This window comes from Salvelinus namaycush, chromosome 16 (assembly GCF_016432855.1).
Source record: "Salvelinus namaycush isolate Seneca chromosome 16, SaNama_1.0, whole genome shotgun sequence".
Lineage (NCBI taxonomy): Eukaryota > Metazoa > Chordata > Actinopteri > Salmoniformes > Salmonidae > Salvelinus > Salvelinus namaycush.
The window spans coordinates 32,014,886-32,159,064 of record NC_052322.1 but is presented as its reverse complement, the minus strand read 5'-3'; the positions used below and the strand labels follow the sequence as shown (position 1 = coordinate 32,159,064).

At 43.5% G+C, this 144,179-nt stretch overlaps 5 protein-coding genes across 10 annotated transcripts in view; 2 read left to right on the top strand and 3 right to left on the bottom strand.

Annotated features, from left to right (window-relative positions):
* Window positions 1-15,401: 15,401 nt before the first annotated feature.
* On the bottom strand, window positions 15,402-26,861 carry LOC120061316 (dual specificity protein phosphatase 7-like). The gene is made up of 3 exons (XM_039011039.1): window positions 26,174-26,861; window positions 25,128-25,556; window positions 15,402-19,840 (listed from the first exon to the last, which is right to left on the bottom strand). Exons 1-3 carry the CDS (start codon window positions 26,538-26,540, stop codon window positions 19,530-19,532), a joined length of 1,107 nt encoding a protein of 368 aa, XP_038866967.1. The 5' UTR covers window positions 26,541-26,861; the 3' UTR covers window positions 15,402-19,529.
* Window positions 26,862-29,804: 2,943 nt separating this feature from the next.
* LOC120061315 (5-aminolevulinate synthase, nonspecific, mitochondrial-like) lies at window positions 29,805-36,802 on the bottom strand. Of its 6 annotated transcripts, XM_039011037.1 has the most exons (12): window positions 35,488-36,230; window positions 35,106-35,235; window positions 34,550-34,746; window positions 34,019-34,195; window positions 33,704-33,835; window positions 32,207-32,429; window positions 31,816-32,000; window positions 31,452-31,631; window positions 31,103-31,267; window positions 30,634-30,902; window positions 30,328-30,490; window positions 29,805-30,091 (listed from the first exon to the last, which is right to left on the bottom strand). In XM_039011037.1, exons 3-12 carry the CDS (start codon window positions 34,728-34,730, stop codon window positions 29,931-29,933), a joined length of 1,836 nt encoding a protein of 611 aa, XP_038866965.1. In that variant the 5' UTR covers window positions 34,731-34,746; window positions 35,106-35,235; window positions 35,488-36,230; the 3' UTR covers window positions 29,805-29,930. The 6 variants fall into 6 exon arrangements, with proteins under 6 accessions (XP_038866965.1, XP_038866964.1, XP_038866963.1 ...); XM_039011036.1 differs by lacking the exons at window positions 35,106-35,235; window positions 35,488-36,230 and adding an exon at window positions 36,701-36,802; XM_039011035.1 differs by lacking the exons at window positions 35,106-35,235; window positions 35,488-36,230 and adding an exon at window positions 36,648-36,765.
* A 3,373-nt stretch (window positions 36,803-40,175) lies between these two features.
* Window positions 40,176-54,155, bottom strand: spo11 (SPO11 initiator of meiotic double stranded breaks). Its single transcript, XM_039011535.1, has 12 exons — window positions 54,034-54,155; window positions 53,144-53,232; window positions 52,620-52,686; window positions 52,422-52,530; window positions 52,013-52,099; window positions 51,351-51,387; window positions 51,091-51,200; window positions 50,896-50,995; window positions 50,490-50,527; window positions 44,952-45,028; window positions 44,326-44,437; window positions 40,176-40,298 (listed from the first exon to the last, which is right to left on the bottom strand). The coding sequence occupies exons 1-12, from the start codon at window positions 54,153-54,155 to the stop codon at window positions 40,179-40,181; spliced, it is 1,068 nt and encodes a 355-aa protein (XP_038867463.1). The 3' UTR covers window positions 40,176-40,178.
* Window positions 54,156-72,239: 18,084 nt separating this feature from the next.
* LOC120060762 (bone morphogenetic protein 7-like) lies at window positions 72,240-131,886 on the top strand. Its single transcript, XM_039010179.1, has 7 exons — window positions 72,240-72,639; window positions 117,417-117,609; window positions 118,658-118,806; window positions 120,464-120,670; window positions 130,772-130,848; window positions 131,469-131,579; window positions 131,737-131,886. The coding sequence occupies exons 1-7, from the start codon at window positions 72,240-72,242 to the stop codon at window positions 131,884-131,886; spliced, it is 1,287 nt and encodes a 428-aa protein (XP_038866107.1).
* Window positions 131,887-142,818: 10,932 nt separating this feature from the next.
* The window catches only part of LOC120060761 (interferon regulatory factor 4-like), a 3,952-nt gene continuing 2,591 nt past the window's right edge, over window positions 142,819-144,179 (top strand). Inside the window, exons 1-4 of the mRNA XM_039010178.1 lie at window positions 142,819-143,226; window positions 143,490-143,685; window positions 143,798-143,883; window positions 144,054-144,105. Of these exons, the coding sequence (XP_038866106.1) occupies window positions 143,053-143,226; window positions 143,490-143,685; window positions 143,798-143,883; window positions 144,054-144,105 (508 nt within the window). The 5' untranslated portion in view covers window positions 142,819-143,052. The remainder of the gene's footprint in view (window positions 143,227-143,489; window positions 143,686-143,797; window positions 143,884-144,053; window positions 144,106-144,179) is intronic.

Below are 144,179 nucleotides of genomic sequence, written 5' to 3'. Positions count from 1 at the left end.
CAATTTCTATAATATGACAATCATTATCTGTCTTTGATGTGAGCACACACTATTAATAATCAAGTAAGAACACCTTAGGGTGCGAAAATAATGTCATGCAGAAAGTTGAGAATAATACCCTAAAAAGATTAAGAGGCAGAAGAAGATAATTATTGCAGATGATCTAAAAGCCAAACAATTTACTACTAGGAAGAAGATGCATAACAGATCCCAAATAGTATGTGGCATCTCAAACCATTTTTTTTTTTCATGAGGAAATGAAATGAGTAGTTTGGTCCTTGTTACTGTAAATGCACAATGAAGGAGTGGAAAGCTTACACAAAGAGAGAGTGGAAAGACTGTAAATCAGACTGGAACAGACAGAATATTGTATTATGATGCTCCATCCCACTTCTCTTCTCTAGAGAACAATGAAGTACTGTGACTGAACTAACCACAATGGGCAATGGAAGAGTAAGGATTCGAGAAACAGAAATCTCAAGATTCCACTGTTCTATTCATCGATTCAAATCAATGAGAGCAATTGTTTTTGTTTTTATGTATCGTTACATTAAATAAAACGCTTTGTCTATTTTTACATTATAAAAAAATATATAGCATTATTACAGTGTTGGTAATTTCTCGCTCACAACACTGTTCTAAATGCAACCATGTTGGGGAAACCTGTAAATCACACATGAAACAGACAACTCTCCTTATGTATGTACTATTAATGTAATCTCTACGGTGTAGGGATAGAGACAAAGTTACAAAAACTCCCTGGCCGAGGATTAACACTCAAAGAACCCACTCGCATCCAGTGATATAATTGTGATGGTAACCTGTGTGCTGGGATTCCAAGGCCCGAAGCATGGCTCTGATTGGCTTAGCCAGCTATTCCATACTGTAAGCACCATATGGCCTTGCATGAGTGGGATACCAGCCAGAGAGAGAGTGTTCCGTTCCCACGAAAGATCCTTCTCTGTGGTCTGGGTTTACATACAGGAGAGATAGTGTTTTGTGTCGGGTCTGTCTATGACTGAGGAATGCGCCCTTAAGCTGTACGGACCTACCCTGCCTTGTAAACTCTTACCCTCTATCTAAAGTTGAGGGGCTTTTCAAGGACTCCACTGTCCCACTGAACTTTGCCACGTTCATTTGACTAGATAACTCAGTTTTGCCCCTCTTTGTAAGTACAGAGTTAGTGTACATGTCCCAGGCCGGATGGTGGAGTTGGCCATGGAAACAGTGGCTTCTGGTCTTAGCAGATGGCATCCTCTCCCTGCCCCTCGTACTCCATGTGGCTCTACTTTACACATGACCCACTATTCTGTGCCAACACTTAGACTCCTATTCCTTCTACATTGATACGTACTTCTCAGAAACAAGTTAGTGTTTGCGTTGGTAGATAATACATTGAGTGTACAAAACATTAAGAACACCTTCCTAATATTGACTTGCACCCCCCCCCCAAAGGGATGCTGCCCCATGTTGACTCCAATGCTTCCCACAGTCGTGTCAAGTTGGCTGGATGTCTTTTCGGTGGCAGACCATTCTTGATACACACAGGAAACTGTTGAGCGTGAAAAAACAGTTCTTGACACAACCCGCTGTAGTACCCACTGTGACTATTAAAACCTACCCTAACCAGAAACCGTGGATAGATGGTAACATTCGTGCGAAACTGAAAGCGTGAACCACCACATTTAACTATGGCAAGGTGACGGGGAATATGGCAGAATATAAACAGTGTAGTTATTCACTCCGCAAGGCAATCAAACAGGCTAAATGTCAGTATAGAGATAAAGTGGAGTCAATTCAACGGCTCTGACACGAGATGTATATGGCAGGGACTACAGACAATCACGGACTACAAAAGGAAAACCAGCCACGTCACCGAGACCGACGTCTTGCTTCCAGTCAGGCTAAACACATTCTTTACACGCTTTGAGGATAACACAGTGCCACCGGCGCGGACCGCTACCAAGGACTGTGGGCTCTCCTTCTCCGTGGCCGACGTGAGTAAAACATTTAAACGTGTTAACCCTCGCAGGGCTGCCGGCCCATATGGCATCCCTAGCCGCGTCCTCAGAGCATGCGCAGACCAGCTGGCTGGTGTGTTTACGGGCATATTCAATCTCTCCCTATCCCAGTCTGCTGTTCCCACATGCTTCAAGATGGCCACCATTGTTCTTGTACCCAAGAAGGAAAAAGTAACTGAACTAAATGACTATCGCACCGTAGCACTCACCTCTGTTATCATGAAGTGCTTTGAGAGACTAGTCAAGGGTCAAATTACCTCAACCTTACCTGCCATCCTAGGCCCACTTCAATTTGCTTACCGCCCCAATAGATCCACTGACGATGCAATCGCCATCACTCTGCACACTGCCCTATCCCATCTGGACAAGAGGAATACCTATGTAAGAATGCTGTTTATTGACTACAGCTCAGCATTCAACACCATAGTACCCTCCACGCTCATCATCAAACTTGATGGCCCTGAGTCTGAACCCTGCCCTGTGAAACTGGGTCCTGGACTTCCTGATGGACCGCCCCCAGGTGGTGAAGGTAGGAAACATCCACTCTGCTGATATAGTCTTAATTCATTCCTACTTAGATTTGTGTGTATTGGGTATATGTTGTGTAATTTGTTAGATATTACTGCACTGTCGGAGCTAGAAGCACAAGCATTTCGCTACACCTGCAATAACATCTGCTAATCACGTGTATGTGACCAATAATATCTGCTAACCATGTGTATGTGACCAATAAACTTTGATTTGATGGCACCTACTACCATACCCCATTCAAAGGTACATCAATATTTTGTCTTGCCCATTCACCCTCTGAATGGCACACATACACAATCCATGTCTCAATTGTCTGAAGGCTTAAAAATCCTTCTTTAATCTGGCTCTTCCCCTTCATCTACACTGATTGAAGTGTATTTAACAAGTGGCATTAATAAGGGTTTATAGCTTTCACCTGGATTCCTCTGGTCAGTCTGTCATGGAAAAAACAGGTGTTCTTAATGTTTTGTATACTCAGATATGAGTCCATAGATAAGGGGATATCTCTCTTGGAAAGGAGATGTTTTCTTATCTCAAGACACGTCCTGGAAGCATACGGCACTTCTCGATTAGATAAGGAGGTAGAAAGAGCCACAAAATTTCACCAATGTTGATACAGTAGCTACATCATTGATGTGACTACAAGACATTCATACGGCACTACAAGCTAAGTATAGAGTAGTAGGCCTAACTCAAACTGTTGCAAAGAGTACACACTTAGACCTCTTAGGCTACTGAACAACATGCAAACTGGACTCATTGCGTTACTAAGCTTTAGGTGAATAACTGTATTTACAGACATTACATTATTTAAGCAACTTAATCTCATCATATGCTGATGAAAACCTTATACCACTCTACCTTGCTCTAAGAATATGCATAATATCATTATTGCACCATCAAAACACATACAGTAACTTTCCCATGGGTGATTTGACTGAAGGCTTTTGTTGATGTATCTATACAGTATTGTGTCCTTGTCATGAATGTTATCAAGCTTGTTTCCAAAAGACATCAGCTGATAATCAATGGAGAGTGTCTCAGAGATTCTACTGGAAAAACATAGAGATAAAAATAAAAATATGTGACAGCAATTGACCTTAGCATATTTTTTTATTTAACTAGGCAGGTCAGTTTAGAACAAATTCTTCATTTTCAATGACGGCCTAGAAACAGTGGGTTAACTGCCTTGTTCAGGGGCAGAACGACAGATTTTTACCTTGTCAGCTCAGGGATTTGATCTTGCAACCTTTCAGTTACTAGTCCAATGCTCTAACCACTAGGCTAACGGCCGCCCCAATATGCACAATGAGTTCAGACTAGTCCTGAATATGTTGACTATGTCTTCACAAGAATTACACAACTTTTTTATCACAAATCTATGTTTATATAACTTTTCAACAGCTCTCGGATGTTACACAAAACACTAGCATGATACTGTATGTAGGCGTCCATGTACCCTACTTCTACCATCCCCTTCTTCAAACACACTCCCCCATCTCTGTGTGGGAAAGTTCATGCTAACGTTAAATCTAGACATCATTCCATTACAGAGTTGAGGGTGGAGAAAGCAATGCTAATTGCCTTAAATGTGATTCAGGGGGTTGTATTTATTAAGGATCCCTATTGGCAGCAGCTACTCATCCTGGGGTCCAGCAAAACGTAGGCAGTTACAGTGCATTCGGAAAGTATACAGACCCCCTTTTCCACATTTTGTTATGTTACAGCCTTTACCAAAAAAGTATTATGTTTTTTTACTCATCAATCTATACACAATACACCATAATGACAAAGTAAAAAACTTAAATATCACATTTACATAAGTATTCAGACCCATTACTCAGTACTTTGTTGAAGCACCTTTGGCAGCGATTACAGCATCGAGTCTTCTTGGGTATGATGCTACAAGCTTGGCACACCTGTATATGGGGAGTTTCTCCCATTCTTTTCTGCAGATCCTCTCACGCTCTGTCAGGTTGGATGGGGAGCGTCACTGCACAGCTATTTTCAGGTCTCTCCAGAGATATTCGATTGGGTTCAAGTCCGGGCTCTGGCTGGGCCACTCAAGGACATTCAGAGACTTGTCCCGAAGCCACTCCTGCGTTGTCTTGGCTGTGTGCTTCGGGTCGTTTTCCTGTTGGAAGATAAACCTTCGCCCCAGTCTGAGGTCCTGAGCACTGAAGCAGGTTTTCATCAAGAATCTCTCTGTACTTTTCTCTGTTCATCTTTCCCTAGATCCTGACGAGTCTCCCAGTCCCTGCTGCTGAAAAACATCCCCACAGCATGATGCTGCCTCCACCATGCTTCACCGTAGGGATGGTGCCAGGTTTCCTGCAGACGTGACGCTTGGCATTCAGGCCAAAGAGTTCTATATTGGTTTCATCAGACCAGAGAATCTTGTTTCTCATGGCCTAAGTCCTTTAGGTGCCTTTTAGAAAACTCCAAGTGGGCTGTCATGTGCCTTTTACTGAGGAGTGGCTTTCATCTGGTCACTCTACCATAAAGGCCTGATAGGTGCTGCAGAGATGGTTGTCCTTCAGGAAGGTTGTCCCATCTCCACAGAGGAACTCTGAAGCTCTGTCAGAGTGACCATCAGATTCTTGGTCACCTCCCTGACTCTCTAGGGAGAGCTGGGCGGCCAGCTCTAGGGAGAGTCTTGGTGGTTCCAAACTTTGTCCATTTAAGAATGATGTAGGCCACTAGGATCTTGGGGACCTTCAATGCTGTGGAATTTTTTTGGTACCCTTCCCCAGATCTGTGCCTCGACACAATCCTCTCTGAGCTTTATGGACAATTTCTTTGACCTCATGGCTTGTTTTTTTCTCTGACATGCACTGTCAACTGTGGGACCTTATATATACGGGTGTGTGCCTTTCCAAATCATGTCCAATAAATTAAATTTACCACAGGTGGACTCCAATCACGTTGTAGAAACATCAACGGAAACAGGATGCACCTGAGCTCAATTTTGATTCTCATAGTAAAGGGTCTGAATACTTATGTAAATAAGCTATTTCTGTTTTTTCTAAAAAACTTTTTTTGCTTTGTCGTTATGGGGTATTGTGTGTCGATTGATTAAATACATTTTAGAATAAGGCTGTAACATAACAAAATGTGGAAAAAGTCAAGGGGTCTGAATACACTGTATATACAGTAAAAAATAACATTACAATACATTTCACAACAGATTTCACAACACATTAAGTGTGTGCCCTCAGGCTCCTACTCTACTACCACATATCTACAACACATAAGCCATGTGTACGCGTGTGTATAGAGTGTATGTTATTATATGTGTGTGTATTTGTGTGTCTGTGCCTGTGTGCGTCCCTCTTCACAGTCCCCGATGTTCCATAATGGGTATTTATTTCTTGTTTTTAAATCTGATTTTACTGCTTGCATGAGTAACTTGATGTGGAATAGAATTCCATGTAGTCATGGCTCTGATCTATTTAATATTGTGCACCTCTCATAGTCTGTTCTGGACTTGAGGACTTTGAAGAGACCTCTGGTGGCATGTCTTATGGGATATGCATTGTTTTCTGTGCTGTGTGCTAGTATTTAAAACAGACAGCTCGGTGCATTCCACATGTCAACACTTCTCACAAATACAAGTAGTGATGAAGTCAATCTCTCCTCTACTTTGAGCCAGGAGAGATTGACATGCATATTATTAATGTTAGTTCTCAGTGTACATTCAAGGGCCAACCATGTTGCGGGCCAATTGTAATTTTTTTAAGTCCCTCTTTGTACCACCTGACCACAGGACTGGACAGACCTCTCCCCATCTTAGCTACTGTTGCATCAATATTTTTTGACCATGACAGTTTACAATCCAGGGTTACTCCAAGCAGTTTAGTCTCCTCAACTTGCTCAATTTCCATATTATTTATTACAAGATTTTGTTGAGGTTTAGGGTTTAATGAATAATTTGTCCCAAATACAATGCTTTAAGTTTTTGAAATATTTAGGAATAACTTATTTCTTGCTACCCATTCTGAAACTGACTGCAGCTCTTTGTTCAGTGAGGCAGTGATTTCACTTGCTGTGGTAGCTGATGTGTATAGTTTTGAGTCATCAGCATACATAGACACACAGGCTTTACCCAGTGCCAGTGGAAGGTCATTAGTAAAGATTGAAAAAAGTAAGGGGCCTAGACAGCTGCCCTGGGGAATGCCCGACTCTACCTGTATTATGTTGGAGAGGTTTCCATTAAAGAACACCCTCTGTGTTCTGTGAGACAGGTAACTCTCTATCCACAATATAGCAGGGGATGTAAAGCCATAACACATTCATTTTTCCAGCCGCAGATTATGATTGATAATGTCAAAAGCTGCACTGAAGTCTAACAAATCCACTCCCACAATGTTTTTATTATCAAATTCTCTCTGCCAATCATCAGTCATTTGTATAAATGCAGTACATGTTGAATGCCCTTCCCTTTAAGGATGCTGAACATCTGTTGTTCATTTGTTTACTGTGAAATAGCATTGAATCTGGTCAAACAAGCCTGAGGTCACACACCTTCCTGTATGCTTAGATTCAAGAGATGGAAAACAGTGGAGGCTGCTGAGGGGAGAACGGCTCATAATAATGGCTGTAACGGAGCGAATAGAATGGCATCAAACCATGTGTTTGATGTATTAGATACCATTCCACTGATTCCGCTCCATCCGTTACCATGAACCCGTCCTCCCCAATTAAGGTGCCACCAACCTCCTGTGATGGCAAATAGGAGTGGCAATATCGTCCGCTATCATCCTCAGTAATTTTCCATCCAAGTTGTCAGACCCAGGTGGCTTGTCACTGTTGATAGACAACAACTAAAAACTCACCTCTTCCACACTCACTTCACAGAATTCAAAACATTTGAACATCTTGGCCATGTTCTGTTATAATCTCCACCCGGCACAGCCAGAAGAGGACTGGCCACCCCTCATAGCCTTGTTCCTCTCTAGGTTTCTTCCTAGGTTTTGGCCTTTCTAGGGAGTTTTTCCTAGCCCCCGTGCTTCTACACCTGCATTACTTGCTGTTTGGGGTTTTAGGCTGGGTTTCTGTACAGCACTTTGAGATATCAGCTGATGTAAGAAGGGCTATATAAATAAATTTGATTTGATTTGTCTTTCATTATTTGGTCAGTTTGCCTGGATGTGTAGATTCAGAATTAGTTGTTGGCTTGTCATGACTAAGTTTGCTAATCTAGCCAATAAAAAATGTATTAATGTAGTTGGCAATATCTGTAGGTTTTGTGATGAATGAGCCATCTGATTCAATGAATGATGGAGCCAAGTTTAATTTAAGGTTCTCCAAAGCTTTTTACTATCATTATTTATATAATTTATCTTTGTTTCATAGTACAGTTCTTCTTCTTTTCGTTCAGTTTTGTGTGCAGCCAGACTTCCAAAGTGGATAGTAAAAAAAAAATATATATACTTAAATTATACTTCATTAACATATTTTAATATATTTAAGTATATTTGTGATAAATATACTTAAGCATATTAATAATTATCTAAATTGGAACAATTATAAATACATTTAATGCATTTAATGTCAATTTTATTAGTATTTTACTAGCATTGAAATATATTGAATACATTTAAAATGATCTAAATTGTGGCACTTTTTTTGTACTTAGGTACGTGCATTCGAAAAGTATTCGGACCCCTTCCTTTTTTCCAAATGTTTTTACATTACAGCCTTATTCTAAAATTGATTAAATTAATGTATTTCTTCATCAACTGACACACAACACCCCATAATGACAAAGTGAAAACAGGTTTTCAGAAATGTTTGCAAATGTATAAAAAATATAAAACATAAATACCTTATTTACATAAATATACTTGCCATTCATTTTGCCTCATCCCTCTTGCCTCATCCCTCTCAACCATACCATTTTAAAATCCTCATCAATCCATGGGGATTTAACTGTTTTTACAGTAATTTTCTTAATGGGTGCATGCTTATTAGTAATTGGAATAAACTATTTCGTAAATGTGTCAAGTGCAGTGTCCGGTTACTCCTCATTACACACCACAGACCAGCAAATATTCAACATAGGAATCACTACAAAACTTATTTTATGAGCTCTTATACACTATATTAGGCCCAGCCTTTGGAGCTTTGGTTTTCCTAGATATGGCTATTATATTATGATCAACATATCCGATGGATTTAGAAACTGCTTTAGAGCAGATTTCTGCAGCATTAGTAAAGATGTGATCAATACATGTGGATGATTTAATTCCTGTGCTGTTTGTAAATGCCCTGATAGGTTGACTGATAACCTGAACCAGGTTGCAGGCGCTGGTTACAGTTTTATGCTTTTTCTTGAGTGGGCATCTTGATAAAAGCCAGTCAATATTTAGGTCACCTTTGTTCATTTGACATAGAGTACAAGTCAGTACCAGTTTGGACACACCTACTCATTCAACAGTTAATCTTTATTTGTACTATTTTATACATTGTAGAATAATAGTGAAGACATCAAAACTATGAAATAACACATATGGAATCATGTAACCAAAAAAGTGTTAATAAACAAATCCAAATATATTTTATATTCTTCAAAGTAGCCACCCTTTGCCTTGATGAAAGCTTTGCACACTCTTGAATGAGTAGGTGTGTCCAAACATTTGACTGGTACCGTACATTATCAAGCATTACACACATACACTATATATACAAAAGTATGTGGACATCCCTTCAAATGTATGGATTCGGCTATTTCAGCCACAGCCACTGCTGACAGCTGTATCAAAGCACACAGCCATGCAATCTCCATAGACAAACATTGACAGTAGAATGACCTTACTAAAGAGCTCAGTGACTTTCAACGTGGCACCGTCATGCCACTTTTGTCAAATTTATGCCCTGCTACAGCTACCCCGGTCAACTGTAAGTGCTGTTATTGTGAAGTGGAAACGTTGAGGAGCAACAACAGCTTAGCCGCGAAGTGGGAGGCCACACAAGCTCATAGAACGGGACCGTCGAGTGCTGAAGCGCGCAAAAATAATCTGTCATCGGTTGCAACACTCACTACCAAGTTCCAAACTGCCTCTGGAAGCAACGTCAGCACAAGAATGTTCGTCGGGAGCTTCATGAAATGGGTTTCCATGGTCGAGCAGCCGCACACAAGCCTAAGATCCCATGCGCAATGCCAAGTGTCGGCTGGAGTGGCCATTGGACTCAGTTGAAGCAATTGGGGCAGTTGAAATGTGTTTTCTGGAGTGATGAATCACGCTTCACCATATGGCAGTCCGACGGACAAATCTGGGTTTGGCGGATGCCAGGAGAACGCTATCTACCCCAATGCATAGTGCCAACTGTAAAGTTTGGTGGAGGAGGAATAATGGTCTGGAGCTGTTTTTCATGGTTCGGGCTAGATCCCTTAGTTCCAGTGAAGGGAAATCTCAACGCTACAGCATGCAATGACATTCTAGACGATTCTGTGCTTCCAACTTTGTTGCAAAGGGAAGGCCCTTTCCTGTTTCAGCATAACAATGCCCCCGTGCACAAAGCGAACAGAAATGGTTTGTCGAGATCGGTGTGGAAGAACTTGACTGGCCTGCACAAAGCCCTAAACTCAACCCCATCGAACACTTTTGGGATGAATTGGAACATCGACTGCGAGCCAGGCCTATTCGTCCAACATCAGTGCCCGACCTCACTAATTCTCTTGTGGCTGAATGGAAGCAAGTCTCCGCAGCAATGTTCAAACATCTAGTGGAAAGCCTCCCCAGAAGAGTGGAGGCTGGTATAGCAGCAAAGGGGGGACCAACTCCATATTGGAATGATATGTTTGACGAGCAGCTGTCCACTTACTTTTGATCATGTAGTGTATTATTCAAATAATGACTGTTATCACTTGGTGGTCTATAGCAGCTTCCCACAAGAATGGGCTTTAGGTGAGGCTGGTGAAACTGTAGCCATATTACTTGACATGAGATCCTCGCTAAGCTTTACAGGAATATGACTCTGAACATAAATGTCAACACATCCAGCTTTGGCATTCCTGTCTGTTTTTGAAACCAAGTATTGCTACCACTGTATCATCTAAGGTATTATCTGGGTTTCAGAGATTGTCAGTTAATGAATGTTCTCTGTTACTAGAAAGTTATAATGAACGATTTCATGTTTCTTAGGCTACATATGTAAAAGTGGGCCATTTCTAAGCACTTTTCTGAGATTCTTGATTGTTTTTATTGCTTTACTGGGAGGCTTATCAGAGGTAGGCATGACAGTGATGGTTGCAAGGTGAGCTGCACACAGTAGACTTTCTACTAGGGCAAACCGCCTAAGTGCTAACAGTATAACTCAGGTTCATTGGCGCATAATTACTGCATACAATAGCTGTAGGATTGACAGAGGCACTCAGGGAAGTTAGAGGGACATACATTATATATTACTTACATTATGATTGTCAAAGCTCCTGGGATAATGTACATTTGCAGCAGCACTACAACAACTCAGCGACACAATGGTAGGGATTATCTGAGCAGGGTTTGGGTCAAATCATTGTCTCAATGCAAATGCACAGACATGGTCCAGGAGCCAAGACGATTTGGATGGAATCCCTCATTTCTGTAAAGCATCTTCTGTTTCCAAAAGGTGTCATAGTTCTCTATAAAAGTTACGCCAACAGAGCTACAGTCGTCTTTTAGCCAGGTGTATAATGCCGGTAGTCTGCTGAATCTTTCACAGGCGCGGGCCAGCGATGATTGCCGGCTTTTTAAAATCTTTCTGTAATCACCCCAAGAACAGGAAATAACATAGTGACGACAGTGCATTACATTCCAATGTGGTGCATGTATAGTTCTGTGAAATGATCGCTAAAGAATGTAAACATGATGCCGATATAAGCGATGTGACCTCAGTGGCAGCAGAAAGGTGACTGTTCAATGCCTTGTTGCTTTTATGTATGAATGTATGTATGAATGTATGTACTTGTAAGTCGCTCTGGATAAGAGCGTCTGCTAAATGACGTAAATGTAAATATAATGTAAATATAATGTAATATAATGTGATGTGATATAATGTGATATAATGTAATGTAATGTAATGTAATGTGGTCCCGTGTAGCTCAGTTGGTAGAGCATGGCGCTTGCAACGCCAGGGTTGTGGGTTCAATTCCCACGGGGGGCCAGTACAAAAAAGTATGAATGTATGTACTTGTAAGTCGCTCTGGATAAGAGCGTCTGCTAAATGACTTAAATGTAAATGTTAAATGTTTTATCTTGTTTGACCACTATTATTATTTCCTCACTGGCAGTGCAGAGGCAATTGATGAGCATTATTTGTATTGTCTGACACTACCATGTCCTCACTAGCGTGAAACAGTTTACAACAAATTCCCTGGTATCTAGTACATGCGGATTGGTTCAGATCAATATGACCCAGTTCATCACGTATCGTATGTCAATAAGATTACATCCAGATCACATCCAGCTGTGAGGCCTACTTCAGCCTCTATCTCTCTATGCTGGCTAACTAAGGTAGGACAAATCAACATGAGGCAGGGAAAAACAACATGATGTCATTCCTGCACGTTTTACCAAATTGTGAGATTAGGATTATTCTACACGGCCGTCCCTGAGAACATCTCCCTTCCACAGACAAAGCGTGACCAGGGAAAAATCCTCCCAGCGATGATAGTATTGATTCAGATGAGATTCTCTTTCACACTGGAAAAGCTCAATGGTCTGACAAAGAACTGGGAATGAACTGAGCCAGCAACTGTAATAGATAGTACTTCATTCAATATTTTTATCTAATTTATTTTCATGATTGAAGTGAATATCGGATCATTGTTGTACTAATGTACAGTTGATATTTCTAAAATGAATGGGCTTTAGGAGTACTTTATAATGTCAAACTTGGAGGAACTGATTGAAAGTTATACAGTAAGTTAACACATACTATTATCCCATTAGTCAGACCTCTTTTTAAAATGTGATTCATCTCTCGGAAACGCTCCAGGTTCAATGAAGGATAAATAAATAAGTCAATTATTCCAGACATATTTGTGCCATTGAGTCAGTGGTAGCTGTGAGATTCTCTTACTGTCATGCAATGTGCTGAATGTGAGGCCTGTGAATGTGCTTAACCTCTCTTACTGTCATGCAATGTGCTGAATGTGAGGCCTGTGGATGTGCTTAACCTCTTTTACTGTCATGCAATGTGCTGAATGTGAGGCCTGTGGATGTGCTTAACCACAGCAGGTGTGGAGCAGCTTCTTCTCGGTCTCTTTTTCTTTCAAACAAACACACACAAAAAACATTGTCTCTCCTACCCCCTCTCTCTCTCCCTGTCTCTCTCTCTCTCCCTCTCCAACCTCCCGCTCTCTCCCTAAAACCCTGTCAGTCTCAGGGAACATCTGCTTCCCTTGCCACCACTGCTGAGCAAGCAGTGACTTAACCTCTGCTTCCCTTCGCTAGTGATTACAACAACAGGACAAAAATACTCCACTAATCTCTTTCAGAGTACATTGACTGAAACATAGGGCTGGAAAGAGGCTATATACCTTCTTAACAATGTTAAATGTGCCGTGATGGATCATGAATAAATCAATGATGTCATGGCACCCAGAAGTAAATAACATTTCTGTTTTCTAAGGTTCACTTTAAATGCTCTCACAGAAAGGCTAGTACCCTAGCAGATTACACTCCCATATTCTCTCACATTTAATCCAATTGTACAAATATGAGTCGAACATGAATGATACAACAGGAATTCCTTGAAAACATATGGTTGAACATAATGCTCTGGAGAATTCCATAGTAACTGTAAGAGCAGAAGGCAACGGATTGAAGGGGAATTATGCGATACCACAGATGAGGTCTGCCTCTAAAGATAAGGTGGTATGTGATTCTATAATGGAGGAATACCTTTTACACATCAAAGGTCTGGGAATTTCCACATAGGAAGTGTTATAGTATGTACTAATTAACACTGAATGTTTTGCTGTAGGGAGATTCTATCACCTCAAACTTGGAAGGGGGAAAACTCTCATTTTTTGCCCCACTATTCTTCTTGATCAGGGCAGGGTACTTCCCCTTATCCCCTTGCAGTGTTACGTTGCCGTGGGAGCTATCTCAATCATCATTATATCCATCCGGATGTGCCTCAGTCCTAAACCTCATTGGCCAGTCTGTTGAGCCTACATTGTCTGTCCCATTAACAGCCCAGAGCGTCAGACGTCTCTGCTTTTATCTGGCACGCAAGGCCGCCTTGGCAGGCCGGGACTGCAGGTAGGAAACCATGGCCTCTGCCTGGCCTAGCCCTAGCCGTGGGTGGGTGGCTCTGAGACATAATCACAGGTGTTTCCCTCCAGGTATGCAGCCAGCCAGGTTCAGTCATGCTGGGAAACCCGCCAGACACCGGGAGTTTTATTGTCGTAACTGCAAGGTGTTGCTAGGCAAGTCTGGTCTTGCGCTGTTGTGCTTCTTTCAAAGAAGTGGTGGGGGAGAAGGAGAATTTTGTCTTGACATTGGGGAATAAACTTGAAAGAAACTAATGTTCTTTCATTTAGTTATTTTAAGAACTTTTTAGTACTCCACTTACGAAGATGGAACTGGACAAGAAACAACCCATGCCTCGCCTACTCCGTTTTAAAACCACATTCATAGTAAGCTCTGATACTCTGCTGTCATTAGTTCATGAGTAGGCTATACTGTAATGTAAGTAAGCCCTGCAGCAGTCCTCTACACGACTCTTCACACTTCATTTTCTTCAGCTTAGCTCAGGGCTACGATTATTGGAAGCCTCATTTCATAACCGGTTCTTCTTAGATAGAGGGATTACATTGCCTGAGAATCATGTCTGTTTTGGCACAGGTCAGAAGTGGGAGGAATGTAGAAATCTGCTAAAACAAGTGCACCAGGTCAGGGTTTGGAGGAGCTGAGGTGAGGATTGTAGAGGGCTAGTCTCAGGCTAATCATAGGTCATTGGTAATGAAACCCCTGAGGTAGGGATATTTCTATGATAAGAGGACATCATTTTTGCCAATAATTAACATCAAGTTAAGTATGCTACTCAATATGTTGTTATGAGATGTGAGTTTCTGTGTGCGCTAATGTCAACATATCCATTATTTCATACTCTGAGAACATTCTATTCTCAACATATTTCATGGATATCCTAACCGCTACTCTCAATGGGCTTTAGCTAGTGGGATACAAGACCCCCACATCACCCTCCCAAAATGTCCAACAGGAACCGAGGATGTAGTGGCAAGCTTTCATTTCCTTTTTTCAAATGAGACAAAGCAGCTTTTGGATACGAGAAAAAGAGGAAATTACTGAATTTACCCAACAAACACTGAAACGTTCAGTCTGAGAATGAGACACCAGCTCAACGCCCATTAAAGAAAGTTATTCTTAGCAAGGATATTAGTCATCAAGTAGAATGGGCCTTAATTGTCACGAAATGCACATATTCCAGCTCTATGCTGTCTCATCTTCCTCTTCTCTCCTAGCAGGGTGACTCTGAGTGACTGACTGGGAGGGGAAGTGACTGTGTTGTGGTTTCAGAGACCCGTCCATCTCTGCATCCGACGTCCTGCATGGCCACAACAGACAGAAAGCCAGGCATCAGCGTGGACAGAGAGTGAATATCTCACCACACCTACAGCCTTGGGCCTTGTGCTACACGACCCAACACAACACAACACAGACAGTGGCTATCCCACAGCCCTGAAATAAAGCACCTGGCTGACTCTGCACTGGACTTGATATTCTTCATTATGGATGTTGAGTCATTGAGTGTTGACTGAAAGTAGCCTAAGCTTTGGCATGGCAGTAGACCTGAATAACAATAAAACAGTAACAATAACACAAGAATACATAGCACATTTAAAGGTAAAAAATATACAATATATTTGTTGTATAAACTTGTACATAAATGTCTTGTACATTTAGTTTTACATACACTATACATACTGTAATTGGGTCAATTTAACTTCACATCCTTCATGATTCAGAGAAAAGGTCCCCCGTTACCAAGCAAGTCTTATGTACATATTTTACAAACACATACCAAATAAACACAGCCCTTTGATGTATTTCAGAGGCTGTAACAAAATACAGATGTGTTATATAAAATCCCTGAAAATGTCTCTCCGTGAGGTAAGAACACATTTAGCATCATCTTGACTCGTTTCATTTCATTCCCTCTCTCTCATTCACTACAACATTCAACTTTGAGCCGACTCGTTCCGAGACATTACTGGCAACAACAGAACGGATCAAAACACACTGCATGTTTCCCTTAACATGGTTCTGCTAAAGGAAGAGTAGCTGCAGGCTGAAGATTGTGTCTATACATGACTTATCCATGACTTAATAAACAAGGTTCAAATGTCCATTATGGATCATAACTACAAGTCATGAATTTCAAGCACGGCATATGACAATCCTATACTATACCCAGGTCCTTGGTTAAAGACAGTTAAGTGTTATGTTAACTTAGAAGGTATGATAAAGGCCAGAGGAACAACAGGCAGAAGAGGTACAGAACAGAAATTCAACTTGATTACATGCAGACAATGCAATGCTATTATAATTATTACAATTTACAAGAGCTTTACAAAACAAAACTATAGGTGTTTCATCTTTAACATTTTGCAGAGGGTGACCTGTCTCAGTTCAACAAAGGTTCCTACATGATCAAATGTTTACACTGAAGATGACAGCAAAGTAGGGAAAATAACGTAGCACTTGTCAACTACTGTTTTCCAAGATCACTCCATTCTGATGTCAAGAGAGAGCTGCAAATGAAGACGTTTAGAACAGTCATCAACAGGAACGTTACAGTCATCAATAGGAACGTTACAGTCATCAACAGGAACGTTACAGTCATCAATAGGAACGTTACAGTCATCAACAGGAACGTTACAGTCATCAACAGGAACGTTACAGTCCTCAACAGGAACGTTACAGCCATCAACAGGAACGTTACAGTCCTCAATAGGAACGTTACAGTCATCAACAGGAACGTTACAGCCATCAACAGGAACGTTAGTCATCAACAGGAACATTAGTCATCAAAAGGATCGTTACAGTCATCAATAGGAATGTTACAGTCATCAACAGGAACGTTACAGTCATCAAGAGGAACGTTACAGCCATCAACAGGAATGTCACAGTCATCAACAGTAACGTTACAGTCATCAACAGAAATGTTACAGTAATCAACAGGAACGTTAGTCATCAACAGGAACGTGGAACGTTACAGTAATCAACAGGAACGTTACAGTCATCAACAGGAACGTTACAGTCATCAATAGGAACGTTAGTCATCAACAGGAACGTTACAGTCATCAATAGGAACGTTAGTCATCAATAGGAATGTTACAGTAATCGACAGGAACGTTAGTCATCGACAGGAACATTAGTCATCCAAAGGATCGTTACAGTCATCAAAAGGAACGTTACAGTCATCAACAGGAACGTTACAGTCATCAACAGGAACGTTACAGTCATCAACAGGAACGTTACAGTCATCAACAGGAACGTTACAGTCATCAACAGTAATGTTACAGTAATCAACAGGAACGTTACAGTAATCAACAGGAACGTTACAGTCATCAACAGGAACATTACAATCATCAACAGGAAGGTTACAGTAATCAACAGGAGCGTTACCGTCATCAACAGGAACGTTAGTAATCAACAGGAACGTTAGAGTCATCAACAGGAACGTTACAGCCATCAACAGGAACGTTACAGTCATCAACAGGAACGTTACAGCCATCAACAGGAACGTTACAGCCATCAACAGGAACGTTAGTAATCAACAGGAACGTTACAGTCATTAACAGGAACGTTACAGCCATCAACAGGAACGTTACAGCCATCAACAGGAACGTTACAGCCATCAACAGGAACGTTACAGCCATCAACAGGAACGTTTACAGCCATCAACAGGAACGTTTACAGCCATCAACAGGAGCGTTACAGCCATCAACAGGAACGTTACAGCCATCAACAGGAACGTTACAGCCATCAACAGGAACGTTAGTAATCAACAGGAACGTTACAGTCATTAACAGGAACGTTTGTCATCAACAGGAACGTTACAGTCATCAACAGGAACGTTACAGTCATCAACAGGAACGTTACAGCCATCAACAGGAACGTTACAGTCATCAACAGGAACGTTACAGTCATCAACAGGAACGTTACAGTCATCAACAGGAACGTTAGTCATCAACAGGAAGGTTACAGCCATCAACAGGAACGTTTACAGCCCTCAACAGGAACGTTACAGTCATCAACAGGAACGTTAGTCATCAACAGGAAGGTTACAGCCATCAACAGGAACGTTAGTCATCAACAGGAAGGTTACAGCCATCAACAGGAACGTTTACAGTCATCAACAGGAACGTTACAGTCATCAACAGGAACGTTAGTCATCAACAGGAACGTTACAGTCATCAACAGGAACGTTTACAGCCATCAACAGGAACGGTACAGTCATCAACAGGAACGTTAGTCATCAACAGGAACGTTACAGTCATCAACAGGAACGTTACAGTCATCAACAGGAACGTTAGTCATCAACAGGAACGTTACAGTCATCAACAGGAACGTTTACAGCCATCAACAGGAACGGTACAGTCATCAACAGGAACGTTAGTCATCAACAGGAACGTTAGTCATCAACAGGAACGTTAGTAATCAACAGGAACGTTTACAGCCATCAACAGGAACGTTTACAGTCATCAACAGGAACGTTACAGTCATCAACAGGAACGTTAGTCATCAACAGGAACGTTACAGTCATCAACAGGAACGTTTACAGCCATCAACAGGAACGGTACAGTCATCAACAGGAACGTTAGTCATCAACAGGAACGTTAGTCATCAACAGGAACGTTAGTAATCAACAGGAACGTTTACAGCCATCAACAGGAACGTTTACAGTCATCAACAGGAACGTTACAGTCATCAACAGGAACGTTAGTCATCAACAGGAACGTTACAGTCATCAACAGGAACGTTTACAGCCATCAACAGGAACGGTACAGTCATCAACAGGAACGTTAGTCATCAACAGGAACGTTAGTCATCAACAGGAACGTTAGTAATCAACAGGAACGTTTACAGCCATCAACAGGAACGTTTACAGCCATCAACAGGAACGGTACAGTCATCAACAGGAACGTTAGTCATCAACAGGAACGTTACAGTCATCAACAGGAACGTTTGTCATCAACAGGAACGTTACAGTCATCAACAGGAACGTTACAGTCATCAACAGGAACGTTAGTCATCAACAGGAACGTTACAGTCATCAACAGGAACGTTAGTAATCAACAGGAACGTTTACAGCCATCAACAGGAACGGTACAGTCATCAACAGGAACGTTAGTCATCAACAGGAACGTTACAGTCATCAACAGGAACGTTAGTCATCAACAGGAACGTTACAGTCATCAATAGGAATGTTACACTCATCAACAGGAACGTTAGTCTTCAAGGCCAACTTAAAGTAGCCCCATTTCCTCAGCAAAAGTACCATTCAAAAAAAATCTCTGTTTGGTCCCAGAAAACATTGATTCCCATTCTCCATGGCCAACCTCTTCCTTCAGACCAACGCATCAGCCACATTTGTTAGGAAAACAACTGACACATCCACATGACAGCTGGAGAATATGAAATAACAGTTAAACCATCTTAGAGTTAGCTCATAATGATGACATTTCCTGCAATAACCATACCATCATTCACTATTATAGACGATAAGGCATCAGAGCGTGGACCAAACAAAGTATGTACTTTTTAAAAGCATACTGGGGAGCACCGTGGGCTATAAAAATCCATACTTAAATCACTTGCACGACAGGTGAGCCTCCTCAGTCTCTCTCTACCAGCTGCATTTCCAGGACTCTTTTCCTTTTCCTGACAGGCTACAAAAGACCATGTAGACACTGATGAAGCAACATGGCCGCCAAACCCTGCCTTCTCCGTCTCCTCACGTCGACTCCAGAGTGTCCAACTGGAACACGTTGTGATTGGTCGGCGTGGTGAAGTAGAGCTGCTCATTGGATGAGGAGCGGTTGTCACACGGGCTGTGCAGCCCCAGTGTCCTCTCGAAGTCCAGCAGCTGGCCCATGAAGTTGAAGTTGGGGGAGATGTTGGACTTCTTCCTCTTGACAAAGTCATAGGCGTCATTGAGGGATAGGTTGAGCCTCTGCATCAAGTAGGCCACGGTAACGGTCACAGAGCGGCTGATACCAGCCAGACAGTGTACCAGGACGCCACACTGCTTGGACCGAGCCTCATCTACATGTACAAGTGAAGAAGAAGGTCAATATGAGTCAAATAAGACTGGTTTTATGATCAGATCACACATAGACTTCAGACTCTCAGGGCGTGGGGTCTAAGGGCTTGATAGTGTATTCATAAGGTTCAACACACAATAGCTAACATGTAGGCCTGCTTCTTATTGTTTTCTCATGAGGATCAAGGGAGACAGTAAGTAGACTTTTATCTTTGTTGAATGGCATCTCCATTTGTCAAAGGAAATTTATAGTGAGTTAATCCCAGCAGGGTGAAACGCCCTGGACTCCACCACAACCAGGATACATCAGAGTTAGACTCATGACCTGATAACCAAACACAGGCAGCCATAGAGAGTGGAAGCCATGTTTCCTTCCTCTACCTCTAACCCCATCGCACAACAAGCCTGGAAACACCACTAGTACAAACATACATAACCTAGAAGGTTTCCGGTGCTGTTGTGGGTTTCTGTAAGTTAGGGTTCCCCAACTTGGCCCTCCCAAGTTTTCTGAGCAAAATAAATAAATTATTATTTACATTTTGGGGGGACATAAAAGACTAAAAACACCAGCAAATCAGCTCCAAGTTTATTGTTGGAAATATACTCCAAAGGATTTCCATGCATAATAAAGAGATAAGGTAAACTCACCCCATTCCGTACAAATGTGCGCAACCGCGACATTCAAACGAGGCTGCAAAGAAAACTAACGGGACTGTAGCGACTGTGTTGACTTCAAACTCTGGGGTGTGAACTACGTTTCTATTCAAGCGTTGATCGACATGGTAATGGCTCTATAGTATTGGAGAAAAGTTGAAAAAACTGACCCTCCGATAAATCGTGACGTGTCATGCCATAACGTACAGCATGCGTAAAGCAACTATTTCTGTCTTACAATCGCTCTCCACCAGGTGTAGCACTTCTCTCATCGTTTAAAAACAAGAAATGGACAGTGACGGGGGTAAGGGGGGATACCTAGTCATTTTTTGCGGCGTCACTGCAAGCGATCATGACTCTCAAAAGACAATGTTTACTTCTGAAGATCACTTTAGCACCGCCCTAAAAACCCGATTCAAATTCGACACAAACCTTCAAATGACACATTATATAAACTCTTTACAGTGTTTTATTGACATTTTAGAGGCGATAAGGTGATAGGTTGGACAGATCGAGTGAAAAAAAGACATTTTCCCACACGACATCTCTCCTTCTCACTATCACGCATTAGTTTCGCTTCCCCACCCGCCATTTTTAAAAAGACCCGACGGAGCTCAATGCCTTCTTGAATCATGCAGAAACGAGCAGCATGGAGGTCATGTCATTGATTTTGTTGGAAAGGGGAGAAATTGTGCTTTACAATGGTATTGACATTACAGTTGATCTGGAAGTATTACGTTTTTGGTGTGCTAAAATAAGGTCAATTGTACGGACCAAGGCGATGTACAAAAGTGAGTGAGTTTACGTTATACCTTCAGCAAGTATTCATACCCCTTGACTTATTCCACATTTTGTTGTGTATTCATATTGGAGGAAATAATATTTTTTACCTCACCCATCTACACACAATACCCCATAATGTTGCAAATGTATTAAAAATGAAAGTATTCACACCCCTGAGTCAATACTTAGTAGAAGTACCTTCGGCAGCGATTACAAATGTGAATCTTTTTTGGTAAGAGCTTTTCCACTATTATTCTTTTCAAAAATTATTCAAGCTCTGTCAAATTGGTTGTTGATAATTGCTAGTCAACTATTTTCAGGTTTTGCCATAGATTTTCAAATAGATTTAAGTCAAAACTGTAACTCGGTCACTCAGGAACATTCACTGTCTTCTTAGTAAGCATATCCAGTGTAGATTTGGCATTGTGTTTTAGTTTATTGTCCTGCTGAAAGGTGAATTAATTTCCCAGTGTCTGGTGGAAAGCAGACTCAACAAGGTTTCCTCTAGGATTTTGCCTGTGCATAGCTACATTGTTTATTGTTTATCCTGAAAACTCCCCAGTCCTTAATGATTACAAGCAAGCATACCCATAACAATTACAATCAAGCATACCCATAACATGATGCAGCCCCCACTATGCTTGAAAATATGGAGTGTGGTACTCAGTAATGTGTTGTTTGGATTTGCCCCAACATAACACTTTATATTCAGGAAAATAAAATTGAATTGCCACATTTTTTACAGTATTTTAGAGCCTTGTTTTAGAGCCTTGTTGCAAACAAGATGCATGTTTTGGAATATTTTTTATTCTGTACAGACTTCCTTCTTTTCATTAGTAATGTGGAGTAACTACAATGTTGTTGATCCATCCTCAGTCTTCTTCTATCACAGCCATTAAAATCTGTAAAGTCACCATTGGCCTCATGGTGAAATACCTGAGCGGTTTCCTTCCTCTCCGGCAACTGAGTTAGGAAGGACGCCTGTATCTTTGTAGTGACTGGGTGTATTGATACACCATGAAAAGTGTCATTACCAACTTCACCATGCTCAAAGGGATATTCAGTATCTGCTTCTTTAAAAAAAAAAATGTATCTACCAATAGGTGCCCTTCTTTATGAGGCATTGGAAAACCTTCCTGGTCTTTGTGGTTGAATCAGTGCTTGAAATTCACTGCTTGACTGAGTGACCTAACAGATAATTTTATGTGTGGGCTAGAGATGAGGTAGTGATTCAAAAGTAATGTTAAACACTATCATTGCACACAGAGTGAGTCCATGCAACTTATTATGACTTGTGAAGAACATTTTTACTCCTGAATTTATTTAGGCTTGATATAACAAAGGGGTTGAATACATATTGACTCAAGGCATTTCAGCATTTAATTTTTAATTAATTAGTACAAATTTAGAAAAACATAATTCCACTTTGACAATATGGGGTATTGTCTGTAGGCCTGTGACAAAACATATAAATTCAATTAATTTTAAATTCAGGCTGTAACACAACAAAATGAGGAAAAAGTCAAGGGGTGTGAATACTTTCTGAAGGCATTGTATGTGACCTTATACAAACGTAAGCAAGGTTTGGGCTAATAGCAGGCTATTTGTAGACTACAAATTATTTGCAATCATGTTCTGGCCCCCTGTCCATGTGCTCAAGAAACAAATCACCCCGCAGCTGAATCTAGCTGATGATCCCTGCTGTAAGTTTTTTTTAAAGATTTGTTGTCCATCCTTAAATAACAGACATACTGTATGACACTAACAATGATCCAGGAAGTTCATCAGTAGCACAGGTACTGTCCCTTGTGCCGAGCAAGGGACTTCAGTCCAGCTCTCTTTTTGACCAATACATACCCGAAGAGAGGTGGTGGATGGACCAATATACACTGCTCAAAAAAATAAAGGGAACACTTAAACAACACAATGTAACTCCAAGTCAATAATACTTCTGTGAAATCAAACTGTCCACTTAGGAAGCAACACTGATTGACAATAAATTTCACATGCTGTTGTGCAAATGGAATAAACAAAAGGTGGAAATTATAGGCAATTAGCAAGACACCCCCAATAAAGGACTGATTCTGCAGGTGGTGACCACAGACCACTTCTCGTTCCTTGCTTCCTGGCTGATGTTTTGGTCACTTTTGAATGCTGGCGGTGCTCTCACTCTAGTGGTAGCATGAGACGGAGTCTACAACCCACACAAGGGGCTCAGGTAGTGCAGCTCATCCAGGATGGCACATCAATGCGAGCTGTGGCAAGAAGGTTTGCTGTGTCTGTCAGCGTAGTGTCCAGAGCATGGAGGCGCTACCAGGAGACAGGCCAGTACATCAGGAGACGTGGAGGAGGCCGTAGGAGGACAACAACCCAGCAGCAGGACCGCTACCTCCGCCTTTGTGCAAGGTGGAGCACTGCCTGAGTCCTGCAAAATGACCTCCAGCAGGCCACAAATGTGCATGTGTCAGCATATGGTCTCACAAGGGCTCTAAAGATCTCATCTCGGTACCTAATCGCAGTCAGGCTACCTCTGGCGAGCACATGGAGGGCTGTGCGGCCCCACAAAGAAATGCCACCCCACACCATGACTGACCCACCGCCAAACCGGTCATGCTGGAGGATGTTGCAGGCAGCAGAACGTTCTCCACGGCGTCTCCAGACTCTGTCACGTCTGTCACATGTGCTCATGTGCTCAGTGTGAACCTGCTTTCATCTGTGAAGAGCACAGGGCGCCAGTGGCGAATTTGCCAATCTTGGTGTTCTTTGGAAAATGCCAAACGTCCTGCACGGTGTTGGGCTGTAAGCACAACCCCCACCTGTGGACGTCGGGCCCTCATACCACCCTCATGGAGTCTGTTTCTGACCGTTTGAGCAGACACATGCACATTTGTGGCCTGCTGGAGGTCATTTTGCAGGGCTCAGGCAGTGCTCCACCTTGCACAAAGGCGGAGGTAGCGGTCCTGCTGCTGGGTTGTTGCCCTCCTACGGCCTCCTCCACGTCTCCTGATGTACTGGCCTGTCTCCTGGTAGCGCCTCCATGCTCTGGACACTACGCTGACAGACACAGCAAACCTTCTTGCCACAGCTCGCATTGATGTGCCATCCTGGATGAGCTGCACTACCTGAGCCCCTTGTGTGGGTTGTAGACTCCGTCTCATGCTACCACTAGAGTGAGAGCACCGCCAGCATTCAAAAGTGACCAAAACATCAGCCAGGAAGCATAGGAACTGAGAAGTGGTCTGTGGTCACCACCTGCAGAATCAGTCCTTTATTGGGGGTGTCTTGCTAATTGCCTATAATTTCCACCTTTTGTCTATTCCATTTGCACAACAGCATGTGAAATTTATTGTCAATCAGTGTTGCTTCCTAAGTGGACAGTTTGATTTCACAGAAGTGTGATTGACTTGGAGTTACATTGTGTTGTTTAAGTGTTCCCTTTATTTTTTTGAGCAGTGTATATATATATTTTTATAGAGAGAAAAAAATAAAAATGAAGACACCAATAGACAGTTATGTTGACTTGTGACATTTGTAACCAGATGTGAAAATAAAAGTAAAAGCCATAGCTTCATCACACAAGGGGGTTTCAGTGATGAGCAATACCACTGGGTATACCAGGAACTTAGCGGTAACAATGATTAAAATCATAATACAAATATGACTAAAATACAACAAGAACATTAGGTGGACAGCAAACAACTTCCTCTTTCTCACTGTAATTCACAGAAGTGTATTATATACTAGGTATGCCCGTGTGTCATTTCCTACAGGCTTCGTTCTCCACATATAGTAATTTTTGGAACACAATGTGACATATCATGTTCTCCCCCACACAGTAAGTCAGCTACTCACCGATGAAGGATATGGCCTCTGGAAAGAACTGGGACAAGTTCTGACTCCAGTGGTCCGAGATGGGGATCTGCTTGTACGTAAAGAGGCCGTCATGTTCAAACATGTTGGGGAGATTAGGCGTGACGTTCAGGATGTACTTGATATTGTACTGGCCCAGCACGTCCAGGTTGGTGGAGTCTTTGGCACAGCCCAGGTAAAGGAAGGGGAGGATCTGGACTGGGAAGGCAGGTTGGATGTTGGGAAGGGGGCTCTCCTCAGACTCGGTGGCGCTGCTCGGCTCACGGTCCGATTCACCATCTGAGAGGTCGGAACTGATCCGGAGACTTCTGAAGCCTAGGACGGAGAGCGGGGGAGAGGAGCTGGGACAGGAGCTGTCCAGGAGGGTTTCACAGTGCTCTGGGTACTCGGTCTGAAACTTCCCAAATCCCCCTGAGATCAAAAACACCAAGGAGTTATAAAATTGTGTATGTGATGTCCTGTGTATCTCAGCCAAGCATTATTTTCATATAATTATTATTATTATTAAAACTGTAACAACAAAACAGAGATTGGGGTCAAATATTATTCGTTAGAGTTTAAATATAATGACTGACAAGTGGTCAAATTAAGTAATAGGCTCTGTACTACGTTTTGTTTACTATGAACAACATGTTAATAACATGTGAATAGGACTGACTCAATAACAATTGTATGCTATCTATACCATTACTGAAAACTGTATGGGCAATAGTTATTTCCTTCACAGCAGAACATTCATGAAATACATGCCTTTTTCCAACAGTAGCAAAACATGGCGTAGCCATTTTGGAATTTTAATTGAGATTCTCAGTCACACTACTTCTCAAGTTTGAGAGACAATAGATGTGGGCTACCTTCAAAACTATGCTGTATTGTAAATACTATCTATATAATTAAAATGGATTGATTTGAGTTGTTTGTCTAAAATATATTTTAACCCTACTTTATATACAGTGCACGGAAAGTTAGACAAGGAATAACCTACATATCCTATTAAAAAACAATATAATGGCAAAAATGTAACTTGCCTTCCAAGTAATATGCTTTACATCCGTCGTCCCATAGTTTCTGAAGAAGTAGTCCCAGAACCGAGCCAGTGGCCCCATCCTGCCAGTCCACAGTGCACTCATCGTACAGAATCGCTGTATCTGTATTGCAACGTCTAACGAATTTCTCCTTGTCTTCGTGGTTCGGTATGATAGTTCGGATGGGTATGTTGCCCTTCTTAAACCTTCGCAGCATCAATGCTGGAATTGCCAGATTGATCGCCGTTTCTATGTGGGATGATTCGTAAAGCTCGTGCGATCGGCAGTCCAACAAAAGCAGCGAACTTTCCCCGGATTCCAACTCGAGTTGGAGCCATTCTACGCTTTTACTTTCAGTCACATTAGTCATATCGAACTAAATATCATGTTACATTCATGTAGGTAGGCTAATACACAAATGACGCTACATTGTACACCAAGCGACGAATGACTATTTCGAGGAGAAACACTGGAACATGTAAACTCCAACATCAAAGTTCAAATTCTTTTTTTAAATGTATCAAATTACCGGTTTGAGCGGGAGCGTTGATTTCCCTCTAACCACATATACACGCCCAAGTAAGCAACTCCTGCATTTGTTCCTATGCAATAATAACAGCAGACATTAACACGAACTATTCGACACTGACAGTCGCACTACTTGGAGCACATTGTCCCTTTGTCATTCCGATGCAGAGGAAATGTACTTGACAGTGGAGCAACTCAAGAGAGGGAGGTGCTTGCTTCAGGATTTAAAGACATAGATGGAGATTGAAAAATTTGGTTTGTAATCCCTCCTCTAGGCTATTACTGTATAATAAATAACCTATTTGAAAGTGTTTTATATAATTGTATTATTATTTTAATGTTATTTTATTATTAAATTAGGTATACAGAAAATGCATTATTCTATCAATCTTTGAATGATCAAAACAGTTTTTTTTCACTCGTTAATTATGTTTAATATGTAGGCTATGCAACATAATTATTGCAGCCCACTACCTGCTCTTTTCTTATTTGTATGCAGTGATGGTTTTTATTCTTGGTCATGTGTGGTCATATCAATGTAAATATTTGCATATGATATGGGTTAGGTTAGGTTAGATTACTCGTTGGTTATTACTGCATTGTCGAACTAGAAGCACAAGCATTTCGCTACACTCGCATTAACATCTGCTAACCATGTGTATGTGACAAATAAAATTTGATTTGATTTGATAATAAACACTGAGGACCACAGGATAGCCTATTGACCTTTTTAGGTGGATGCTGGCCAAAACACAATATTTGAGATGATATCATCCTGTAACACCATTGAACCTCATCCTCTCCAGTCTCAAAGCATGGCATGCTGGGGAAACACTATTTGGATAGTCCCAAGTAGATGTTTTGTAGATGTTCTGTAAATGTTCGATAACTGTCAACAACATTTCAACTATCCACTAAGCCTAAACCCCCTAACCTTAGCCTTGATCCTAACCATAACCCCTACACTTATTCTAAACCTAACTTAGTTAGCAGTTGCTTATCAACATATAGTTTGTTGATAGTATAACCATCTGTAGATCATCTATATGGGAATATCCAAATAAAGTGTGACTCATGCGGGTTTTGAAAAGGGGTTGTTGGTGGGGGAAAAATCATTTAAATTGGCTGCTTTCCTTTGATCATTTTTAATAGAATTCCATCCAATTATCTGTGTGCAGTATGCTGTCTGCGGATGTTCCTTCCTCTCGCTCTCCCTCGAACATAGCCTATAGCCACCCGTCCCCTACCCTCTGATTTTACCCTGTCATTATGGGATTCATCATCTGTGATCAGAGCCATAGTGTAGTGAATGTTACATTCATATAATGCTAAGGCCCTGATTATCTTAGCCACTAACCTTGTCAGAAACACTGGCCTGGCCTACATGTTTGTCCTGCCAGAAGACATCTCTGGCTCTCTTTCTTTCTGAAAAGGAAGCACAGGATGTGTTTTGTTATAATCACAGAGGATTACAAAGACGATGATTGCAGTGGAAAGAATCCCCAGGACCACCACTGATGAGTGTGTATTTGTGCTTGAGATAACGAGCGTGTGTGTGTGCATAATACTCTCATTCTCTCTCTCGCTTTCTTAGGAACAGCAGGATATATCTTTGATTTGCCTGGATACTGACTTTGCATGTTTGAGAGCGCTGCTTTGAACCACCTCACGCACGCCATTCGTGCACAAACTCTTTTCATGTGAAGATGTTAAGTGTGTAGCTAACCCTCGTAAATAATAGAGATGTGTTTTTTCTCCTCATTAATGTAACATATTGGAAATGACGAAGGCCTTTGGCTCATGGTGCCTACCCGTTAACCATCACGTTGTTAAACGGCTTCCACCCTACACTAGAAAATGTGGTCACCTGATGACAGACATTATTTCTTAAACATTTATATCCTGAAAAATTGACATTATCAATTTGGAACTATTGATAAGAAAACAGTCTATATGTTATGGTATGCCTTCAAAACATTGACATAGCATCAAAACCAAGTTAAGAAAAAAAGTCATAATATCCTGTTGTATTATCCCCATCTAGTGGCACATTGCAGTTGCTGCACACACAGTAGACAAGAGGAATGATTGTAGTATGAGAGTAAACACAAGTCTAGGAAATAAGATGCACTGCTCCTCCCTCTGGTCAAAAGAAGGCATGTTGAAGGTACTGATCAGTTAGTAATACACCTCAATGACTGACCTACAAGGCAATAGTAATATGCTACTACTTTCACAATGCTATTCAAACTTTGATAGCATGTCAAAATGGAACCCAAGTAATAAAAGGGACTCATGACCAAGTGGCCTTATGAATATGATGTGCAAAAGTACTAAGGAACAAATGGAAATTGCATGTTGCCCCTCAAGCTTCACTATTTCATAATGTCACATGTTTACCATTTGAAAAAGACCCTATGGGATTTTGAAAGAAAACATGTGCACACACATTAAACAATGAATGATGTGTAATGTTCTGGAGGGTTGACTCTCCATTTGAAGCCCTCTAAACCTAGATGAGTTAAAATGAAAACAGTTAAAACAGAGTATAGTAAATCCAAGCGGTGGCTTGTTCTGCCCCGTCTGGGAGCCTTTAGCTTATGCTAAATGAGCAAATATTGAAGGCACAAAGCAGAATGATTGTATGAGGGGGCACAATGCCACATCTTTCAGCATGTTAAAACACAGTTAAGAGGGCAATTGTATTAAAGTTGAAGTAATGGCACAATGGAATTACTGGGGGAATAGGAACACCCCATGGTTAACATGGACCAAGACTAAAATTACTGACAGACAAATCAGTTGCAACTTCTGAAAAACATTGGATGTCATCCATTTCAGACTAAAATGCGTAGAGAAAATAGTTCTCAAAAGTGTGTTCTGACAGTGGTTTCAGATTTGCTGAATCACTCTGGTGAGGTGTAGTAGAGCAAAGGGCATATTTAATGTTTGTCAAGGCTGACATTTGGTTGAGAGACAATGTTACATCATTTCCACGTTGCCAAAGTGATAAGAAAGATCATTTTCCCTGTCAACCCTGACCTTGTCTTTTCAAAATAAAGTGTAGTAACAGAACAGTTGCTCAAGAAATACAATAGCAAAAGTATAACTTTCCCAAAACATTTATTTGTAATTGAGAATATTTCATACAGGGTGATGGAGTTGTACATTGATAAGAGAATAAATATCTTAAATAGAGATTTGATATGGGGAAGGGGTATATAATGAACTTTTAGGCTCTGGCTGATATCATGTGACTCATGCCGGTGAAGAAAGACCTCTCTCTCTCAGTCATCAGCTCAAAGTGGAGAGGCTGTTGGCAGAAGTTACACTCCCCTGACGAGTGAGGTTTTAGCTCCAGACCCACCTCCTTCCAGGCCTTCACCAAACGTTCTGTGGCCAGGAACACATTCACATGTAATGGATCACATTTTAGTTGTACTTTATTTATTTTTTTAAATAACATACAAGTAAACACTATAGCAGATACTGACTTGAGTTCTGAATGCAGTCAGCATGGACAGATTTATCCCACCAAATGGAGGCCATTTTAGCAACATTGAATAAGTTAAAATCATCCAAATCTATTACATGCTAAAAACCACAAACTCATTGGGGCGTGTGCTTACCGACAAAGTACTGCATCATCTGGGGAGTGTGGTGTGGGGTGGGGGCGATGCGGAGGACCTCCTCTCCCCGAGCCACAGTGGGGTAGTTGATGGCCTGCACATAGATGTAGTAGCGAGACATCATAATGTCACACACCTCTGTGTTCTTGGCTGCGTCCGCCACCTGCAACAAGGGGTCAAAGATGAATCCTCAGGTGATAAATTAGAAAATGTTTTCTTTAAGCATGAAATATAACAGCCACTGTTGATAGAATGTCCCTTCTCTTGTTTCCATGGTTTAAAACTTGATTAACAGGCCTGTCTTACACGGACAGGGATGATGTGGCTGGGGCAGTAGACAACGGGCAGGCCCGAGTCCATCAGCATCTGGCGAAGTAGCTTGACGTTCCTCTGGTGTTTCCTGCGCAGCACACGGCCCTCCTCCCCCTTCAAGGTGTGGATGGACTCCCGGGCCCCGGCCAGCAGCATGGGTGGCAGGGAGGTAGTGAAGATGAAGCCTGCTGCGTAGGAGCGCACAGTGTCCACCAGGGCGTTGGTACCGGCGATGTAGCCGCCCACACAGCCAAATGCCTTACCTGGATGGGGGAATGAATATACGAGGTAAGGTATAAACCAGATAAAGATGTTTTAAATTGATCTGATGGTCTGGGTGAGTTAAATATTTGAACATAACAATATTAATTTGAAGGGGGTGGGGGGAGTGTAAGACAATTACCTACAAAGGTGCTATAGCAATGACATCTTATCATTATAAGCTAGCCCCAAGTCATCTTACCAAGAGTTCCTGAGATTATGTCCATCTTGTGCATGACGCCGTCCCTGTCGCCGATGCCGCCTCCCCTGGCCCCATACAAGCCAACAGCATGTACCTCGTCCACAAACGTAATGGCCCCAAACTCATGGGACACGTCACACATCTCATCCAAAGGACACACAGCGCCTAGAAAACAACCACAATACAACCTCCTTTAGATTCCCACAATCAGATTGGATAACAGGCAAGTTTTGTATATGCAGTACACATCAGGAAAAGTGCTTTCTTTACGTATTTTTGGTTCTAATTCTGTCTCTATGTTTCAATTTTAAAATAACAATCAAAAATCTGCAACAAAACGTAAACCCACCATCCATGGAGTGCACGGTCTCAAAGGCCACAATCTTGGGGGTGGCAGGGTCAGACTTCTGTAGCAGCTCTCGTAAATGGTTGACGTCGTTGTGACGGAAGATGAACTTCTTGGCCCCGCTGTTCCTTATACCCTGGATCATCGATGCATGGTTCCCTGCATCGGAGTAGATCTCACAACCTGGGAACAGGAAAACATTTTGTTGTTTTTATACAGATCATTTAGAGATAATTTTGTCCATTAGCATGTAATATGATGTAAAGTGGAGAATCAGTCATTTTTTAGCTACTATAGAACATGGAATGAAGAAGTGTATGAAAAACTACTATGTTTGAGTCAGTCGTTTCAGAATCCGTATCAGTACCTGGTAGCATCTTAGCCAGAGTGAATAGCGTGGAGTCATTGGCCACGAAGCAGGAAGTGAAGAGCAGCGCAGCGTCTTTGCCATGCAGGTCGGCCAGCTCGTACTCCAGGTCCACATGGAACTTACTGGTCCCTGAGATGTTCCGTGTTCCTCCAGCTCCTGCCCCGTGCCTCTGTAATGTATCCCTAAAGAAAGAGAAGAGGCCTTTGATAAGAAATTGTCTTCTTTGGAAAACTATGAGTGGACCTCCACATTTCTAAGATAAATAGTGTTATAACTGCATGCCTAAGGCTAGGATCTCTGCCCATCTATTCAACCTCCATTCCATCTTAAACCATAATCCTCCTTAATCAGCCATCTAAATTTCCTGTGACCTGAATGCCCCACACACATGATGGCTTGGTTGACGCGGGGGTGTCGGCTCATGCCCAGGTAGTCGTTGCTGCACCACACAGAAACGTCTCTCTTGATGAGGAGCGACTCAGAGTAGTCGTCTGCCATGGGAAAGGACGTGGCGCGCCGGTTCACTGTCTTAAACACCCGGTAGCTGTGATCCTTTTTCCTGGCATCGATCTTCTTCTCAAAGAACTTGTCGTAGTGGAAGTTGGCAGATGCTGCAAAAATAAATACGATGTGTAAGGTTTTGTGACTGTAGTTTGGATGCAGCCTCTTTCTAAAAATCAGGGGTACCTAAACAATCATTATACAAAAATATAATATGTAGCCCCAGGAAATGTTCCCTCTAATTCTGCTGAGCGCAAACTTGAACGTTGTGAAAATTCTGTGCAACTTCCGGCGCATGTTTACTGTGAAGACTGGAGGGTGTGCCAGCTTTAAGTTACAGTTTTAACAGTGACCAAGTAGGCTACTGTGGCTATTTGATCATCATATAGGCTTACCAGAGTGGCCTACAATAAAAAACTATGGAGAAAATGCATCACATAACATTTGAACATGAAAATAGCAGTTTGATATAACTCAGCCTACAGTAGCAGCCAATGTGTGGTGTTTAAAGATGCAGGGCTTGACATTAACCTGTTTCTCCACTTGTCCTTGAGACAAGGAGGTGACTGAACATTTTGTTGTGTTGTTTGATTCAAGAAACAACTTTACAAAATAAAATAAATTATTATTGCCATACCATTATTACAAAGAATCAGACAAATTATGCCACCCTCTGCCTATTGGCTACTTAGCTTATTCAAATCTGTCTCAAAATACAACACTTTCCCTTTAAGACATAAAAATATATATATCTTTACGTGACTCGCTTTTCAAAGACAGCTGGAAATGTACACGTTTTGTGCTCTTGTAGGAAGCAATAACTCCCACATTGCTACTACAAATTAGCTTTGGCTAATAACTCACTAACAAGCAAAGAATATGAACAAATGTGCACTTGTGGCTACAGTACATGGAGCTCTCGCTTTGATCTCAAAACCAACGCAACCGCTCATGCTGTAAAACAGTCCAGTTCAAAGTGAATGGCCAACATTTGTTGGCAATGGTCTATTTGCATATAGGCCTACTGCAGCTCTGATTGGTTATGGCGCAGCGGTTTGTGTAGAGTATGGGCCTGAGTGGTGCCTGTCAATACAATAGAATCATAGTCTCCGCTGCATTCTGCCTACAACAAAATATCTTGCAGCGCTAGTTTTGTATACTAAGTCTTGTATAGTTCGTTTTCTTTCAGTATGTTGCATTGAAAGTGGCTAATATTGCGTTGATTCGATCACAATTCCCACAGTAAAGGGAAACGTTGACAGTGTTAATTAACAGGGAAAATGCTAGAAAGTTAAGGGAAGTAGAATCTCGTGCTTCTCTACGCACGCAGCTTAGAAGAAACATTGCCCTAAGTGTAAGAGGATACATGTGAGCAGGTGCTTACCTTTGGGCAGGTTGTCTTGCAGTAAGTGAGAAACCTTGGGGGGGCGCTGTTTCAGCATGTTCTTCAGGGTGCCTAGGTCAGCCCTGTCAGCGTTGATCAGGTCCACCACAGTGGGATCCACTTGGGACTTCTCTGTATCAGTAAAGGGGGATAAACACTGTTAAAGAGTGATCAACTAGACTCCTTCTATGACACATTTTCACTATGACAAATTCCTTGAAAGGTGACTATCCATAACAAGCTTTATTAACACACACAACTGACCTCTGCTTACACAACTGAGTGGAGAAGGTCAAAGACAGGTCACATGTTTACCTGTGTGGGCTGTGCTCCTGTCCTGTACGTCCTCTGACAGCTCGATGCAGGCCTCCCTCACCACGCTGGTGTTCTTCTGCACCATCTCAGCCGCCAGGAAGGGGCATTTGGAGCCCACAGGCTGGCCAACAGGGGGCATGGGGTGGCCCGGGGGCAGCTGGACCCCCTTCTCTGACTCTACAGCAACAACAAGAGGAGGATTTATATTTGATTAACTTAAATACATGAATCTGTCTTTTATTAAATTATTTAGGCCTATTTGGGCACTGAGGAAAATATGAAAATAAAATAAATGCTGTTGAGCATAAATACTGTTGAGTGTAAGATTCTTCACAGCCCTAATACGTTACATTTATGACTATTTGTATGGGTGAGTTACCAGTCACATTTGCACAGTAATTTGATTAAGAACAATAGCCCCAAGCTAGATTAGTAAAATAGCACAACATTGCTCCTCTATGCAAAAAATCCATAACATAGCCCATCTAAAACCATTTATAATAAATGACTATGGGGAACTAATGTGCTCACCATCGTTTGTTGGTGTGGACACTGAGACTGAAGAGAGGGCTCTGGCCAGAGGGTGTGAGGCCAGGTCCATCATCACAGGGCACTTCAGGGCATAGCCAACCAGGGATGACTTCCCTGCCAGCTGCAGGAAAGCCCGGGGCACCATAGTCAGGAAGGGGCATCGGCGGATAACAGTGTCCATCTTAGACCCTCTGAATCTGGGAAGGGGAAAGGAAGAGACATGTTGGCCTAGCCTATCACTGGAATCAAATAAGATTTCCTTTCGGGTCCCAGATTGACAGCGGATTGGATGGATGGTAGAGCTTGGTGTATTTGGTGAGGCGGTGAAACATGATCAGCGGAGATCTATTTATATAAGATGGGGTGGGGGGGGGGTAGAGAGGGCTACCACACTAAGCTCTGTCTGTGTAGGCTACTTTTGACTATCATCACGGTTTTGATTTTTTTACCTTTATTTAATTAGGCAGGTCAGTTAAGAACAAATTCATATTTTCAATGACGGCCTAGGAACAGTGGATTAACTGCCCTCTTCATGTGCAGAACAACAGATTTTTACCTTGTCAGCTCGGGGATTCGATCTTGCAACCTTTCCGTTACTAGTCCAACGTTCTAAACACTAGGCTACCTGCCGCCCCACATGAGATCAAATTAGAATCACCAGGCTTTCATCTCTAGTTGCGCGCCAACTTCAAAACAAAACATGAAAATGAAGAGCAGGAAAATAAAATGAATATTCTAATGAAACAAAAACGTTGTCCTATAACAATCAGTCCTCAAGAGATCTAAAGAGACCAGACATTTAGACAAAACTATATTGTATTATGAATATGAACAACCAAAATATAGCCTATCATGAGCATAAAGATCAATGCCAAGAAGTTGAAATGAATAAAAGTCCAAATAGTCTCAGCCATTAAAAATGAACAAACATTCCTTACCTGAAAACATCCCATTCCACTTTGACCGAACAGAAGGAAAATAACTTTCTAAACATGACTGAACAGATACTAAGCTAACCAACAGAGAAGAGTAGATATAAAATGCTCATAGCCCGAGGCATCACTTTCGTTCAGCTTGTAGTCAGCTGCCCTTGACAAGAGGAAAAACAGGAGGGCCACTCAAGAGCCTGTCTGAAACCATGGACAACAACACATAAGACTACAACAGCTGAGAGGATACTTAACAAACAAAAGACAGCACAACCATCTGTCTGTTCAAGTGAATCATTGTAATATAACCTAGGACTACCATTCCATCTATATTTTCCCTCTTTATCAAACCAGGGGCTGGGGGTGGGTCCATGTTGCATCACAGCTCATGTAATGCAAAGACCCACTGACACTGTATGCACAGCCACAGCCATTGCCAGTCTTTGTTAAATAAGAACTATGGTCTGACTATCTAGCAACAAGTCAGGTGAGGTACCTCTACCCTCTTTTTTTCCCAGGAATCATAGCTATACTATAGACCTACTCACTGCTATAAGCAGTCACTGTAAAGGTCATAAGCCAATTAGCTGGGTGCTATATGGCATGATCACTTTGGATTGGTTACCCTATCAAAAAGTGGATAGAGGTCTCTTTGACATACCTACATGAATCAACATTTACCAATGGTTAAAACAAACTTAGTGAAAATGAATAAGATAAAATAATATCTGTGAGCTTCAACATTGATATGATTTGATTGACAAAACTATAGCTTACTTACTTTCAACAAGTGTGCAACAATTTGCAGGCTTCCTTCAAAAAGCAATGCAATTTTGTGGTTAGACAACTTTCTGATCGAACACTAGAAGGTAGCTAGAACCAATCGTTACCTTACTCAGAGCAGATAGAGCATTTTCACACAAACAAAAATGAGCCATGCTCTACTTCTAATACCCTTTTATTTGGCAGCGTCCACAGCGTGATAACGTCTCTACTTTCTCTCTGATTAGCAGCGAAAAGAGATCAAGGTCAAACTTGTCTGATTATTATCCAGACCGTCTGTGGCTAGCTAACCAGCTAACGTTAGTTGTGGATAACTGATGGAGGATGCGCATGCTACAACAGTCCAGCGAAGCTGGCATAAGCAAGCTGGCTAGCTAGCTACCTACTTAAACGATGCACATTCCGTGCAGTTATTGGTCTTCAAATATCGTTTGTTTACCAATTGAAGTTTCTCTGGTCTCGTTCTCACACTGCTTGGTTTTCAACAACACTCTGTCCGATGACGTCGGGAGCTGTTTTACACGCAAGGAGCCACGCCTGCCAAAGGGTCGTCAATAGCTGCTATACCTACTAAGTCATAAACCCCGCCCATTTCAATTTATCTTCTTAAAATGTTATTTTAAACCTAACCCTAACCACACTGCCAACCGTATTCCTAATCCTAACCTTATATGAATACCAAAAAGCAACAAAAAAATTAGTTTGGGTGCCAATTTTGACTTTGAAATCTGACTTTGTAGTTAGTGTTTCATAATGAAAATGATGTTTCATAAGCACCAATGATCACTGTCTCCATCTGGTGGCACATACTAGTCATTATATGGTGCTACATATTATTGGTTAAAAACTTTTTCATGACCACATGACAATAGGAAAAATGGTATAGAAAAATGGTACTCACAGAAGGAAACGGGTGGAGGCATTACCTTTGACTAGTGGCCACAAGAAGATGGGTGCACAATTATTAGCAGCTAATGTCTGTATATCACAGTGCCTAAATACACCGACAGGATATGTTTGATGATATCATAGCATTGTCCTCTATGGAAAGTAAAGTCTGCAACACCTCCCTAGAACTGGACCAGTCAATACTTCCATGAGACCAACACAACTTTAGACAATACTTCACCCCTACCTACAGTTGAAGTCGGAAGTTTACAAACACTTAGGTTGGAGTCATTAACACACATTTTTCAACCACTCCACAAATTTCTTGATAACAAACTATAGTTTTTGCAAGTCAGTTAGGACATCTAATTTGTGCATGACACATGGCATTTTTCCAACAATTGTTAACAGATTATTTCACTTATGATTCACTGTATCACAATTCCAGTGGGTCAGAAGTTTATATACACAAAGTTGACTGTGCCTTCAAACAGCTTGGAAAATTCCAGAAAATTATGTCATGGCTTTAGAACCTTCTGATAGGCTAATTGAGTTAATTGACATCATTTGAGTCAATTGTAGGTGTACCTGTCGAAGTATTTCAAGGCCTACCTTCAAACTCAGTGCCTCTGCTTAACATCATTGGAAAATCAAATGAAATCAGACAAGGCCGACAAAAATTGTAGACCTCCACAAGTCTGGTTCATCCTTGGGAGCAATCTCCAAACGCCTGAAGGTACCACGTTCATCTGTACAAACAATAGTACGCAAGTATAAACACCATGGGACCACGCAGCTGTCATACCGCTCAGGAAGGAGACGCGTTCTGTCTCCTAGAGATGAACGTACTTTGGTGCGAAAAGTGCATATCAATCCCAGAACAACAGCAAATGACCTTGTGAAGATGCTGGAGGAAACCGGTACAAAAGTATCTATTTCCACAGTAAAACAAGTCCTATATCGACATAACCTGAAAGGCCACTCAGCAAGGAAGAAGCCACTGCTCCAAAACTGCCAGAAAAAAGCCAGACTACAGTTTGCAACTGCACATGGGGACAAAGATCATACTTTTTGGAGAAATGTCCTCTGGTCTGATTAAACAAAAATAGAACTGTTTGGCCATAATGATCATCGTTATGTTTGGAGGAAAAAGGGGGATGTTCGCAAGCCGAAGCAACATCTCAAGACATCAGTCAGGAAGTTAAATCTTGGTCGCAAATGGGTCTTCCAAATGGACAATGACCCCAAGCATACTTCCAAAGTTGTGGCAAAATGGCTTAAGGACAACAAAGTCAAGGTATCGGAGTGGCCATCACAAAGCCTTGACCTCAATCCTATAGAACATTTGTGGGCAGAACTGAAAAAGCATGTGCGAGCAAGGCCTACAAACCTGACTCTGTTACACCAGCTCTGTCAGGAGGAATGGGCCAAAATTCACCCAACTTATTGTGGGAAGCTTGTGGAAGGCTAACCTAAATGTTTGACCCAAGTTAAACAATTTAAAGGCAATGCTACCAAATATTAATTGAGTGTATGTAAACTTCTGACCCACTGGGAATGTGATGATAGAAATAAAAGCTGAAATGAATCATTCTGACATTGCACATTCTTAAAATAAAGTGGTGATCCTAACTGACCTAAGACAGGGATTTTTTACTCGGATTAAATGTCATGAATTGTGAAAAACTGAGTTTAAATGTATTTGGCTAAGGTGTATGGAAACTTCCGACTTCAACTGTATATGTACACCACCGTTTAAAAGTTCGGGGTCACTTAGAAATGTCCTTGTTTTTGAATGAAAAGCAAATTTGTCGATTAAAATAACATAAAATTGATCAGAAATACAGTGTAGACATTGTTAATGTTGTAAATGACTATTGTAGCTGGAAATGGCAGATTTGAGAAAAAAAAAGGAATATCTACATAGGTGTACAGAGGCCCATTATCAGCAACCATCACTCCTGTGATCCAATGGCACGTTGTGTTAGCTAATCCAAGTTTATCATTTTAAAAGGCTAATTGATCATTAGAAAACCCTTTTGCAATTATGTTAGCACAGCTGAAAACTGTTGTTCTGATTAAAGAAGCAATAAAACTGGCCTTTAGACTAGTTGAGTATCTTGAGCATCAGCATTTGTTGGTTCGATTACAGGCTCAAAATGGCCAGAAACAAATAACTTTCTTCTGAAACTCATCAGTCTATTCTTGTTCTGAGAAATTAAGGCTTTTTTCATGTGAGAAATTGCCAAGATCTACAACGCTGTGTACTACTCCCTTCACAGAACAGCGCAAACTGGCTCTAACCCGAATAGAAAGAGGATTGGGAGGCCTCGGTGCACAACTGAGCAAGAGGACAAGTACATTAGAGGGTCTAGTTTGAGAAACAGATTCCTCACAAGTCCTCAACTGGCAGCTTCATTAAATAGTACCCGCAAAATACCAGTCTCAATGTCAACAGTGAAGAGGCGACTCCGGGATGCTGGCCTTCTAGGCAGAGTTGCAAAGAGAAATCCATATCTCAGACTGGCCAATAAAAATAAAAGATTAAGATGGGAAGAAGAACAATGACACTGGACAGAGGAACTCTGCCTAGAAGGCCAGCATCCCGGAGTAACTTCTTCACTGTTGATGTAAGTAAGCATTTCACTGCTACACCTGTTACTTATGAACCATGTGACAAATAACATTTTATTTTGATGTGATTAACAACAAGTGGCAGAAAATGTACATTTTTAGTATCCACAGATACATTACCATCAAGGACACAGTCAATCACAGTCAATTGGCCACTTCAGGTGGACTGATACTCTAATCTAGAATAATTTTGTAAAATATACACATCATATAATATAATGACCTAAAATAGTCAATAATATAAAAATGTGATGTACAATGTTGTATCAGGTCACTATGTGACAGACTTGACATATGCACAGACAGACACACTGCAACTGTACCACATCCATACACGCTTGAATCCAGCCAAATCAAATCCCACATCCCACCATCCACAGAAGGGCAGTGTGTGATCATATCCAGCCCCCGTAGCGCAGCTTGTTTGGCAGGTAGACGCGGCTGAGGAAATCAGGGGCTATGGAGGCCAGGGACTGGATCTCAGCTTTCACCTTGCTGCGTTGCATCATTTCCATCTGCAACAAGAACAAAACATGTCTTAAGAGATGTGCAAGAGGAAGATGAGCAAAAAGAGTTCATCCTGGACCACCAGGTGTGATCTTATCTACCACAGAACAAAAATATAAATACCACATGTAAAGTGTTTCATAAGCTGAAATAAAAAATCCTAGACCTTTTCCATACGCATAAAAAGCTTATTTCTCTCAAATGCTGTGCACAAATTTGTTTACATCACTATTAGTGAGCATTTTTCCTTAACCAAGATAATCCATCCACCTGACAGGTGTGGCATAGAATGAAGCTGATTAAACGGCATGATCATTACGCAGGTGCACCTTGTGCTGGGGACAATAAAAGGCCACTTTAAAATGTGCAGTTTTGTCACACAACACAATGCCACAGATGTGTGCAATTGGCATAGTGACTGCAGGAATGTCCACCAGACCTGTTGCCAGATAATTTAATGGTAATTTCTCTACCATAAACTGCCTCCAACGTCGTTTTAGAGAATTTAGCAGTACTTCCAACCGGCCTCACAACCGCAGACTACATGTAACCACGCCAGCCCACGACCTCCACATCCGGTTTCTTCACCTACGGGATAGTCTGAGGGGTGTGCTGAGGAGTATTTCTGTCTGTAATAAAGCCCTTTTGTAGAGAAAAACACATTCTGATTGGATGGGCCTGGCTGCCAAGTGGATGGACCTGGCTGCCAAGTGGATGAGCCTATGCCCTCCAAGGCCCACCCATGGCTGCACCCCTTCCCAGTCAAGTGAAATCCATAGATGAGGGGCTAATTCGTTTATTTCAAGTGACTGATTTCCTTATATGAACTGTAACTCTGTAAAATCTTTGAAGTTTATATTTTTGTTCAGTAAATTTCACAACATCTGTCTTGAAGTATCCCAAATACCAGGGAGCTGACAGCTCTCTCAAACACATTCCACTGTGCTGTGTCACACCTGCAAAATGGCTCAATTGTAGTAAAAACAAACTCAAGAGAACACTACCTAGTCTTATAAAACAGGAGTGAAGGACTACAAGCTTATAGTTTCTTCAGAGGAGGGTAATGGAGACTAGGGACATGTTTACTAAACAGACCAACCCACATTGCATTCAACCATTCTCTGAATGGGTTGAGAGGTGGGAATACAAACTGGGCGAAGCACACATTATCTTCTAAAACTTTCCTCTCCCTTATCTCTAATAACAGACTGACTGCAGTCTCTGCATCTGTCCTCGTGCTCCTAGACCTTAGTGCTGCTTTTGATACCATCGATCACCACATTCTTTTGGAGAGATTGGAAACCCAAATTGGTCTACACACACAAGTTCTGGCCTGGTTTAGATCTTATCTGTCGGAAAGATATCAGTTTGTCTCTGTAGATGGTTTGTCCTCTGACAAAACAACTGTAAATTTCGGTGTTCCTCAAGGCTCCGTTTTAAGACTACTATTGTTTTCACTATATATTTTACCTCTTGGTGATGTAATTCGGAAACATAATGTTAACTTTCACTGCTATGCGGACGACACACAGCTGTACATTTCGATGAAACATGGTGAAGCCCCACAATTGCCCTCTCTGGAAGCCTGTGTTTCAGACATGAGGAAGTAGATGGAGGCATATGTTCTACTTTTAAACTCAGACAAAACAGAGATGCTAGTTCTAGGTCCCAAGAAACAAAGAGATCTTCTGTTGAATCTGACAATTTAAGCTTGATGGTTGGTTGTACAGTCGCCTAAAAAAAAAAAACTGTGAAGGACCTCGGCGTTACTGACCCTGATCTCTCTTTTGACGAACATATCAATACTGTTTCAAAGACAGCTTTTTTCCATCTACGTAACATTGCAAAAATCAGAAACTTTCAGTCCAAAAATGATACAGAAATATTAATCCATGCTTTTGTCACTTCTAGGTTAGACTACTGCAATGCTCTACTTTCCGAGTACACTGATAAAGCACTAAATAAACTTCAGTTAGTGCTAAACAAGGCTGCTAGAATCTTGACTAGAACCACATTTTTTTTATCATATTACTCCAGTGCTAGCCTCTCTACACTGGCTTCCTGTTAAGGCTATGGCTGATTTCAAGGTTTTACTGCTAACCTACAAAGCATTACATGGGCTTGCTCCTACCTATCTTTCTGATTTGGTCCTGCCGTACATACCTACACGTACACTACGGTCACAAGACGCAGGCCAACTTACTGTCCCTAGAATTTCTAAGCAAACAGCTGGAGGCAGTGCTTTCTCCTATAGAGCTCCATTTTTATGGAATGGTTTGCCTATCCATGTGAGAGATGCAGACTCAGTCTCAACCTTTAAGTCTTTATTGAAAACTCATCTCTTCAGTAGGTCCTATGATTGAGTAAGGTCTGGCCCGGGAGTGTGAAGGTAAAACGGAAAGACACTGGAGCAACGAACCGCCCTTGCTGTCTCTGCCTGGCTGGTTAACTTCTCTCCACTGGGATTCTCTGCCTCAAACCCTATTACAGGGGCTGAGTCACTGGCTTACTGGTGCTCTTCCACGCCGTCCCTAGGAGGGATGCGTCACTTGAGTGGGTTTAGTCTCTGACGTGATCTTCCTGTCCGGGATGGCGGTTCGTGCCGTGGGGGAGATCTTCGTGGGCTATACTCGGCCTTGTTGTCACGTCCGTCGTAAGGAGGAGACCAAGCCGCAGCGTGATAAGCGTACATTCTTCTTTATTTAAACGAATGAACACTGAACAAAATGAACAAAACAAACCGTGAAGCTAATATGCCTAGTGCAGACAGGCAACTAAACATAGAATAAGAACCCACAAATACCCAAGGGAAAATGGCAACCTAAATATGATCCCCAATCAGAGACAACGATAAACAGCTGCCTCTGATTGGGAACCAATTCAGGCCACTATAGACCTACATATGCCTAGACTTACAAACACCCCATGACATACAAAAACCCTAGACAATACAAAACAAGCATACCCACCCTCGTCACACCCTGACCTAACCAAAATAATAAAGAAAACATAAGGTCAGGGCGTGACACTTGTCTCAGGATAGTAAGTTGGTGGTTGAAGATATCCCTCAAGTGGTGTAGGGGCTGTGCCTTGGCAAAGTGGGTGGGGTTATATGCTGCCTGTTTGGCCTTGTCCGGGGGTATCGTCAGACGGGGCCAGTGTCTCCCGACCCCGCCTGTCTCAGCTTCCAGTATTTATGCTGCAATAGTTTATGTGTCGGGGGGCTAGGGTCAGTTTGTTATATGTGGAGTATTTCTCCTGCCTTATCCGGTGTCCTGTGTGCATTTAAGTATGCTCTCTCTAATTCTCTCTCTTCTCTCTCTTTTTCTCTCTCTCTCGGAGGACCTGAGCCCTACGACCATGCCTCAGGACTACCTGGCATGATGACTCCTTGCTGTCCCCAGTCCACCTGGCTGTGCTGCTGCTCCAGTTTCAACTGTTCTGCCTGCGGCTATGGAACCCTGACCTGTTCACCGGACATGCTACCTTGTCCCAGACCTGCTGTTTTCAACTCTCTAGAGACAGCAGGAGCGGTAGAGATACTCTGAATGATCGGCTATGAAAAGCCAACTGACATTTACTCCTGAGGTGCTGACTTGTTGCACCCTCGACAACCACTGTGATTATTATTATTTGACCCTGCTGGTCATCTATGAATATTTGAACATTTTGGCCATGTTCTGTTATAATCTCCACCCGGCACAGCCAGAAGAGGACTGGCCACCCTTCATAGCCTGGTTCCTCTCTAGGTTTCTTCCTAGGTTCATGCCTTTCTAGGGAGTTTTGCCTAGCCATCGTGCTTCTACACCTGCATTGCTTGCTGTTTGGGGTTTTAGGCTAGGTTTCTGTACAGCACTTTGTGACATCAGCTGATGTAAGAAGGGCTTTATAAATACATTTGATTGACTGCACACATTCTGTTCTTTAACTTTCTTCTCCCTTATCTCTAATAACAGACTGACTGCACACATTCTCCCTTTCCATATTTGTATTGTATGTAAACCACTCATAAATGGTAGCCCTCCCCCCTCTGACCTCTCTCTGCCAGGCAGGTTGGCAGGCCAGGTAGGGTCTCTTCAGCAGGCTGGTCAGTTTATTCTGGTCTCTCTGTGTGAGGGGGATCAGAGCATCCTCAGGTACTCTCAATCTAAAGTACAGAAGGGTTATGATCAGTACAGTTTTCAATTCAGTTCGTTCAAGACATGAACAGTCATATTATGAGACATACAAAAATATCTTAACTGTAAATAGCTTTGGATGATGGTCTTCTGAATGACCATATTAAGATAGAAATAATCATTCAGTTGCTACAACTGAAACAAAGGAAATATCCTGACAAAGTTACGGCTCTCTCCATTTCTGTCCAAACTGTATAAAATGTGGATGCTTTTGATTATGCCCTGTACAGTTAGAGTCTTAGGAGGAGCAGGCTTGCAGACTACAATTAAACTTGACTTATGTCAAAACCCCCTTTTCAGGCTAAGACTGCTCTAGCTGACATATACTTAAAACTCAATATACACTCCAAAACAGCTCCTCAGGGAGAGAGAAACAAGCGAAGGCAACAGCAACAGAAACCAAAACAAACAATCTCCAAATCCCCAGAATATAATCCCAATTAGAGGTAGGAAGGAGGAAGTAGCGAGTGGTTGTCTCCAAACCTCTGGAGGTCAGAGGGGAGGAGGCCTAGCCACATAACGCTGGGGACGGTCAGACTGTGGGCCTGAAATGACATGGCCTGAGGGGAAAGATACACACACAGAAACACGTCAATACACAACCAGACATATCGACAGGTTGACAAACTGTGCATAAAACACACATATGTGAATACATACAACCATATACAGTGCCTTGCAAAAGTATTCATCCCCCTTGGTCGTTTTTCCTATTTTGTTGCATTACAACCTGTAATTTAAATTGATTTATATTTGGATTTCATGTAATGGACATACACAAAATAATTCAAACTGGTGAAGTGAAATGAAAAAAAGAACTTGTTTCAAAAAATTATTTAAAAAACTAAACCGAAAAGTGGTGCGTGCATATATATTCACCCCCTTTGCTATGAAGCCCCTAAATAAGATCTGGTGCAACCAATTACCTTCAGAAGTCACATAATTAGTTAAATATAGTCAACCTGTGTGCAATCTAAATGTCACATGTTGTTGCATGATCTCTCTTTATATATACACCTGTTTTGAAAGGCCCCAGAGTCTGCAACACCACTAAGCAAGGGGCACCACCAAGCAAGGGGCACCACCAAGCAAGCGGCACCATGAAAACCAAGGGGCTCTCCAAACAGGTCAGGAACAAAGTTGTGGAGAAGTACAGATCAGGGTTGGGTTATAAAAAAATATCAGAAATGTTGAACATACCACGGAGCACCATTAAATCCATTATAATTTTTTTTAAAGAATATGGCACCACAACAAACCTGCCAAGAGAGGGCCACCCACCAAAACTCACGGACCAGGCAAAGGGGGCATTAATCAGAGAGGCAACAAAGACACCAAAGATAACCCTGAAGGAGCTGCAAAGCTCCACAGGGAAGATTGGGGTATCTGTCCATAGGACCACTTTTAGCCTTACAATCCACAGAGCTGGGCTTTACAGAAGAGTGGACAGAAAACAGCCATTGATTAAAGAAAAAAATTAGCAAACACGTTTGGTGTTTGCCAAAAGGCATGTGGGAGACTCCCCAAACATATGGAAGAAGGTACTCTGGTCAGATGAGACTAAAATTGAACCTTTTGGCCATCAGGGAAAACGCTATGTCTGGCGCAAACCCAACACCTCTGATCACCCCGAGAACACCATCCCCACAGTGAAGCATGGTGGTGGCAGAATCATGCTGTGGGGATGTTTTTTATCAGCAGGGACTGGGAAACTGGTCAGAATTGAAGGAATGATGGATGACGCTAAATACAGGGAAATTCTTGAGGGAAACCTGTTTCAGTCTTCCAGAGATTTGAGACTGGGACGGAGGTTCACCTTCCAGCAGGACAATGACCCTAAGCATACTGCTAAAGCAACACTCGAGTGGTTTAACGGGAAACATTTAAATGTCTTGGAATGGCCTAGTCAAAGACCAAGATACCCCTTAATCCAATTGAGAATCTGTGGTATGACTTAAAGATTGCTGTACACCAGCGGAACCAATCCAACTTGAAGGAGCTGGAGCAGTTTTGCCTTGAAGAATGGGCAAAAATCCCAGTGGCTAGATGTGCCAAGCTTATAGAGACATACCCCAAGAGACTTGCAGCCGTAATTGACATTGGGGGGGTGACTCTTCAAACATACCAAAGTCGCTATATGCGATCCCTGACTCTGCTTCTGGTACGCAAGCTGTTTTAATTAGTTCCCCGCATCCAGTGCAGGCGGGAGGGATTGTTAATTGCGCTACCGAACTGCCCCTAATCAAAACGAAACAAAACGGCCTAAACCCAGCCGTCAGAAAACACAGAAAATTTAACTTTTTTCAATGTGTCAATCACTCTCGAGTCATCTGGGACCCACGAGCTAAGCCCAAGGGACTACTAGGGGGGCACTTGAACATTCGTAGTGTCATTCCAAAAAGTGATCAAATTCAACATCTACTCACAGACTCCAACCTTGACTTTCTCTGCCTCTCAGAGACATGGCTCCATAAAAACTCTCCATCTGCTGCTTTGATTGTGCCTGGCTACAATGTTTTCAGGAGAGACAGGACTGAAGGAAGAGGAGGGGGTGTGATGATTTACATTAAAGAACATATCCGATGTAAACAAATTGAGTGGTCATGTGATAATGAACTAGAATGTATTGGCCTGAACATTACACTGTCTCCCCAAATGTCTTTTACCCTCATTGGAATGTATAGGCCACCTTCCACCAAAAGTGTGTTTTTTGATCAGTTTAATAACATGCTTAGGGAATGTGATTTTGGGAAAGAGGTCATCTTAATGGGAGATTTTAACATTAATTATGAAGACAAGTGTTGTAGGAAAACCCTCAAACGGATCACTAATACCTTTGACCTTACACAGCTAGTTAAAGGGCCAACCAGGGTGACTTGTTGCTCTAAAACACAGATTGATTTGGTGTTCAGTAATAAACCAGAGAGAGTGACTAAATCATTCAATATGGTTACTGGGCTATCTGATCATAATCTGACACTTATAGCCAGAAAGCTGTCTAAGAGCAGGTTTAACCTCTCTACTGTTAGAAAGCCTGATCAACTAAGAATACCTAAGAGTGAATTAAGCTATTTTGAAAACGCAATTAAGGGAATTAACTGGAATGATCTCTTGTCCTATGCAGACGTGGAAGCTGATAGTCAAGTTTTTCTATCCACAATCCAGACTACATTAAATGGTTTCCTAAAGAAAATCAAATCCAAACCTGGCCAAAAGAGCACTCTTCCTTGGCTAAATGGAGAAATCTGGAAATTGATGAAAGAACGAGATTATTATCTAAAAATAGCCCTAAGATCCAAATTAGAGCATGACAGACGTAGGTTTACCATGTTGAGAAATAAGGTGATGAAAGAAATCAGACAGGCCAAGGCAAACTTTTTTATTAACATAATTGGTGAAGCAAAGGGAAATTCTAAACTGATCTGGGAGAATCTAAAAAAGTTAACAGGGAAAGACCATAGTAACACTGCAAAAAGACTAGAAATCATGGTGAATAACAATCTAACACAGGATGCAGTCGAAATAGCAATAGCCTTCAATTCCTACTTTATTGACTCTGTCAGGGTACTGACACAGAACCCCTCCACTGGTTTCTTGGGCTCAGTGCTAGTAAATGATGCTCAACCTGTCTTCATCATAAGGGAGGTTTCTGAGTCAAAGGTGGACAAGGTGATCAGCTCACTAAAGAACTCTAAAGCCAAAGATGTGTTTGGGATGGACTCTACCTTTCTCAAAAACTACAAAGAGTCACTCATTGGCCCCATTACTAAGGTCACCAACACATCTATTGGTCTCGGGGTGTTTCCAAGGGTATGGAAGTCGGCCATAATAACGGCCATCTTTAAATCAGGCGACCCTGCTGACGTGAGTAACTACAGGCCCATTAGTATACTACCTGTGGTGTCAAAGGTTGTTGAAAAGTGTGTAGCAGAACAACTGATTGCCCACCTCAACAACAGCCCCTTCACATTACATTCCATGCAGTTTGGCTTCAGAGCGAAACACTCCACAGAAACGGCCAACTGCTTTCTTCTGGAAAATGTGAAGTCCAAGATGGACAAAGGGGGTGTTGTTGGGGCTGTGTTTCTGGACCTAAGGAAGGCTTTTGATACTGTTAACCATGAGATTCTCATCACAAAATTGTCCAAGTTCAACTTTTCCCCCGATGCCTTGAGATGGATGAAATCATACCTTGAAGGCAGAACTCAGTGTGTCAGAGTGAGCAATGAGCTGTCGCCCACTCTTAGCTATGATGTGGGTGTGCCCCAAGGGTCAATACTGGGGCCCCTCCTGTTCAGCCTGTACATTAATGATCTGCCTTCTGTCTGTACTGGGTCTGAAGTTCAAATGTATGCAGATGATACAGTGATATATGTGCATGCAAAGAGCAAACAACAAGCTGCACAAGAACTCACTACTGTAATGGTCCAGGTTACAAAGTGGCTCAGTGACTCGTGTTTGCATCTCAATGTGAAAAAAACTGTTTGCATGTTCTTCACAAAGAGGGCAACAGATGCTACTGAGCCAGATGTCTATGTGTCAGGGGAGAAGCTACAGGTGGTATCTGATTTTAAGTACCTTGGCATCATACTTGATTCCAACCTCTCTTTTAAAAAGCATGTGAAAAAGGTAATTCAAATAACCAAATTCAACCTAGCTAATTTCCGATTTATACGAAATTGTTTGACTACAGAGGTAGCAAAACTGTACTTCAAATCTATGATACTCCCCCACTTAACATACTGCTTGACTAGTTGGGCCCAAGCTTGCTGTACAACATTAAAACCTATTCAGTCTGTCTACAAACAGGCTCTCAAAGTGCTTGATAGGAAGCCCAATAGCCATCATCACTGTCACATCCTCAGAAAGCATGAGCTCCTGAGTTGGGAAAATCTTGTGCAATACACCGATGCATGTCTTGTATTCAAGATCCTAAATGGCTTGGCTCCCCCTCCACTCAGTATTTTTGTTAAACAGAAAACCCAAACATATGGCAGCAGATCCACAAGGTCTGCCATGAGAGGTGACTGTGTAGTTCCCCTAAGGAAAAGCACCTTTAGTAAATCCGCTTTTTCTGTGAGAGCTTCCCATGTCTGGAATACACTGCCATCAGACACACATAACTGCACCACATATCACACTTTCACAAAATGCTTGAAGACATGGCTAAAGGTCAATCAGATTTGTGAACATGGTCCCTAGCTGTGTGTTGCCGCTTTCCATGTCTGTTGTCTGTAACTTGTGAGGTGTGGAAACACTTTGTTGCTTTTATGAATTTTGTCTTGCTGCTTTTTGTTCTATGTTGCTCTGTCTGTATGCTACGTCTTGCTTGTCCTATGTTGCTATGTCTTGTTCTATGTTGCTATTGTCTATATTGTAATTGTTTTTAATAACCTGCCCAGGGACTGCGGTTGAAAATTAGCCGGCTGGCTAAAACCGGCACTTTTACTGAAACGTTGATTAATGTGCACTGTCCCTGTAAAAATAAACTCCAAAAAAAAAAAAAAAAAAAAAAGAATAGTTATGCACGCTCAAGTTTTCAGTTTTTTTGTCTTATTTCTTGTTTGTTTCACAAGAAAAAATATTTTGCATCTTCAAAGTGGTAGGCATGTTATGTAAATCAAATGATACAACCCCCAAAACATCCATGTTAATTCCAGGTTGTAAGGCAACAAAATAGGAAAAATGCCAAGGGGGTGAATACTTTTACAAGCCACTGACATGCATATCGTACATAAAATGACACACACATTCAGACACACAAGTCCACCTGGGGTATAATCATATAAACCAGAAACACACATGATCATAAATGCACTCACATACAAAAACCTCACACAAATGAGATCCCACGCAATCACTTTACTTTTACCCTTCATGTCACTTCAAATGCTCAGATATAGTTGACTGCTCCCTTTTTTCAACTTAAGAGACCAGAATAATTACATATTTCTTGCACCGAGACACTGCACAAGCCACATTGGATAATGTACAGAAATACACAGGCATGGCAGGACTCACCACTGATCCGTACTTGTAGATGCACATGATCTCAATGCCTGGGAAAATGAGAGAAAGACAGAAAGAGAAAGAGACACGATACAATCACCACCATACCAGAGCAATTATCCTCTGAGATATGTAGCTAAGGGGACAGAGAACAAAGTAAAGTGTTACACATGCGACTCGCAATGTGATGTGAGGAGAGCGGAGGGGGGCAGAGAGGTGCTGTATGGAGAGGGACAGTGAGTGTCAGTGAGTCCAGGGGCCCCAGTGTGATGATTCCACTGGGCTAGAACACACCAACACAATTCCCATTCTAACCACCCTGACACATCAGAGAGGCCTGTTGGCTGAGCAGGACACGCAACCCCTGTGTGTGTGTGTGTGTGTGTCTTTGATAGGATAAAAGAGTGGAGAGTATTACCGTAAGGGTCAGCATCCACCAGAGCAAATATAGGGATGCGCAGGGTGTCCCAAAGCTTTCTCACCATCAGCCTGCTGTTCACATCCGGGACACCTTTACCCTGACACAAACACATAATAGATTTACAATAAGTCATATGATTAACACATTACATTTAAAGCAATAGCTCAAAAGAAAACCATAAGTAGGACATACTGTGATCATGATGCAAGGAGATAACTTGGTGCAAAAGTCATCATCGAGCAGTTTCTGGAAGGTGGCGTCCTTCTCCACTATCAAAACAAACTTAGCAGATGACACAATGTCTGGAGAACAGGTCAAGGTGAACACAAACATGACTGATGGACTCTTCCTCACCAATAGATAAGAGTGGGAGGTGTTAGTTAAAAGAGGAAGGAAGTCTTACAAGCTCTTTACAATATTGCTGAAATATCTGACATGATTATAAAGGATACTCCTGATCCCGCCAACATTAGAAGAGACTGGAGTAGCCTGAGAACACAATTAAGAGACACAATTATCAACATAGCAAGTTACTGTTAGCTTTCAAACAACAACAAAAAATATAATGAGAAATGAATCTAGCTGTTTGGGTGTCAGTTGATTTATGCAACCCACAAACAGTAGATAGAATACAAGTAAACAGTTTGAGTTTTTTTGGTTTTCTGAACAATTATTCTATAGACCGAGTGATTAGTTCATTGGTTGAACCTGGAGATTGTGGCCAGAAAGAGGTGAACACAGGATTTATTAAGTTTGGCTGAGACTAGAGACCTCTGTTATGTCATTGAAATGGGAGAGGTTTAGCACTGTTAAACATTCATGGCGAATGATGATACTGTATATTGTAACATTATAGGTATCTAACCCCTGAACAAGGCAGTTAACCCACTGTTCCCCGGGCACGGAAGACGTGGATGTCGATTAAGGTAGCCCCCCGCACCTCTCTGATTCAGAAGGGTTGGGTTAAATGCGGAAGACACATTTCAGTTGTACAACTGACTAGGTAACCCCCTTTCCCTTTCCCTGACATTATATGCATATTCAACAGGCATATGACCATACTGTGACGATGCTGAGATGTTGGGGGAATGTATTTAGTGTTAGTGGGACTTACAGTGGAGTTGGAGTGGCAGTCCACCTTGGTGCTGTCCTCCTCCAGGTAACAAAGATCACCTGAGATGAAGCCCTTGGACGTAGCTAGCTGGAGACCGTTAATAAACACACACACACACACGTGCACACACAAACGACAATGCTTTTGAGTCAAGTTGAATTTGATCATGGAAATAATGGAAAATACATACACAGTTGCTTCCTGTACGAGGCAGAAAATAGGCTAAAAATATGAAAATAACTGAGTGCTTTCATGTGTTAGCCCTGAACTAATCATAACATGTCGTATCAAAAGGTATTTCCAAATGTTTTAGTATGATTTTATTCAATATCAGGCCATTGTTGCCTCCTCTTGAACTGAAATTGTACTCTCACAAACGCACACACACACTCACATACTATATACACACCACATGTAGTCTTCTGCGTGGAACCTTGAGCATGCAGGAGATGTCATCCACAATGGAATCGACAGTCCTCTGTGAACCAAAAAGCTGTGTGTCGTTGTAATAGATGTCCCTGTGCAAACAAGAGAACTACTTCTCAAAGTACTGGTGTTAAGGCAAGAATGTATTTTTTTATGCGTTGGCTATCTGACAAGACATTACCTTTTTGTGGCATATACGTTGCTCTGCACAAGTTTGTAGATGGTGGATAGAACCTTGAGAATGTGCCCTGCATAGAAAACCCAGTTAAACATCTGTATTATAGGCTACCAGTATATTGTAATATACCAGTACAGTCTAGAAAACCATTCAATCAATCCCCTATGATATCTGATGATAGGTCATTTCATCATCAAAGTAGTTAATTCAGGATTTTCTTTAGGATGGATAATGAAATCCATAGTGAATAAAACTGATCCAGGAAAGCTTCTCTGACCATAATATTTCTGTCTGTCAGCAGCATAAGACATACCATGTCGTTGCAGTTTTTGCAATTAGTTCATGTAAGCCCAGAGAGGATAAGAATGAAAGCCACATAAAGTAGGGCTGATTAAATTCCTTAGAGTAGTTTAAAGTTTGTGAATTTAAAAAATGTAACTTTTTCTGTGCACAGCTGAGGGAAGAGAGAAGTGAGAGAGAGAGACAGGGGGGGGGGGGGGGGGGCAGTGGTGTGTCTTTCTTCTCACCAAATTTAGTGACAGACGAGGAACAGTTGCTCCGAACTGTGGTGACAGAACTTCCAGAAGTCATTTGAAGGCCAACGGCTTTGTCAAAACTCAAAGTTGGGAATGAAGACAAAAAAAGTATTAATTATTTACAAAATCCGAACATTTGGTCTCCTATCTTTGATCAGCTTTGTAAAGGAGCCCGCTACCTTTATGATCCTTCTTAGAAGAATCACAAACCCTGGGGGATACCTGTGATAGGCCTCCCCCATACCTCGACTGCATTTCCTCTGTGAAACCTTTGCCTCCCTATCTGTGGGATTCTCACATTTGAAAGGGCCGAGCCAGAATGTGCTTTAAGCTGTCAGGAGGTTTGATGTAGACTCAACCAGACAGTTCACTTTGTTCTAAGCATGAAATCTCCACAGCCTGTGCACATTAAAGACCTCCACAAACTGCCAGATTTGTGTGTGTGTTTGTATGTGTAGCTGGTGCTTTTTAAATATTTAATCAAACTGACACCTATTCAGTCAGGAAGTTATTTCAGCTTCAAGGATTACGGTTCCAAACTTTAGGTGATTCTATTGACACAATTTCCACCCCACCAATCCCTTTTGACTTCTTAGCTCTCTTACACATTCAGATAGAATGAGAGATCAAAGAACTAAAGGATTTCCTCCAAATGCATTTAACAGCAATTTAGACCACTTGCAGAACCTGATTTATCAAATTGAGTGCAAAGTTCAGTTTACACAACATGACCACTTATTTCAAATGTAACTTTACTAGGTTATTCTGTATTTACATAACATAAATAAGACATCTGTTTTACATGTTTATCTTGCTAAAGGTCAAACAGAGTGAGTATGGCCCAAAAGCTTGACATTATAGTAACAAAGTGAGTGGCTTACCTTACATTGGCCCAGCTGGATCGGTTGGGTAGGACCAAAACTGGAGCTTCATCTTTGGACAGACTGGTGACTATCTCTAGAATCACCTTTTCAATGAGGATTAAAACTTCCTGGCTGTACATAAGAAATTACCAAATAAACCTTGGTGATAGGTATAACTAGTAGTAGCCAGTAACTAATGGGAAAATCGGTGGACCACAAATTCAAAACTGATTCAAACAATCCTATCATTTTTTCATAAGCCTAACCACGTTAAAATGTAACCTTTAAAGTTTCAACTCAATTATGAAAATAAAGACTACGGCATAGTAAAAACTACAAGCACTAGGCAAGTCAGTTAAGAACAAATTCGTATTTACAAAGACGGCCTAGTGGGCTAACAACTGCCTTGTTCAGAAGGACAGATTTTTACCTTGTCAACTCGGGTAATCTAGCAACCTTTCGATTACTGGCCCAACGCTCTAACCACTAGGCTACTTGCCGTCCGCCTTGATATTGTCTAGATTATAATAAAATGTGTATATGTAACCTAATAGCCTAGGCTATGGGCCCTGGCCCACACCAGCCATATCAAACTGTGCTGTAGATAGACCTAGCCTAGGCAATGATATCACATCCGCAAGGGTTGTCTGTGAATCACACGGTGTAGAAAGAAAAATATGCCTAAATTACCTGCTGACTTCCTTATGGCTGTGTTGAGGTTCCATCATCATATCAACATTTTCCAACAACTCAAGGCCGAAATTCTCAATTTCAACGAACTGTTCAGACATGTTTGATTCCATTCGTGTGGAGGGACTTACAACGGAATTAAATTAATATGAATAGGGCGTCCGTACATGTATATGTTAACCGAGAGCAAACTCGCGCGTAGAATAATGTTGTTTGGCGCGAAATCAAATCCACACACAAGGGGTGTGTTCGTAAATTCAATCTAGAGTGCCAGAGTGTGATCGGAGTATGCTCTGGGCGTTCGTAAATTCAGAGCATAGTCAGATTGTCCGTTCATCAATTCAGAGCGTTTCGCTCTCGGGGCGTTCCGAGCGCACACTGGACGGTCTGGCCAGTGAGTAGGGTTGATCCGAGCGTTCTGAACCATAACCGCAGTCATGCACCCAAGCTGACTGGCTAACGTTTGCCAGCTTGCTAGCTACTTCCAGACACGAACGAGAGAATAGCTCACTCTGACCTCACTCGCCAGAGCGAATTTACGAACGCACCCAAGATTGGCGGGGTATGTGAGCTGCTCAAAGACTACACACAAGACATGTTCAGAGAATAGGCTCAAGATCATGATAACTAACCCCCTTTCGTAGCATGTGTGGTAAAATGGGTCAGTACTCAGTAGGCCTACAATGTTCAACAGTTAAGAGTAAGATTATACTGATGCACCGGGCTATGGCCCACAGTCAAGTGATCATTTAGAAGAAAAAAAAATAAACCAGCCTCCTATTCATTTTTCACTCTGTATAACCCTAAAGCTAGGGCCGAGATGCGTTGGTTTTACGTTTAAAAATAAAGAATCACTTATATGATCATCAACTTCCACTGTCCTTCAAGAGTTGAATGTCCTATACACTTCTGTTTGCTCATCCATTTATTCATGCAACTTGGTTGGAGACCAAAGAGAGCGAACGAGGTAGCAGCAGTCTTCCCTTCCGTGGAGTGAGTAACCTAAATGCACCCTTTTGTTCTTATGGTAGGGTAAAGTGGAACAATGTCCAGAACAATGTCCAATTGCTGACACAAAACAGCTATGTTTGGTAAAAATTTGGTAGCCTATGTGGATGATGGTCATGCTTAGGGAAACGAACTATGAAGGGAAATAAGTGGCTACAGTTTACACTTTTTTTGTTAATTAACTTGATGCACGGATCCCTTTAGTGGGATCATTTTCATCAACAACCGCTGAATTGCAGAGCGCCAAATTCCCCAAAAATTGCAAAAAAAAATTATATTCATGAAATTACAAGTGCAATATAGCAAAACACAGTTTAGCTTGTTGTTAATCCACCTGTCGTGTCAGATTTTGAAAATATGCTTTACAGCGAAAGCAATCCAAGCATTTGTGTGAGTTTATCGATCACTAGACAAAACATTACGAACACCTAGCAGCAATATAGATTGGTCACAAAGTCAGAAAAGCAATAAAATTAATCGCTTACCTTTGATGATCTTCGGGATGTTTGCACTCACGAGACTCCCAGTTACACAATAAATGTTCCTTTTGTTCGATAAAGATTATTTTTATATCAAAAAACCTCCATTTGTTTGGCGCGTTATGTTCAGTATTCCACAGCCTTAGGCAGGTCAGCAAGGGTTGACGAAAATTCCAAATAGTATCCGTAGAGTTCGTAGAAACATGTCAAATGTTTTTAATAATCAATCCTCAGGTTGTTTTTAACATAAATAATCGATAATATTTCAACCGGACTGTAAACTATTCAATAACAGAGATAAAGAAAATGTCGAGCTACAACTTTCACGCACATTAACTAATGGAAGGACATGCCGCTATCCACTGACGCGATTTGATAAATCTCGCTCATTTTTCAGAATAAAAGCTTGAAACTATGTCTAAAGACTGTTCACACCCTGAGGAAGCCATAGGAAAAGGAATCTGGTTGATATCCCTTTAAATGGACGAAAGGCAGGCAATGGAACAGTGATTTATCAAAATAAAAGGCACTTCCGGGTTGGATTTCCTCAGGTTTTCACCTGCAAAATCAGTTCTGTTATACTCACAGACAATATTTTGACAGTTTTGGAAACTTTAGAGTGTTTTCTATCCTACTCTGTATATGCATATTCTAGCATCTGGACCTGAGAAATAGGCAGCTTACATTGGGAACATTATTTTTCCAAACATAAAAATTCTGCCCCCTAGCTTCAAGAGGTTTTAAAGCTGCAATATGTAACATTTTGGGCGACCCCACCAAATTCACATAGAAATGTGAGTTATAGATCTGTCATTCTCATTGAAGCAAGTCTAAGAAGCGTTAGGTCTGTTCTATGTCCGCTATTTCTATGCCTCCCATTCTTAAGTAAAAATATTTTGTCACAGCTGTTTAGACGGTACAATGATTCTATACACTGTACACAGAGTATACCAAACATTAGGAACACCTTGTTTTCAATCCAGGTGAAAGCTATGATCCTTTATTGATGTCACGTGTTAAATCCACTTCCATCAGTTTAGATGAAGGGGACAAGACAAGTTAGAGAATTATTTTTAAACCTTGAGAAAATTGAGATATGGATTGTGTATGTGTGCCATTCACAGGGTGAATGGGCAAGACAAAAGATTTTAGTGCCTTTGAACAGGTTATGGTAGTAGATGCCAAGTGCACCGGTTTGAGTGTGTCAAGAACTGCAATGCTGCTGGGTTTTTCACACTCAACAGTTTCCCATGTGTATCAAGAATGGTCCAGCACCCGAAGGACATCCAGCCAACTGTGGGAAACATTGGAGTCAACATGGGCCAGCATCCCTGTGGAACGCTTTTGACACCTTGTAGAGTACATGCCCCAAAGAATTGAGGCTCAATTTTAGGAAGGTGTTGATATTAGATATTATGTTGAACAACCCCGATAAGAAGCTGCTGTAGTAGCCTAGGTCTACGTTGATTGATGATATTTTAATTTGTAATTTTCCCAGTGAGTGTGTGCGCTAGTTAGCACTTCATTGCGCCCCACTAGACCTCATTAGCACCTCCAGTTGCATTTTGCTGATAACTGGGAGTTTAATGGGGGCCTGACATGAGGCCTGCTGCAAATTGACCAATAATCCTTCCTTTCTGTGCGTGTGTGTGTGTATTATTACAGTGTGTGGGCAGATGCAAATCATAGGCTAATCTAGTCTGACTGAAATTGAGAAATTGAGGACTTTGATTTTGGCATATGCTTGTTGTGCAAAATTGTTCATGTGTTATCCATAATTTATTTATGCTTGCCTTTGTGTTTGTTAAGGCTGTGCAGCAGAAGCACATACACTCTAAACAGCTGTCTTGGAGTAAGTGAACATGTGTGTTTTCTGTGAAACACGAAGCGACAGCAGTGCCTGACAGATCAGGAAATGGCTGTAATTTTCTGTGACTGCTTTCCATTGGGAGTGTGTTAGAAGGAATGTGTGTGTGTGTCTGTCGCTCTATACTGTGACATCGCTTCACCAGCTGCAGACTGCATGCACTCCACCCCAAGACCCTCCAAACATTTTTTGGTACTCTGTGACCCCAACAGCGAAATTACCCCTGAGCCTCAAATTCCTTCCTTCCTCACAACACCATAGGGCTGAGTGGGGGAAACTTTAATTTCTCACTAAACAGAGAGCCTCACACCCCTAACTTTCTCTCTCTCTCTCTCTCTCTCTCTCTCTCTCTCTCTCTCTCTCTCTCTCTCTCTCTCTCTCTCTCTCTCTCTCTCTCTCTCTCTCTCTCTCTCTCTCTCTCTCTCTCTCTCTCTGTCTGTCTGTCTGTCTGTCTGTCTGTCTGTCTGTCTGTCTGTCTGTCTGTCTGTCTGTCTGTCTGTCTGTCTGTCTCTCCCTCTTTCTCTCTGTCTGTCTGCAGCTAAAATTTGCTAATATTTGCCTAGGGCCATTCCCTTCATCTGGCAACCAATTAGAGGCATGAAATCCATGTCACTGTATTGTTACCGCAGGTAATCTGTTCTGGATGTGGGAGCCAGGAAGGGAAGAGGTCTCTGACCCTGAATGTCTCCCAACGTGTTGCTTTAGCAGAGGTCTACCTTTCACTCCTGAGGGCCTGTGACAACCTGCTTCCGCAATATTGGCTCTTAATCGCTAAGTAATTGCTATCTCTAGGTGACAAGCAACCACCCCTCACCCGCCCGCCCTAAAAAAACTAAATCTGTGAAAGAAAACCTACAAGATGTCCTCTTTCTTCCCCCTAGTCCAGAGAAGCAGGGACCCCCACTGGTTCCTTTGGCGAGACATTTTTGTTGAGTGTGAGGCCTTAACCTGAGGAGACAGAGTTCAGTGAGTCATATGCTCGTCACAGGAGGAGTGTTTGTATTGGGCAAAGGGTGAAGCATGGGGGGGTTGTAAGGTTAGAGGAAAGGGAGACAAGGGAGGGAGGGGGCTGCACTCAGTGCAGGTGAGGGGGATTAGCTGAAGTTAGTCCAAAGAAACCAAATACAGATCTGTCAGCCTAATCCTCACAAATAGAAAACAGAGCTGCCTCAACAGACCCAACAACCACCCAACACCCCCACCCATTCCCCCGTCCACCTCTCTCTCTAACCTCTCCTCCTCTGCTCCTCTAACCCTGTTTCTCATCAGCTTTTGGCCCGGGCCAGTGAGACCAGTCTGGCTGAGTTGCTGCTCCACTAATGGGGCCTCAGACCAGCACCTCTTAACAGGAGGTGACTGATCGCTGATCACCCAGGGCTTTGATTGACAGCCCAGCACAGGCTTACAGAGTGACGAGAACAAGGACCCACTCACCATAGAGACAAGGATAAATGGGTGCCTCCGCTGAGCCGGAGGGGCCATTATTATCCCCTCCCATCCCGATATGGAAACACTGATGAGTGTGGGGTAAAGAGGGGAGAGAACAGCGTATCGTCAGGCCTATTCTATGCGCTGATGACACAGAGTGACAGAGTAGGTGGGTGATAGTATCCTGTGGTGAATAAGCCTTAACTCTGTGTGGTGGGTGCATTAGGTGCACAGCTTAAGTAAATGCTATCTGTGCCTGTCAACAGCAGCAAACATAACTGATTATGCAGAGCTGCTGAGTGCTATGAATCAGAGCCAGGCTACTGTGGTGTTCCTGCATCTCTGTCTGCAGACTGACACACAGACGGGGTGAGAAGAGACACAGGATACAGGGGAAAGCAGGTACTGAATGACAGGAAAGAGAACTACAGGTGCAGGATTTCAAATGAGCTGATCATCATCACCAGGAAATGAGCATGTGCCATTTGGAGAGATGTTTGTCTCGACTCTCTCTTTTGTTACGGTAACGCTGAGCGAAACCACAAAGGGAATGGAAAACACAAAAGCCAAGTTTAAAGCAGTTTTATGTTGTTTTTTTTTCTCCCTCTTGCGCTCTCTCCGGCCGTCTCACAGCGGTGTCTCATATGTTCCTGAGGTCCCTGGAAGTGTCTGACACCAGAAGGGGAACATTTGCATTCCCACAGCCCCAAAAAAAGCAGGTTTTACTGTACCCTCTACAGGGCCACTTGGCTGGACCCCACCCCTTCAAAGGAGTGCCGTCTGGCACTCTCCGAGGCAACACGCAAAATAAATATTAATCTGACCTTTGACCTCTCCTCTGAACTGTTAAGGGGGGGGGGGGGGGGGTAGAGAGACTCTCAGCAGCGAAAAAAGAAGAGTGATCAGATGAGGGGTGAAGGTGTGAGGCTGTGAGGGTGAGAGTGTGAGAGTGTGAGGCTGTGAGGGTGAGGGGTGTGAGTGTGTGTTTGTGAGAGACAATGTGTGTTTGTTTGTATGTGAGAGAAAGCATCTGTGTGTGTGTGTGTGCGAGGGAGCTATCCTAGCCTATTACGGATTGAAGAGAAAAAGCCTGGCTTGAAATATAGTTTTCAAACATATAGTGGGGGAGAGTGGGACAAACAAAATCAAACACTTTGAAAGTCAGACTTCCTCACTGTAATTGCATCAGAACATATAAAGGGCTTGCAGGTATGGTACATTAAAAGAGGCCCTCGGTGTCCGGTCTGGAGCGTGAAGTCGGCTAGTGCGTAGCAACCTAGCGATGCCAAAAGCCCTGGCCTGCCCTAGAAAGCCTAAGTAAATTACGATCAACACAAACATTTAGATGGCTGTTTTGAGCTTTAAAATGTGTTTATTATGATTAACTTCGATCCCTACAGTAAATTATTTTAAGGTTCGAATCAAATTGAGATATATATTTAAATAGTAGTCCATTCTGACAAATTTTTGTCGTCACACAGGACCACGTGCTGACATAGACCAATCACAGACCGGCAGGCTACGAGGAGGCTCCCTCTTTGCACATGCACCTAAAGGGGGTGTGGTGTGCTATTTGGTATTTATTAGGATCCCCATTAGCCCCAGCAAAAGCGTCAGCTACTCTTCCTGGGGTCCACATGAAACATGACATAATACAGAACATTATTAGGACTGAAATACATACATTTAAAACGTCACACATAGCCTACCCAGATGAGAGCATGGAGTCAACAAGCCTGTCAAGTAGAGATGGAGGGGCTGACCAATGTCATGTAGCCCTGAGTTGACTCTCTCAGGCACGATGAAAACAACTACATCGGCCATGATCCTTTGCTAGTTACGGACACTTTCACCATGATCCGTAGACAATTTTTTGGTGCCATTCAGCCCCATTCAGGAATATGGCACGCTTCAAATTAAAATATTTCCGGCCTCATGCGCCATCGGGAGTTTTCCATAGGAATAGGTGGATGACGTCAGCACGATCACTATCTACTGGTTTTAATGGCTATGCAATAAGAACATAGTTTTTTTCTCTTTCTCAAGTACAGCTCAGTTGTTCAGAATGTTAATGATAGTAGGTTGGCACATCATCCTCCATTTCCGCCACTGATTGGTCTACTAGACCAGGTGTATGTGTGTGTGTGTGTGTGTGTGTGTGTGTGTGTGTGTGTGTGTGTGTGTGTGTGTGTGTGTGTGTGTGTGTGTGTGTGTGTGTGTGTGTGTGTGTGTGTGTGTGTGTGTGTGTGTGTGTGTGTATCTGCTCCCAGTAGTGGCTTTCACACAGCTACACACTGACTGCATGGTAGTATAGAGGGAGGAGGACAACTAAGAGGCGGTCCTCTTGTCATATTGACTAGAGCATTGTGTAAGATTTCAGGTGTTGCCCTTGAAGGATAGGAATAGTTTATGTCCGTGTGTGTGTGTCTGTGTGTGTGTGTGCGCGTCGGTGTACATGATTGTGTGCCTTGTCTGATAACGCAGTGTTTGATTGTGTGTGATAATGGTTTAGTGTGTATATTACATATACATAATGTGTGTGTGTGTGACAGTGAAGAGGCAGAAAGCTCAAACCCTCTTTGTTTTTTTTAGCCCCTCAGTGCAGCTCACACAGCCTGGGCTCAGCCTGAGACCACTGTTTACTGTGACTGTCACCAGGGCCATAGAGGCCCAAACAAAGGGGGGTCTGTTCCGATTGTCCTGCCCCAGAGTGGCAGCCCCTCTCTGGGCAATGACTGAGGCCAGGGCTGGGAGGCTAGAGAACTGAGGGGGAGCTGGGGAGCGAGAGCGGCTGCGGAGCAAGGGGGGCTGGAGGGTTGTGGACCTGGGGGCCAAGGGGGCCCCAGCTTGCAGTATAAAGCCAGAGAGCATGGTTCTAACTGAAACCAAGTCCCTTTCATGTCCTCTGTCTGAAACCGCCGTACTGTAAACACCTGCGGCCATTAGCTGAATCTGAGGGACCGGATAGCAGTGTTTATATGGTACAAACTACCGTTGAAAGACCATTTAAATCGCAATAGAGTGACTTGTGGATACACACATGGAGTGAGTGGTGGCAGGCACAGAGCACAGGGCAAGCTCTCAAACAAACCGCACTGCATTGTCATCGGAAAAAGGGGAGTGAGGCTGTAATGAAATGGAGAAAAAGCATATTAAATGGGCAGGGAGGTGGGCTCAGCCTGTAACTACCTCTAGCCATGCTTTCTCTCTCCTGTCCTTCTCTTTCTTACTGTCAATTAAAGCTCAGAATCAGGGACTGTATGTCCTGTTCTACCTCGCTGTGCCATTGAAGTTTAATTTGACTGTCAAAAATTACCTGGCAAGCTGTGGCTCGAAAACATCTCCACCTTACAGAGCCACTAAAACGAGTCTCTCTGTGAAGCTAAAAGTTTACCGTTACACTCTGAGGAGGAGCCCGTTCAACATGAAGTGGTCATTAACGGTGGAAGGGGCCATCTGAAAGCCCCTCTCCTTGCCAAGGCCAGAACGGAGCTCACAAGAGGGTCAGGGATGTTCCATTCATGTGTGGTGTTTAAGAGGTGCTGGGGCCAGAGTGGCATGTGAAAGGGGTGAAACAGCTACCAAACATCTGCACCCCGTCCCCTCCAACCCTGGCCTGCTCTTTGTCTGAGCACTGCTCAGCACTCTCTGTCGTTGCCTACTTCCTGCTTGTATGTACACTGGCTAGGGCGACAGGGAATAGGGGGGCGCTCATATTGCCTCATAATTAAACAATCACTCAGAGGGCATGGGCATTTGTGTGTGTGTGTGTGTGTGTGTAATTTGTTTCCCCTGCTCTACTTGTCTCATCCTACCTCACAGAGCTTGTCTGACTGAATGTTGTGATGGTTAAGTTGTCTGACTGAATATTGTGAAGGTAAAGTTGTCTGACTGAATATTGTGATGGTTAACGTTGTCTGACTGAATGTTGTGATGGTAGAGTTGTCTGACTGAATGTTGTAATGGTAAAATTGTCTGACTGAATATTGTGATGGTACAGTTGTCTGACTGAATGAATGTTGTGATGGAAAAATTGTCAACCTGAATATTGTGATGGTAAAGTTGTCTGACTAAATATTGTGATGGTAATGTTGTCTGACTGAATGTTGTGATGGTAAAGTTGTCTGACTGAATATTGTGATGGTAATGTTGTCTGGCTGAATGTTGTAATGGTAAAGTTGTCTGACTGAATATTGTGATGGTAAAGTTGTCTGACTAAATATTGTGATGGTAAAGCTGTCTAACTGAATGAATGTTGTGATGGTAAAGTTGGCTGACTTAATGAATGTTGTGATGGTAAAGTTGTCTGACTGAATTAATGTTGTGATGGTAATGTTTTCTGACTGAATATTGTGATGGTAAACTTCTCTGACTGAATATTGTGATGGTAAGTTGTCTGACTGAATATTGTGATGGTAATGTTGTCTGACTGAATGTTGTCTGACTGAATATTATCATGGTAAAGTTGTCTGAATGTTGTGATAGTAAAGCTGTCTGACTGAATTAATATTGTGATGGTAAAGTTGTCTGACTGAATATTGTGATGGTAATGTTGAGTGAATGCTGTGATAGTAAAGTCATCTGATTGAATGTTTTGATGGTAAAATTGTCTGACTGAATATTGTGATGGTAAAGCTGTCTGACTTAATGAATGTTGTGATGGTAATGTTGTCTGACTGAATATGGTGATGGTAATGCTGTCTGACTGAAGGAATGTTGTGATTGTAATGTTGTCTGACTGAATGAATGTTGTGATGTTAAAATTGTCTGACTGAATATTGTGATCGTAAAGTTGTCTGACTGAATGAATGTTGTGATCGTAAAGTTGTCTGACTTAATGAATGTTGTGATGGTAAAGTTGTCTGACTGAATGAATGTTGTGATGGTAATGTTTTCTGACTGAATATTGTCATGGTAAAGTTTTCTGACTGAATGTTGTGATGGTAGAGTTGTCTGACTGAATATTGTCATGGTAAAGTTGTCTGACTGAATGTTGTGATGGTAAAGTTGTCTGACTGAATACTGTGAAGGTAAAGTTGTCTGACTGAATGTTGTGATGGTAAAGTTGTCTGATTTAATATTGTGACGGTAAAGTTGTCGAACTGAATGTGATGGTGAAGTTGTCTGACTGAATGTTGTGATGGTAAAGTTGTCTGACTTATTATTGTGACGGTACATTTCTCTGACGAAATGTTGTGATGGTAAAGTTGTCTGATTGAATGTTGTGATGCTAAAGTTGTCTGATTGAATGTTGTGATGGTAAAGTTGTCTTACTGAAGGTTGTGATGTTAAACAAGTCTCACTGAATATTGTGACGGTAAAGTTTTCTGACTAAATGTTGCGATGGTAAAGTTGTCTGACTAAATATTGTGATGATAATGTTGTCTGACTGAATGTTGTCTCGGTAAAGTTGTATGACTGAATATTGTGACGGTAAATTTGTCTGACTGAATATTGTGATGGTGAAGTTTTCTGACTGAATAATGTGACGGTATTGTTGTCCGACTGAATATTGTCATGGTAAAGTTGTCTGACTGAATGTTGTGATGGTATAGTTGTCTGACTGATTGTTGTGATGGTAAAGTTGTCTGATTTAATATTGTGATGGTAAAGTTGTCGAACTGAATGTTTGATGGTGAAGTTGTCTGACTGAAGGTTGTGATGGTAAAGTTGTCTGACTTATTATTGTGACGGTAGATTTCTCTGACGAAATGTTGTGATGGTAAAGTTTTCTGACTGAATAATGTGACGTTATTGTTGTCTGACTGAATATTGTCATGGTAAAGTTGTCTGACTGAATGTTGTGATGGTAAAGTTGTCTGACTGAATGTTGTGATGGTATAGTTGTCTGAATGATTGTTGTGATGGTAAAGTTGTCTGACTGAATGAATGTTGTGATGTTAATGTTGTCTGACTGAATATTGTCATGCTAAAGTCGTCTGATTGAATGTTTTGATGGTTAAGTTGTCTGAATGAATGTATGTGATGGTAAAGTTGTCTGACTGAATATTGTGATGGTAATGTTGTCTGATTTAATGTTGTGTTGGTAAAGTTGTCTTCCTGAGTTTGTGATGGTAAAGTTGTCTGACTTAATATTGTGACGGTAAATTTGTCTGACTGAATATTGTGATGGTAATGTTGTCTGACTGAATATTGTGATGGTAAAGTTTTCTGACTAAATGTTGCGATGGTAAAGTTGTCTGACTAAATATTGTGACGGTAAATTTGTCTGACTGAATATTGTGATGGTGAAGTTGTCTGACTGAATATTGTGATGGTAATGTTGTCTGATTTAATGTTGTGATGGTAAAGTTGTCTGACCTATTGTTGTGTTGGTAAAGTTGTCTGACTTAATGAATGTTGTGATGGTAAAGTTGTCTGACTGAATGAATGTTGTGATGGTAATGTTGTCTGACTGAATATTGTCATAGTAAAGTTGTCTGACTGAATGTTGTGAAGGTAAAGTTGTCTGACTGAATGTTGTGATGGTAAAGTTGTCTGATTTAATATTGTGACGGTAAAGTTTCGAACTGAATTTTGTGATGGTGAAATTGTCTGACTGAAGGTCGTGATGGTAAAGTTGTCTGACTTATTATTGTGACGGTAAATTTGGCTGACTTAATTTTGTGATGGTAAAGTTTTCTGACTGAATAATGTGACGGTATTGTTGTCTGACTGAATGTTGTCATGGTAAAGTTGTATGACTGAATGTTGTGATGATAAAGTTGTCTGATTTAATGTTGTGATGGTAAAGTTGTCTGACTGAATATTGTGATGGTAAACCTTTCTGACTAAATGTTGCGATGGTAAAGTTTTCTGACTAAATATTGTGATGATAATGTTGTCTGACGGAATGTTGTCTCGGTAAAGTTGTATGACTGAATATTGTGATGGTAATGTTGTCTGACTGAATATTGCGATGGTAAAGTTTTCTGACTAAATGTTGCGATGGTAAAGTTTTCTGACTAAATATTGTGAATGTAAATTTTTTTGACTGAATATTGTGATGGTGAAGTTGTCTGACTGAATACTGTGATGGTAATGTTGTCTGATTTAATGTTGTGTTGGTAAAGTTGTCTTCCTGAGTTTGTGATGGTAAAGTTGTCTGACTTAATATTGTGACGGTAAATTTGTCTGACTGAATGTTGTGATGGTAAAGTTGTCTGACTGAATATTGTGATGGTAATGTTGTCTGATTTAATGTTGTGATGGTAAAGTTGTCTTACTGAAGTTTGTGATGGTAAAGTTGTCTGACTTAATATTGTGACGGTAAATTTGTCTGTCGAAATGTTTTGATGGTAAAGTTGTCTGACAATGTTGTGACGGTAAATTTGTCTGACGAAACATTTTGATGGTAAAGTTTTCTGACTGAATAATGTGACGGTAATGTTGTCTGATTGAATATTGTCAGGGAAAAGTTGTATTACTGAATGTTGTGATGATAAAGTAGTCTGACTGAATATTGTGATGATACTGTTGTCTGACGGAATGTTGTGATGGTAAAGTTATCTGACTGAGTGTTGTGATGGTATAGTTGTCTGACTGATTGTTGCGATGGTAAAGTTTTCTGACTAAATATTGTGATGATAATGTTGTCTGAGTGTTGTCTCGGTAAAGTTGTATGACTGAATATTGTGATGGTAATGTTGTCTGACTGAATATTGTGATGGTAAAGTTGTATGACTGAATATTGTGATGGTAATGTTGTCTGACTGAATATTGTGATGGTAAAGTTTTCTGACTAAATGTTGTGATTGTAAAGTTGTCTGACTTAATATTGTGACGGTAAATTTGTCTGACGAAACATTTTGATGGTAAAGTTTTCTGACTGAATAATGTGATGGTAATGTTGTCTGATTGAATATTGTCAGGGAAAAGTTGTATTACTGAATGTTGTGATGATAAAGTAGTCTGACTTAATTTTGTGATGGTAAAGTTGTCTGACTGAATGTTGTGATGGTATAGTTGTCTAACCTCACACTCAACATCAACAAAACAAAGGAGATGATCGTGGACTTCAGGAAACAGCAGAGGGAGCACTGTTACGCACGCCTCTAAAAAGAGGGAACGCAACTCCCTGCTGCAACTCAACTCTCCGTGAAGCGAAAGAGGTATGGACCGTAGGTGCGAGAAAGGACGACAAAGGCAGAATTTACCGTTACTAGGATTTATTTCCTACACGGTAATATGGGGAAAAGGGGCTGGACGGAACCAAAGGAAAGAAAGTAAATATCAAAGCTCCCCCTCTCCTATCTAACCTGCCTACCCACTTAACTTACCTAACTTAGCACCACCTGGTGCCCTAACCAAAATACAGGGGGTGGTCCACCCAGGTCTTACCTAGTGTGCCTAGACATTGAATATACTACGGGTATATGTATGCCCTCGGGCCTCTTGCCTAAACACTCCCTAAGTGCCTTCTCCTTCCCCCCTGGGAACAAATGATACAGAACAACAAACAATTTCAATAATCAAAACAGTGCATCCTATAACATATAACAGACATAACCAATCAGCTCCCTCAGCAACAACTTACATAGTACATACCAAATATCTTTGAGAAACAACCAACATTTTATCACTATCAAATTCTCCAGAAAAATTCTCCAGAAAAATTCTCTCTCTAATCTCTCTCTAATCATTTCTCTTGATCTCCCTCTCCTTCTGAACAGAACACTGGCTTTTATATCTTCTGGTGGCAATGGTGATTAGAGTCAGCTGCTTCTTGACGAGGGGGCGGAGTCAGCTCCAATCATCAATTAGCCTGGTGTCGACCAATCAGCTGGTTGGGGAGGCTTCCAGGAAGCCATCTCCTGAAACACACACACTCAAATACAACACAGAAACTGGGGAACGTAACAAGCACCCCCCTATCAACATCGACGGGACAATAGTGGAGAGGGTAGAAAGTTTTAAGTTCCTCGGCGTACACATCACGGACAAACTGAAATGGTCCACCCACACAGACAGCGTGATGAAGAAGGCGCAGCAGTGCCTCTTCAACCTCAGGAGGCTGAAGAAATTCGGCTTGTCACCAAAAAAACTCACTAACTTTTACAGATGCACAATCGAGAGCATCCTGTCGGGCTGTATCACCGCCTGGTACGGCAACTGCTCCGCCCATAACCGTTATGCTTTCCAGAGGGTAGTGAGGTCTGCACAACGCATCACCGGGGACAAACTGCCTGCCCTCCAGGACACCTACACCACCCGATGTCACAGGAAGGCCAAAAAGATAATCAAGGACAACAACCACCCGAGCTACTGCCTGTTCACCCCGCTATCATCCAGAAGGCGAGGTCAGTACAGGTGCATCAAAGCAGGGACCGAGAGACTGAAAAACAGCTTCTATCTCAAGGCCATCAGACTGTTAAACAGCCATCACTAACATTGAGTGGCTGCTGCCAACATACTGACTCAACTCCAGCCACTTTAATAATGATGTAATAAATGTATCACTAGCCACTTTAAACAATGCCACTTCATATAATGTTTACATACCCTACATTACTCATCTCATATGTACAGTGGGGCAAAAAAGTAATCCATGTCTCAATTGTCTCAAGGCTAAAACATCCTTCTTCAACCTGTCTCTTCCCCTTCATCTACTCTGACTGAAGTGAATGTAACAGGTGACATCAATAAGGGTTCATAGTTTTCACCTGGATTCACCTGGTCAGTCTATGTCCTGGAAAGAGCAGGTGTCCTTAATGTTTTGTACACTCAGTGTACTTAGTAGGGCTGACTCCATTTAGTTGACTGGTCGATTGTTTGGTCGAAAGGCTGTTGGTCGACCAAGATTTTGTTCGTCAAGCAGTGGCAAATACAGTGGGGCAAAGAACTATTTAGTCAGCCACCAATTGTGCAAGTTCTCCCACTTAAAAAGATGAGAGAGGCCTGTAATTTTCATCATATGTACACTTCAACTATGACAGACAAAATGAGAAAAAAAAATCCAGAAAATCACATTGTAGGATTTATTTGCAAATTATGGTGGAAAATAAGTATTTGGTCAATAACAAAAGTTTATCTCAATACTTTGTTATATACCCTTTGTTGGCAATGACAGAGGTCAAACGTTTTCTTTAAGTCTTCACAAGGTTTTCACACACTGTTGCTGATATTTTGGCCCATTCCTCCATGCAGATCTCCTCTAGAGCAGTGATGTTTTGGGGCTGTTGCTGGGCAACACGGACTTTCAACTCCCTCCAAAGATTTTCTATGGGGTTGAGATCTGGAGACTGGCTAGGCCACTCCAGGACCTTGAAATGCTTCTTACGAAGCCACTCCTTCGTTGCCCGGGCGGTGTGTTTGGGATCATTGTCATGCTGAAAGACCCAGCCACGTTTCATCTTCAATGCCCTTGCTGATGGAAGGAGGTTTTCACTCAATCTCACGATACATGGCCCCATTCATTCTTTCCTTTACACGGATCAGTCGTCCTGGTCCCTTTGCAGAAAAACAGCCCCAAAGCATGATGTTTCCACCCCCATGCTTCACAGTAGGTATGGTGTTCTTTGGATGCAACTCAGCATTCTTTGTCCTCCAAACACGACGAGTTGAGTTTTTACCAAAAAGTTCTATTTTGGTTTCATCTGACCATATGACATTCTCCCAATCTTCTTCTGGATCATCCAAATGCTCTCTAGCAAACTTCAGACGGGCCTGGACATGTACTGGCTTAAGCAGGGGGACACGTCTGGCACTGCAGGATTTGAGTCCCTGGCGGCGTAGTGTGTTACTGATGGTAGGCTTTGTTACTTTGGTCCCAGCTCTCTGCAGGTCATTCACTAGGTCCCCCCGTGTGGTTCTGGGATTTTTGCTCACCGTTCTTGTGATAATTTTGACCCCACGGGGTGAGATCTTGCGTGGAGCCCCAGATCGAGGGAGATTATCAGTGGTCTTGTATGTCTTCCATTTCCTAATAATTGCTCCCACAGTTGATTTCTTCAAACCAAGCTGCTTACCTATTGCAGATTCAGTCTTCCCAGCCTGGTGCAGGTCTACAATTTTGTTTCTGGTGTCCTTTGACAGCTCTTTGGTCTTGGCCATAGTGGAGTTTGGAGTGTGACTGTTTGAGGTTGTGGACAGGTGTCTTTTATACTGATAACAAGTTCAAACAGGTGCCATTAATACAGGTAACGAGTGGAGGACAGAGGAGCCTCTTAAAGAAGAAGTTACAGGTCTGTGAGAGCCAGAAATCTTGCTTGTTTGTAGGTGACCAAATACTTATTTTCCACCATAATTTGCAAATAAATTCATTAAAAATCCTACAATGTGATTTTCAGGATTTTTTTTTCTAATTTTGTCTGTCATAGTTGAAGTGTACCTATGAGGAAAATTACAGGCCTCTCTCATATTTTTAAGTGGGAGAACTTGCACAATTGGTGGCTGACTAAATACTTTTTTGCCCCACTGTATATACTGTACTCTATACCATCTACTGGATCTTGCCATCTTGATGTAATGTATCACTAGCCACTTTAAACAATGCCACTTTATATACTGTTTACATACCCTACATTACTCATCTCATATGTATATACTGTACTCTATACCATCCACTGCATCTTGCCTATGCCGTTCTATACCATCACTCATTCATATATTTTTTATGTACATATTCTTATTCATTCCTTTACACTTGTGTGTATAAGGTAGTTGTTGTGAAATTGTTAGGTTAGATTACTCATTGTATATTACTGCATTGTCGGAACTAGAAGCACAAGCATTTCGCTACACTCGCATTAACATCTGCTAACCATGTGTATGTGACAAATACAATTTGATTTGATTTGACTGGATGTTTTGATGGTAAAGTTGTCTGACTAAATGTTTTGATAGTAAAGTTGCCTGACTGAATGTTGTGATGATAAAGTTGGCTGACTAAATGTTTTGATGTTAACGTCTGACTGAATGTTGTGATGGTAAAGTTGTAATAATCTAGTCATCGTTGTTCTTTTTCTAGTGGAGTAGTGCACCTGCAATATGAACACATTGTATGGTATGTTACGATCTCTCCTTCTGTATTAGGCAACACAGAGAACACATTTGCCAACAATGCCCACACAGTTTCCTTAGGAGCAAATAATTCCTCCTCCATAAAACAGAGAAAAGAGTTCAGGCGCCTGTCACAGGTAAACTGTGTATTAACCATTTCCATGGAACACATGCAAGAGAACATGATACTGATGACAGGTCTTTTTCAAAGCAATATAGATATAGCTATGGTATGTTGGCCTTTTGTCACATTGTGCTTCTTTTGGGAGGGTAATCATGCAAGCACGGACACACACACACACGCACACACGCGCGCACACACACGCACACACACAGTGCTATACTGGGCTACAGCAATTGTAGCGCTCTCTCTCTCTGCTCCTCCCAGCGCACAAAGCACCTCCTCAAAGTCTGATCGCTGAGCTCGGCTCATCGCACTCGCTGCAACACGTCTTGTCAACCTTGCAGTTTACGCGTGACCCAGGGAGACAGTGACAGGCTAGTGAAATAGGTCGGAGTAGCTGGATGTAAAGGCAAAATAATCGAAATTCAAAATTGTACAGATCAGTGGATTTTAAGGCAATCCAATAAGAGTGCACGTTGAAGTGAAATTGATGTTCCAATCGGGAACTCTTCCCTCAACATGAGGGGCCGTCAATGATTCGGGTACTGAACAAACATGTTGCGAAGTTCAATATCCTTATTTTAAGTATTAGGTTAGAGCACTCAGCGCAATTACGCACGGCATCAAAATGGTTTCATTTTTGGATAGACGTACCCCTGCTTTGTTCCTCGTATGGAGCTACTGCGTCCTGGCGGACACAGTATTTTCTAACTTTTCCCTGGACAATGAGGTTCACTCGAGTTTCATCCACCGGCGGCTGAAAAGCCAGGAGCGCAGGGAGATGCAGCGAGAAATCCTCTCGATACTCGGGCTCCCACACCGGCCGCGACCGCATCTCCACGGGAAGCACAACGCGGCCCCAATGTTCATGATGGACCTGTACAATGCCATGTCCACGGAGGGGGAAGAGGACGCGTACTCCTATCCATACAAACCCGTCTTCACCACCCAGGGGCCGCCGATAGCAACTCTACAGGACAACAACTTGCTAAACGACGCAGACATGGTTATGAGCTTTGTCAATTTAGGTATGTCACCCCTTGCCATTTGTGCGTATTATGATGTGCCCATGCAGTATTCGATTTTCCATCTTAACCGTCTGAGGTTTTGCACCGCGGATATCTAATTTCAAGAGATCTTTAAAACAGATAAGCGCCATGCCTTAAATGTGTATGTAACAATTTGCTCATATCTTATTACATATACACCAATATGTAATAACATGAGTGAAACTGGAGTTATGGCGATTTGCAAATGATTTAACTGTTAACGTTAGTAATATTGATTTACATACCAAGTGACATTGTTTAGGTTCCCTGTTCCATGTTTAGACAATATCTAATGACTTTAAAGTAAGTTACACTGGGTCCTTAAGACTTATCGCCCTCATGATTATAGGCCTTATTAAAAGACAACTGGGATTTTCACATAGCAGGAGAATGAAAGTTAGATGTATTTTCTATATTTTCTATTGAACCAACCATGCTTTTTAATCTGCACATGGGGATGTTGGGTCTTTGTCCTGTAGAAGCACTTTATAGGGCTACAGCACACACACTGCACAAGAAAAGCCATTCAGTGTAGATACAAGTTGCAATTGAGTTATTAATGGTCCAGTTGAGGAATCCCAGAATGTCACATTCCAGTGTCTTGTCTCTCTCTGTCTCTGTCAAACAGCTGTCCACTGAGCTAATGTTCAGGTGCTCAACCCTACAGATGATGTAACCTGCAGTCACTCAGTCCACTGTTGTTATCTGGAGTATGAGCAAGTGTTAACAACAGAATAGGTTCAAGGTGCATCTTGGTCTCCTTAGGTCTCTTTAGGCTTTCCATTCCCGACAAAATAACATCCCCAACAGTTTGTATTCTATCTCCAGTGTTGGGCGTGATCTGTTGTATCTCAACACGTGAAAAAGGGCCATGTGTCAGATAGCCTATGCTCTTTCCCTCTTAGAATATACGTTTTCTCTCAGTTGTTGGCTGTGTTTTTTTTGCCCGTGTTTCATAATCGCGTTCCTTATCAGTGAGTCTTAGTGAAATCCCCCTGAGATTCTGCTCCATTACTGATTACCATTACTGTCAGCAGCAACAGCCAGCCAGGCTTTACTGCCTGCCCATCATCACAATATTAGCAGGCAACGCCAGAGGATTTATGGAAAGATAAACACACCATCATAATTCAATTTGGCCAACAAATTATGCAATCACAGCAACTGCATTTATGAATGAGGGTCAAGATGAGTATTTGTGATTAATTTGAAGAGGGAAACCACACTGCAGCATGGGATCTGGCTAGAGTACACATTCAGTGTACCACTTGTGCGGTTATAGTAAAATTAAAAGGCAAATATTAACAAATAAAACAAGAAGAAATATCATTGCTCGATGGAGCTGGAGTTTGTGATGAATCCTGGAGAGATGAAGGGATGATTGTTGGAGTGTTTTGGCAACGAAGTGGGAGGTGACAGTGCTTCCTCTGCTGCACTATATCATTAAAGAGGGACCTGCTGCATTTTGACACTGATGGATGTGACTGCAGAACCTTGCAAAGTCAAGGGACTCTCTCTTTTCCTAACACTCCCAGACTGAGGCTGCATCTGAAAAGGCACAATATTCCAAATCCCTATATAGTGCATAGTGCATTTGACCAAGGCCCACATAGGGCTCTAGGGCCCTGGTCACATGTAGTACACTATGTAGGGAATGGGGTGCCATTTTGAAGGCAACCGAAGACTTCAACGGGGCAAGTAGAGAGCCTGTGAGAGGCAGAGAGAAGAGCAGAAACAGTTCCTGACATAGGAGAAATGACCACTCTGATATTACTATGGGCCTTATTTTCTTAGTCTGTGATCCATAAACCTGACATTCAATCATAACAAAGATGTTTCACATCAACAAGAGAGCATATTTTGATTTGGGGCAAACAAAATAAATAATATTATAACTGAACCCATCTTGTGTAATCAAGACCCTTTCTCGCCGAGATATTTCTATGCTTGTTCTGTGACTTGCGGCTTGTGAACAAAGCCCTAATACAATTAATGTTGGTGTTTTTGTCCAGAGTCACTTCCACTCAGCTCACAGTGACTGTTATTGGTTGAGGCCTGGTAATATGGTTACTGAGCAGCACAGAACCCTTTTCTCCTCTCTGCAGGGAAGGTTAGATTCCCCTGGTGCCATATTGGGTTCCTCTTACCATATATCAAATGGTCTGTGTCACTCATTTGGATAAAGTGGATGTGTGTCTTTTTGATGTCATCATGGGTCTCGTCTGTGAATGGGCCTCTTTGTCAGTGCTCTTCTTCCTGAGTCTCATGTGATGCCATCAGATATGAGCCAGGCTTGATCCAAGCCCCAGATCGAAATGCTGATTCATACGCCTTTATATGAGAACGTGAGAGAGAGAGAGAGAGAGAGAGAGAGAGAGAGAGAGAGAGAGAGAGAGAGAGAGAGAGAGAGAGAGAGAGAGAGAGAGAGAGAGAGAGAGAGAGAGAGAGAGAGAGAGAGAGAGAGAGAGAGAGAGAGAGAGAGAGAGAGAGAGAAAGAGAACAGAGAGTTGTAATCATAGACACTGATGGCTTCTTATTTCCTATTCATTGTGGTTTTTCCTTAACTCAAGACCTATGCAGGGGGAAATGAGAGAGCAACATGCTTTTTCATTGAATCACTACAATTAGAACCCTCAGAAGTCAGGCTCCATAAATGCCGTCATGTCCAAGGGGCCTCTGTTAGACTAACTTCCAACTGCCTTGGAGGTGGTTGGGAAGCTTTTTCTAAAAGTATCTGGGTGGCATTTTAGCTTTTAAATATTATGACAACAGGAGTTTATCTGATTTCAATGATAGTCCCCTCAAAGTGACAGTGAGGGAGAGGGAAGAAGAGCAAAGAAAAGGGAAAGAGAAAAAGGGGAGGTATTGAAGAGGTTTGGTGGTTCCACATGACCCTGATTCTTGACAGACGTCTCGTAGGGAGAGTATGTTAGCAAGCATAGGGAAATAACTAGATATTTAGACTCATGACATTGCTCTGTGTGTGTCCTTCTGGCTACTCAAGACAAGGCCTACTCCCTGTTTAAATACAGCATTGCAGCTGGCACAATCTGATTGTTTGAGCACCTGCAGATCATTTGAAAAGGACCATTCAAAAAAGTGATTATAAGGCATGGAACTGATGTTCAGCAGCTAAGTGCTGCTGAGGGTTGTTTATTGAATTGTGCACAGGGCAGCTGATTTGTTATTAAGTCATTGAATGGCTGTATGACCTTACATGATAAAGCATGATATAATATGCAACTGATAGATTATCTGTTAGTATACAGTATATCTGAGCTGTTCTCAGGCCTGCCTATAGCTGATGTTTTGTCAGTGTGTATCTGAGCTGTTCTCAGGCCTGCTGATAGTTGATGTTTTGTCAGTGTGAATCTGAGCTGTTCTCAGGCCTGCTGATGGCTGATCTGTTGTCAGTGTGAATCTGAGCCGTTCTCCGGCCTGCTGATAGCTGATCTGTTGTCAGTGTGTATCTGAGCTCTTCTCAAGCCTGCTGATAGCTGATCTGTTGTCAGTGTGAATCTGAGCTGTTCTCAGGCCTGCTGATGGCTGATCTGTTGTCAGTGTGAATCTGAGCCGTTCTCCAGCCTGCTGATAGCTGATCTGTTGTCAGTGTGTATCTGAGCTGTTCTCAGGCCTGCTGATGGCTGATCTGTTGTCAGTGTGAATCTGAGCCGTTCTCCAGCCTGCTGATAGCTGATCTGTTGTCAGTGTGTATCTGAGCTGTTCTCCGGCCTGCTGATAGCTGATCTGTTGTCAGTGTGTATCTGAGCTGCTCTGAGGCTGTTGGTTTCCAGGGCAGGCCCAGGGTGGGTGTGTTGCTTTGGGAAAGTCCCCAGAGCCAGAGATGTACTCCTCTCCCCTCTCTCCTCTCCTCTCCTCCGTCTGAGTCACCTCAGTTTAAAGGCCCGCTGTGTAAATGGCTTACAGTGTACATGCAGAATGTACACATCTACACGCAACATGGGTCACCTTGGCCCAGGGTGTGTGCTGCTCAACGTCCAACTCTGACATGCTAACTCACTAACTAACACTCTCACTGTGTGAAATTGTATGTTTTTTTCTGTAGCATTAGCTTGGGATATGAACCTATTACACAGCATATAGGAGTTATACTGACGAGACAGTCTATAGGAGTTATACTGACGAGACAGTCTATAGGAGTTATACTGACGAGACAGTCTATAGGAGTTATACTGACGAGACAGTCTATAGGAGTTATACTGTATGTGGCAATGTTCTCTGTCTTTCTCTTTCTCTGTCTTTCTCTGTCTTTCTCTTTTTCTGTCTTTCTCTCTCATTCTCTGTCTTTCTCTTTCTCTGTCTTTCTCTGTCTTTCTCTCTCTTTCTCTGTCTTTCTCTCTCATTCTCTGTCTTTCTCTCTCATTCTCTGTCTTTCTCTTTCTCTCTCATTCTCTGTCTTTCTCTGTCTTTCTCTGTCTTTCTCTGTCTTTCTCTGTCTTTCTCTTTCTCTGTCTTTCTCTGTCTTTCTTGTTGTCCCAATGTGTAGTCCTCTCAGCAGGAAGAGAAAGACACACACACACACACACACACACACACACACACACACACACACACACACACACACACACACACACACACACACACACACACACACACACACACACACCTCCCTTTGGGTAATTATTTGATATGGTCCCAGCAGTCCCCAGTGCATTAGCCCTCAGCCACAGTGAATTAAGTAATTTCCCCATCAACAAACCACAGCTTCCAGAGCTCTGGGCTGCTTGGCTGGGCTGAGCTGAGCTGGCATGGCAAAGGGAAGTCAAGCACTTACAGACACACACACACACACACACACACACACACACACACACACACACACACACACACACACACACACACACACACACACACACACACACACACACACACACACACACACACACACACACACACACACACACACACACAAACCCGTTTTCCACACACGGATGCCCACTCGGTCTCACACACCACAGGGCAGCAGGGTGATTTCCATGTCTAGTATGTGCATCTCACAGGTCAGTGAATAGTGGCATCATTGGCGTGGGGTATTTTATGGTCTGTTTTACAGCTCTGGGTTTTAATGTCTTACAGTAATGTGTTATCAGGTGTGTTTAGTCATGGCTTCCTGCTATTCCCTGCTGGAGTCATGCAATCATGCATGGATTACCCTAGCCTGAGGCGGTGAGAAAGTGTGTGTGCGTGTGTGTCTGTCTGCGTGCATACCTGCCTGCGTTGAGTATGCGTGTGTGTTTGTATGTGCTTACAAACACGCGTGTATCCATGTGTGTGTATAAAGAAAAATTAAACAGCGCTTGTTTGCTATCTGGCATTCCAGTAACCAGAGCCATGCTGATAGGTCCCCAGAGCCATGCTGATAGGTCCCCAGAGCCATGCTGATAGGTCCCCAGAGCCATGCTGATAGGTCCCCAGAGCCATGCTGATAGGTCCCCAGAGCCATGCTGATAGGTCCCCAGAGCCATGCTGATAGGTCCCCAGAGCCATGCTGATAGGTCCCCAGAGCCATGCTGATAGGTCCCCAGAGCCATGCTGATAGGTCCCCAGAGCCATGCTGATAGGTCCCCAGAGCCATGCTGATAGGTTCCCAGAGCCATGCTGATAGGTTCCCAGAGCCATGCTGATAGGTTCCCAGAGCCATGCTGATAGGTCCCCAGAGCCATGCTGATAGATCCCCAGAGCCATGCTGATAGATCCCCAGAGCCATGCTGATAGATCCCCAGAGCCATGCTGATAGGTCCCCAGAGCCATGCTGATAGGTCCCCAGAGCCATGCTGATAGGTCCCCAGAGCCATGCTGATATGTCCCCAGAGCCATGCTGATAGATCCCCAGAGCCATGCTGATAGGTCCCCAGAGCCATGCTGATAGGTCCCCAGAGCCATGCGGATAGGTCCCCAGAGCCATGCTGATAGGTTCCCAGAGCCATGCTGATAGGTCCCCAGAGCCATGCTGATAGGTCCCCAGAGCCATGCTGATAGGTCCCCAGAGCCATGCTGATAGGTCCCCAGAGCCATGCTGATAGGTCCCCAGAGCCATGCTGATAGGTCCCCAGAGCCATGCTGATAGGTCCCCAGAGCCATGCTGATAAATCCCCAGAGCCATGCTGATAGATCCCCAGAGCCATGCTGATAGGTCCCCAGAGCCATGCTGATAGGTCCCCAGAGCCATGCTGATAGGTCCCCAGAGCCATGCTGATAGATCCCCAGAGCCATGCTGATAGATCCCCAGAGCCATGCTGATAGGTCCCAAGAGCCATGCTGATAGGTCCCCAGAGCCATGCTGATAGATCCCCAGAGCCATGCTGATAGATCCCCAGAGCCATGCTGATAGGTCCCCAGAGCCATGCTGATAGGTCCCCAGAGCCATGCTGATAGGTCCCCAGAGCCATGCTGATAGGTCCCCAGAGCCATGCTGATAGGTCCCCAGAGCCATGCTGATAGGTCCCCAGAGCCATGCTGATAGGTCCCCAGAGCCATGCTGATAGGTCCCCAGAGCCATGCTGATAGGTCCCCAGAGCCATGCTGATAGGTCCCCAGAGCCATGCTGATAGATCCCCAGAGCCATGCTGATAGATCCCCAGAGCCATGCTGATAGGTCCCCAGAGCCATGCTGATAGGTCCCCAGAGCCATGCTGATAGATCCCCAGAGCCATGCTGATAGATCCCCAGAGCCATGCTGATAGATCCCCAGAGCCATGCTGATAGGTCCCCAGAGCCATGCTGATAGGTCCCCAGAGCCATGCTGATAGGTCCCCAGAGCCATGCTGATAGGTCCCCAGAGCCATGCTGATAGGTCCCCAGAGCCATGCTGATAGGTCCCCAGAGCCATGCTGATAGGTCCCCAGAGCCATGCTGATAGGTCCCCAGAGCCATGCTGATAGGTCCCCAGAGCCATGCTGATAGGTCCCCAGAGCCATGCTGATAGATCCCCAGAGCCATGCTGATAGATCCCCAGAGCCATGCTGATAGGTCCCCAGAGCCATGCTGATAGGTCCCCAGAGCCATGCTGATAGATCCCCAGAGCCATGCTGATAGATCCCCAGAGCCATGCTGATAGATTCCCAGAGCCATGCTGATAGGTCCCCAGAGCCATGCTGATAGATCCCCAGAGCCATGCTGATAGATCCCCAGAGCCATGCTGATAGGTCCCCAGAGCCATGCTGATAGGTCCCCAGAGCCATGCTGATAGGTCCCCAGAGCCATGCTGATAGGTCCCCAGAGCCATGCTGATAGATCCCCAGAGCCATGCTGATAGGTCCCCAGAGCCATGCTGATAGGTCCCCAGAGCCATGCTGATAGGTCCCCAGAGCCATGCTGATAGGTCCCCAGAGCCAGCAAAGTTCAGATTATTTAAAAAAGGTGTACAGCTGCAGTGCGTTTTAATTGTCCAAATGCTCTGCTGCTATTGATTCGCACCAGATGTGTGAAACATTTTACTAAATTCAAAAATAATGATGTGAGTTCTTTTGTCTCCTTGCTCTCTGCTGGCTCTAACGTCGGCCTAGCAACAATAGACCTGGGGCCAATATGTACATAAAGCATTCAATATTTACTTGCAGTATAAGTATACATTTTGTACTGTTTATAGATGCATTTGAAATACATCCTTTCCTAGCCCATAACATAAGAAATCTAGAGCATGTTTGAAACATTTAGATAAAAGGAAGGGCTATAACATATTATTTTATTGAGAGAAAAGGATTTGTTTGATTCAGTTAGACTCATATTTGTCCTGTGTGTGGATGTGTGTCTTGATGAGAGAAGGATTCCATCTGTTACCATGTTGACGCCACAGGGCACCAGCTGCCCCCTGCCCCCTGCCACCCCCCTCACCCCCCCCTGGGAGGTGGCACAGAGTTGGCAGCCCGTTTAGGTTTAATGGTGTGTGTTAGCGGGCAGGTCAAAAAAGAGGCTTGAATTGGCATGTTTGGAAGTTTGGATTTATTAGAGGGTTTTACATTGAAACAGCTTTGTGTCACTCCACTGTTGTACACACACACACACACACACACACACACACACACACACACACACACACACACACACACACACACACACACACACACACACACACACACACACACACACACACACACACACACACATACACACACACACACACACACACACACATACATATATGCCTGCATGCTTGGTAACGTTCGCTGTCACGCCACAGTTATGTTGGAGTTACAGTCAGGTTGGAGTCATACATCTAAATCATAGCATTAACTTACTGGTGTTGATGTATGTAACATTGTGCTGTAAGGAATATGGAACATGGTGCTGTAAGGAATATGGAACATGGTGCTGTAAGGAATATGGAACATGGTGCTGTAAGGAATATGGAACATGGTGCTGTAAGGAATATGGAACATGGTGCTGTAAGGAATATGGAACATGGTGCTGTAAGGAATATGGAACATGGTGCTGTAAGGAATATGGAACATGGTGCTGTAAGGAATATGGAACATGGTGCTGTAAGGAATATGGAACATTGTGCTGTAAGGAATATGGAACATGGTGCTGTAAGGAATATGGAACATGGTGCTGTAAGGAATATGGAACATGGTGCTGTAAGGAATATGGAACATTGTGCTGTAAGGAATATGGAACATTGTGCTGTAAGGAATATGGAACATGGTGCTGTAAGGAATATGGAACATGGTGCTGTAAGGAATATGGAACATGGTGCTGTAATGAATATGGAACATGGTGCTGTAAGGAATATGGAACATGGTGCTGTAAGGAATATGGAACATTGTGCTGTAAGGAATATGGAACATGGTGCTGTAAGGAATATGGAACATGGTGCTGTAAGGAATATGGAACATGGTGCTGTAAGGAATATGGAACATTGTGCTGTAAGGAATATGGAACATGGTGCTGTAAGGAATATGGAACATGGTGCTGTAAGGAATATGGAACATTGTGCTGTAAGGAATATGGAACATTGTGCTGTAAGGAATATGGAACATGGTGCTGTAAGGAATATGGAACATGGTGCTGTAAGGAATATGGAACATGGTGCTGTAAGGAATATGGAACATTGTGCTGTAAGGAATATGGAACATGGTGCTGTAAGGAATATGGAACATGGTGCTGTAAGGAATATGGAACATTGTGCTGTAGGGAATATGGAACATTGTGCTGTAAGGAATATGGAACATTGTGCTGTAAGGAATATGGAACATTGTGCTGTAAGGAATATGGAACATTGTGCTGTAGGGAATATGGAACATGGTGCTGTAAGGAATATGGAACATGGTGCTGTAAGGAATATGGAACATTGTGCTGTAAGGAATATGGAACATGGTGCTGTAAGGAATATGGAACATGGTGCTGTAAGGAATATGGAACATGGTGCTGTAAGGAATATGGAACATTGTGCTGTAAGGAATATGGAACATGGTGCTGTAAGGAATATGGAACATGGTGCTGTAAGGAATATGGAACATGGTGCTGTAAGGAATATGGAACATGGTGCTGTAAGGAATATGGAACATGGTGCTGTAAGGAATATGTAACATGGTGCTGTAAGGAATATGGAACATGGTGCTGTAGGGAATATGGAGGATTGTGCTGTAAGGAATATGGAACATGGTGCTGTAAGGAATATGGAACATGGTGCTGTAAGGAATATGGAACATGGTGCTGTAAGGAATATGGAACATGGTGCTGTAAGGAATATGGAACATGGTGCTGTAAGGAATATGGAACATTGTGCTGTAAGGAATATGGAACATGGTGCTGTAAGGAATATGGAACATGGTGCTGTAAGGAATATGGAACATGGTGCTGTAAGGAATATGGAACATGGTGCTGTAAGGAATATGGAACATGGTGCTGTAAGGAATATGGAACATGGTGCTGTAAGGAATATGGAACATGGTGCTGTAAGGAATATGGAACATGGTGCTGTAAGGAATATATACAGTATACATGGTATATGCTAGGTAGATGTGGCAGTAAGGAAATAGTTGGTGAGTAGGTGGGGGTGCTGAAGTGATGATGCGCACACACACACACACACACACACACACACACACACACACACACACACACACACACACACACACACACACACACACACACACACACACACACACACACACACACACACACACACACACACACACACAAACCCCTTCTTGCTCCTTCTCTCCCTGGCCCTCCTTGCAGGCCTGTGGTCAGTGGGCTGCCCTTAGGACTGAGGTTAATACAGATGTTTCTCTATGTCTGCAGGCCAAAGCAGATGTGCACAGAAACTCTCCTCGCAATTCAACAGACCCCTTCCCCACATCCCTTTGTCCCCCAGCCCTGTCCCTCTCATATCAACCACAGCCATGTCTGACCCTCCCTCCCCACCTTGCACCACCCTATACCAAAACACACAAATGCATGTACACACACACACGCACGCACGCACGCACGCACGCACGCACGCACGCACGCACGCACGCACGCACGCACGCACGCACACACCCACACTTAAACCTACCAAAATTCACTGACCTCCTCCTAACTTTCACAGCTTACACCAACAGGGTTCCCTAGTGTCCTCTTTCCAACCCCCAACTCTGCCCCTTAACTCTAGGGAATCAAACCTTCCCACCCGCCAGACACAAAACATGTCAACACTTTCTCACACACACACACACACACACACACACACACACACACACACACACACACACACACACACACACACACACACACACACACACACACACACACACACACACACACACACACACACACACACACACACACACCAGCCCCAGAAGCCATCCATCTCTGACTTTTATAAGCTCTCTGGGGTCTGAGATAGTTCTCTCTGTCTGCCAGGTTAGGAACAGTAGATTGGAGCTGAAGCCTGTTGGATGGTCTTTCTGTTGAGGTCCAATCAGCTCTGATCTCCTACTGGCCTGGCTTTGACACTGGGAGGTGTTATTCTTCCTCCCTCCCCATTGATTTATGTGGTCACTACTTGGTGAACACACACACACACATACAGTGTTTATAATACATTTTGTAGCTGATTTGTGTCAGAGATTGCATATTTTAGGTCCTCCGTGGACAGGAGAGAACTAACTGGGATAGAATAATGTGATAGTTGGTTCAGGTAGCTACTGTTGCCTTCAGGTAATGACTGTTTCTGCTGTCCTCTTTTCCACTTTTTTCAATGCTTCATGCAGAGTTAAAGCACTTAACATACCACATAGAAGCAAAATAATCCCCCCCCCCCCCCCCCCCCCCCACACACACACACAGTTTCTGTTAGGCTACCACATAACACATGGATTATTTATCAAGGTCAAAGCCTTGCATTCCCTTTCTATTAAACTCCTGGAACTGTATGTTCACCTGTAGATCTCCAAACACACTGACATCTGGATATGCACAGCATCTCCTCACTCTTGGACCGTCCCAGACACTTGCTGTGAGTTGTGATGAAACAGCCTGCGGGTGGGACTTGACAATGTGGCGAGTTGTCAAAGACCCAGATGTACAGAGTGGTGGGTGTTCTTGCTCGGCTGAAATGACGGACGGAGCGCGTTCAAGGCCAGGAATGTTTCAGCCAACAACACTACGCTTTCTAAATCATGTCTCTCTCTCTCTCTCTCTCTGAGGCTGAGCATGGGTAATTTTAACTGTAGGAGTATGCTGCTGACATAATTGACCCCTGAGGTTGCTCATAAACACATCAGAATGGGGTTAGAGAGAGAGAGAGAGAAGGGGGGGCAGAAGATAAAGAATGACAAGTATCCCTGAATTTGAGTGACAGACTTGGAGAAAATTATAGGATTGTGATGATAATAGAGTACAACAGTATGAGTCATAATACCCATAAAACCTAGTGGTCAAACAGGGAAATGGTTCCAATCATTTTTCCACCCTTCATTTTTACCTTAGGGGATTTTAGAAACACTTCCAATAAGGGCTGTGTTTTGTGAAGGCTTACCCTGGCGTGACATTTTGATAACTGTGTAAATCTCTCTAGGACAGGTGACTTTTATCAGTATATTCTCCTGTATTTACCTCCCCTAAAAATGAAATGCAAATTTTCTGCTAATGTGGCTATCATAAACAACTATAAATCTCATGATGATCTGGATGAGACAGCCGAATCGAGGCAAAGGTAAGAATCTCTGGATTAACTATCTAATGTTATCTAAATGTAGTAATGAATAAATTGGCAACATTTCTTTAAATGGACAATTCTGTGAACTGTTTTGTGCAAGTTTTAAATTGACACAATACCTGTTAGCAAAGGTGTCAGCTAGAGATGACGTGCAGGGTTTTATAGTTTTGCATGATGTTTACTTTGATTAGCATTTACGAATCTCAGAGTAAATAGAGCCAAAAATATTGATAAAGCCACCTTGTCCGAAAGAGATTTACATGGTTATCAAAACGTCATGCCAGGGTAAGTCTACACGAAACACAGCTCTTATTTTAAGTGTTTCTAAAATCCCCTATGGGAAAAAGGAATGGTGGAAAAACGATTGGAGCCATTTCTCTGTTTGATTGCTAGGTTTTATGACTATTATGACACCTCCACTGTGGGGCTGTATAGGCATGTATACCAGTGGAGGCTGGTGAGGGGAGGACGGCTCATAATAACGTCTGGAATGGAGCTAATGTAATGGCATGAAACACATGGAAACCATGTATTTGATACCATTCCACCTATTCCGCTCCAACCATTGACACATGCCCGTCCTCCCCAATTAAGGTGGCACCAACCTGCTGTGATGTATACACCCTTCACATCAGCTACTCTTGCACTGGATAACTGTGCCTTACAACGGGCACATCAAGTGATCTGCCTTAATATCCCCCCAAGCAGAGTGAGTTATAGTGAATGGAAGTCAGAGAGAGCCCAGTGCCCTTGTCTTCTGCGGAGGGCAGCATTGAGTGGAGTTTACCCCAGAGCGAGAGTCCAGATGTGGGCCAGAGCAAAGCCAAGGACCCAGTGACAAACCACACTGCTGGGAAAACAAATGAACACAAGGCTCAGAACTCTGCTCTATGGCCCGTACTGGAGCACTGATGGAGAGTGTGTTGGTTGTTCTAGCAGAAGATTGTGTTAGCCTAAATTAATTATAATCTGTAATGTCTAAAGCCCTGTTTATACCTGGTGCTAACATGGGTCCTTTGTCCTGATCTTGTCTACATTCTGATTCAAATCAAATTATATTTAATTGGTCACATACACATGGTTAGCAGATGTTATTGCGTGTAGCGAAATGCTTGTAAAAATTCTGAGTGTTTTAGGTGGCAAGCCAAATTGTCTGTGTGGGTGGACCATTTCAGTTTGTACATGATGTGTACACCGAGGAACTTAAAACTTTCCACATTCTCCACTGCTGTCCCGTCGATGTGGATGGGGGGTGCTCCCTCTGCCGTTTCCTGAAGCCCACTATCATCTGCTTTGTTTTGTTGACGTTGAGTGAGAGGTTGTGTTTTGACACCACACTCTGAGTACCCTCACCTCCTCCCTGTAGGCTGTCTCATCGTTGTTGGTAATCAAGCCAACTACTGTTGTGTAGTCCACAAGCTTGATGATTGAGTTGGAGGTGTGCATGGCTATGCAGTCATGGGTGAACAGGAAGTACAGGAGGGGGCTGAGCACGCACCCTTGTGGGCCCCAGTGTTGAGGATCAGCGAAGTGGAGATGTTGCTTCCTACCTTCACCCCCGGGGGACGGCCAGTCAGGAAGTCCAGGACCCAATTGCACAGGGCAAGGTTGAGACCCAGGGCCTCAAGCTTAATGATGAGCTTGGAGGGTACTCTGGTGTTGAATGCTGAGCTATAGTCATTAAACATCATTCTTACATAGGTATTCCTCTTGTCAGATGAGGTAGGGCAGTGTGCAGTGTGATGGCGATTGCATCGTCTGTGGACCTATTGGGGTGGTAAGCAAATTGAAGTGGGTCTAGGGTGACAGGTACGGTGGATGTGATATGATCCTTGACTAGCCTCTCAAAGCACTTCATGATGACAGAAGTGAGTGCTACGGGGCGATAGTCATTTAGTTCAGTTACCTTTGCCTTCTTGGGTACAGGAACAATGGTGGCCATCTTGAAGCATGTGGGGACAGCAGACTGGGATAGGGAGAGATTGAATACGTCCGTAAACACACCAGCCAGCTGGTCTACGCATGCTCTGAGGACGCGGCTAGGGATGCCGCCTGGGCCAGTAGCCTTGCGAGGGTTAACACATTTAAATGTCTTGCTCACGTCGGCCACGGAGAAGGTGAGCCCACAGTCCTTGGTAGCGGGCCGTGTCGGTGGCATTGTATTATTCTCAAACCTGGCAAAGAAGGTGTTTAGTTTGTCTGGAAGCAAGACGTAGGTGTCCGTGACGTGGCTGGTTTTCCTTTTGTAGTCCGTGATTGTCTGTAGTCCCTGCCACATACGTCTCATGTCTGAGCCGCTGAATTGCGACTCCACTTTGTCTTTGTACTGACATTTCGCTTGTTTGATTGCCTTGCGGAGTGAATAACTACACTGTTTGTATTCGGACATATTTCCAGTCACCTTTCCATGGTTAAATGTGCTGGTTCGCGCTTTCAGTTTTGTGTGAATGCCGCCATCTATCCACGGTTTCTGGTTAGGGTAGGTTTTAATAGTCACAGTAGGTACAACATCTCCTATGCACTTCCTTATAAACTCACTCACCGAATCAGCGTATACGTCAATATTATTCTCTGAGTCTACCTGGAACATGTCCCAGTCCGCGTGATCAAAACAATTTTGAAGCGTGGATTCCGATTGGTCAGACCAGCAGTGAACAGTCCTTAGCATGGGTACATCCTGTTTGAGTTTCTGCCTATAGGAAGGGAGGAGCAAAATGGAGTCGTGGTCCGATTTGCCGAAAGGAGGGCGGGGGAGGGCCTTGTTTGCATCGCGGAAGTTAGAGTCGCAATGATCCAGTGTTTTACCAGCGCGAGTGCTACAGTCAATATGCTGATAGAATTTAGGTTGTCTTGTTCTCAAATTTGCTTTGTTAAAATCCCTAGCAACAATAAATGGTTTCCAGTTTGCATAAAGTTCAGTGAAGATCCTTGAGGGCTGTCATGGTATCGGCTCAAGGGGGGATATACACGGCTGTGACAATATCCAAGGAGATTTCCCTTGGGAAATAATACGGTCGGCATTTGATTGGTAGGAATTCTAGGACAGGTAAACAAAAGGACTTGAGTTCCTGTATGTTGTTACAATTACACCATGAGTCGTTAATCATGAAACATACACCCCCGCCCTTCTTCTTCCCAGAGAGATGTTTATTCCTGTCGGCGCGACGCACAAAGAATCCAGGTGGCTGTATCAACTCCGGCAGCATATCCCGAGAGAGCCATGTTTCCGTGAAACAGAGTATGTTACAATCCCTGATGTCTCTCTGGAAAGCAACCCATGTCCTAATTTCGTCTACGTTGTTATCTAGATACTGGACATTATACTCGGAAGCGGTGGGTGATGTGCGCGCCTCCGAAGTCTGACCAGAAGACCACTCCGTCTACCTCTTCTCCGGCGGCGTTGTTTTGGGTCAGTCTCTGTAATCAGTTCAAATGCCCTGGGTTGTTCGGACAATGGATCCACTTCAGGAAAGTTGTATTCCTGGTCGTAGTGCTGGTAAGTTGAGGTCGGTCTGATATCCAATATTTCTTCCCGGCTGTACGTAATAACATTGAATATTTTCTGGGCTAGCAATGTAGGAAATAATACATTTAAAAAACAAAATACTGCAAAGTTTCCTAAGGACTAGAAGCGAGGCAACCCTCTCTGTCGGCGCCATCTTGTGATTGTGCCCAAATTTCCAGAAATGTGTCTACACGTAGTATTAAAATGTGTCTATTATCTGTCCACTGTGTCTGCATTGTGACCAGATTTCCTGGTAACTTCCTTTATGCAAATGATTTAAGACACATATTGATGTAATCAGTCAACGTTGCCAACTGTCAGTGATTTTAGAGACTGGAATAATGATGATTTAAATGGTTTCCCTGTCCAGATCTGTCTACACTTGTAAGTTATCCAGACATTGCATGTCTGACTACCTCCAGATGTGGGCAGGATGATCTGATCACAATCAAATCACAATGTGTCTACTCGTGTCTTTAAGTGTGGGCACAATCAGAATGTGGACAAGATCAGGACAAAGGATGCAAGTTCAAGGCAGGTATAAACAAGGCTTAACAGATTCTCCAACAGGACCAAACAGCCATATCAAAGCTTGTAAAAGCCAAGCAACAACAGTAAGCAACTGCTTTATAATGTATAGTGTGAAATATGAATTTGATGTCAGTTTTGTGTTTATTTGGGTAGGCAGCAGCTGTTGGCCTTACGTTGGATCATTTCCTTCTCTCAACTATTTCATTTATTTGGAAAGGGAATGGTTATAATTAAACTAAACAAACAACAAGCTCTTTAAATGAGGGTGCCAATCTGTCCGTCATGTGTGCAGGGGATGCCGCCCTGGGTTTTGGGGGGAAATTTGTCTGTCTGTGTTCGTGTGTGTGTGTGTGTGTGTGTGTGTGTGTCTATGTGACTATGTGTAAGTGTGTGTGTGTGTAGGGATGTGCGTGTGTGCATGTGTGTATGTGTGTGTGTGTGTGTGTGTGTGTGTGTGTGTGTGTGTGTGTGTGTGTGTGTGTGTGTGTGTGTGTGTGTGTGTGTGTGTGTGTGCTGTGCGCATGTGCTTGTAAAATCTCCTGAGGTCTATAATACTTAAACTTGGCTGGTTGAGAAGGGTGTGGTGGCTGCGGCCTCTAAATGAAAGAACATTAAAAAGGGGGGGAAGAGGAGTGGTGATACCAAGAGGAAGTATAGCTGGTTACAGTGTACACTCCTTTATCCAACTCCCTCAACATGTGTTGAGACACACCACAGAACAACCCACTGGAAGACAGCTTCAAGTGCAGCTTGTCTAGAAATACAACTCCAATATGTGGAATTCTGATGTATTGTCACCTTACGGCAGATGTGTTAAACATCTCTTGTTGATGTTAATATTTTGTCTAGGAGATGAGTCCAGGTAGTTGGAGTGTTAGCTCTCTATCTACCCTCTGAAACTCATTACAGGGAGCCCCATGCCTGCAGTGGGTCTGTGGTGGTACTGTAAATCTCTGAGGTTCAGGGGGGAAGTGCACCTCCATAACAGGCAGTGGAGCGTGAGGGGAAACCCAGCTCTCATGTTTATGGACGCAGACTGATTCCACCACGGCTCTCCTCCTCTCTGTGTGTTACAATAAGAAGGAGCGAGAGGTCACAACCAACTGCCCAGGCACAGAGCTCTCTCAGGGCTATAAGTTCTACCAGTGCAAATGCATTAACCCTCTTCTACCACCTTGTTCCAGGAATCACTCAATTGCTGCACAAAGGCGCAAACACACATACATTCACATGCACAGGCGGAAACACACATACATTCACATGCACAGGCGGAAACACACACAAGCGCACACGCGCACACAGCATCCAGTGTTAAATGGGTCTTAAGAGTGGCCAGGTTCTAGCGTGGAACTGTGTTGACCATTTCCCAGACAGCCAGCGCTGTCAGGGGTTACAGCAGTAAAAATACATCGCAGAGCGCTGATGTCATCAGTAGTCGCCAGTGGGCAGGATGTTTCCTAACGCTGTAATCACTCTGCTGTGGGCAGTCACCCGTTACCCGGGAGATCAAACCTTTTCTCCTCTTTATAGGATCAACATGTTGAGCAAACTCCCCCTTTCTCTCTCCCTCCTTCTCCCTCCTCTCTCTCATTCCCCCTCTCTTTCCCTCTTCTCTTTTTCCCCTATCTCTCATTCCCTCTCTCTCTCTCTCTCTCTCCCTCCCTCCCTTTCTCACTCTGTCTCTCTCTCTCTCTCTCTCTCTCTCTCTGTCCCTCTCTCTCTCTCCCTCTCTCTCTCTGTCCCTCTCTCTCTCTTTCTCACACACACTCGCGCACACACACACGCACGCACACACACACACACACACCCACACGCACGCACACACGCACACGCACACACACACACACACACACACACACACACACACACACACACACACACACATACACATTCCCTTCCTCTCTTTATCTCTCTCTGTAGGTTATGGAAAATGTGACACGTTTTAGTTTTTTTGTACCATTATTTAAATCATTGGTGGAGGGTCTGCATCAACATCTTCTGCAGGAGGATGAGAGAGAGAGACTCAGAGAGAAAAGGTGAAAGGAAGAGAGAGAGAGAGAGAGAGAGAGAGAGAGAGAGAGAGAGAGAGAGAGAGAGAGAGAGAAGAGGGAGGTGGGCTGAGCTAATTGCAGTGCTCCAGTCAGTCCTTCCCAGGTTAGAGTGTGTGATAAGGAGATTAGGGCTGACTATACAAAGCATTATAATCCCTTTATGAACCATGTGAGGGTTCTGACTGTAACCTGAATGGACTGACTTCCACCTCACCCTCTCTACATCTCCCCACCTTCCAACACCTGTGTCTGTGTGTTTGTGCGCATGCGTGTGTGCTTCAGTGCATCCGCGTGTGTCCTGGTTGAGGTTGTCAGGCACTATAATAGGCAGTGGGGGGGATGAGGTGGGAGGGAGAGGTGATGGTGGTGGGACATCTCTGTTAGGGAGAGGGGTAAGAGGGTGAGGTGGCGGGGGGGATGTTGAGGAGTAAGGGGTGAGCTGCCCCCCGTTGTCTAGCGGAAGTGAGCGGTGCAGGATTGACTGGTGTGAGGGTGCTGAACAGACACTTGAGCTAATGTGACCTGTCAGTTCTGTCTCCTGTTGCTCCGGAGAGAGAGGTGTCGGGGGAAGTGTCTGGGGTCCAGTGGCCCAGAGGGAGAGGGGGAGGAGAGGAAAGAGTGGAGGGGGAAGAGGAGATTGGGGGAGCAACAGCTGTGGGGAGAGAGAGAATAGGTTGAGAGAGGGAGAGAGAAAAGAAAACATGGTCCGTTCTTGCATTGATTATGTGAGTTTTGAAAGAGAACAGCAGGATTTCAGCCTGCACCGATGGGTGTTGTGGAGGGATATGTTGTCCATGGTTGGGGTGGGTAATGCATAAGGGAGCAGCGCTTTCCCTCATGAAGAGAAGAGAGGAGCTGGGATAGTCTGGGCCTTGATATAGGATATACACAGATTTATTTTAGGCACGGTCTCTATGAGAGAGCATTGAAGCTGGAGTGCATGGCCACATTGTGCAGTGTTCCAGAAATGGGTTCACTCTTTATTGAGAATGTATTGATGGTAACCTTCTTCTGCATGCCAGGTGTGTGCAGTACTGAATGTTTTTAGAAGGGACCTCATCATTGTAGCTCTGTTGTGGTCTATCCATGTGCGGGGCTTCAATCTGGGGACAAACTATGTGGTTTTGATCGCCCCATCCACATCATAACCAGATCATAACCACATCCAGCATCTTGTTAAAAGGCATACATCTGTGTTGAGATAGCAAATTTGGGAATGAAACAATCCTGCTAACAGAATGGGAGTCGGCTAGTGACTGAAGCGTTCATGTGTTCACGTTCCATTAAAGTTATTTAAAGTCATGCTTCTGTGTGGTGTTGTGTGTTAGTGTCTCTGCATAGGCGTGTGTGTATAACTAATTATGGATCAGAGACGACCATCATTATTTTGCATTGACACACATGACATGACGGCTGTTTACATATCCAGTGTGTCTGTGTGGGCTGCAGGTGTATCAAGGATGTGTGTGTGTGTCTGTGTGGGCTGCAGGTGTATCAAGGATGTGTGTGTGTGTCTGTGTGGGCTGCAGGTGTATCAAGGATGTGTGTGTGTGTGTCTGTGTGGGCTGCAGGTGTATCAAGGATGTGTGTGTGTGTGTCTGTGTGGGCTGCAGGTGTATCAAGGATGTGTGTGTGTGTGTCTGTGTGGGCTGCAGGTGTATCAAGGATGTGTGTGTGTGTCTGTGTGGGCTGCAGGTGTATCAAGGATGTGTGTATGTGTCTGTGTGGGCTGCAGGTGTATCAAGGATGTGTGTGTGTGTCTGTGTGGGCTGCAGGTGTATCAAGGATGTGTGTGTGTGTGTGTCTGTGTGGGCTGCAGGTGTATCAAGGATGTGTGTGTGTGTGTCTGTGTGGGCTGCAGGTGTATCAAGGATGTGTGTATGTGTCTGTGTGGGCTGCAGGTGTATCAAGGATGTGTGTGTGTGTCTGTGTGGGCTGCAGGTGTATCAAGGATGTGTGTATGTGTCTGTGTGGGCTGCAGGTGTATCAAGGATGTGTGTGTGTGTCTGTGTGGGCTGCAGGTGTATCAAGGATGTGTGTATGTGTCTGTGTGGGCTGCAGGTGTATCAAGGATGTGTATGTGTGTCTGTGTGGGCTGCAGGTGTATCAAGGATGTGTGTGTGTGTGTGTGTGGGCTTCCGGCTTGTGTGGACTTCCGGTAATACCGTATACCCCGGTATGGTACAGAAACGGTATGACGGTATGGACATCTGAATACTGCCAAACCCTAGTGTGTGTGTGTGTGTTGCAGTAGAAGTGTATTTGTGTTCCTCCATTGTAGAGTACAGTAGGCCTGGAGCACCACGGTTCAGCATGATGGGTTCATAGAGGAGACAAGTGACTCACACCAACACACACATACACAGCTAAACACAAACACATATACACAGTGTGTGTATTTGTACAAAAAAAGTGGGGGTGAGTGTTGCGACCGCCAGTCACGTACTCCTAGAGGAAGTCGTAAACGCGCCCGCTTGGCTTTCACTGCTGTGCCCTGCTTCTAATGACTACCATACTACTGGGGGGACCAGAACGACTTTCACATGCAGCTGCACCCAGATAAAGAGCTTTTACAGTGGAGGAGCAGGCGGCTGCTCTCCAGGACAAGGGAACAGGTCTGGCTTTCTTCCCAGAGGGATTGCACCTGCGCGGGCCGTGGGAGGAGAAAGAGGGCCCTAGGTGGAGGACTAAGCCCTGGAGCTGAGTAGAGCCTGACTTATTGACTGGGGTTTAGCGAGGCTCTCAGGAGGGGGGTGGGTGTAGGGGTGAAGGGGAGAAGGGTGGAGACGAGGGGGTAGGGAAGAGAAAGCAAGGGGTTCTGAGAGGGGTGGGGGAGTATTTTGGTGTGGTGGTGGTGCAATTGGGTGGCGGGGGGGTGGGGGTGTTTGAGCACAGCTGAGCTCTCTTATTTGAAGTCGATTTAACAAGTGACATCAATAAGGGATCATAGCTTTCACCTCGTCATCTGGTCAGTCTATGCCATGGAAAGAGCAGGTGTTCTTAATGTTTTGCATACTCAGTGTATAGCCTAAACACACTGACTCACTGTGCGCTCTCAGAGTCAATGTCACTTTGTCTATTTATACCACTATTGGCAGGTTAGAAGGGAAAAAGAAAACCACACTAATATTACCAAAATGTCATGTTAGCATTAGATCAACACGTAATTCCTTGATGGTCCAATCTCATAGACTAACAGGGGCAGAGGTTTGCAGTGCCTATGTGTTTACACATTCCGCTGTAGTAAAGGTTATAGAGTGGAGGATGTCATCCACTGTCTGCAGCACTATCTCACTGAGGTGGAAACACTCTCATGCTGCTGCTGCTCTGTCTTCTTTGACTCTGAAAACTTCCTGCTATAGTCAGCATGACTCTAAGAGAGGAGAGGAGTGGGGAAGAGAGGAGAGGAGAGAGGAGGAGAAAGAGGACAGGAGAGGATAGGTGAAAGAGGAGAGGATAAAGAGGAGAGAAGAAAGAGGAGAGGAGAAAGAGGAGATGATAGAGAGGTGAAAGAGGAGAGGAGAAAGAGGAGGAGAAAGAGGAGAAAGAGGAAAGGAGAAAGAGGAGAGGATAGAGAGGAGAAAGAGGAGAGGAGAAAGAGGAGATGATAGAGAGGTGAAAGCGGGGAGGAAAAAGAGGAGAGGAGAAAGAGGAGAGGAGAAAGAGGAGAGGAGAAAGAGGAGGAGAAAGAGGAGAGGAGAAAGAGGAGAGGTGAAAGAGGAGAGGTGAAAGAGGAGAGGAGAAAGAGGAGGGGATAGAGAGGTGAAAGAGGATAGGATAAAGAGGAGGGGATAGAGAGGAGGGGATAAAGAGGAGAGGATAGAGAGGAGAGGATTGAGAGGAGAGGATAAAGAGGTGAAAGAGGAGAGGAGAAAGAGGAGAGGAGAAAGAGGAGAGGATAAAGAGGAGAGGAGAAATAGGAGAGGAGAAAGAGGTCAAAGAGGAGAGGAGAAAGAGGAGAGGAGAAAGAGGTAAAAGAGGGGAGGAGAAAGAGGAGAGGAGAAAGAGGTGAAAGAGGAGAGGAGAAAGAGGAGAGGATAGAGAGGAGAGGAGAAAGAGGAGAGGATAAAGAGGAGAGAAAGAGGAGTGGATAAAGAGGAGAGGAGAGGAGAAAGAGGTGAAAGAGGAGAGGAGAAAGAGGAGAGGAGAAAGAGGTGAAAGAGGAGAGGATAAAGAGGAGAGGAGAAAGAGGAGAGGAGAAAGAGGAGAGGATAAAGAGGAGAGGATAAAGAGGAGGGGATAGAGAGGTGAAAGAGGAGAGGATAGAGAGGAGAGGAGAAAGAGGAGAAAGAGGAGAGGAGAAAGAGGAGAAAGAGGAGAGGAGAAAGAGGAGAGGAGAAAGAGGAGAGGATAAAGAGGAGGGGATAAAGAGGAGGGGATAGAGAGGTGAAAGAGGATAGGATAAAGAGGTGGGGATAGAGAAAGAGGAGAGGATAGAGAGGAGAAAGAGGAGAGGAGAAAGAGGAGATGATAGAGAGGTGAAAGCGGGGAGGAAAAAGAGGAGAGGAGAAAGAGGAGAGGAGAAAGAGGAGAGGAGAAAGAGGAGGAGAAAGAGGAGAGGAGAAAGAGGAGAGGTGAAAGAGGAGAGGTGAAAGAGGAGAGGAGAAAGAGGAGGGGATAGAGAGGTGAAAGAGGAGGGGATAGAGAGGAGGGGATAAAGAGGAGAGGATAGAGAGGAGAGGATAGAGAGGAGAGGATAAAGAGGTGAAAGAGGAGAGGAGAAAGAGGAGAGGAGAAAGAGGAGAGGATAAAGAGGAGAGGAGAAATAGGAGAGGAGAAAGAGGTCAAAGAGGAGAGGAGAAAGAGGAGAGGAGAAAGAGGTAAAAGAGGGGAGGAGAAAGAGGAGAGGAGAAAGAGGTGAAAGAGGAGAGGAGAAAGAGGAGAGGATAGAGAGGAGAGGAGAAAGAGGAGAGGATAAAAAGAGGAGAGAAAGAGGAGTGGATAAAGAGGAGAGGAGAGGAAAAAGAGGTGAAAGAGGAGAGGAGAAAGAGGAGAGGAGAAAGAGGTGAAAGAGGAGAGGATAAAGAGGAGAGGAGAAAGAGGAGAGGAGAAAGAGGAGAGGATAAAGAGGAGAGGATAAAGAGGAGGGGATAGAGAGGTGAAAGAGGAGAGGATAGAGAGGAGAGGAGAAAGAGGAGAAAGAGGAGAGGAGAAAGAGGAGAAAGAGGAGAGGAGAAAGAGGAGAAAGAGGAGAGGAGAAAGAGGAGAGGAGAAAGAGGAGAGGATAAAGAGGAGGGGATAAAGAGGAGGGGATAGAGAGGTGAAAGAGGATAGGATAAAGAGGTGGGGATAGAGAGGAGAAAGAGGAGAGGAGAAAGAGAAGAGGAGAAAGAGGAGAGGTGAAAGAGGAGAGGTGAAAGAGGAGAGGAGAAAGAGGAGAGGAGAAAGAGGAGAGGAGAAAGAGGAGGGGATAGAGAGGTGAAAGAGGATAGGATAAAGAGGAGGGGATAGAGAGGAGGGGATAAAGAGGAGAGGATAAAGAGGAGAGGATAGAGAGGAGAGGATAAAGAGGTGAAAGAGGAGAGGAGAAAGAGGTCAAAGAGGAGAGGAGAAAGAGGAGAGGAGAAAGAGGTAAAAGAGGGGAGGAGAAAGAGGAGAGGAGAAAGAGGTGAAAGAGGAGAGGAGAAAGAGGTGAAAGAGGAGAGGAGAAAGAGGTGAAAGAGGAGAGGATAGAGAGGAGAGGATAGAGAGGAGAGGATAAAGAGGAGAGAAAGAGGAGTGGATAAAGAGGAGAGGAGAAAGAGGAGAGGAGAAAGAGGTGAAAGAGGAGAGGAGAAAGAGGAGAGGAGAAAGAGGTGAAAGAGGAGAGGATAAAGAGGAGAGGAGAGGAGAAAGAGGAGAGGATAAAGAGGAGAGGATAAAGAGGAGGGGATAGAGAGGTGAAAGAGGAGAGGATAGAGAGGAGAGGAGAAAGAGGAGAGGAGAAAGAGATGAAAGAGGAGAGGAGAAAGAGGAGAGGAGAAAAAGGAGAGGAGAAAGAGGAGAGGATAAAGAGGAGGGGATAAAGAGGAGGGGATAGAGAGGTGAAAGAGGATAGGATAAAGAGGTGGGGATAGAGAGGAGAAAGAGGAGAGGAGAAAGGGGAGGGGATAGAGAGGAGAAAGAGAAGAGGATAGAGAGGAGAAAGAGGAGAGAAGAAAGGGAATGGGAGAAAGAGGAGAGGAGAAAGAGGTGAAAGAGGAGAGGAGAAAGAGGAGAGAAGAAAGAGGAGAGGAGAAAGAGGAGAGGAGAGGAGAAAGGGGAGGGGATAGAGAGGAGAAAGAGAAGAGGATAGAGAGCTGAAAGAGGAGAGGAGAAAGAGGAGAGGGAGAAAGAGGAGAGGAGAAAGATGTGAAAGAGGAGAGAAGAAAGAGGAGAGAAGAAAGAGGAGAGAAGAAAGAGGAGAGGAGAAAGAGGAGAGTAGAGGAGAAAGAGGAAAGGATAGAGAGGTGAAAGAGGAGAGGAGAAAGAGGAGAGGAGAAAGAGGAGAGGTGAAAGAGGAGAGGAGAAAGAGGAGAGGAGAAAGAGGAGAGGAGAGGTGAAAGATGAGAGGATAGAGAGGAGAAAGAGGAGAAAGAGGAGAAAGAGGAGAGGAGAAAGAGGAGAGAAAGAGGAGAGGATAGAGAGGTGAAAGAGGATAGGATAAAGAGGAGGGGATAGAGAGGAGGGGATAAAGAGGAGAGGATAGAGAGATGAAAGAGGAAAGGAGAAAGAGGAGAGGAGAAAGAGGAGAGGAGAAAGAGGAGAGGAGAAAGAGGTGAAAGAGGAGAGGATAAAGAGGAGAGAAGAAAGAGGAGAGGAGAAAGAGGAGAGGAGAGGAGAAAGAGGAGAGAATAGAGAGGTGAAAGAGGAGAGGAGAAAGAGGAGAGGAGAAAGAGGAGACGTGAAAGATGAGAGGATAGAGAGGAGAGGAGAAAGAGGAGAGGAGAAAGAGGAGAGGAGAAAGAGAAGGAGATAGCGAGGTGAAAGAGGATAGGATAAAGAGGAGGGGATAGAGAGGAGGGGATAAAGAGGAGAGGATAAAGAGGAGAGGATAGAGAGGAGAGGATAAAGAGGTGAAAGAGGAGAGGAGAAAGAGGAGAGGATAAAGAAGAGAGGAGAAGGCTAAAGAGGATAAAGAGGAGAGGAGAAAGAGGTCAAAGAGGAGAGGAGAAAGAGGAGAGGAGAAAGAGGTGAAAGAGGAGAGGAGAAAGAGGTGAAAGAGGGGAGGAGAAAGAGGAGAGGATAAAGAGGAGAGGAGAAAGAGGTGAAAGAGGAGAGGAGAAAGAGGAGAGGAGAAAGAGGTGAAAGAGGAGAGGATAAAGAGGAGAGGAGAGGAGAAAGAGGAGAGGATAAAGAGGAGAGGATAAAGAGGAGGGGATAGAGAGGTGAAAGAGGAGAGGATAGAGAGGAGAGGAGAAAGAGGAGAGGAGAAAGAGGAGAGGAGAAAGAGGAGAAAGAGGAGAGGAGAAAGAGGAGAGGAGAAAGAGGAGAGGATAAAGAGGAGGGGATAAAGAGTAGGGGATAGAGAGGTGAAAGAGGATAGGATAAAGAGGTGGGGATAGAGAGGAGAAAGAGGAGAGGAGAAAGAGGAGAGGAGAAAGAGAAGGAGATAGCGAGGTGAAAGAGGATAGGATAAAGAGGAGGGGATAGAGAGGAGGGGATAAAGAGGAGAGGATAAAGAGGAGAGGATAGAGAGGAGAGGATAAAGAGGTGAAAGAGGAGAGGAGAAAGAGGAGAGGATAAAGAAGAGAGGAGAAGGCTAAAGAGGATAAAGAGGAGAGGAGAAAGAGGAGAGGAGAAAGAGGTCAAAGAGGAGAGGAGAAAGAGGAGAGGAGAAAGAGGTCAAAGAGGAGAGGAGAAAGAGGTGAAAGAGGGGAGGAGAAAGAGGAGAGGATAAAGAGGAGAGGAGAAAGAGGAGAGGAGAAAGAGGTGAAAGAGGAGAGGAGAAAGAGGAGAGGAGAAAGAGGTGAAAGAGGAGAGGAGAAAGAGGTGAAAGAGGGGAGGAGAAAGAGGAGAGGAGAAAGAGGTGAGGTGAAAGAGGAGAGGATAAAGAGGTGAAAGAGGGGAGGAGAAAGAGGAGAAAGAGGTGAAAGAGGAGAGGAGAAAGAGGAGAGGAGAAAGAGGAGGAGAAAGAGGAGAGGATAAAGAGGAGAGGATAGAGAGGAGAGGCGAATGAGGAGGGGAGAATGAGGAGGGGATAGAGAGGAGAAAGAGGAGAGGAGAATGAGGAGGGGATAGAGAGGAGAAAGAGGAGAGGAGAAAGGGGAGGGGATAGAGAAGAGAAAGAGGAGAGGAGAAAGGGGAGGGGATAGAGAGGAGAAAGAGGAGAGGATAGAGAGGAGAAAGAGGAGAGGAGAAAGGGGAGGGGATAGAGAGGAGAAAGCGGAGAGGAGGGGATAGAGAGGAGAAAGAGGGGGGATAGAGAGGAGAACGAGGAGAGGAGAAAGAGGGGGGGATAGAGAGGAGAAAGAGGAGAGGATAGAGAGGAGAAAGAGGAGAGGATAGAGAGGAGAAAGAGGAGGGGATAGAGAGGTGAAAGAGGAGAGGAGAAAGAGGGAATAGAGAGGAGAAAGAGGAGAGGATAGAGAGGAGAAAGAGGAGAGGAGGAAGAAGGGAGGAGAGGAGATAGTGAAGAGGGGAAGGGAGGAGCAGAGCAGGTGTTGGCAGCTCTGAGGGCGTTCCTGATAGCTCCCCTCTAGTTAGTTATAGTATTACAGTACACTGTACACCACCGTTCAAGTTTGGGGTCACTGAGACATTTCCTTGTTTTTGAAAGAAAAGCAAATTTTTTTATCCATTAAAATAACTTAAAATTGATCCGAAATACAGTGTAGACATAGTTATTGTTGTAAATGACTATTGTAGCTGGAAACGGCAGGTTTTTTATGGAATATCTACATAGGCGTACAGAGGCCCATTATCAGCAACCATCACTCTGGTGTTCCAATGGCACGTTGTGTTAGCTAATCCAAGTTTATCATTTTAAAAGGCTAATTGATCATTAGAAAACCCTTTTGCAGTTATGTTAGCACAGCTGAAAACTGTTGTGCTGATTAAAGAAGTAATAAAACTCGCCTACTTTCGACTAGTTGAGTATCTGGAGCATCAGCATTTGTGGGTTCGATTACAGGCTTAAAATGACCAGAAAACAAATTACTTACTTCTGAAACTTGTCAGTCTATTCTTGTTCTGATAAATGAAGGCTATTCCATGCAAGAAATTGCCAAGAAACTGAAGATCTCGTACAACACTGTGTACTACTCCCTTCACAGAACAGCGCAAACTGGCTCTAACCAGAATATAAAGAGTGGGAGGCCCCGGTGTACAACTGAGCAAGAGGACAAGTACATTAGAGTGTCAAATTTGAGAAACAGACGCCTCACAAGTCCTCAACTGGCAGCTTCATTAAATTGTACCCGCAAAACACCAGTCTCAATGTCAACAGTGAAGAGGCGACTCCAGGACGCTGGCCTTCTAGGCAGAGTTGCAAAGAAAAAGCCAATAACAAGAAAAGATTAAGATGGGCAAAAGAACACAGATCCTGGACAGAGGAACTATGCCTAAAAGACTAGCATCCCGGAGTCGCCTCTTCACTGTTGACGTTGACACACTCTCATGGTTTGTTTATTTTTTTTAAATGTACTCAATTTGGCATAAGGGTCTGCTAGACAAATTGCTGGAAAGCAGTGTTGGGGGAAAAACCTATGACATTATAAAATCAATGTACACAACAAGTGTGCAGTTAAAATTGGCAATAAACACACAGATTTCTTTCCTCAGGACAATGGGGTGAGACAGATGCAGACTGAACCCCACCCTCTTTATTATACAGTATGTCAATGAATTGGCGAGGGCACTAGAGAAGTCTGCAGCACCCGGCCTCACTCTACTAGAATCTCAAGTCAAATGTCTACTGTTTGCTGTTGATCTGGTGCTTCTGTCCCCAACCAAGGAACCCCTACAGCAGCACCTAGATCTTCTGCACATTTTCTGTCAGACCTTGGCCCTGACAGTGAGTCTCAGTAAGACAAAAATAATGGTGTTCCAAAAAAGGTCCAGTTGCCAGGGCAACAAATACAAATTATATCTAGACACTGTATTAAGGCACAAGGCGAGACCCAAATGCAGACACAGGAGGCAGATGGTTGGAGTCTTATAATGTTTATTAATCCAAAGGGGTAGGCAAGAGAATGGTCGTGGACAGGTGTTACGTTCCCCAGTTTCTGTGTTGTAGTTTCTATTTGAGTGTGTGTGTTTCAGGAGATGGCTTCCTGGAATTTCTCCCCAAGCAGCCGATTGGTCGGCCCCAATTGATGATTGGAGAGCTGACCCCGCCCCCTCGTCAAGATACAGCTGTCTCTAATTACCATTGCCACCAAAAGCTATAAAAGACAGTGTTCTGTTCAGAGAGAGAGATCATTGCCAGGCTGAGATCATTGCCAGGCTGAGATCATTGCTGGAGAGTTTGATTGTGAAATAGTGTTGGTTGTTTATCAGAAAGCGTTGGTATGTACTGTGTTAGTTGTTGCTGTGAGCAGTTGGTATGTTCTGTGTGAGATTGTTGCTCAGCTAGAGCTTATTTGATGTCCTTTGTTTCTTAGTTTGTTTGAGATATTGTTTGTTATTCTGTTTCATTTGTTCCCAGGGGGGAAGGGGAAGGCACTTTGGGAGTGTTTAGGCAAGAGGCCCGCGGGCATACATATACCCGTAGTATATTCACTGTCTAGACACACTAGGTAAGACCTGGGCGGACCACCCCCTGTATTTTGGTTAGTGCACCAGGTGGTGCTTAGTTAGGTAAGTAGTGGGTAGGCAGGTTAGATAGGAGAGGGGAGCTTGATATTTACTTTCTTTGCTTCCGTCCAGCCCCTTTTCCCCATATTACCGTGTAAGGAAATAAATCCTAGTAAGCGGTCAATTCTGCCTTTTTGTCATCCTTACTCGCACCTACAGTCCATACCTCTTTCGCTTCACGGAGAGTTGAGTTGTAGCAGGGTGTTGCGTTCCCTCTTCACAGAGGCGTGCGTAACAACAGGCAAAAAGGTCAAAACCAGAGTCCAGTAGGTACAGAGTGGCAGACAGGCTCGTGGTCAAGGCAGGCAGAATGGTCAGGCAGGCGGGTACAGAGTCCAGAAACAGGCAAGGGTCAAAACCGGGTGGACTAGAAAAAGGTGAACGAAAAACCGCTGGTTGACTTGGAAACATACAAGACGAACTGGCACAGAGAGACAGGAAACACAGGGATAAATACACTGGGGAAAATAAGCGACACCTTAGAGGGGGTGGAGACAATCACAAGGACAGGTGAAACAGATCAGGGTGTGACACACTGTTGCCCTAGAGCACACAAAGAATTATACATACCTCGGTCTAAAAATCAACACCACAAGTAACTTCCACAAGGCTATGAATGATCTAAGAGACAAGGAAAGAAGGGCCTTGTATGCCATCAAAAGGAACATAAAATTCGACATCCCAATTAGGATCTGGCAAAAAACACTTCGATCAGTTATAAAACCATTGCCCCTTATGGTTGTGAGGTCTGGGGTCCGTTCACCAACCAATAATTCACAAAATGGGACAAACACCACATTTAGACAGTATCAGGACTATACCCGCTAGTTATCAACATCCAGAAAAGAGCTGTTCAATTCTACAACCACCTCAAAGGAGGAGATGCCCACCCTTTCCACCACAAAGCCCTCACCTAAAAAAAAGTACTTTTTGACACACTGGAATGAGTCAACCAAACAACAAAACAAATTGGAATGCTATCTGGCACTAAACAGAGAGTACACAGTGGAAGAAAATACCTGACCACTGTGACTAACCCAAAATGTAAAAAAAGTGGGTGAGCATAGCCTTGCTATTGAGAAAGGTCGCCATAGGCCGGCCTGGCTCTCAAGAGAAGACAGGATTTGTGCACACTGTCAACAAAATGAGGTGGAAACTGAGCTGCACTTCCTAACCTCCTGCCCAATGTATGACCACATTAGAGCCTTATATTTCCCACAGATCACACAGACCCACGAAGAATGTGAAAATAAATCTAAGATTGATAAACTGCCATATCTGTTTAGCGAAATACCTCAGTGTGCCATCACAGTAGCAATATTTGTGGCCCGTTTCAATAAGAAAAGGGCAACCAGTGGAGCACAAACAACATTGTAAATACCACCCATATGTATCTGTTTATTTATCTTCCCCCACTATTCCTACTACTACTATTTGCACATTGCTAAAACACTGTACATAGCTAATAATATAACACTTGACATGTCTTTATCTTTTTGAAACCTTTTTGGGTGCGATCCTTACTATTAATTTCTAACAGTTTTCTGTTGATTTTGTTCAAATAGTTTATTTTTATTTCACTTGATTTGGCAGTGTAAACATGTGTTGAGAGAGAGAGAGAGAGAGAGAGAGAGAGAGAGAGAGAGAGAGAGAGAGAGAGAGAGAGAGAGAGAGAGAGAGAGAGAGAGAGAGAGAGAGAGAGAGAGAGAGAGAGAGAGAGAGAGAGAGAGAGAGAGAGAGAGAGAGAGAGAGAGAGAGAGAGAGAGAGAGAGAGAGAGAGAATTTGCAATAAAAATGAAATTATTCAAAATCAACATCCCAATTAGAATTTGGACCAAAATATTTGACAGTGTAATCCTACCAATAGCTCTTTACGGAAGTGAGGTTTGGGGGCCACTCAATAAACTGGACTTTAAAATGTGGGACAAACTGTCACGCCCTGACCATAGTTTGCTTTGTATGTTTATATGTTTTGTTTGGTCAGGGTGTGATCTGAGTGGGCATTCTATGTTGTATGTCTAGTTTGTCTGTTTCTGTGTTTGGCCTGATATGGTTCTCAATCAGAGGCAGGTGTTAGTCGTTGTCTCTGATTGGGAACCATATTTAGGTAGCCTGTTTTGTCATTGTGGGTGGTGGGTGATTGTCTATGTGTTGGTTGCCTGTGTCTGCACTGTTATATATAGCGTCACGTTCATTTTGTTGTTTTGTATTAGTTTGGTTAGTGTTTCTTCTTAAATAAATTGAAGAATGTATTCACTTCACGCTGCGCCTTGGTCCTCCTCTCTTCCACATTACGACGAACGTGACACAAACATCCAATTGAAGCCCTACATGCAGAATTCTGTCGGAAAATCCTACAAGTCCATAGAAATACACCAACTAATGCATGTAGGGCAGAATTGGGCCGCTTTCCAGTAATAATGAAAATACAGAAAAGATCATTAAAATTTTAGCTACATCTAAATTCAAGTCCAAATTCGAGTCTGCAATTTAAAGCACTTCAAACCCAAGAGCTGAGCCCAGAAACGAGCCCTCTCAGTCAGCTGGTGTTGGACCTAACCAACCAAGCTGACACCAGCACTGCTTCAAAAGAAAGAATTCCAATAAACAAAATCATGAACCAATCAAAGGACTCATATATACAACATTGGAAAAACGAAACAAAATCCCAAAGCCGACTAAATTGCTATCTGACCCTAAACAGAGAATATGAATTGGCTGATTATCTCTACTCTGTCAGAGATACGAAGCAGAGACAGATCCTTACCAAGTACAGGCTGAGTGACCACCGATTGGCAATAGAAACCGGCAGACATAAAAAGACATGGCTACCCAAAGAGGAGCGTGTATGTGGTCACTGCCTGACAGGGGAAGTAGAAACAGAGATGCACTTTCTCCTTTACTGTGATAAATATTCCTCACCAACAGATTCATTATTCACAGAAATGACTACATTTATTCCAAATTTTAACTTATTAAACCCAGAGGAAAAACAAAAAATACTCATGGGCGAAGGAGCAATGGCTTCTCTTGCAGCCAAATATGTATTTGCCTGCCATAGCCTGAGGGACACTGAATAATAACATCTGCATAGTAAGCAGTAACTTACTTATTATTACTGTTATTGTTATTACTATTATTATTGTTGTTTATCATTCCAAATAGTAGTGGTATGGGTGGTAATGGTAATGATAGCAGTTTAGTGATGGTGGTGGTGGTAGTAGTGGTAATGATGATAGTAGTTGTAGTACTGATGTAATGGTGAAGATGACCGTTATTTAGTTATAAGTTAGTTATAGTTTAATTTTCCATTTATATTTTTATATTTATTACATTACATTCGACTATTGACTGTTACCATTTTATTGTTATTATTTTTGTATTTAATTTTGTATTATTATTTACTGCCATTTTATATTATTATTTGTTATTGTTTATAATTTTATTACAATGTATATTGTATACATTGTTGCTTTGGCAATATTGACACAATGTTTTTCATGCCAATAAAGCAGCTTGAATTTGAATTTGAGAGAGAGAAAGAGAGAAAGATAGAAAGAGAGAAAGAGAGAGAGATAGAGAGAGAGAGATAGAGATAGAGAGAGAGAGGGAAAGAGAAAGAGAGAGAGAGAGATAGAGAGAGGGAAAGAGAGAGAGAGAGAGAGAGAGAGAGAGAGAGAGAGATAGATAGATAGAGAGAGAGAGAGAGAGTGAAAGAGAGAAAGGGAGAGAGAGAGAGAGAGAGAGAGAGAGAGTGAAAGAGAGAAAGGGAGAGAGCTTTGCCCCATTGTACAGTAATTAGATCCATGCCTTTACCCTGCACTCGCTGCCCAGTCAGACAGTGCTGTCTTTGTAAGACACACATGTACCCACACTGTTCCTGTCTGTGTTATAGTGTGTTCGATATGATAATGGTGAATGAAAGTAGCAACAGTAAAAAGAAGATGAAGAGAAAGAGATTAAATGAAAAGTGGAGCAATGTGATGTACTGTAGATGTATTGCAGAGACATAGTAAGAGGCAGGAGAGACTGAATGGAATCCAAACACTCATCAATGGGCAATGTGTTCTCCTCAGTCGATCAGCTTTGCTCCCTCATCCACATCCATCCATAGCAGCTGGTGCAGTACAAGGACAACGGCATCTCACATCTCAGGGTGTGGAACTGGTATGTGTGTGTCTGACTATGTGAGGGTGCGTTTTTCGCTCTATGCGTGTGTATGTCTGTGGTGTATGAGTGTGATTCAGAGTGTGCATGTGTGTGCATGCGTGTGTGTGTGTGTGTGTGTGTGTGTGTGTGTGTGTGTGTGTGTGTGTGCATGTGTGCGTGTGTATGTTTTCGCTCTATGTGTGTGTGGACTGGAGGCCTTGGCAGAGATGTGTCACTGGCAATGCAGTCAAAGCTGCTCAGAGATCAGAGGCGGGCTGTGTCTGATAAAGAGCTGTCGAGTGGGAGCACGGTGATGGGGGGCTAGAGAGGGGGTGGGGAGCTGCTGTGGGGGGGGGGGGGGGGGGGGGGGGGTATTGTGTCACCAGGCCCTGATCACAACTGAAAAGGGGAGAGGAAGAGAGGGAGCAAGGGAGGGACGGATAGAGGATTGGGATTGGAGGGAGGGAGGGAGGGGTAAATTAGATCAAACTGGAGTGCTCTAATCCAACTAAGAGACAAGTGACTACCTATAGGCTCTGCTGCCTTACGAGTGTTAAACTGTTTAAAAAACGTACTCACATAAGTCTCGGCGAAAGATATCACCCTGTCCTCCGGATCAGCAGGGGCCTTTATGCTGTGTTGTATTTTGTTTTTGTCGAAGTGTGCATAAAAGGCATTGAGTTCGTCTTGTAGAGAGACGTCATTGAGCTGATGATGGCTAGGGCTTCCTTTGTAGTCCATAATGAACTGTAGCCCCTGCCACATTCGTTGAGCGTCGGAGCCGGTATAGTATAATAGGATTCCACCTTTGATTGATGGCTCTGCGGAGGTCGTAGCGGGACTTCATGTACGCGTTCGTGTCCTCAGACGTAGCCTCGTGGTTGGGTGTGATAGCCCTGTGAGCTATAGCCCTGTGTTAATCCAGGGCTTTTGATTGGGGAAGTAGCGAACCGTCACTGTGGGGACGACGTCGGTGATGCATTTACTTATGAAACCGGTGACAGATGTGGTTAGCTCGTCGATGCTATCAGCAGAGTCCCGGAGAATATTCCAGTCAGCGCTAGCAAGGCAGTCCTGCAGCATAGCCTTTGCTTCGGTAGACAATTTTTCTACGGAGCGTGTCAAGGGTACTTCCTGTTTGAGCTTTTGTTTGTTAACAGGAAGCAGGATTATACACTCTGAGAAAAAAAGGTTCCGAAAGGGTTCTTTGGCTGATCCCATAGCAGCACCCTTTTTGTTTCCAGGTAGAATCCATTTTGTTTCCAGGTATAATCAAATCAAATCAAATCAAATGTATTTATATAGCCCTTCTTACATCAGCTGATATCTCAAAGTGCTGTACAGAAACCCAGCCTAAAACCCCAAACAGCAAGCAATGCAGGTGTAGAAGCACGGTGGCTAGGAAAAACTCCCTAGAAAGGCCAAAACCTAGGAAGAAACCTAAAGAGGAACCAGGCTATGAGGGGTGGCCAGTCTCTTCTGGCTGTGCCTGGTGGAGATTATAACAGAACATGGCCAAGATGTTCAAATGTTCATAAATGACCAGCATGGTCAAATAATAATAATCACAGTAGTTGTCGAGGGTGCAGCAAGTCAGCACCTCAGGAGTAAATGTCAGTTGGCTTTTCATAGCCGATCATTAAGAGTATCTCTACTGCTCCTGCTCTCTAGAGAGTTGAAAACAGCAGGTCTGGGACAAGGTAGCACGTCCGGTGAACAGGTCAGGGTTCCATAGCCGCAGGCAGAACAGTTGAAACTAGAGCAGCAGCACAGCCAGGTGGACTGGGGACAGCAAGGAGTCATCATGCCAGGTAGTCCTGAGGCATGGTCGTAGGGCTCAGGTCCTCCAAGAGAGAGAAAGAAAGAGAGAAAAAGAGAATTAGAGAGGGCATACTTAAATTCACACAGGACACCGGATAAGACAGGAGAAGTACTCCAGATATAACAAACTGACCCTAGCCCCCCGACACATAAACTACTGCAGCATAAATACTGGAGGCTGAGACAGGAGGGGTCAGGAGACACTGTGGCCCCATCCGATGATACCCCCGGACAGGGCCAAACAGGAAGGATATAACCCCACCCACTTTGCCAAAGCACAGCCCCCACACCACTAGAGGGATATCTTCAACCACCAACTTACCATCCTGAGACAAGGCCGAGTATAGCCCACAAAGATCTCCGCCACGGCACAACCCAAGGGGGGGTGCCAACCCAGACAGGAAGACCACGTCAGTGACTCAACCCACTCAAGTGACGCACCCCTCCTAGGGACGGCATGAAAGAGCACCAGTAAGCCAGTGACTCAGCCCCTGTAATAGGGTTAGAGGCAGAGACAGCAAGGGCGGTTCGTTGCTCCAGAGCCTTTCCGTTCACCTTCACACTCCTGGGCCAGACTACACTCAATCATATGACCCACTGAAGAGATGAGTCTTCAGTAAAGACTTAAAAGTTGAGACCGAGTCTGCGTCTCTCACATGGGTAGGCAAACCATTCCATAAAAATTTAGCTCTATAGGAGAAAGCCCTGCCTCCAGCTGTTTGCTTAGAAATTCTAGGGACAGTAAGTTGGCCTGCGTCTTGTGACCGTAGCGTACGTGTAGGTATGTACGGCAGGACCAAGTCAGAAAGATAGGGAGGAGCAAGCCCATTAATGCTTTGTAGGTTAGCAGTAAAACCTTGAAATCAGCCCTTGCCTTAACAGGAAGCCAGTGTATGGAGGCTAGCACTGGAGTAATATGATCAAATTTTTGGGTTCTAGTCAGGATTCTAGCAGCCGTATTTAGCACTAACTGAAGTGTATTTAGTGCTTTATCCGGGTAGCCGGAAAGTAGAGCATTGCAGTAGTCTAACCTAGAAGTAACAAAAGCATGGATTAATTTTTCTGCATCATTTTTGGACAGACAGTCTCTGATTTTTGCAATGTTACGTAGATGGAAAAAAGCTGTCCTTGAAACAGTCTTGATATGTTCGTCAAAATCAAGGTCAGGGTCCAGAGTAACGCCGAGGTCCTTCACAGTTTTATTTGAGACGACTTTACAACCATCAAGATTAATTGTCAGATTCAATAGAAGATCTCTTTGTTTCTTGGGACCTAGAAGAAGCATCTTTGTTTTGTCCGAGTTTAAAAGTAGAAAGTTTGCAGCCATCCACTTCCTTATGTCTGAAACACAGGCTTCTAGCGAGGTCAATTTTGGGGCTTCACCATGTTTCATTGAAATGTACAGCTGTGTGTCATCCGAATAGCAGTGAAAGTTAACATTATGTTTTCGAATGACATCCCCAAGAGGTAAAATATATAGTGAAAACAATAGTGGTCCTAAAACGGAACCTTGAGGAACACCGAAATGTACAGTTGATTTGTCAGAGGACAAACCATTCACAGAGACAAACTGATATCTTTCCGACAGATAAGATCTAAACCAGGCCAGAACTTGTCCGTGTAGACCAATTTGGGGTTCTAATCTCTCCAAAAGAATGTGGTGATCGATGGTATCAAAGGCAGCACTAAGGTCTAGGGGCACGAGGACACATGCAGGCCTCGGTCTGACGCCATTAAAAGGTAATTTACCACCTTCACAAGTGCAGTCTCAGTGCTATGATGGGTTCTAAAACCCGACTGAAGCATTTTGTATACATTGTTTGTCTTCAGGAAGTCAGTGAGTTGCTGCGCAACAGCTTTCACATTTTTTTTTGAGAGTAATGGAAGATTCGATATAGGCCGATAGTTTTTTATATTTTCTGGGTCAAGGTTTGGCTTTTTCAAGAGAGGCTTTATTACTATCCGGTGGATAGAGAGCAGTTAATTATGATCAACATAGGAGGGCCAAGCACAGGAAGCAGCTCTTTCAGTAGTTTAGTTGGAATAGGGTCCAGTATTCAGCTTGAAGGTTTAGAGGCCATGATTATTTTCATAATTGTGTCAAGAGATAAAGTACTAAAACACTTGAGTGTCTCTCTTGATCCTAGATCCTGGCAGAGTTGTGCAGACTCAGGACAGCTGAGCTTTGGAGGAATATGAAGATTTAAAGAGGAGTCCGTAATTTGCTTTCTAATGATCATGATCTTTTCCTCAAAGAAGTTCATGAATGTATTACTGCTGAAGTGAAAGCCATTCTCACTTGGGGAATGCTGCTTTTTGGAAAGGGTTCTAAATGGAACCCATCAGGGTTTTACCTGGAGCCAAAAGGGTTCTACCTGGAACTAAAACGGGTTCTTCAAAGGGTTCTCCTATGAGGACAGCTGAAGAACCCTTTTAGGTTCTAGAAAGAACCATTTTGTTTTCAGTGTAGAGTCAAGATCTGATTTGCCTTCAGGGGGACAAAATCAAATCAAATCAAATTGTATTTGTCACATGCGCCGAATACAAAAGGTGTAGACCTTACAGTGAAATGCTTACTTACAAGCCTTTATCCAACAATGCAGTTTGAAGATAAAATTATTTTGAAGTAAAAAATAGATTTAAATAAGTAAATAAATACAAATAACAAATAGTTAAAGAGCAGAAGTAAAATAACACTAGCGAGGCGTCAATGTGCGATGGCACCGGTTAGTCAAGGTAATTGAGGTAATATGTAGGGAGAGTTAAAGTGATAATAACCAGAGAGTAGCAGCAGCATAAAATAGGGGGGATGCAAATAGGCTGGGTAGCCATTTGATTAGCAGAGAGAACAGTCTATGACTACGGTGGCTGGAGTCTTTGACAATTTTTAGGGCTTTCCTCTGACACTGCCTGGCATAGAGGTCCTGGATGGCAGGAAGCTTGGCCCCAGTGATGTACTGGGCTGTTCGCACTACCCTCTGTAGTGTCTTGCGGTCAGAGTCTGAGCAGTTGCCATACTAGGCAGTGATGCAACCAGTCAGGATGCCCTCGATTGTGCAGCTGTAGAAATTTTTGAGGATATTAGGACCCATGCCAAATCTTTTCAGTCTCCTGGGGGGAATAGGCTTTGCATGCCCTCTTCACGACTGTCTTGGTGTGTTTGGACCATGATAGTTTGTTGGTGATGTGAACACAAAGGAACTTGAAGCTCTAAACCTCGGTCCTCCTTTTCCTGTAGTCCACAATCATATCCTTTATCTTGATCACATTGAGGGAGAGGTTGTTATCCTGGCACCACATGGCCAAGTTTCTGACCTCCTACCTATAGGCTGTCTCATCGTTGTTGGTGATCAGGCCTACCACTATTGTTTCGTCTGCAAACTTAATGATGTTGTTGGAGTCAAGCCTGGCCATGCAGTCATGGGTGAACAAGGAGTACAGGAGGGAACTGAACACGCACCCCTGAGGGGCCACCGTGTTGAGGATCAGTGTGGTAGATGTGTTGTTATCTACCCTTACCCACTGGGGGCAGCCCGTCAGGAAGTCCAGGATCCAGTTGCAGAGGGAGGTGTTTAGTCCCAGGGTCCTTAGCTGAGTGATGAGCTTTGAGGGCACTATGGTGTGAATGCTGAGCTGTAGTGAATGAATAGCATTCTCACATAGGTGTTCCTTTTGTCCAGGTGGGAAAGGGCAGTGTGGAGTGCAATAGAGATTGCATCATCTGTCGATCTGTTGGGGCGGTATGCAAATTGGAGTGGGTCTAGGGTTTCTGGGGTAATGATGTTGATGTGAGCCATGACCAGCCTTTCAAAGCCCTTCATGGCTACAGACGTGAGTGCTATTGGTCAGAAGTCATTTAGGTAGGTTACCTTCGTGTTATTGGGCACAGGGACTATGGTGGTCTGCTTGAAACATGTAGGTATTGCAGACTCAGCCAGGGACAGGTTGAAAATGTCGGTGAAGACACTTGCCAGTTGGTGAGCGCATGCTCGGAGTACACGTCCTGGTAATCCGTCTGGCCCCGCGGCCTTGTGAATGTTGACCTGTTTAAAGGTCTTACTCACATTGGCTACGGAGAGCGTGATCACACAGTTGTCCGGAACAGCTGATGCTCTCATGCATGCTTCAGTGTTGCTTGCCTCAAAGCGATCATAGAAGTAATTTAGCTCGTTTGGTAGGCTCGCGACTGTGCGAGCCGGTGTAGGACGATTCAATCTTAGGCCTGTATTGATGCTTTGCCTGTTTGATGTTCTGACTGAGGGCATAGCAGGATTTCTTATTAGCATCCGGGTATCAGTCTGGTGTTTTCTGTAATGACCTTTGTGATCACTGTTTTACAGCCTGTGTTCGTAATGGCTGCTCAGTCAAACGACCTGTCCTGATTTGTCATAAACGCTTGCTAAAAAACTTTAATGAGCAAGCCTTCCTTCATGAACTGGCCTCTGTAAAATAGTATAGAAACAGCTTGATCCCCACTGTCGAAATCGCTTGGACCTTATTTTTTGATATTTTCAGTGGTATTGTTAACAAACATGGCCCCATAAAGAAAATTAGAATTAAAAACAGGTTCAGCCCTTGGTTCGACCGTAATCTCGCAGAGTTGCTCCACCACAAGAATTGCATTTGGCAAAAGGCTCGGCACACGCATGCTCACGCTTACTAGCTCTCGTTCAGGCAAATGGGAAATAAGTGCACTCAGGCTATCCGGAAGGCCAAAGTTAGATACTTTAAGGAGCAGTTCTCTCTCTGTGGGTCTAACCCCAAGAAGTTCTGGAAAACGGTTAAAGACCTGGAGAATAAACCCTCCTCCTCACAGCTGCCCATGTCCCTTAAAGTTGATGATGTGGTTGTTACTGACAAGAAGTAGATGGCTGAGCCCTTTAATCACCACTTCATTAAGTCAGGATTCCTATTCGACTCAGCCATGCCACCTTGCCCGTCCGACATTTCCTCATCTCCCACCCCTTCTAATGCTACTATCCCCGATGCTTCTCCCTCTTTTTGTTGCCCTGCCCCGCTACAAAGTTTATCCCTGCAGGCAGTCACTGAGTCTGAGTTGCTAAAGGACCCCAAAAAAACATCTGGGTCGGATGGTTTAGACCCTTTCTTCTTTAATAAAATCTTATGGCTGCAAGCCCTAAGTCGGGATCAATATGACAACAGCCAGTCCAAGTGCAGGGCGCCAAATTCAAAATATATTTTTTAGAAATATTTAACTTTCACACATTAACAAGTCCAATACAGCAAATGAAAGATAAACATCTTGTAAACATAAACAATATTTCAGACAGCCAACATGTCCGATTTTTTAAATGTTTTACAGCGAAAACACCACGTATATTTATGTTAGCTCACCACCAAATACAAAAAAGCACAGACATTTTTCACAGCACAGGTAGCTTGCACAAAACGAACCAAACTAACCAAGAACCAACCAAACTAACCAATAAACAACTTGATCAGATGACAGTCTTATAACATGTTATACAATAAATCTATGTTTTGTTCGAAAAATTTGCATATTTGAGGTATAAATCATAGTTTTACATTGCAGCTACCATCACAAATAGCACCGAAGCAGCCAGAGTAATTACAGAGACCAACGTGAAATACCTAAATACTCATCATAAAACATTTATGAAAAATACATGGTGTACAGCAAATGAAAGACAAACATCTTGTGAATCCAGCCAATATTTCAGATTTTTTAAGTGTTTTACAGCGAAAACACAATATAGCATTATATTAGCTTACCACAATAGCCAAAAACACAACCCATTTATCAGCAGCAAAAGTTAGCGATCGTAAAAAAACAGCAAAAGATATATAATTTTTCACTAACCTTGATAAGCTTCATCAGATGACAGTCCTATAACATCAGGTTATACAATACACTTATGTTTTGTTCGAAAATGTGCATATTTAGAGCTGAAATCCGTGGTTATACATTGTGAAAACGTAGCAACTTTTTTCCAGAATCTCCAGATATATTTCTGACACTCACCTATTCTGACCAAATAACTCATAATAAACTTTACTAAAAAATACATGTTGTACAGCAAATGATAGATACACTAGTTCTTAATGCAATCGCCGTGTTAGAATTCTAAAAATAACTTTAGTACGACATACAGCTTACGTTATAGCGAGACAGCGCCCAAAATCTGGGCGGAAAATAATACTAAACATTTTCGACAGAAATACGAAATAACATCATAAATGGGCCCTACTTTTGCTGAGCTTCCATCAGAATCTTGTACAAGGGGTCCTTTGTCCAGAACAATCGTTGTTTGGTTGTAGATTGTCATTTTTTCCTCTCGAATTAGCAACCAAAGCTAGCCAAGTGGCGCGAAGCTGTCCATCGTCACCAAACGCAGAGAACGGAACACGCCAAAACTCCCGAAAAACTTTCAATAATCTGATAAAACTATATTGAAAAAACATACTTTACGATGATATTATCACATTTATCAAATAAAATCAAAGCCGGAGATATTAGCCGTCTATAACGAAAGCTTTTCAGAAGCCAATGCTGATGTTCTTCCCGCGCCTTCTTGAACAAAGGAAATTGGGGTCATTTTATTCCAAGAGCTCTCTTTTGACCTCAGATCAAGCTATACACCCCATGTCACCTCTCACTGCCTATTGACATCTAGTGGAAGGTGTATGAAGTGCATGTATACTAATAGATTTCAAGCAAATGAATAGGGAGGCCCTGGAACAGAGCCTCGATTTCAGATTTTTCACTTTCTGACAGGAAGTTTGCTGCAAAATGAGTTCTGTTTTACTCACAGATATAATTCAAACGGTTTTAGAAACTTGAGAGTGTTTTCTATCCAATAGTAATAATACTATGCATATTGTACGAGCAAGAATAGAGTACGAGGCCGTTTAAATTGGGCACGATTTTTCCCAAAGTGAAAATAGCGCCCTCAATCCTTAACAGGTTTTAAGGTTGCTGCCCCTATCATCACCTCTGACCTTTTTAACCTGTCTCTCCTTTCTGGGTAGGTTCACTTTGCTTGGAAGGCAGCCATGGTTTGTCCTTTATTTAAAGGGGGTGATAAGCTGATCCTAACTGTTATAGGCCTATAGGCCCTGCTTATCAAAAGTGTTGGAAAAACTTGTCAATAATCAACTGACTGGCTTTCTTGATGTCTATAGTATTCTCTCTGGTATGAAATCTGGTTTCCGCTCAGGTTATGGATGTGTCACTGCAACCTTTAAGGTCCTCAATGATGTCACCATTGCCCTTGATTCTAAGCAATGTTGTGCTGCTATTTTTGTTGACTTGGCCAAAGCTTTTGATACGGTAGACCATTCCATTCTTGTGGGCCGGCTAAGGAGTATTGGTGTCTCTGAGGGGTCTTTGGCCTGGCTTTCTAACTACCTCTATCAAAGAGTGCAGTGTATAAAGTCAGAAAATCTGCTGTCTCAGCCACTGCCTGTCACCAAGGGATTACCCCATGGCTCAATCCTAGGCCCCACGCTCTTCTCAATTTACATCAGCAACATAGCTCAGGCAATAGGAAGCTCTCTCATCCATTTATATGCAGATGATACAGTCTTATACTAAGCTGGCCCCTCCATGGATTTTGTGTTAAATGCTCTACAACAAAGCTTTCTTAGTGTCCAACAAGCTTTCTCTACCCTTAACCTTGTTCTGAACACCTCCAAAACAAAGGTCATGTGGTTTGGTAAGAAGAATGCCCCTCCCCCACAAGTGTAATTACTACCTCTGAGGGTTTAGAGCTTTGCCACCAATGCTCCTTATAGGACACATCACTGCACTCTATACTCCTCTGTAAACTGGTCATCTCTGTATACCCGTCGCACGACCCACTGGTTCATGCTTATTTATAAAACCCTCTTAGGACTCACTCCCCCCTATCTGGGATATCTACTGCAGCCCTCATCCTCCACATACAACACCCGTTCTGCCAGTCATATTCTGTTAAAGGTCCCCAAAGCACACACATCCCTGGGTCGCTCCTCTTTTCAGTTCGCTGCAGCTAGCGACTGGAACGAGCTGCAACAAACACTCAAACTGGACAGTCAAAGAATTGACACTCTTACTGACAGTTGTGGCTGCTTCACATGATGTATTGTTGTCTCTACCTTCTTGCCCTTTGTGCTGTTGTCTGTGCCCAATAATGTTTGTACCATGTTTTGTGCTGCTACCATGTTGTGTTGCTACCATGTTGTTGTCATGTTGTGTTGCTACCATGCTGTGTTGTCATGTGTTGCTGCCTTGCTATGTTGTTGTATTAGGTCTCTCTTTATTTAGTGTTGAGTTGTCTCTCTTGTCGTGATGTGTGTTTTGTCCTATAATTATATTTCATTTTTATTTTTAATCCCAGGCCCCGTCCCCGCAGGAGGCCTTTTGCCTTTTGGTAGGCCGTCATTGTAAATAAGATGTTTTTCTTAACTGACTTGCCTAGTTAAATAAAGGTTAAATAAAATCAAAAATGAATGAGTCCCGTTCCTTGAAAGCGGCAGCTCTACCCTTTAGCTCAGTGCGGAATCACAAAATGGCTACATTGGGTCAGAGCAAGACAGCAGCCATACAGCACCATCTTTAGTATGTGAGTGTGTATCTATGCGCACACTCCAACAGTCAAACAGGGCGTGCTTATATTTGTCCTGTTTCACAACCTGTACAAGTGTGAGGTGTGAAATATGTTTTCTTGCATATCCCAACTCCCCCTGAGACACCCTCGGAGAGTGGGGTCACAGCCAGGGATCAGCCATTATTGACGGCAAACCTGGAGCAATTAGGGTTAAGTGCCTTTCTCAAGGGCAGATCGACAGATTTTTTAACCTTGTCTGCTCGGGGATTCAAACTAGCAACCTTTCGGTTACTGATCCAACACACACAACCACTAGGCTTCCTGCCGCAAGACTACTCTAACCACTAGGCTACCTGTGTGCTCGTCTGTGTGTGTGTGTGCACCACCTCATGAGATCCAGAGAGGAGGAGAGACAAGTCTCTTGTGTTCAGAGAGGAGGAGAGTAGAGACAAGTCTCTTGGGTTCAGAGAGGAGGGGAGGAGAGACAAATATCTTGGGTTCAGAGAGGAGGAGAGGAGAGATGAGTTTCTTGGTGTTCAGAGAGGAGAGGGGAGACTAGTCTCTGGGGTTCAGGGAGGAAGAGAGGAGATACGAGTCTCTGGGGTTCAGAGAGGAGGAGAGGAGTGACGAGTCTCTGGGGTTCAGAGAGGAAGAGAGGAGAGACGAGTTTCTGGGGTTCAGAAAGGAGGAGAGGAGAGACTAGTCTGGGGTTCAGGGAGGAGGAGAGGAGATACGAGTCTCTGGGGTTCAGGGAGGAAGAGAGGAGAGAGGAGGGACGAGTTTCTGGGGTTCAGGGAGGAGGAGAGGAGAGACGAGTCTCTGGGGTTCAGAGAGGAGGAGAGGAGAGACGAGTCTCTGGGGTTCAGGGAGGAAGAGAGGAGATACGAGTCTCTGGGGTTCAGAGAGGAGGAGAGGAGTGACGAGTCTCTGGGGTTCAGAGAGGAGGAGAGGAGAGACGAGTTTCTGGGGTTCAGAGAGGAGGAGAGGAGTGACGAGTCTCTGGGGTTCAGGGAGGAAGAGAGGAGAGCCTAGTCTCTGGGGTTCAGAGATGAGGAGAGGAGAGACTAGTCTCTGGGGTTCAGAGATGAGGAGAGGAGAGACTAGTCTCTGGGGTTCAGGGAAGAGGAGAGAGTTTGTGTGTGTGCACGTGCATGCTTGTTTGTGGTGTTCTGTCTGTCTGATCCTTTGTGCGTGTTTTTGTGTTCCAGTGGAGCACGATAAGGTGTTTCTCTCGGTCCGGCGGCACCACAGAGAGTTTCGTTTCGACCTATCACGTATCCCCGATGGGGAAGCGGTCACCGCTGCAGAGTTCCGCATCTATAAGGACTTCATTCACGAGTGCTTTGAGAATGAGACCTTCCGCATCAGTGTCTACCAGGTGCTGAAGGAACACAACGACAGGTGAGGGATTGTGTGTGTGTGTCAGTATGTTTTAGGGTTCTCCTCTGTTATGTCACACAGCAACAGGTTGTGTTCCCTCACTTCTATTCTCCCACCATTGTTTTCAAAGATCAGTGAGTATATCCAGTCTTTCCCACAGCCACGTGGAAGGTGTGTAGAACCTATGCTGTGTAAAGGGCCAGGTCTCTGACCCCTCCTAAAGACTTCTGCTGCCTGCACAGCTCTAGTGGGAACAACACATGTATCCCTCTGCCAGGGAAGTGTGTGTGAAGCAGAGCACTATGACACACTATCCAGTCAGTAGACCAACACTGTCCTTGGAGGAAGGATGGACACTGGAGGAAGAAGGGATGGAATATCAGAAAGGAAAAGAGGAGAAAAAAAGAAACACATTCCACTTTAGAACAATGATTTTTAGTTGGACAAGGATTCTTTCTCTCTCCTTCATTCTCTTTCTTTCTTTCTTTCTTTCTTTCTTTCTTTCTTTCTTTCTTTCTTTCTTTCTTTCTTTCTTTCTTTCTTTCTTTCTTTCTTTCTTTCTTTCTTTCTTTCTTTCTTTCTTTCTTTCTTTCTTTCTTTCTCTCTCTCTCTCTCTCTCTCTCTCTCTCTCTCTCTCTCTCTCTCTCTCTCTCTGGCTGTTTCTCTGTTTCACTCCCTTAATTCCAGTGTGTGATGGACAGTGTGTTCAGTATGAATGGAGCAGTCGTTTATAAAGTCATTATTGTCAATGAAGGAAATGAAGTGTTCCCCTGGACCTCACCATCTGGAGCCTTCCCTCCCTTCCTCTCTTTCTCTATTGCCCTGATCTCGCTCCCTTACTTCTTACACTTTTTGTGGAGCTGAGGAGTACGCAGGCTTGTGTACTCGTACGCAGGCTTGTGTGTGTGTGTGTTTGCCTGTATCTGTTTGTATCTGTGTGTTTCTTTGCATATGTTTGCATGTTTGGGTCCCATGTGGGTCTGGTTGTGTATGTGTGTGTGTTTGTCTCCGTGTTTGTGTGAATGTTTACTCATGCATGCACATGTGTGTGTGTGTGTATCTCCTCCAGGGAGTCGGACCTGTTTCTGTTGGACTCGCGGGTCATCTGGGCGGCTGAGGAGGGCTGGCTGGTGATTGATGTGACATTGACCAGTAATCACTGGGTTCTGAATCCTGGACGCAACCTGGGCCTGCAGCTGGCTCTGGAGAGCACCGCCGGTAAGCAGAGGGCCTTTGAACCAGGTCTAGAACCCAGAGGGAGCTCTCTAAACCAGAACTTCTATATGAGAGGTCAAACCCTATAAGAACCCATATAACTTATTAGAGTATGAGTACTGATCTAGGACCAGCTCATCCCTTTCCATATAATCTTATTAATTAGGATCTAAATTATGTATATGGGCCCTGGCCTGGATTCATGTAGGAACAGGAGACAGCATGAGCAGTATGACCTCAGTGCATAGCAATGGCACATTCTCTACCAGCACACAACACAGAGAGAACACACTGGTAGAGGGATAATACAAGCCCTCATTATTTAACACGATCCACTATACCCTCATCATCACTATCACCCATGCAGAAGAGATTACAACAAACAACATGTAATGCAGATGTATTTCTATTGAGTCAAGTTTCTCTTTAGAGCGGAGGAGAGATTGCTATCAGGATGGCAGTATGTTAGTTATTTGAAATCAATAACAACAACAGCAGCATCAACAGTAGTACTGTATGACAGTGTTTCTGAGGAGACTGTTACCTCAGTGATGATAGAAGGATGATCCATGTTTCTTTCATGTTAGGGACAGTGTGTGTTTATGTGTGTGTGTGTGTGTGTGTGTGTGTGTGTGTGTGTGTGTGTGTGTGTGTGTGTGTGTGTGTGTGTGTGTGTGTGTGTGTGTGTGTGTGTGTGTGTGTGTGTGTGTGTGTTGGGAGGGGTATGGACGGGCGTGTGCTGGCATGCTCGGGGGCGGCACGGGGAGCTGAAGGGGGGGCTTGCCCAGGGAGCCATACAAGCCAGAACCGCCACTGGCTGCGGGCAACATGAGTTTACCTCTGCACTATGATCACATTCCTCTGGGTGAACATCACATACACATTGGAAATCTCTCTCTCTCTCACACACACATGTTGACATTTATTGGGAGTCCTTGAGGCAGAACTGAGCAATGTCTGCTAGATAGACCAGCTGCAAAGTCAAAATTGACTATATTGTAAAAATGCATTTTTTGGTCTTAATCTATGGTTAGGGTTTGGCATTACGGTTGAGGTTAAGGTTAGGGTTAACGTTAGCGTTAGGTTTAGGTTTAAAATCAGATTTTATGACATTGTGGCAGTGCCAGCTAGTGACAGCTCTGCAGAGCTGCCGCCAGAACAAGCTTCATGATGAAAAACGCTAACCTGCCACACACAAACCTTCAACACCGTCAGATCCATTGGGAGAGAGTGTTTCTCTTTGATGCCTGGTATTGCTTTGGTGCTTGACATTTCCCAGGTCCAAACTGAGAGAGAGAGAGAGAGAGAGAGAGAGAGAGAGAGAGAGAGAGAGAGAGAGAGCGAGAGAGAGAGAGAGAGACAGAGAGACAGAGAGAGAGAGAGAGAGAGAGAGAGAGAGAGAGAGAGAGAGAGAGAGAGAGAGAGAGAGAGAGAGAGAGAGAGAGAGAGAGAGACATGGAGAGAGAGACATGGAGAGAGAGAGAGAGAGAGAGAGAGAGAGAGAGAGAGATCCTCATATTTGGGAAAACATCAATTTTCAGCATTACACAGACTAATTAAATGGTTCTCATTAGAGACTGAGTGGACCACACACACTTTAGATACACACACTCACAGAGACATGTCTCTGACACGCTGTCCTCTGTGTCTCCCCCTGCAGGTGAGAGTGTGAACCCGCGGATGGCAGGGCTGATCGGCCTCAGTGGTCCTCAGAATAAACAGCCCTTCATGGTGGCCTTCTTCAAAGCCACAGAGGTGCACCTGCGCAGCATCCGCTCAGCACCAGGGGGCACCAAACAACGCAACCCCAACCGCTCCAAAGGGGCCAACAAGGGCCAGGAGGCACTCCGAGTGACAAACATCGCAGGTAAGGACTGGGGAATGAGGGGAGAGGGAAGCTAAGAGAATGTGCCTTACAGCAGTATGTGTATTTGTGGAAGGCCTTTTAAATGGCACAGTGATATGTTGGTGTAGTGATGGCTGGCTCTGGTGTGGGTTCCAGGTGAAATGGGAGGCAGATGGAGGCCAGGGCTACTGTCTACTACAGCCTCCTTATAATAATTCTCCACATATCTCCAAGGATCAACACACACGCACGCACACACACACAGACATACACACACACACACACACACACACACACACACACACACACACACACACACACACACACACACACACACACACACACACACACACACACACACACACACACACACACACACACACACACACACACACGTTCCCCCTCCAAACCAATTATACAAACTTTGTAATGGCAGTCAAACAAAAGTCAAGTGACCAAAGTTGCTAAGCTTGCTAGATAACCTCCTTCAACAAATGACAGAATATATTTTTTGTCTTAATTGAGTTAATGATCATACGGATAGCAGATCAGATCATGAATAACAGGGAGATGAAGAGTGGAAATAGTTGAAATATCAGGGTATCTTAACGGGGACCAACTCTGTTTTAAAAATATCTCATACTGTTTGTTGATCACACATTCTCTACAGAAGCGCTGATATGGGCAGCAAGTGGACAAAATGTTATAGTGGTATTTTGACATGCATAGGTGAGAAACATACTTTGATACTTCAACCTATGGATTACAGAATAAAGTTAGGAATTTTCATGCGAGACAAGAGTCCAGATTTTGGATTTCAGTGGGATTGGGACTGGATAGGAAAATAGTCTAGGCCAGGGTTCATCAAATAGTTTCAGCTGCGGGCCGATTGTTTCTTGAGCGGATGGTCAGGGGGCCGGAACATCATTCGGAAAAATTTGTTGACTGCAAGAAGCCCAAGTAGATATAATATTTGACTAAAACATAATTTCAAACCTTGCTTACATTTGTATAAGATCACATACACCATTTTATTAGGTACACCCATCTAGTACCTTTGACTCCAGAACAGCCTAAATGATTCAGGGCAAAAGTTGCTATCAAGGTACCTAACGTGTGCCAGGAAAACATTCCCCACAACATTACACAACCAGCCTGTACCATTGACACCAGGCAGGATGGGGCCATGGACTCAGGCTGCTTACTCCAAAACCATTTTTCGTCAGACCAGGCAAAGTTCTTCCACTCGTTATTGTCCAGTGTTGGTGATCACGTGCCCACTGGAGGCTTTTCTTCTTGTTTTTAGTTGATAGGAGTGGAACCTGGTGTGGTCATCTGCTGCAATAGCCCATCCGTGACAAGGCCCGACAAATTGTGCGTTCCGAGATGCCGTTCTGCACACCACTGTTGTACTGCGCCGTTATTTGCCTGTTTGTCTGTTAGCTGGCGCGATTCTTGCCATTCTCCTTTGACCTCTCATCAACGAGCTGTTTTCGCCCGCTCTGTGGTGGTCATGAAATAACTGCCGGGCTCACGGTAATTGACCTTTAATTAACATGAACACATTTAGCATCTCCTGGCTTCCACAAGCCACTGATGCAGACCTTTGGAACATCTACATTTTAAAAAGTCTAATATATCCATGTAATATAGCCTACACCATCACAATAAGTCCATTATTTATTTTAAACAGGTCTAAAGAAAAATGATATGAAGAAAATGTCTAGCATATTCTGAGTTGTCCTTATGTTAGGCCCTGGCTGTGGGTTTTCTTAGAATTTGTGCCATTATTTTATAGTATGAAGAATACAATTGAACATAGCTGAATAAAATAGAAAACATATATTCATCAAACGATTTGAGGGAATCAAATTTTATTGATCACATACACATATTTAGCAGATGTTATTGTGGGTGTAGCGAAATGCTTGTGTTCCTAGTGCAGTAGTATCTAACAATTCACAACAATACACACAAATCTAAAAGTAAAAGAATGGAATTAAGAAATATATAAATATTAGGATGAGCAATGTCGGAGTGGCATTGACTAAAATACAGTAGAATAGAATACAGTATATACATATGAAATGAGTAAAGCAGTACGTAAACATAATTAAAGTGACCAGTGATTCCATGTCTATGTATATGGGGCAGCAGCCTCTAAGATGCAGGGTTGAGTAACAGGGTGGAAGCCGCCTAGTGATGGCTATTTAACAGTCTGATGGCCTTGAGATAGAAGCTGTTTTTCATATCTCGGTCCCAGCTTTGATGCACCTGTACTGACCTGCCTGCTGGACGATAGTGGTGTGAACAGGCCGTGGCTCAGGTGGTTTATGTACTTGATGATCTTTTTGGTCTTCCTGTGACATCGGATGGTGTAGGTGTCCTGGAGGGCAGGCAGTGTTCCCTCTGTGATGCGTTGGGCAGACCGCACCTCCCTCTGGAGTGCCCTGCGGTTGCGGGTGGTGCAGTTGCCATACCAGGCGGTGATACAGCCCGACAGCATGCTCTCAATTGTGCATCTGTAAATCTCAATCTGTAAATGTTTCTGAAGGTCTTAGGGGCCAATCCAAATTTCTTCAGCCTTTTGAGGTTGAAGAGACACTGTTGCACCTTCTTCACCACACTGTCTACGTGGGTGGACCATTTCAGATTATCAGTGATGTGTACGCCGAAGGAACTTGAAGCTTTTCACCTTCTCCACTGTGGTCCCGTCGATGTGATTAGGGGAGTGCTTCCTCTGCTGTTTCCTGAAGTCCACGATCAGCTCCTTCGTTTTGTTGATGTTGAGGGAGAGGTTATTTTCCTGGCACCCCTCCGCCAGGGCCCTCACCTCCTCCCTGTTGGCTGTCTTGTCATTGTTGGTAATCAGGCCTACTACTGTTGTGTCGTCTGCAAAGTTGATGTTTGAGTTGGAGGCGTGCGTGGTCACAGAGTCATGGGTGAACAAGGAGTACAGGAGGGTGCTAAGTACGCACCCTTCTGGGGTCCCTGTGTTGAGGATCAGCGAAGTGGAGGTGTTGTTTCCTACCTTCACCACCTGGGGGTGGCCCGTAAGGAAGTCCAGGAACCAGTTGCACAGGGCGGATTCAGACCCAGGGCCCCGCGCTTAATAATGAGCTTGGAGGGTACTATGTTGTTGAAGTTTGAGCTATAGTCAATGAACAGCATTCTGACGTAGGTATTCCTCTTGTCCACATGGGATACGGCAGTGTGATGTATGATGGCGATTGCATTGTCTGTGGATCTATTGTGGCAGTAAGCAAATTTAAGTGGGTCTAGGGTGGCAGGTAAGGTAGAGGTGATATGATCCTTAACTAGCCTCTCAAAGCACTTCATTATGACAGAGGTGAGTGCTACGGGGCGATAAACATTTAGTTCAGTTACCTTTGCTTTCTTGGGTACAGGAACAATGGTGGACATCTTGTAGCATGTGGGAACAGCAGACTGGGAAAAGGAGAGATTGAATATGTCCGTTAACACTCCAGCCAGCTGGTCTACGCATGCTCTGAGGACGCAGCCTTGTGAAGATTAACACGTTTAAATGTCTTACTCACGTCGGCCACAGAGAACGAGAGCCCACAGTCCTTGGGAGTGAGCCACATCGGTGCACATCGGTGTGTTATCTTCAAAGTGGACGAAGAATATGTTTAACTTGTCTGGGAGCGACGTGGCAGGTTGTCCCTTTGTTATCCGTGATTGTCTGTAGACCCTGCCACATACGTCTCATGTCTGAGCCGTTGAATTGCGACCCCACTTTGTCTCTGTACTGATGTTTTGACTGTTTGATTGCCTTACGGAGGGAATAACTACACTGTTGTATTTGAGTAGTCACCGTGGGAACAACATCCCCTATACGCTTCTTGATGAACTCAGTCACCATGTCTGTGTAAACGTCAATGTTATTCTCAGAGGCTACCTGGAACATATCCCAGTCCGCGTGTTCAAAACAATCTTGAAGCATGGATTCCGATTAGTCAGACCAGCGTTGAATAGACCTCAGCACTGGTACTTCCTGTTTGAGTTTCTGCCTATAGGAAGGGAGGAGTAAAATTAAGTCGTGATCTGATTTGCTGAAGGGAGGGCATGGGAGGGCCTTGTAGGCATCTCGAAAAGGCAAATAGCAGTGGTCTAGTGTTTTTCCTAAGAGAGTACTACAGTCAATGTGTTGATAGAACTTCGGAAGAGTTTTGCTCAAATTTGCTTTGTTAAAATCCCCAACTACAATAAATGCGGCCTCAGGATATGTGGTTTCCAGTTTGCAGGTTTCCACAGTTTGCACATGCGGCTATTCTGTGTTGAACAGTTAACAATGAAAGAGGTACTCATATATACTTAATTTAGAGTTATTTATGTAACTTTAGTTGTGATACAAAAGTTGGGCTATATGTTATGATTTCTACTACATTCTAAGGCTGCATGATGCGACTCTAATGATAATTTGAAAAAAGTTGCATGAAAAGCATGAGCTCTGCTTTGTTTCTTGCGCAGACTGCACACACTTCATCTGTCTCTCATTCACAATTTGACAAGCAATTGATAATGCTTAGATTTGGTGGCATCCCATTTTTGTGGCGATTATGCCCGCTAAAAAAATGCATGCCGATTGCGGCCAGTGGCTGTTGTGCCCTTGGGCTGCAATAATAATTATAATTCCCTTCTCCCGGCTGCGTGCCGAAGCACCTCTTTCTCACAGGCTACAAGTGTCACGCCTGTTCCCGCTCCCACTCTGGCACTCGAGGGTGCCAGGCTGCCCTTCATTGCGCACACCTGTCACCATCATTATGCACAGCTGCGCAATATTGGACTCACCTGGACTCCATTACTTTGTTGATTGCCCTTCTATATCTGTCTGTTCCTCAGTTGATTCCCCATGTCAGCATTATTGTCGTTATGTTCCCCCTTTTCAGACGGTGTTCTTGTTTTGGTTTGATGTCTGTTTTCCAGTGAACTCCTTGTACTTGCTTCTCGTCTCCAGCGTAGATCCTTACAACAAGTGAAGACAGACACATCAGGGACCCAACTGTGTGCATCCTCATCCAATTCCGAGGCGCATATTGAAGATATGGAAGAACTGTCCACATTTACTTTTCATCAGCCAACAAGATGAGTAGGCCTAATGAACAGCAAAACCACTAGCCTACGTCCATCTACTATCCCCCATAGTACAAAAGTTGACTTATTCTATTCTGGGCGAGAAATACATATTGCAAACATAGTCTGGGACAGTTGTGGGATGTGATAGATCCCACATTAATACAACCACTAGCATCAAAAAAACTGTTTTAAGCAATGAGCCTGACGCAACAGATGAGAACGTTTAACTTAAAATGTTGATAAACTATTGGGCTATTTCTTCACATTATGAGCGCAGCAATGCGCACACGGCAGTAGGCTATAAGCACAAATGTTCCATTAGCAGGAAAACACCATTCTCAAAAGTGACCACAGATGTGATTATGCATGTAATGGTTTTATTATAAAGGTGCATTTTTATGGTGAAAATGATCTTCCCCAAACGAGAAACTCACGCGCTGTGTATGTATGCCAGTTAGGCTCTACACCTGTTGTAAAGCGGATTAATGTGCTTCATTTTAACAAGTTATTTGACCACTTTAGTTGTTAATAAACAAACTTTATGAAAACATAAAGGCCTATGGGCTAGGCTACATGAAGTGAGCGACTATGATTTGAAGAAGTCGGTGAAAAAAGCATGCCCTGTTTGCCTTAAGCTGGGCATTATTCACAAGTGATAATATATCATTTACAAATGATAGGCTAATATTGTCACCCATCACACTATTCTTGAATTAATCTTGTCTTTACATCAGTGGTGGGCCGTCAGGGCCTGCAAGGCCTTCTCTGCTGGCCTAAACATCATCAGAATATAATTTTTTTTAAAATATATTTTCCCACAAATATGTATTAAATTATTCCCCAGAGTAAGAGTTATACTCTTCATTTCATAGCTTTCCTCTTGGTTGCACTGCTTCCAGCCCCAGGTTGAGATTTGGAGGGCTTGTCTTTATGTTAGATCTTTTATCCAATCATATTCAGCCATCATGTGTTGCCAGGGGTCTAAAATCTGCCCTCAGGCCTTCAGAATCAACAGTGCGGGCGCTTGTCGCTTATAGTGAATGGAAATGAACATTTAGTGTCAACCAATCAGCTTTAGAGTTGGCTATTGTACGCCTGCTGGCTGGCTCCAGTGTTACACAGGAGCCAGCTAGCAGGCGTAGTACGTGCACGTCTTTTGATTGGATTACCAATATTGAGAGGCAGGTCCTATGGAGATCTAGGAAACTGAATTTGATAAACGAATTAATTTGCGTACTACTAAGCTGTTTTTTCAACCCACAATGGCGGAAGGAGGAGAAGATATCGATTTGGTCGAGGATATAATTATAACGCCATTCTCAAGACGAACTTTTCAAGAAAAGTTAGACATTGTAAGGAGAGGCGGGAAAGGGCTTCATTCGCTCGCCACTTTCAAAGTTTCAACTACGAGCGCTGTCAATGGCTCCTTGGCTCCGAGAAGCACTGCAAACTGTACTGCTGGGAATGCCTATTATTTGCAAGTGATCGATTTGGTGTTTGGAGCCACACTGGCTTTGCAAACTTGAGTTGTCTAACCAAGGCAGCAACGAGACACCAAAGTACGGCTGGGCACTAACAAGCAATGGTGCTTTTGAAAACTTTTGGGGACACCGGAGTGGATCTACAGCTCAAAGAACACGCGCGCAGGGCAACGGAGCTGCACAATGAAAAGGTGAAGGGAAATATTGAAAAGACTCATTGATTGTGTCATGTTTTTGGGTAAACACTGTTTACCCAAAAATGTCAATTTGTCAATTTCAAGGTGACGCAACGCCTGGTTATACTGCGTTTCTGTCTAAATGTATAGTGTCTAGAGCCATGGCATCATAATGTGGTGGATTAATTCGGGTGGGACTGTGTAATACCTCACTGAAGGCCCAGGCCCCAGGCCCACGGCACGCCACTGCTTTACATACACCACCGTTCAAAAGTTTGGGGTCATTTAGAAATGTCCTTGTTTTTGAAAGAAAAGCACATTTTTTGTCCATTTAAAATAACATCAAATTGATCAGAAATACAGTGTAGACATTGTTAATGTTGTAAATGACTATTGTAGCTGGAAACGGCAGATTTCTCATGGAATATCTACATAGGCGTACAGAGGCCCATTATCAGCAACCATCACTCCTGTGTTCCAATGGCACATTGTGCTAGCTAATCCAAGTTTATCATTTTAAAAGGCTAATTGATCATTAGAAAACCCTTTAGCAATTATGTTAGCACAGCTGACAACTGTTGTTCTGATTAAAGAAGCAATAAAACTGGCCTTCTTTAGACACCTTGAGTATCTGGAGCATCAGCATTTGTTGGTTCGATTACAGGCTCAAAATGGCCAGATACAAATAACTTTCTTCTGAAACCCATCAGTCTCATCTATTCTTGTTCTGAGAAATGAAGGCTATTCCATGTGAGAAATTGCCAAGAAACTGAAGATCTCGTACAACGCTGTGTACTACTCCCTTCACAGAACAGCGCAAACGGTGTGGGAGGCCCCGGTGCACAACTGAGCAAGAAACTAAGTACATTAGAGTGTCTAGTTTGAGAAACAGATGCCTCATAAGTCCTCAACTGGCAGCTTCATTAAATAGTACCCACAAAACACAAGTCTCAACGTCAACAGTGAAGAGGCGACTCCGGGATCCTGGATCATACCACGCTCAAAGTCGCTTAGGCCACTAGTTTTGCCCATCTAACATTCAATTGAACAGTAACTGAATGCCTCGATGCCTGTCTGCTTTATAATATATATACAGTTGAAGTCGGAACTTTACATACACCTTAGCCAAATACATTTATTTTTCACAATTCCTGACATTTAATCCGAGTAAAAATTCCATGTCTTAGGTCAGTTAGGATCACCACTTCATTTTAAGAATGTTAAATTCTTTATTTCAGCTTTTATTTCTTTCATCACATTCCCAGTGGGTCAGAAGTTTACATACACTCAATTAGTATTTGGTAGCATTGCTTATAAATTGTTTAACTTGGGTCAAACATTTCATGTAGTCTTCCACCAGCTTCCCACAATAAGTTGGCTGAATTTTGTCCCATTCCTCCTGACAGAGCTGATGTAACTGAATCAGGTTTGTAGGCCTCCTTGCTCGCACATGCTTTTTCAGTTCTGCCCACAAATTTTCTATGGGATTGAGGTCAGGGCTTTGTGATGGCCATTCCAATACCTTGAATTTGATGTCCTTAAGCCATTTTGCCACAACTTTGGAAGTATGCGTGGGGTCATTGTCCATTTGGAAGACCCATTTGCGACCAAGCTTTAACTTCCTGACTGATGTCTTGAGATGTTGCTTCAATATATCCACATAAGTTTTCTCCCTCATGATGCCATCTATTTTGTGAAGTGCACCAGTCCCTCCTGCAGCAAAGCACCACCACAACATGATGCTGCCACCCCCGTGCTTCGCGGTAGGGATGGTGTTCTTCGGCTTGCAAGCCTCCCCTTTTTTCCTCCAAACATAACGATGGTCATTATGGCCAAACAGTTCTATTTTTGTTTCATCAGACCAGAGGACATTTCTCCAAAAGTACGATCTTTGTCCCCATGTGCAGTTGCAAACCGTAGTCTGGCTTTTTTATGGCGGTTTTGGAGCAGTGGCTTCTTGCTTGCTGAGTGGCCTTTCAGGTTATGTCGATATAGGACTCGTTTTACTGTGGATATAGATACTTTTGTACCTGTTTCCTCCAGCATCTTCACAAGGTTCTTTGCTGTTGTTCTGGGATTGATTTGCACTTTTCGCACCAAAGTACGTTCATCTCCTTCCTGAGCGGTATGATGGCTGCGTGGTCCCATGGTGTTTATACTTGCTGTTGTTTGTACAGATGAACGTGGTACCTTCAGGCATTTGGAAATTGTTCCCAAGAATGAACCAGACTTGTGGAGGTCTACAATTTGTTTTCTGAGGTCTTGGCTGATTTCTTTTGATTTTCCCATGATGTCAAGCAAAGAGGCACTGAGTTTGAAGGTAGGCCTTGAAATACATCCACAGGTACACCTCCAATTGACTCAAATTATGTCAATTAGCCTATCAGAAGCTTCTAAAGCCATGACATAATTTTCTGGAATTTTCCAAGCTGTTTAAAGGCACAGTCAATTTAGTGTATGTAAACTTCTGACCCACTGGAATTGTGATACAGTGAATTATAAGTGAAATAATCTGTCTGTAAACAATTGTTGGAAAAATTACTCGTGTCATGCACAAAGTCGATGTCCTAACCGACTTGCCAAAACTGTGAACCTTGATGCCTTAATGCATTGGCTTTAAATACATGAGCCTCACGGAGTGGACAGACAGGGCCAAAAACCCGGCATAGAGCAAAGGCAGGTCCTATGTTTGGGGCAGATCACGTCTGCACTGTGTGTGTGTGTGTGTGTGTGTGTGTGTGTGTGTGTGTGTGTGTGTGTGTGTGTGTGTGTGTGTGTGTGTGTGTGTGTGTGTGTGTGTGTGTGTGTGTGTGTGTGTGTGTGTGTGTGTGTGTGTGTGTGTGTGTGTGTGTGTGTGTGACAGAGCTGATGAGAACCAGTTGTTCCTGATCATTCCCAATCCCAATGACTGGGACAAATGCATGTTCCACAGAACCCCTGAGGGTACGGGTACCAGAGGCAGGGAATAGAAAGAAAAAGCGAGGGAATAGAATGGAGTGGTGAAAGAGATGGGTTAAGCCTCTTTGTCCTCTCTCTGTCCTCCCTATGCTCTGGTAGGCCCACAACTCAGAGGATACAGAGGGCACAGTGAACTACCCCTACAGGTTTAGGCCTGTACTACATAGACTGATATCATATACAGCAAGGTTTTATGTTTCCATGCTATAATATTGTAATGGTTTACACTCCTCTTTATCTCTCCATTTTCTTCTTTCTCCATTTCTTTCTTTCTTTCTTTCTTTCTTTCTTTCTTTCTTTCTTTCTTTCTTTCTTTCTTTCTTTCTTTCTTTCTCTCTCTCTCTCTCTCTCTCTCTCTCTCTCTCTCTCTCTCTCTCTCTCTCTTTCTCTCTCCCCTATCTCTCTCTCAGAGAACAGCAGTGCTGATCAGAAGCAGGCATGCAAGAAACACGAGCTCTATGTCAGCTTCAGAGATCTGGGGTGGCAGGTACCGTGCACACCCCACACATTCCTCTATCTCTCTCTCTTTCTCCTCTTCTCCTTTTCTTTTATCCACCCTCCCTCTTAATATCTATCCCTTTTTCTCACTCGCTCCCACACTTATCTCTTCCTCACCACTCCTCTGTTCTCCCTCTTTTACACTCTGTCCCCGCTGTTTCCCTCCCTGTCCTCCCTAATGCCTTTTCTTAGCAGAGACCTAAATCCAAAGTGATCTACAGTTCTCACTGTTGTCCATGATATCCATTACAACAGCTGGGTAAACAGTGGGATATGCAAAGGAAAGAGGCAGATTTATCGCCTTAGTAGAGCTCCACAGTTCACAACAAGTTCTGAGTTTAGAACCGGGAAGCTTGTTGTTACTACCGAGGCTACCGTGACTACTGTGGCATGCATCACATGCTGATCACACAATCACATGAAGGATAACAGTGTGACTCTCTCTCTCTCTCTCTCTCTCTCTCTCTCTCTCTCTCTCTCTCTCTCTCTCTCTCTCTCTCTCTCTCGCTCTCGCTCTCGCTCTCTCTCCTCTCTCTCTCTCTCTCTCTCTCTCTCTCTCTCTCTCTCTCTCTCTCTCTCTCTCTCTCTCTCTCTCTCTCTCTCTCTCAGGACTGGATCATAGCTCCAGAGGGCTATGCAGCTTATTACTGTGAGGGAGAGTGTGCCTTCCCTCTCAACTCCTACATGAATGCCACTAACCACGCCATCGTGCAGACACTAGTGAGTACCCTCCAAGAATAAACATGATATTTTAGTATCATTCATTCAGTCAATATACTAGAGAGCGTCAACACAAAGACAACTGCATTGACATGTTATCAGTTCAGTGTCTCCCTTACTCCAACCCCCACCTGTCTCCCCCCCCCCCCCCGTATAGGTCCACCTAATAAACCCAGACACCATTCCTAAGCCCTGCTGTGCTCCCACCCAGCTCCATGCCATCTCAGTGCTCTACTTTGACGACAGCTCCAATGTCATCCTCAAGAAGTACCGCAACATGGTGGTCAGAGCCTGTGGCTGCCATTAGACTACAGCCAACCTCGAACCCTCACAACACACACACACATTCCTGCCTCTGAATATCCCTCAACACACATGACTTTCATCTAGAGACTTGAATGGACACATGAATGAACTACATGTCCTAGAGTGCCTTGCCGTGCCGCTGGATAGGAGCTACATGAGGACTGGCAGACAATCATGATTATTGAGTCCAACCTGGAACAGACACACAAACACCCACACACCCACACACACACACACACCCACACACACACACACACACACACACACACACACACACACACACACACACACACACACACACACACACACACACACACACACACACACACACACACACACACACACACACACACACACACACACACACACACACTTTCTGTGCTTTCTACTGTGTATGAGACATTTTAAGCAGTGATTGTATAGTAATACACAGTCAACAATATTTTGTTCATGTCAATATGTTTTCTGTGTAGTTAAAGGTGTTTTTCTAGATATATTTGATCTATATTGTTTTTGAATGCTTTTTATGACTGAAAGACCAGTCTTTAGGAAGTGTGGATGCTCTATGGACTCTTCATGTACATTACTGTGTAAATAGTTTTTCAAACAAAGAGAAGTGTATTTATTTCCTGGTCTTGGGAATGTTAAGGGTAGGTTCAATGTTTCTCCTCTGTACTCCAGTGTCTACATGTACTGTATGTTATGCAACTCTTTACATTGCGTCCCACTCATCATACAGTATCGTACAAACACACCTCTCTCTCTCTCTTTCTCGCTCTTTCTCTCTCTGCCGCTCTTCCACTCTCTTTCTGTCTCTTTCTTTCTTTCTCTCTCTCTCTCTTTCTATCTCTCTTGTTCTCTCCCTCTCTGTTTCTCACCATGCTTGCTCAGTTGTTTGCCCTGCACAGTAACATTGTTAAATCTATCATCAGTATGGACATATCATTACACTCTTGTCATGGGAAACAACTCTGCCCTTTCCTCTCCATATCCCAAACATTGTCTTAATGTTACTCTGATGCCATACGCACACTAGTGTATTGACTCAGATATAGAAAAAAAATGGATAGTTCTCTTCAGAAAAAAATGACAACATTTGCATTAATATAGCTCTGTTTATAAGCTAGGTTTTAAAAAAGTGTCACACAAGTCATTGAGAAGCAATAATACAGAGGGTTTCAGAAAAACAGACGTAAGAGAAAGAGAGATAGAGAGATAGATACCTGTGTGCCAGTACCTGTGTGCCAGGTCATTTTAGGATGAACTGTTTTTCTATCCTCTGCTGTAAAGTCTACCTTTTTTAAGAGGACTATTTATTGAGAGTCGAGAAGGCTGGTATTCTCTGCCAACGCAGCAACTTATTAACTCACAAAGGTCTTTGTTTTACTGCAAAACTGGTTCAATAAAATGGGAGGAAGCATCACGGACTTTCTGGTGTCGGGTTTCTTTTCCCTAACCAACAGCACACTTTCCTCTCATCTCTCCTCTTTTCTTTCCCCTCTTTGCGTTCTACCCTTTCTCGTCTTTCCTCACCCCTCTCATTGCTCTCCCCTCTCTTCACTTTCCTCTCTCCTCTCTCCCCTCTCATCTCCTCACCCCTCTCCAGTGCATGCTCTACGGGGTGGCAAAGCCGGGCATGAACCCCCAAGATAGAATTTGTGCCCTTCCAGTTTTGTTTCTCCATAAACATAACAAATGGTGTATGAATTACCCTGCCCGGTTTTGCCAATGTAGCGCTGCTGGGCCTGCGAGTAGCGCAGACTGGGAAAGAGGCTATATGCTGGGTTTACGCTCATGATCTGATGAGGGGTGAGTGAGTGAGAGGGTGTGTAATAATGTAATATTTAGTAGTTAAAATCCCAAAATGTATTCTGATTGGGCACCTGGCCATGCAATGTCATAAGGTACCACCTTCATTACCTTGTTTAGGAAGCTCATTGGATCCCAGGTCAGGTTCTCACAGAAAGGGGAAAATGTTGTTCACTTTTGCAGACAGCTACAGCTAATAACATGCTAGCTATTAGCTACTAGCTTTGTTATGTTTTGGTAGCGGACCACTGAATAATTATAGCTAGTTGGCTAAGCTTTGATCAGCATGAATATCCGAAAATGGCTGGGCACCATTTTGAGAGCGATGCCAAGCTCACCGAGCAGTCTGCAGGCCTGACCACCGAGGTTGAGGAGCCTAGCATCAAATGTAATACCTGCCCATCCCCCCATTCCGCCTGCTGACCAACATGATTGAAAAGAGGGCCTAGCACCAGCAGAACCAGGGTAGCATTACAACAAGCACCTGTACCTCCGTTACCCCAGCCACTAGCACCTGACGAACTGAACCAGTGGAAGCAGAGTTTGTGGCTCGCACATTCTTGCTAAATAATATCGCAATCACAGCCAGCAGCAACAAATGGACCCCATCAGTGTTCTTCAAAGTCACGGCGGGCCTTTGTCAGCAATGACGACTATGCTGTTGGCACTGAAACATGGTTAACATTTTTGGGGCATCTACAGCAATGGGCGGAAAAAAACCCTGAAGAACCTATTCAGTGAACACAGAGTATGTTACATCGACGAAAAGCCCAGCTTGTCCAGATGGCATTTGAGAGGGACCTGACAAGTACATTTTGGAATCAGAAACTTCTCATGATGTTCAACACAGCATGGAGGAAGCTGCAACTCCTCTAAATGGTCATCTACAACCTTTATGGCCCTGGCCGCCGTTCCAGAATGATTTATTCATTGGTTTTCCCTCATGTAAACCTACTGGTTGTTTGCCTCATTTTTGAACGTATAGTTTAGGCCATTTTACTTCAATGCATCTTTTAGATGTATCTATGAATCTTAATGCCATTAGGCTTCTTCCTTTTGCAGGTCTTATTACTCTTGATATATATACAGCTTTGGGTTATTTGATGGGTATAGGGACAATGACCAATGTAGCCTAATGGTTGTGAGCCCTAGCGCAGTGCTCGCGTTGTCCTGGCTGTCCACTCCGATGGTGCTGAAAATGGCATCTAACTTATCCTTTCATTGCGCTGACTGGCGGTAGCCTTCTGTCCATGGTCCAGTCTTCATGGGGCTTCTCCTCAGCATGATTTCTTGTTTTCAAAATGACAGTTGTTCTGTATATGGATGCATTTCAGATAGGTCTACATTTGAGTACATTTTGTATGTCGCAGTAGGAGGACCAATACCATGTGTAGACTACTAAAAGAAGTAGAAACATTCATTCTGTATCATTCGCATTACACATTAGTTGTGTGATAGGCTACTATAAATGTGCTGTCAGTACTATGAAAACACCCCCTACCTGCTCTCTTGTGTGTGTGTGTGTGTGTGTGTGTGTGTGTGTGTGTGTGTGTGTGTGTGTGTGTGTGTGTGTGTGTGTGTGTGTGTGTGTGTGTGTGTGTGTGTGTGTGTGTGTGTGTGTGTGTGTGTGTGTGTGTGTGTGTGTGCGTGTGTGTGTGTGTGTGTGAAACTCTCCCCAACATCAAATATTTCAAACCTGTAAGAAGCGGTCTTGGTTACACTCGTTGCGTAGTGTCACATACTTAACAGGAATGTAGCCTATAGTTGTAATTACTGAAGTTTAAGCTATGAAGAATCTTTGATAGACTAGTGGTGCTCATTCTGCCGAGCTAATCTGTGCTTGTTGGTACAGTAGGTGCAAATGTGTAGGCCTACGGCAGATATGGCTGCATTTCAGATAAACTTGTATGTGGTATTGAGGTGCATATCTTTATTGTGTTATTCGATAAAACAAAGGTTGTTAATGTGTACGGCTACATATCAGATACATTTGTGAATAGTAGTAGGACCAATCTATCTTGTTTTATTGGGGCTCTACAGCAATACTAGTTGTGCCACAGGATGGATTTAAAATGTCATCCTGGAGTTGGGCCTGCCCCTCTCTCCTCTCTTCTCTTTCCTCTCTCCTCTTCCCTCTATCCTCTTTCCTCTTTCCCATTGCCACTTCCCTCTCTCCTCTTCCCTCTATCCTCTATCCTCTTTCCCCTTGCCACTTCCCTCTCTCCTCTCTTCTCTTTCCTCTCTCCTCTTCCCTCTATCCTCTATCCTCTTTCCCCTTGCCACTTTCCTCTCTCCTCTTCCCTCTATCCTCTTTCCTCTTTCCCCTTGCCACTTCCCTCTCTCCTCTTCCCTCTATCCTCTATCCTCTTTCCCCTTGCCACTTCCCTCTCTCCTCTCTTCTCTTTCCTCTCTCCTCTTCCCTCTATCCTCTATCCTCTTTCCCCTTGCCACTTTCCTCTCTCCTCTTCCCTCTATCCTCTTTCCTCTTTCCCCTTGCCACTTCCCTCTCTCCTCTTCCCTCTATCCTCTTTCCCCTTGCCACTTCCCTCTCTCCTCTCTTCTCTTTCCTCTCTCCTCTTCCCTCTATCCTCTATCCTCTTTCCCCTTGCCACTTTCCTCTCTCCTCTTCCCTCTATCCTCTATCCTCTTTCCCCTTGCCATTTTCCACTCTCCTCTTCCCTCTATCCTCTATCCTCTTTCCCCTTGCCACTTCCCTCTCTCCTCTACCACTTCTCATCTCCCCTCCCCTCTCATCTCCCCTCCTCTCTCACTCTTCACCCCTTTCTCATCTCATCTCCCCCTCTTCTCTTTCCGCATGCCTCGTCCCTCTCTCCTCTCCCCTCTGACTTCACCAGCATCCTGTTTATTAGATGGCCTGGCTGGAATTAGTGCTCCTCGCCACCCGCAGACTTCCTAAACTCAGCTTATGTGTGTGGGCAACAGGGTTTCATACCAAGAGGCTGGAAAACAGTACAGTGTTTCAGTGTTTCAGCCTCCGCTAGGTCAAAATATTTGCACTTAGTAACCTGTAGCAACCTGGAGAAACGGACAAAATGAAATGGACCATTTCCATTTCAGCTCTGGTGTACGTCAGCCCCATTCCTCAGACCACAGCTGTCAGGGGTCAATAGAGTGATAATGTGGCCCTCAACTCTCTGCACCCAGAAGCTTTACTCCCCTACTGCCCCCCTGCTCCCTGCCCCCAAACTTGACCCCAAACACTGCCTGTCTTCAGCCCTCATCAACCCTCCAGACCTGACCCCGAGCAATACAGCCAAGCACCAACCCCCTATAGTAATGAATGAGGGATTTCTATGGCCCACCCATCCATCACCACCTCTCCCTCTGACTTCCTCTTGGTGTCACGTTGTTATATGTCCCCACAGGCTCCACTGTTACCTCACCACACTGATGAAGAGAATGAACAGTTCTGTTTATTTGCTTCCCCCAGAGACTGACACTTGACAACCCCATACACACACACACACACACACACACACACACACACACACACACACACACACACACACACACACACACACACACACACACACACACACACACACACACACACACACACACACACACACACACACACACACACACATACACTTCCCCCCTCCAAACCACTCAGAGAATGCAATTGAAGATGAAAAAAAAAACTTTTTGGGTTACTACATGATTCCATATGTGTTATTTCATAGTTTTGAAAATAGTAAAAATCAAGAAAAACCCTTGAATAGAGTAGGTGTCCAAACTTTTGACTGGTAGTGTAAATGTGGACACATGCACATACTATTTACTACACAATATACCGTTGAAGTCGGAAGTTCACATACACTTAGGTTGGAGTCATTAAAACTTGTTTTTCAACCACTCCACATATTTCTTGTTAACAAAGTATAGTTTTGGCAAGTCGGTTAGGACATCTACTTTGTGCATGACACAAGTCATTTTTCCAACAATTGTTTACAGACAGATTATTTCACTTATCACTGTATCACAATTCCAGTGGGTCAGAAGTTTACATACACTAAGTTGACAGTGCCTTTAAACAGCTTGGAAAATTCCAGAAAATGATGTCATGGCTTTAGAAGCTTCTGATAGGCTAATTGACATAATTTGAGTCAATTGGAGGTGTACCTGTGGATGTATTTCAAGGCCTACCTTCAAACTCAGTGCCTCTTTGCTTGACATCATGGGAAAACGAAGGAAATCAGCCAAGACCTCAGAAAACTAATTGTAGACCTCCACAAGTCTGGTTCATCCTTGGGAGCAATTTCCAAATGCCTGAAGGTACCACGTTCATCTGTACAAACAATAGTACGCAAGTATAAACACCATGGGACCACGCAGCCGTCATACCGCTCAGGAAGGAGACGCGTTCTGTCTCCTAGAAATGAACGTACTTTGGTGCAAAAAGTGCAAATCAATCCCAGAACAACAGCAAAGGACCTTGTGAAGATGCTGGAGGAAACAGGTACAAAAGTATCTATATCCACAGTAAAAAAAGTCCTATATCGACATAACCTGAAAGGCCGCTCAGCAAGGAAGAAGCCACTGCTCCAAAATCTCCATAAAAAAGCCAGACTACGGTTTGCAACTGCACATGGGGACAAAGATCGTACTTTTTGGAGAAATGTCCTCTGGTCTGATGAAACAAAAATAGAACTGTTTGGCCATAATGACCATCGCTATGTTTGGAGGAAAAAGGGGGAGGCTTGCAAGCCGAAGAACACCATCCCAACCGTGAAGCACGGTGGTGGCAGCATCATGTTGTGGGGGTGCTTTGCTGCGGAGGGAGTGGTGCACTTCACAAAATAGATGGCATCATGAGGAGGAAATGTATGTGGATATATTGAAGCAACATCTCAAGACATCAGTCAGGAAGTTAAAGCTTGGTTGCAAATGGGTCTTCCAAATGGACAATGACCCCAAGCATACTTCTAAAGTTGTGGCAAAATGGCTTAAGGACAACAAAGTCAAGGTATTGTGGTGGCCAACACAAAGCCCTGACCTCAATCCCATAGAAAATGTGTGGGCAGAACTGAAAAAGCGTGTGCGAGCAAGGAGGTCTACAAACCTGACTCAGTCACATCAGCTCTGAGGAGGAATTGGCCAAAATTCACCCAACTTATTGTGGGAAGCTGGTGGAAGGCTACCCGAAACGTTTGACCCACGTTAAACTATTTAAAGGCAATGCTACCAAATACTAATTGAATGTATGTAAACTTCTGACCCACTGGGAATGTGATGAAAGAAATGAAAGCTGAAATAAATCATTCTCTCTACTATTATTATTATTTCACATTCTTAAAATAAAGAGGTGATCCTAACTGACTGAGTTTAAATGTATTTGGCTAAGATGTATGTAAACTTCCGACTTCAACTGTATATGTGCAGTACCAGTCAAAAGTTTTGACACACCTGCTCATTCAAGAGTTTTTCCAGATTTTTACTATTTTCTACATTGTAGAATAATAGTGAAGACATCAAAACTAGTCACGAGAAAAAGAATCATGTAGTAACCAAAAAAGTGCTAAACAAATCAAAATATATTTTGTATTTGAGATTCTTCAAAGTAGCCACCCTTTGCCTTGATGACAACTTTGCTCACTCTTGGCATTCTCTCAACCAGCTTCACGAGGAATGCTTTTTGAACAGTCTTGAAGGAGTTCCCACATATGCTGAGCACTTGTTGGATGCTTTTCCTTCACTCTGCGGTCCAACTCATCCCAAACCATCTCAATTGGGTTGAGGTCGGGTGATTGTGAAGGCCAGGTCATCTGATGCAGCACTCCATCACTCTCCTTCTTGGTCAAATAGCCCTTACACAGCCTGGAAGTGTGTTTTGGGTCATTGTCCTTTGAAAAACAAATGGTAGTCCCACTGAGTGCAAACCAGATAAGATGGCGTATCGCTGCAGAATGCTGTGGTAGCCATGGTGGTTAAGTGTGCCTTGAATTCTATATAAATCAGACAGTGTCACCAGCAAAGCACCATCAAAACTCCTCCTCCATGCTTTACGGTGGGAACCACACATGCGGAGATCATCCTTTCACCTACTCTTCGTCTCACAAAGACACGGCGGTTGGAACCAAAAATCTAAAATTTGGACTCATCAGACCAAAGGACAGATTTTCACTGGTCAAATGTCCATTTCTTGTGTTTCTTGATCAAATCAAGTCTCTTTTTCTTATGGGTGTCCTTTAGTAGTAGTTTCTTTGCAGCAATTCGACCATGAAGACCTGATTCATGCAATCCCCTCTGAACAGTTGAGGTTGAGATGTGTCTGTTGCTTGAACTCTGTGAAGCATTTATTTGGGCTGCAATCTGAGGCGCAAATCTAATGAATTTATCCTCTTCAGCAGAGGTAACTCTGGGTCTTCCTTTCTGGTGGCGGTCCTCATGAGAGTCAGTTTCATCATATATATATATTTTTTAAATTGAGCCTTTATTTAACTAGCCAAGTCAGTTAGAAACAAATTCTTATTTACAATGACGGCCTACACCGGCCACACCCAGACAACGCTGGGCCAATATCACACCGGCTTATAGGACTCCCATAGGTACAGCCTGGATTTGAACCAGGATGTCTATAGTGAAGCCTCAAGCACTGAGATGAAGTGCCTTAGACAACTGCGCCAATAGGGAGCCCTTTATTTTGCAACTGCACTTGAAGAAACTTTCAAAGTTCTTGAAATGTTCCACATTGACTGTCCTTCCTGTCTATATTACGAGTGTGCAAAGCTGTCATCAAGGCAAAGGTTGGCTATTCTGAACAATCTCAAATATATAATCTATTTTGATTTGTTTAACATGTTTTTGGTTACTACATTATTCCATATGTGTAATTTCATAGTTTTGATGTCTTCACTATTATTCTACAATGTAGAAAATAGTAAAAATAAAGAAAAGCCCTGGAAGGAGTAGGTGTGTCCAAACTTTTGACTGGTACTGTATGTAATATGGTCCTTGTTCTTGTACTTTCGGTAGGCCAGACAATGACATGGACTCTATTTCTACCAGTTGGTCTGACTGAAAGTACTGCTTGTTATTTTTCATTGCTGGTAGTAAAAGGAACAGAAGCTGGAAAGCCTTTCCAGAACAATCCTCTTAACTTTCACTTTCACATGGAATTTGTTATCAGGTTTCAGTATGTGGGCGAGTTAGATCTTAGCCAATAGGAGTCATTTTAGTATACTATGTGTGTGTGCGTGTGTGTTTTTATGAGTGTGTGTGTGTGTTTGTGAGTGTGTGTGTGTGTGGCTGCATGCGTGCATACGTGTGTGTGTTGGTCGTTCCAGCGGAAGATTGCGTTAGCGTAAGGTAATTCTAATCAGTTTGTGTGTGTGTGTGTGTGTGTGTGTGTGTGTGTGTGTGTGTGTGTGTGTGTGTGTGTGTGTGTGTGTGTGTGTGTGTGTGTGTGTGTGTGCATCTGTGCGTGTGTGAGTTAAAGGTGATTTCCTATCTCTTTTGAAATAAAATGCTAAATATACTGTAGAAACACAACCTGATACACATAAAGGTGAGCCTACTAGGGAGTCAAAGGAATGTGAATACTGAGACAGCCAAGGACAAATCTTTACCTTGTTGGAACACTCCATCTCTGTTCCAAACATATATGTTGTGTGCTGACTTGTCGTGATGTTTTTCCCCCTTTGTGTCAGAGGCTAAATTAATCTTCATTGTCACTGCTGTGGTTAAGAACAGGAACCCAAACCTATAGCAGACAGAGAAACACGTACACACACACACACGCACGCACGCACGCACGCACGCACACACACACACACACACACACACAATCACACACACACACACACACACACACACACACACGCACGCACGCACGCACACACACACACACACACACACGCACGCACGCACGCACGCACACACACACACACACACACACATACCTACATTTTTTAAAGAAAGTGCGCATTGCCTGGCTGAGAGCAGGAAACAACATGACTACCCAGGGGGTCCTCTTTAATAACAACACACATTTATTCCAGTGTTGACTGAAGGGGACATCCCCTTGCTTCTTCTGTCAAACTCTCTCCACTCCTCTCATCTCTGTACCTCACCACATAGACTGGGGGAGGAGAGAGAAGCACAATTCCTTACGGGACAGCCTTTAATTGCTAAAAATGTATTTCAATGTTTTTCAGTTACTTTCAACCAAGCTATGATATATATATATATATAGGGCTCCTGAGTGGTGTAGGAGTCTAAGGCACTGCATCTCAGTGCTAGAGGCATCACTACAGACCTTGGTTCGATTCCAGACTGTATCACAACCGGCCGTGAATGGGAGTTCCATAGGGCGGCGCACAATTGCCCAGCATCGTCCGGGTTTGGCCGGGGTAGGCCGTCATTGTAAATAAGAATTTGTTCTTAACTGACTTGCCTAGTTAAATAAAGGATAAATATATATATATATATATTAATATAACTTCATAATAACGTGATAAATATCTTCCCTCTCTCTTTTTATATCTTTTTAGTAGGTCTTTTGATGGGGGCTAAAATCATATTAATGATTTATGAAATTAAATTATCTGTAGGCCCTGGGACTTTCACAACCCTTCATGAAATAAACGGATGTTTAGCTATTCATCCTGAAAGAGCATTACTGTGGGGCATGAATCTCCATCCACCGCATGAGGAAGGGAAAGACATTGCCTAGGCTACTCAGTCATCAGGAAAATAAACTAGGCTGATAGGTAACTGATAATAGATGACTTCAGATATTGAAAAATGACATCAGTTGTTTCGAAATGCTATAATGGAATGCAATATTTGATCATAACTGAACGGACTGTAAGCCTATAAGGTAGAGAGATGTCTTGTTTTACAAAATAATAGGTCAGCTAAAATTACTTATTCTAATAATGTATTTAGGATAAAAGGGTTTTATTTTTTGTAATCTCACACCTCCCTGCACTCTGGGCGCTAACTGAGCCTATGACATGTAGCCTACAAATCTAGTCGGAAACTGAAAGTACTCTCACATAGATAATCTTTGCTTTAGCCCACGTTTTACTTTCATTTTCATTTAAAAAGGCGCCCTGCGCACTTCTACAGTGCTTGATGATTACTTTCATGGGGACATTTCCATGGTCATATTCGTTGTGCTGAAATGAATACTGGAGAATATTGATATAGCCTAACTGAAACATAGACATTTTATTTTGATAACAATTTATTTTGATTAATAATTTTGTATTAGCATGTTATAGTCTATGTGCAAAGAGGGATCATGTGATTAGGTCTACTTGTGGTCTACACGTACAACTACAACTTTTAGATTTTTTGGTAGTAGCCTATTTGTTTCATATGTATTTTGAAGATGGAGGAGCCGGTCAAGAAAATGCGTTTGAGAGAGTGGCTGATAGCGCAGATAGACAGCGGAAAGTTTGCAGGACTCACCTGGGAGAACGAAGACAAAACTATGTTCAGGATCCCATGGAAACACGCGGCAAAACAGGACTATAGTCTGAACGAAGATGCAGCACTATTCAAGGTTAGAATGTATATTGTTTCTATACAATTTTTCACACAAGATTGTCAGTGTGTCTAGTCCAATTGTATTTAATAGATGGATCAATATATTGATATAGACCTAATTAATGCATTGATTTGGATGTCCATGTGCATATCAGTGCAAGTGTTACTCTTCCTCTATGTTCATCAGCCATTAACGCACTCTGTGTTTCTCTTTCGGCACTCATATCCTTCTCTGTGTGTGTGTGCACGTGTTTATGTGTGTGTTTGTGTCCCTACCAGGCTTGGGCAGTGTATAAGGGGAAGTATCGGGAGGGGAGGGACAAGGCAGATCCCACCACCTGGAAGACTCGTCTCCGCTGTGCCTTCAACAAGAGCACAGACTTCAAAGAAGTCCCAGAGTGCAGCCAGTTAGATGTATCCGAGCCCTACAAGGTCTACCACATCCAGGCAGAGCCAGAGACAGGCAGAGACTCAGGTACCAGTACCTGAAATGTTCAGTCTCCTCATGAAGCTCTGGTGTAGAGAGCTCAGAGCCCTTTATGGGTTAAATGTATGATTATTTACTCTCTATTCCTCCTCTGTCTCAGAATCTCCTCAGCCTGAGAGTCAGGTGATCATGAAGACCAGCCACTCCAGTGTTCCACTGAGGAACATTGTCACACACCATCCACAGGTAACACGGCAGGTTTTCTCTTCAATGCTGTGTAGCAGGTGGATAGTTGCTCCCATCTAGAGGACAATGGTTGCATTAACTTTAGATTTACACATGAATGAAGTTTTGCACATTTGCACTGAATGTTCTACAAGTCAGATCATTTGCTGTAAATATGTGTGTCCCCTCAGTTTGGCTGCAATAGTGAATCAGAGGCCAGGGATGGAAGAGTCAACTACAGAGGTCAGTATCATCCTCCATGTACTTGTGACTGGTATCTGAATAACTGAACAACTTTGAGTCAGATATATTTGTGT

Coding starts and splice junctions, on each gene's coding strand:
- spo11 (XM_039011535.1), bottom strand. CDS start 54,155: ATGTACAGCCAGGAAGTTTTAATCCTCATTGAAAAGGTGATTCTAGAG. Junction 52,531..52,619: donor AACGTATATGCCACAAAAAG/GTAATGTCTTGT, acceptor TTGTTTGCACAG/GGACATCTATTACAACGACA. Junction 51,201..51,350: donor TAATGTTGGCGGGATCAGGA/GTATCCTTTATA, acceptor CCTGTTCTCCAG/ACATTGTGTCATCTGCTAAG.
- LOC120060762 (XM_039010179.1), top strand. CDS start 72,240: ATGGTTTCATTTTTGGATAGACGTACCCCTGCTTTGTTCCTCGTATGG. Junction 120,671..130,771: donor CCGAGTGACAAACATCGCAG/GTAAGGACTGGG, acceptor TCTCTCTCTCAG/AGAACAGCAGTGCTGATCAG. Junction 131,580..131,736: donor ACGCCATCGTGCAGACACTA/GTGAGTACCCTC, acceptor CCCCCCGTATAG/GTCCACCTAATAAACCCAGA.
- LOC120061316 (XM_039011039.1), bottom strand. CDS start 26,540: ATGACTAATGTGACTGAAAGTAAAAGCGTAGAATGGCTCCAACTCGAG. Junction 25,557..26,173: donor TAAAGCATATTACTTGGAAG/GCAAGTTACATT, acceptor TTTTGATCTCAG/GGGGATTTGGGAAGTTTCAG. Junction 19,841..25,127: donor AGAGGCCATATCCTTCATCG/GTGAGTAGCTGA, acceptor TTGTACATGTAG/ATGAGGCTCGGTCCAAGCAG.
- LOC120061315 (XM_039011033.1), bottom strand. CDS start 35,543: ATGTTTAGAAAGTTATTTTCCTTCTGTTCGGTCAAAGTGGAATGGGAT. Junction 31,268..31,451: donor GACCGTGCACTCCATGGATG/GTGGGTTTACGT, acceptor GTTGTTTTCTAG/GCGCTGTGTGTCCTTTGGAT. Junction 30,903..31,102: donor CATAATCTCAGGAACTCTTG/GTAAGATGACTT, acceptor TCCCCCATCCAG/GTAAGGCATTTGGCTGTGTG.